This window comes from Salmo salar, chromosome ssa13 (assembly GCF_905237065.1).
Source record: "Salmo salar chromosome ssa13, Ssal_v3.1, whole genome shotgun sequence".
Lineage (NCBI taxonomy): Eukaryota > Metazoa > Chordata > Actinopteri > Salmoniformes > Salmonidae > Salmo > Salmo salar.
Window position 1 is genome coordinate 81,635,395 of NC_059454.1, and position 144,179 is coordinate 81,779,573.

The 144,179-nt window shown below is 42.4% G+C and overlaps 5 protein-coding genes and 1 pseudogene across 5 annotated transcripts; all 6 read right to left on the minus strand.

The window, feature by feature from the left end:
- Nucleotides 1-19,663: 19,663 nt before the first annotated feature.
- On the minus strand, nucleotides 19,664-74,375 carry LOC106567905 (olfactory receptor 146). The gene is made up of 4 exons (XM_014137787.2): nucleotides 74,296-74,375; nucleotides 49,579-49,709; nucleotides 23,071-23,157; nucleotides 19,664-22,539 (listed from the first exon to the last, which is right to left on the minus strand). Exon 4 carries the CDS (start codon nucleotides 22,511-22,513, stop codon nucleotides 21,575-21,577), a length of 939 nt encoding a protein of 312 aa, XP_013993262.1. The 5' UTR covers nucleotides 22,514-22,539; nucleotides 23,071-23,157; nucleotides 49,579-49,709; nucleotides 74,296-74,375; the 3' UTR covers nucleotides 19,664-21,574.
- Nucleotides 67,275-68,459, minus strand: LOC106567904 (olfactory receptor 8U1). Its single transcript, XM_014137785.2, has one exon. The coding sequence runs from the start codon at nucleotides 68,433-68,435 to the stop codon at nucleotides 67,497-67,499; it is 939 nt and encodes a 312-aa protein (XP_013993260.1). The 5' UTR covers nucleotides 68,436-68,459; the 3' UTR covers nucleotides 67,275-67,496.
- A 1,509-nt stretch (nucleotides 74,376-75,884) lies between the features above and the next one.
- Nucleotides 75,885-78,464, minus strand: LOC106568046 (uncharacterized; annotated as a pseudogene).
- Nucleotides 78,465-91,205: 12,741 nt separating this feature from the next.
- On the minus strand, nucleotides 91,206-92,405 carry LOC106568045 (olfactory receptor 5B12). Its single transcript, XM_045692776.1, has 2 exons — nucleotides 91,786-92,405; nucleotides 91,206-91,668 (listed from the first exon to the last, which is right to left on the minus strand). Exons 1-2 carry the CDS (start codon nucleotides 92,151-92,153, stop codon nucleotides 91,206-91,208), a joined length of 831 nt encoding a protein of 276 aa, XP_045548732.1. The 5' UTR covers nucleotides 92,154-92,405.
- A 16,181-nt stretch (nucleotides 92,406-108,586) lies between these two features.
- LOC100136488 (olfactory receptor 146) lies at nucleotides 108,587-109,528 on the minus strand. Its single transcript, XM_014138065.2, has one exon. The coding sequence runs from the start codon at nucleotides 109,523-109,525 to the stop codon at nucleotides 108,587-108,589; it is 939 nt and encodes a 312-aa protein (XP_013993540.1). The 5' UTR covers nucleotides 109,526-109,528.
- An 18,314-nt stretch (nucleotides 109,529-127,842) lies between these two features.
- Nucleotides 127,843-129,919, minus strand: LOC106568061 (olfactory receptor 10A6). Its single transcript, XM_045692738.1, has 3 exons — nucleotides 129,860-129,919; nucleotides 129,255-129,644; nucleotides 127,843-129,052 (listed from the first exon to the last, which is right to left on the minus strand). Exons 2-3 carry the CDS (start codon nucleotides 129,635-129,637, stop codon nucleotides 128,812-128,814), a joined length of 624 nt encoding a protein of 207 aa, XP_045548694.1. The 5' UTR covers nucleotides 129,638-129,644; nucleotides 129,860-129,919; the 3' UTR covers nucleotides 127,843-128,811.
- Between the last annotated feature and the right edge of the window lie 14,260 nt (nucleotides 129,920-144,179).

Genomic DNA, 144,179 nt, shown 5'->3' on the forward strand with positions numbered 1-144,179 from the left:
CAAAGGTAATACAATATTTCTAATACTAATACTAATAACAATTATTTTAAGAATTATAGATACAGAACTCCTTTATGCAAACGCTATGTCAGATTTTAAAATAGCTTTTCGGCGAAAGCACATTTTGCAATATTCTGAGTACATAGCTCGGCCATCACAGGCTAGCTAATTTGACACCCACCTAGTTTGGGGCTCACTAAACTCAGAATTACTATTAGATAAATTGGATTACCTTTGCTGTTCTCCGTCAGAATGCACTCCCAGGACTTCTACTTCAACAACAAATGTTGTTTTGGTTCCAAATAATCCATAGTTATATCCAAATACCTCCGTTTTGTTCGTGCGTTCAGGTCACTATCCGAAGGGTAACGCGCGAGCGCATTTCGTGACAAAAAATGTCAAAATATTCCATTACCGTACTTAGAAGCATGTCAAACGCTGTTTAAAATCAGTTTTTATGCTATTTTTCTCTGAAAATAGCGATAATATTCCAACCGGGCAACGTTGTATTCATTCAAAGGCTGAAAGAAAAAAATTGAGAAGTCTCATGAACGCGCATCTCAGTCTCACTGTCACCAGGCTGACCACTTACAAACTCTGCTGCTGTAAGAAACCTGAAACCCCACCTCTTCAAGGAATACCTGGGATAGGATAAAGTAATCCTTCTAACCCCCCCTTAAAAGATTTAGATGCACTATTGTAAAGTGGTTGTTCCACTGGATATTATAGGTGAATGCACCAATTTGTAAGTCGCTCTGGATAAGAGCGTCTGCTAAATGACTAAAATGTAAATGTAAAATGTAAGAACATAGAAATACAAAAACATAGAACATAACCCAACACCCGGAAATAATAAATCAAACACCCTTCTAAGCAAACCACCACCCCGAACCACATAAAACAAATACCCTCTGCCACGTCCTGACCAAACTACAATACAAATAACCCCTATTACTGGTCAGGACGTGACAGCTGCTGTACTTTGCCCAGAGACAGCAGACACCCCATTCCACTTTCTGGCGGCTTTAGAGAGCCAATAGAAGCCTTAGAAAGTGTCATGTTACAGCACAGATGCTGTATTTTTGATAGAGATGCAACAGAAGGACAACAAATTGTCAGACAGGGCACTTCCTGTATGGAATCTTCTCAGGTTTTGGCCTGCCATATGAGTTCTGTTATACTCACAGACACCATTCAAACAGTTTTAGAAACTTTAGTGTTTTCTATCCAAATCTATTAATTCTATGCATATTCTCGTTTCTGGGCAAGAGTAGTAACCAGTTTAAATCGGGTACGTTTTTTATCCGGCCGTGAAAATACTGCCCCCTAGCCCCAACAGGTTAAATACCGCTTCACCACTGCTCCTATCCTGGTTCATCCTGACCCCTCCCGTCAGTTCGTGGTGGATGCCGATGCTTCAGATGTCGGAGTGGGGGCTGTCCTGTCCCAGCGTTATGCCCTGGACATTAACCTCTCTAGGGGAGGTGGGACGAAATCGTCCCACACTATTCAACAGCCAGTGACAAATCAGAGCGCCAAATTTAAAACCACAAAATGTCATAATTCAAAGTTCTCAAACATAGGACTATGTTACAGCATTTTATAGATACACTTCTCCTGAATTTCGAACCACGTTTTCCGATTTCAAAAAGGCTTTACATCGAAAACAAAACATTAGATTATGTTAGGAGAGTACATAGACACAAAAAAAACACACAGCCATTTCCAAGCAACTAGCATGCCTCACAAATACCCAAAACACAGCTAAATGCAGCACTAACCTTTGATGATCTTCATCAGATGACACTCCTAGGACATTATGCTATACAATACATGCATGTTTTGTTCAATCAAGTTCATATTTATATCATAAAACAGCTTTTTACATTAGCATGTGATGTTCAGAACTAGCATACCCACCAAAAACTTCCGGTGAATTTACTAAATTACTCACGATAAATGTTGACAAAATACATAACAATTATTTTAAGAATTATAGATACAGAACTCCTTTATGTAATCGCTATGTCCGATTTTAAAATAGCTTTTTGGCGAAAGCACATTTTGCAATATTCTGAGTACATAGCTCGGCCATCACGGCTAGTTAATTTGACACCTACCAAGTTTGGGACAACCTAAACTCAGAATTACTATAAGAAAAATTGGATTACCTTTGCTGTTCTTCGTCAGAATGCACTCCCAGGACTTCTACTTCAACAACAAATGTTGTTTTGGTTCCAAATAATCCATAGTTATATCCAAATACCGCCGTTTTGTTTGTGTGTTCAGGTCACTATCCGTGACAAAAAATGTCAAAATATTCCATTACCGTACTTAGAAGCATGTCAAATGCTGTTTAACCTCTTACATCTAGACGTTCCGCTAGCGGAACACCTGCTCCAATATCCAATGATAGGCGTGGCGCGAATTACAAATTCCTCAAAAATACAAAAACTTCCATTTTTCAAACATATGACTATTTCACAGCATTTTAAAGACAAGACTCTCCTTCATCTAACCACACTGTCCGATTTCAAAAAGGCTTTACAGCGAAAGCAAAACATTAGATTATGTCAGCAGAGTACCAAGCCAGAAATAATCAGACACCCATTTTTCAAGCTAGCATATAATGTCACAAAAACCCAGAAGACAGCTAAATGCAGCACTAACCTTTGATGATCTTCATCAGATGACACACCTAGGACATTATGTTATACAATACATGCATGTTTTGTTCAATCAAGTTCATATTTATATCAAAAAACAGCTTTTTACATTAGCATGTGACGTTCAGAACTAGCATACCCCCGCAAACTTCCGGAGGAATTTGCTAATAATTTACTAAATTACTCACGATAAACGTTCACAAAAAGCATAACAATTATTTTAAGAATTATAGATACAGAACTCCTCTATGCACTCGATATGTCCGATTTTAAAATAGCTTTTTGGTGAAAGCACATTTTGCAATATTCTAAGTACATAGCCCAGCCATCACGGGCTAGCTATTTAGACACCCGGCAAGTTTAGCACTCACCAATATCAGATTTACTATTATAAAAGTTTGATTACCTTTTGTTGTCTTCGTCAGAATGCACTCCCAGGACTGCCACTTCAATAACAAATGTTGGTTTGGTCCAAAATAATCCATCGTTATATCCGAATAGCGGCGTTTTGTTCGTGCGTCCCAGACACTATCCGAAATGGTAAATAAGGGAAGGGTCGCGCGCATGGCGCAGTTCGTGACAAAAAAATTCTAAATATTCCATTACCGTACTTCGAAGCATGTCAACCGCTGTTTAAAATCAATTTTTATGCCATTTTTCTCGTAGAAAAGCGATAATATTCCGACCGGGAATCTCCTTTTCGGCAAACAGAGGAAAAAATCACAAAGACGGGGGCGGCCAGGTCACGCGCCTAAGCCCACAGTCCCTTGATCGGCCACTTGAGAAAGGCGATAATGTGTTTCAGCCTGGGGCTGGGATGACGACATTCTGTTTTTTCCCGGGCTCTGAGCGCCCATGGACGACGTAGGAAGTGTCACGTTAGAGCAGAGATCCTTTGTAAAAGATAGAGATGGCAAAGAAGTTCCAGAAATGGTCAGACAGGCCACTTCCTGTAAAGGAATCTCTCAGGTTTTGACCTGCCATTTGAGTTCTGTTATACTCACAGACACCATTCAAACAGTTTTAGAAACTTTAGGGTGTTTTCTATCCATATATAATAAGTATATGCATATTCTAGTTACTGGGTAGGATTAGTAACCAGATTAAATCGGGTACGTTTTTTATCCAGCCGTGAAAATACTGCCCCCTAGCCATAAGAGGTTAAAATAAATGTTTATGCTACTTTTCTCGTAAAATAGCGATAATATTCCAACCAGGCAACGTTGTATTCATCCAAAGGCTGAAAGAAAAAAATTGAGAAGTCTCGTGAAGGTGCATCTCAGTCTCACTGTCCCCAGGCTAACCACTCACAAACAGAGCTGCTGTACTTTGCCCAGAGACAGCAGACACCCCATTCCACTTTCTGGCGGCTTTAGAGAGCCAATGGAAGCCTTAGAAAGTGTCACATTACAGCACAGATGCTGTATTTTCGATAGAGATGCAACAGAAGGACAACAAATTGTCAGACAGGGCACTTCCTGTATGGAATCTTCTCAGGTTTTGGCCTGCCATATGAGTTCTGTTATACTCACAGACACCATTCAAACAGTTTTAAAAACTGTGTTTTCTATCCAAATCTACTAATTATATGCATATTCTCGTTTCTGGGCAAGAGTAGTAACCAGATTAAATCTGGTACGTTTTTTATCCGGCCGTGAAAATACTGCCCCCTATACCACAACAGGTTAAACCATTGTTAATTCGTTGTCTACATCTGGGTCTTACCTTCATACCTGATACTGCGTCTCAATGTGTTTGGTTTTCGACAAATATCAATATTGAAAACCGGGGCTTATTCAGGATGCAGCTTTGCAGAATGATCAGACAGAAATGTGTTCTGTAGAACAGTGCCGACCAAAATGTCGGCACTGTTTCTGTCTGATCGTTCTGCAAGGCTGCATCCTCCCAAATAAGCCCCAGTTTTCACCATCAATATATGTCGGAAAACCAAACAAATTGAGAAGCGGTCTGTAATAATGCCTCTAAAAATGGTATGGCGGTCTAAGGCACTGCATCTCAGTGCTAGAGGCGTCACAACAGACCCGGGTTCGATTCCAGGCTGTATCACAACCGGCCGTGATTGGGAGTCCCATAGGGCAGCGCACAATTGGCCCAGCGTCGTTAGGGTTTGGCCTGGGTAGGCCGTCATTGTAAATAAGAATTTGTTCTTGACTGACTTGCCTAGTTAAATTAAGGTAAAAAAAATACAAATACAAATAAATACAAATAAAAATGCCCTGCTTAATTCATAGAACTGTGATTACTTGAGTAACCTCTGATATTTGCTAAATGCTGTTGGAACAAACAGAGCATCCACCAGCAGCACATGAGACGTTAGAAGCGACAGTGACAAAACCGCAATTGAAGCAAAGCAAAACTTTTTTTTAACGACACAATTATTACCTGATTAGCTTTCCTGGTGTTTTCCTGAACTTTCCAATACCTTTCGGATGCATTTCACTCACTTATTGATGCAAATGAAAAATTGTTACACCTTTCCAATATTCAAGTTATTAGCCATATGAACATAGAAACTTGGTTGCACACCTATTGACCTCACCCACTGCATGCTGACACAGGTAATGGGGTTATGGCAAATCGCTTTCTCGCTCTCATCAGGCTACAGACTGATTAAAACATGACTTATGTGCAGGGAACTCTATTGAGTGGTCCCTATTCTGTGGTTGTGTGTGGCCCTCCTCATGGCAGACACAATATTCTGCAGAGAGCTACAGTTACCTACAGGTGAACTACCCTTCAGATGAATTCCCCCCACCACATCCAAATAAAGGTACACAGGCTTTAAGATTCACTAAGCATTCCCAAAACAAGACCAACCCTTCTAAATCATTCTGTCATATAGCTTAGATACAGGTCACCACCTCAATAAGTTCTTTAAATTTCCATCTCTCTAATGAAGATCCATGTTAAAGTCAGGCTGTCATGGTGTTGAGAGAGGGTCAGTGCTTCTGTAATTTGTCTAACTCTCTGCAGTTCTATTGAATGGTTGTTTTAAATCATCCTGCCACTCTGTGAGAGGGATTTCGACCTTGAGGTGGTTCTCGGCGTTTCTTGCTTACTCCTTAACTCTGATTCAGTCTTAGAGGGTGCCAAAGGAGGAAAAAACAGCTATGCTGCACTTCTGCCCTGATTACCACCACAGCCTGATCCGCTGACTCAGAAACCTGCTCCCTCTCTCGTTCCTCCCTTCCCCCTCTGGTTGTCCGTCTGTCTGCTTCTTACTACCTCTTTATATATACACTTTGCCTTATGTTCTCGCTTTCTTCCAAAACAGACTCTTTCTCCTACTGTAATTAAAGCTATATCATTTTTTTGTATGTGTAATATACACTACCGTTCAAAAGTTTGGGGTCACTTAGAAATGTCCTTGTTTTTGAAAGAAAAGCCTAGAAGGCCAGCATCCCAGAGTCGCCTCTTCACTGTTGATGTTGAGACTGGTGTTTTGCGGGTACTATTTAATAAAGCTGCCAGTTGAGGAATTGTGAGGCGTCTGTTTCTCAAACTAGCCATTCTAATGTACTGGTCCTTTTGTGCACCGGGGCCTCCCACTCTTTCTATTCTGATTAGAGCCAGTTTGCGCTGTTCTGTGAAGGGAGTAGTCCATTTCTTGGCAATTTCTCACATGGAATAGTCTTCATTCCTCAAAAACAAGGACATTTTTAAGTGACCCCAAACTTTTGAATGGAAGGGTATATATATTTTTTATTTACCCCCTCTTTCTCCCCAATTTCATGATATCCAATTACGATCTTGTCCCAATGCTGCAACTCCCCAACGGGCTCGGGAGAGGCGAAGGTCAAGTCATGCGTTCTCCAAAACATGACCCGCCAAGCCGCGCTACTTAACACCCGCTCGCTTAACCCGGAAGCCAGCTGCAACAATGTGTCAGAGGAAACACTGTTCAACTGACGACCGTTGTCGGCCCGCCACAAGGAGTTGCCCCAGGGGTACGCGCAATGCCATCAAGGGTACGCCTAATAAAAATGTGATTCACATTTTTTCTTCTTCACATTTTCAAACAGTCCATTTATATTTTCCAACGGGGCTATACATATGGGTGAGGTTTTTTCCTCGCCTGAGTTAAGTCGTTTCACTGCCAATGTAACGGTTGTCGTCGGATAAAGTGGACCAAGACGCAGCGGGGAAATGTGCACTCATCTTCTTTATTAAAGAAAAGAAGGGAAACCAAAATAAACACGTACACAAAAGACACACCGACGAATAACAGTCTTGTAAGGCACAAGGCTATACACAGAACAATCTCCCACAAAACACAAACAAAACACATACCTATATATAGGACAATCAATCAAAGGCAACTACAAACACCTGCCTCCAATTGAGAGTCCAACACCCAATTACCTAACATAGAAATACTAAACTAGAGAGAACATAGAAATACAAAAAACATAGAACATAACCCAAAACCCGGAAATAATAAATCAAACACCCTTCTAAGCAAACCACCACCCCGAACCACATAAAACAAATACCCTCTGCCACGTCCTGACCAAACTACAATACAAATAACCCCTATTACTGGTCAGGACGTGACAGCCAAAGATAAAATTAAACTATCTAGTGTTCAGCAAAATAACAACACAATGTCAAATACAGGTAGCCTAGTCAAATAATTAACAACCAATAACATTAACTCTTACACTGTCGCAGGAATTCCACTAACGGTCCGTATGTAGCCAAACGTAGCTACTGCTCATTCCGTTTGCTCAAAAATGGATAAATGGTTTAAAAAAGTAAGGCCATAGAGACACTTACCAGCTCTACTGGGAGTACTGCTACTACCAGCAGTATTACACCTGCACCTGTCGACGGCGCAAGTTGTTCTGCTTCAACGAGCACATCCAATGCTAGCATCAGGAATTCTACATTTGTTGTTAGCCCAGATAGCATGGACACTGACAGTTGTGAATCTGATGCAGCCGAAAAGCTACTGCCCCCTTACCCGGGAAAGCACCAAACAACAGACAGGGACGTTGGACCATCAAAGAGGCGAAAATATGATGAGAACTACATTGATTTGGGGTTCACTTATCTTGGGAGTAGTGCCTTTTCTCAGCCACAGTGTGTTATATGTGCAAAAGTGCTATCTCACAACTTGATGAAACCTTCACTCATGCGCAGACATCTAGAAACAAAACACTGCAATTTGGAAAATAGGCCACAGGAGTTTTGAGCGAGAATTAAGGCGACTTTTGAGTAGTAAGACATGTATAAAAGCAACAGATACCATAATAAGGGGCTAGAAGCGTCTTATATGGTGAGCTACCGAGTGGATAGGACAGGCAAGCTCCATACTAATGTGGAGGACTTAATTCTTCCTGCTGCCGCGGATATGGCTGGGACAAAAGGCCAAAAATAACTATACAGACAATGTCTTCATCAAACAACACTGTTTCACAACGCATCAGTGACATGGCAGGAGATGTTTTGAAACAATTACTGCTTCGCATACAAGCCAGTGAATTCTATGCGTAACCACTGGATGAGTCAGACATGGCGGGGCTGGCACAGCTCCTGGTATATGTCCGTTACGTTTAAGGGTGGTCAATTAAGGAAGACATCCTCTACTGCAAACCACTGGAAACCAGGACAACAGAAGAGGATATTCTTAAAGTACTGGACAGCTTTGAGACCTCAAATGGACTTTGGTGGTCAAGATGGGTCTACATCTACACTGAAAAACCATGACAGGGAAACATAGTGGAGTGGTAACGCATGTGCAAGCAGTTGCTCCTGACGCCACTTGGGTACACTGTAGCATCTACCGAGAGGCTCTTGCTGCCAAGAGAATGCCTGTCAGCTTGAAAGACATTTTGGACACTACAGTGAAAATGGTTAACTTTGTTATAGCAAGGCCCCTGATCTCTTGTGTATTTTCTGCACTATGCAATGATATGGGCAGCGACCATGTAATGCTTTTACAAAATACAGAAGTGCGCTGGTTATCAAGGGGCAAAGTATTGACACATTATTTTATATTATTGAGAGACGAGCTTAAAGTTTTCTTTACTGACCATCATTTTCACTTGTCTGACCTCTGTCTGATGACGAGTTTCTCACACGACTGGCCTATCTGGGTGATGTTTTTTCTCGCCTGAATGATCTGAATCTAGGATTACAGGGACTCTCCACAACAATATTCAATGTGCGGGACAAAATTCAGGATTTGATTAAAAAGTTAGAGCTCTTCTCTGTCTGCATTAACAAGGACAACACGCAGGTTGTATGTTTTGTTTTTCTATTTTTTGGCCGGGTATGGTTTCCAATCAGAGGCAGCTGTCTGCCCTGCCTCTAGTCCATTTATCGATATCTGAACAAGAGAGCCTCATTGAAATTGTAACAAGCGGTTCTGTGAAAAATGAATTTAAAACAGAAGCCACTGACAGATTTCTGGATTGGGCTGCGCTCAGAGTATCCTGCCTTGGCAAATTGTGCTGTTAAGACATTGATGCCCTTTGCAACCACGTATCTATGTGAGAGTGGATTCTCGGGCCTCACTAACATGAAAACTAAATACAGGCACAGACTGTGTGTGGAAAATGATTTAAGACTGAGACTCTCTCCAATACAACCCAACGTTGCAGAGTTATGTGCATCCATTCAAGCATACCCTTCTAATTAACCTGTGGTGAGTTATTCACAATTTTCGATGAACAAATAATGTTTAATATGTAAGATGGTTAAATAAAGAGCAAAACTATTGATTATTATTATTTGTGCCCTGGTCCTATAAGAGCTCTTTGTCACTTCCCACGAGCCGGGTTGTGACAAAAACGAACTCATTCTTATGTTTAATAAATGTATTGTATAGTGTGTGTGTGTGTGGCAGGCTTACAATGATGGCAAAAAACAACATTTGAGAGTGCTCTGACCCTGGTGCTAGAGGGGGTACGCAACTGGAGGTTGAATATTTGAAGGGGTACGGGACTATAAAAGGTTTGGGAACCACTGCTGTAAAGTAAGCGGGACACAATGCAGATAGACCGGTTAGCCAATGTGTGGGAGCACTGGTTGGTCGGCCCAATTGAGGTACTATGTACATGAATGTATAGTTAAAGTGACTATGCATATATGATAAACAGAGAGGAGCAGCAGCGTAAAAAGAGGGGTTGGTGGGGTTGGGGGGGCACACAATGCAAATAGTCCGGGTAGCCATTTGATTACCTGTTCAGGAATCTTATGGCTTGGGGGTAAAAACTGTTGAGAAGCCTTTTTGTCCTAGACTTGGCACTCCGGTACCGCTTGCCATGCGGTAGTAGAGAGAACAGTCTATGGCTGGGGTATTTGACAATTTTTAGGGCCTTCCTCTGACACCGCCTGTTGTAGAGGTCCTGGAAGGCAGGCAGCTTAGCCCCAGTGATGTACTGGGCCGTACACACTACCCTCTGTAGTGCCTTGCGGTCAGAGCCCGAGCAATTGTCGTACCAGGCAGTGATGCAACCAGTCAGGATGCTCTCGATGTTGCAGCTGTAGGACCTTTTGAGGATCTCAGGACCCATGCCAAATCTTTTTCTTTTCTTGAGGGGGAGTAGGCTTTGTCGTGCCCTCTTCACGACTGTCTTGGTGTGTTTGGACCATTCTAGTTTGTTGTTGATGTGGACACCAAGGAACTTGAAGCTCTCAACCTGCTCCACTACAGCTCCGTCGATGAGAATGGGGTAGTGCTCGGTCCTCCTTTTCCTGTAGTCCACAATCATCTCCTTAGTCTTGGTTACGTTGAGGGATAGGTTGTTATTATGGCACCACCCGGCCAGGTCTCTGACCTCTCCCTATAGGCTGTCTCGTCATTGTCGGTGATCAAGCCTAACACTGTTGTGTCGTCTGCAAACTTAATGATGGTGTTGGAGTCGTGCCTGGCCATGCAGTCATGGGTGAACAGGGAGTACAGGACGGGACTGAAGCCACACCCCTGTGGAGCTCCAGTGTTGAGGATCAGCGTGGCAGATGTGTTGCTACCACCTGGGGACGGCCCGTCAGGAAGTCCAGGATCCAGTTTCAGAGGGAGGTGTTTAGTCCCAGGATCCTTAGCTTAGTGATGAGCTTTGAGGGTACTATGGTGTTGAACGCTGAGCTGTAGTCAATGAATAGCATTCTCACATAAGTGTTTCTTTTGTCCAGGTGGGAAAGGGCAGTGTGGAGTGCAATAGAGATTGCATCATCTGTGGATCTGCTAGGGCGGTATGCAAATTAGAGTGGGTCTAGGGTTTCTGGGATAAGGGTGTTGATGTGAGCCATTACCAACCTTTCAAAGCACTTTATGGCTACAGACGTGAGTGCTACTGGTCTGTAGTCATGAAGATGCGTACAAAGCTCTCCCTCGCCCTCCAACTTAAACAAAATATAATAAACATCTAAAACTGTCAAGTAACAGTAACAGTCAGTATCTGGTGTGGCCACAAGCTGTATTAAGTACTGCAGTGCATCTCCTCCTCATGAACTGCACCAGATTGTCCATGTTCTTGCTGTGAGATGTTACCCCACTCTTCCACCATGGCACCTACAAGTTCCCGGACATTTCTGGGGGGGAATGGCCCTAGCCCTCATCCTCTGATCCAACAGGTCCCAGACGTGCTCAATGGGATTGAGATCCGGGCTCTTCGCTGGCCATGGCAGAGCACTGACATTCCTGTCTTGCAGGAAATCACGCACAGAATGAGCAGTATGAATATGGGACATTTATTTTTTTGCTGAGTTGATTTACACATGTTAAGTTTGCTGAAAATAAATGCAGTTGACAGTGAGAGGACGTTTCTTTTTTTGCTGAGTTTATATATAATGATGCACTTTACCTGGAGTGTCACTCTCTGACCTAGGAGAGCTGTGTTTTCTCTGTTTAGTTAGGTCAGGGTGTGATAGGTGGGTGGGTATTCTATGTTTTGTTTTTCTATTTTTTGGCCGGGTATGGTTTCCAATCAGAGGCAGCTGTCTATCGTTGTCTCTGATTGGAAGCCATACTTAGGCAGCCTGTTTTTCCCTTTGTTTTTGTGGGTAGTTGCTTTCTGTTTCGTTTAAGTACCTGAGAGAACCGTCGGCTGTCATTTTGTTTATTTTGTAAAGTGTTGGATTTTTCATTAAACTTCAAGATGAGCACTCAACACGCTGCGTCTTGGTCCCCTTTATATGATGCCCGTTACATGGAGTTTACTGTAAACATACAGTTTAAGTCTGAAGTTTACATACACTTAGGTTGGAGTCATTAAAACTCGTTTTTCAACCACTCCACAAATTTCTTGTTAACAAACTATAGTTTTGTCATGTCGGTTAGGACATCTACTTTGTGCATGACACAAGCAATTTTTCCAACAATTGTTTAGACAGATTATTTCACTTATAATTCACTGTATCACAATTCCGGTGGGTCAGAAGTTTACATACACTAAGTTGACTGCCTTTAAACAGCTTGGAGAATTCCAGAAAATGATGTCATGGCTTTAGAAGCTTCTGATAGGCTAATTGACATCATTTGAGTCAATTGGAGGTGTACCTGTGGATGTATTTCAAGGCCTACCTTCAAACTCAGTGCATCTTTGCTTGACATCATGGGAAAATCAAAAGAAATCAGCCAAGACCTCAGAAAAAGTTGTAGACCTCCTCAAGGCTAGTTCATTCTTAGGAGCAATTTCCAAACGCCTGAAGGTACCACGTTATTCTGTACAAAATATAGTACGCAAGTATAAACACCATGGGACCACGCAGCCGTCATACTGCTCAGGAAGGAGACACGTTCTGTCTCCTAGAGATTCACGTACTTTGGTGCAAAAAGTGCAAATCAATCCCAGAACAACAGCAAAGGACCTTGTGAAGATGCGGAAGGACAGTTACAAATGTATCTATATCCACAGTAAAACGAGTCCTATATCGACATAACCTGTCACGACTTCCACCGAAGTTGGTCCCTCTCCTTGTTCGGGCGCCGTTCGGCGATCGACGTCACCGGCCTTCTAGCCATCGCCGATCCACTTTTCATTTTCCATTTGCTTTGTCCTTGTCTTACACACCTGGTTTCATTCCCCCAATTACTTGTTCATTATTTAACCCTCTGTTCCCCCATGTTTGTTTGTGAGTGATTGTTCGTATGTAATACGGTCCGTTATTGTGGGCTAGATTATTGCGTTGTATTATTGGTTCATTGAGTAAATTATGTTTATTACTCATATCTGCTGTCCTGCGCCTGACTCCTCTACACCAGCTACACACAGGCTTATTACATAACCTGAAAGGTCGCTCAGCAAGGAAGAAGCCACTGCTCCAAAACCGCATTAAAAAGCCAGATTACGGATTGCAACTGCACATGGGGACAAAGACCATACTTTTTGGAGAAATGTCCTCTGGTCTGATGGAACAAAAATAGAACTGTTTAGCCATAATGACCATCGTTATGTTTGGAGGAAAAAGGGGGAGGCTTGCAAGCCGAAGAACACCATCCCAACCGTGAAGCACCGGGGTGGCAGCATCATGTTGTGGGGGTGCTTTGCTGCAGGAGGGACTGGTGCACTTCTCAACATAGATGGCATCATGAGGCAGGACAATTATGTGGATGTATTGAAGCAACATCTTAAGACATCAGTCAGGAAGTTAAAGCTTGGTCGCAAATGGGTCTTCCAAACGGACAATGACCACAAGCATACTTTCAAAGTTGTGGCAAAATGGCTTAAGGACATCAAAGTCAAGGTATTGGAGTGGCAATCACAAAGCACTGACCTCAACCCTATAGAAAATAAATGGGCGGAACTGAAAAAGTGTGTGTGAGCAAGGAGGCCTTCAAACCTGACTCAGTAACAACAGCTCTGTCAGGTGGAATGGGCCATAATTCACCCAACTTATTGTGTGAATTTTGTGGAAGGCTACCAAAAAATGAAAAAATGAAACCCTGCAGCGCCCGCAAGGTCCCCCTGCTCAAGAATACATATACATGCCCGTCTGAAGTTTGCCAATGAACATCTGAATGACTCAGAGGACAACTGGTGAAAGTGTTGTGGTCAGATGAGACCAAAATGGAGCTCTTTGACATCAACTCAACTCGCCGTGTTTGGAGGAGGAGGAATGCTGCCTATGACCCCAAGAACACCATCTCCACCGTCAAACATGGAGGTGGAAACATTATGCTTTGGGGGTATTTTTCTGCTAAGGGGACAGGACAACTTCACCGCATCAAAGGGACGATGGACGGGGCCATGTACCGTCAAATCTTGGGTGAGAACCTCCTTCCCTCAGCCAGGGCATTGCAAATGGGTCATGGATGGGTATTCCAGCATGACAATGACCCAAAACACACGGCCAAGGCAACAAAAGAGTGGCTCAAGAAGAAGCACATTAAGGTCCTGGAGTGGCCTAGCCAGTCTCCAGACCTTAATCCCATAGAAAATCTGTGGAGGGAGCTGAAGGTTCGAGTTGCCAAACGTCAGCCTCAAAACCTTAATGACTTGGAGAAGATCTGCAAAGAGGAGTGGGACAAAATCCCTCCTGAGATGTGTGCAAACCTGGTGGCCAACTACAAGAAACGTCTGACCTCTGTGATTGCCAACAAGGGTTTTGCCACCAAGTACTAAGTCATGTTTTGCAGAGGGGTCAAATACATATTTCCCTCATTAAAATGCAAATCATTTTATATCATTTTTGACGTGCGTATTTCTGGATTTTTTTGTTGTTATTCTGTCTCTCACTGTTCAAATAAACCTACCATTAAAATTATAGACTGATCATTTCTTTGTAAGTGGGCAAACGTACAAAATCAGCAGGGGATCAAATACTTTTTTCCTCCACTGTATGTATTCTTGAGCAGGGGGACCTTGCGGGCGCTGCAGGATTTCAGTCCTTCACGGCGTAGTGTGTTTTCTTGGTGACAATGGTCCCAGCTGCCTTGAGATCATTGACAAGATCCTCCCATGTAGTTCTGGGCTAATTCTTCACCGTTCTCATGATCATTGCAACCCCACGAGGTGAGATCTTGCATGGAGCCCCAAGCCGAGGGATATTGACAGTTCTTTTGTGTTTCTTCCATTTGTGAATAATCGCACCAAATGTTGTCACCTTCTCACCAAGCTGCTTGGCGATGGTCTTGTAGCCCATTCCAGCCTTGTGTAGGTCTACAATCTTGTCCCTGACATCCTTGGAGAGCTCTTTGGTCTTGGCCATGGTGGAGAGTTTGGAATCTGATTGATTGATTGCTTCTGTGGACAGGTGTCTTTTTTACAGGTAACAAACTGCGGTTAGGAGCACTCCCTTTACGAGTGTGCTCCTAATCTCAGCTCATTACCTGTATAAAAGACACCTGGGAGCCAGAAATCTTTCTGATTGAGAGGGGGTGAAATACTTATTTCCCTCATTAAAATGCAAATCAATTTATAACATTTTTGACATGCGTTTTTCTGGATATTTTTGTTGTTATTCTGTCTCTCACTGTTCAAATAAACCTACCATTAAAATTATAGACTGATCCTTTCTTTATCAGTGGGCAAACGTACAAAATCAGCAGGGGATCAAATACTTTTTTCCCCCACTGTACATTGAGAGAATGGGTTCAGAATGTAGGTATCAATGAAATAAAGCCATCTAAATATATGCATTTTCATCTCTGTTTCAGCTCACCAACAGGAAGATTAAAATATACTATGATCTTGTAGATTATTTAGGAAAATGTTATGGTTAGGAAAGTATGCATGAATCATAAACAAAAACTGTGTTTTGAAAGTTGTCATATTCACGTTCAATCCATGAAATATTGGAATGTGGAAAAAAGTGTACAACTGTATGACAATGGTCCAGTCTTTGTGAACCGTGCGCCAGGCTCCAGGTTTAAACTGCTATGTGTGGTCTGAATTACATAATGATTCAAATAGGCTACATGTCCCAAATTATTGCACAACGTTAACCTAATATGATCCACTAATGCTAGTGACCCTCAGGAACAAATATACAGAAAGGTAAACGGAATGGAATGGAATAATGCACAATGTAAGTTACAAATTTAAGAAAACTAACACTAAAGTGACAGTTATAACTGTATGCGGGTATTACTGACGGTAGTTCTTGATAGTGCCTACAATTTTCCATGATACAAATTGTAAAATGAAATGGAGAAAAGCCTGGGTATATAATTAAAACATTCTAAAGCGCATACATCAACTCGGCAGGTTCAGCCCTGCAGAAGTCTATAGCTTGAGTCTCCAAATTTAGTCCACGCAAATTATGAGGGCACACAATAAAAATTCTGAATAACGGCACAGCTATTTATGGCTTACTTCACTGTGGAAAAGGGGCCACAATACATGTCATGTTGATATGATTTTCAGTTTGCTTCCATATGACTGGTTTTCATAAATTACAGTGCATGGAGAATGCTGTTATTGTTATCGGGAAAAATTAAGTAGAATAGTAGATGCTTTTCCCACTTGGAAGGTTCGCTCAACCTTAATCATTTTCTTGCACGTAAAGGTGGTAGAATTATGAGGGAATTAAATCACAGTCAGAAAACAACATTTCTGTAGACACACATTTCTCAGATCTCCACCCACGAACAAATAGCGGGTGAATAGCATGCTTTCTCCTGCTTAAGGTAAAGGTCAAAATATGTATAGAGAGAAAATTGCATAAATGGGGAATTACGTTCCATTTACGAATACTTAACTCAGGTCGGAATCGGCCCCTAAGTGAATATGTATAGAGAGCTTAGAGAACTGTTTTATAAATTAGCGTTAAGTGTAATAGTGTGTTTTGTTTGCAAACATTTATGTTATAATAATCAGATTTCAACATATTACTACATTTTGAATTCAGTGTTCAAGCTTTTGGCTGGAATTGTTAACTAAACATAATTGATTACCACTTACTATAAATTAGTATAAGTTATTGTTGTCATATCACATTCCATTTAGATTTCCCCATTCTGATACGACCATAGGAAGGTCAAGAATCAAAAATAATACGATTTTATTTTGTATTTTTTTATTCTGTGGGCAACACTTTTCATTACTATTATCCTTACACCATGTATTAATGTATCTACTTTAGTAACCAAAATATAACTGTACTAAACCATGTTCGTTCAGAATGTGCTTCTTCTATGTGTACACGCAGTGGTGTAAAGTACTTAAGTAAAAATACTTCAAAATACTACTTAAGTAGTTGTTTTGATTATCTGTACTTTACTTTACTATTTATATTTTTGACAACTTTTACTTTTACTTCACTTCATTCCTAAAGAAAATCATGCACTTTTTACTCCATACATTTTCCCTGACACCCAAAAGTACTCGTTACATTTTGAATGCTTAGCAGTGTAGGGAAATGGTCCAATTCACAGACTTATCAAGAGAACATCCCTGGTCATTCCCACTGTCTCTGATCTGGTGCACTCACTAAAGACAAATGCTTTATTTGTAAATTATGTCTGAGTGTTGGAGTGTGCCCTTGGCTAAACACACATTTAAAATTCAAGAAAATTGTGCCGTCTGGTTTGCTTAATAGAAGGAATAAGAAATAATTTATACTTTTACTTTTGATAATTACGTATAATTTAGCAATAAAATGTACTTTTGATACTTAAGTATATTTAAAACCAAATACTTTTAGACTTTTACTCAAGTAGTATTTTACTGGGTGACTTTCACTTTTACTTGAGTCATTTTCTATTAAGGTATCTTTACTTTTACTCAAGTATGACAATTGGGTACTTTTTTCACCACTGTGTACACAATGTCTTTCTCTGTCTGCACTCGGTTTGTCTAAGTTCCTATCAGGCTCACTGGCCCAGCCCTATCACCTTCTTCATCATCCAGGGCCTGGCCAGTCTGGTGGAAAACAGAATGGTTCTGTTTGTCATCTTCCTGCTGGCCTATTCCATCATCCTAGGAGGAAACAGCAGGATCATCTGGTATTGTACACTGTACACGCACACCCCTGCACATCGACTCGGTACTGGTACCCCGTGTATATTGCCAAGTTATCGTTACTCATTGTGTATTTATTCCTTGTGTTGTTATTTTTTTATTCCTTGTGTTTTTATTATTATTTTCTATTTTTTCTGTTATTTCTATGTTTTCTACTATTTCTATTTTTCTCTCTGCATTGTTGGGAAGGGCCTGTAAGTAAGCATTTCACTCTTAGTCTACACCTGTTGTTTACAAAGCATGTGACAAAAAAACATTATGTTATAAAAGAGAATGGGTGTTGTAGTAAGTGTAAGTGATCAAAAAGTTTCCTTCAGGTCAGCTCACTGAGGGCCTGTAGACTACACTATACTCCTCAGGAGTCAGGACTCTTGAATCCAGATTCTTCCCTGGATGAGTCACATTGTCGGTAAAAACTCCCTGCTGGGCCTATCTATTACATCACTGTCTAATCCCTCTCTTTATCTCATCCTTTAGCTGTGGACTGACACGAAGCTGGGCTCCCCCATGTACTTCTTCCACAACCTGTCCTTCATGGAAATGGTCTACACCACAGTCACTGTCCCCAACATGTTGTCAGGCTTCCTGACTGAGGTCAAGACTGTTTCCGTCCCCGGCTGCTTCCCCCAGATGTACTGCTTCATCCAGATGGCCGTCAACAACCATGCCCTGCTGACCGTCATGGCCTATGACTGCTATGTGGCCATCTGTAATCCTCTCCTCTACACTGCTGCGATGACCCAACCTGTCCGCCTGCCCTTCATCATCAGGGCATGGACCTTAGGCGCCATCTGAACCCTCCTGGCCACTGCCATGGCAACGCGGTTTTTGTTTTGCAAACCCAACTTGGTGCGCCACTGCTTGTCCGATCCATCCTCGGGTGGTGGACAGTATCATGTCGCGGTCTTTTGCCCTTGTAGCGCTGCTCACCACGGCGTGCTCATCTTTACTTCCTACATCCTCATCGGTGTGGTGATGGCTAAAATGGGTGCCGCCCAGCGACTCCTACCTTGTGGGAAACTTCTCTCCAGAGGTGACCCTCCTCTTCATTCTCTTTCTCCCCCTTCCCCCTCCCTCTCTTCCGATGTCTGTTTAACTCTGCCATCAGACATCTTTCAGTCAACACTGTGAATTCTACAATCACCAGCTGAAGAGTTTGACTGATATTTGTGCCATTACTCTGGTTACCCATGTCCTCTGATTTGTGTCCTTTCACTGTTAATGTCTACCAGTATGCAAAATGGGTTCCCACCAGGAGATGGCAGTGTTGTATTATTTGTGTGTCGCATATTGTACTGATGCTCTTCAGTAGTTGTTGGTTGAGAGAGGTTTGTGTCATGGTGGCAGGGCTGTGATAATCCTAATAACAGGGTTGGGGTCAATTTCATTTAAATTGCAGTCAATTCAGAAATGTATTCATACAAATTCCAATTCAAATAATTTTTTCCTTATTGAAAAGCGTGGGCAGGAATTGGAATTTCAGAGTACTTCCTGAATTGACTGGAATTTAAATGGAATTGACCCCAACCCTTCCTAATAATGCTGTGTAAATGTTTATGGGCAAATATTATCCAGGTCGTGCTGTTAATAATGTTGTGATAAGGTTGGATAACATTGTGTTGATGTTGTAGGTGCGTATCATTGTTGTATAATAATGTGTAACTTAGCATTTATTCTATTTTTTGGGGGTGGAGAGGTATCATTGTCACATTGCGGTTGTCTTAATGTTGTATTAATGTTGTGTTATTGTTGTAGGTGTGTATCATCGTGTCAGTGCTGTACTCAGCTCTGACTCCTTTCATGAAAGGCTATCCCAGAGCCATCTCACTGCAGGGCCGCAGAAAACTCAACACGCTGTCCTGGCCACAAAATAGTAAGCAAATTCTCCTGACTGCAAAACGCTCAATACAGTCTACTTTTAAAATACTAAAGAAAAAAAGATGTTGATGCTGGATAGTAAACAATGCCAGAAAAGCCTTTGTGCCAACAAACTTCCAGAAGTAATCAAGGCACTATCATTTAATGTAAAAATTCAAAATCCTTTATTGTTTTACGGATTATGCATGGCAAAAACCACAGACGTGTTGCGGCTGCAACAGCCTTCATCAGGGTGATAAAGACTATCGGTGGAGAAACATTTACATTTAAGTCATTTAGCAGACGCTCTTATCCAGAGCGACTTACAAATTGGTGCATTCACCTTATAATATCCAGTGGAACAACCACTTTACAATAGTGCATCTAAATCTTTGAAACAGGTGTATATAACAGGTGTATATGCCAACTCTCACAGGAAGTGACTCAATTCATTACCATATGTAATAGAATTGGGAAAAAACACATTCAAGATACAGAGATACAGAAAACAAAAAAAGATTGAACAAAAAATAAACCACATATCTCTTACAGGAAGGAAGAATAACTTCCCATGTGGTAACTGCAATCACTGCCATCATATCGTAAAAACAAATACCAAGTGCAATCGTTTGTCAACTGCAACACTACCTACTGTATATGGTGTACAGGCTGGAGTGCCCATGTGGGTTCTTTTCCATAGGACGTACTAAGAGAAGTCTCAAGGACAGGGTGTCTGAACATGCTTATGCTATTAGAACTGCTAACGATAAGTTTCCGATGGCTAAACATTACAGACATGCTGGCCATGGCAGCCCAAACTCTCTGATAGCAATGGCCATCTCAAACAGCTCCTACAACTTGAAACGTTCTGGATCTTTAAATTAAGTCAACTGTATTGCAGGGTCTAAATTAGGAAATTTTTTATTTACCCTTCCTGTAAGATATATGTGATTTACTTTCTGTTCTAATTTTTTTGTTCTCCATTCTTATTTAAGTTTGGTAACATGAACTCATGTGTACACAGTATGTATTTTTCTTTTATGATTTAGCATTTATTTTGAGGTGTTGTATTCTCGTTATGCAATGTTTGTTTTGTTTATCTCTGTATCTTTAATGTGTTTTTTCCCAAAAAGTTTTTTTTGCCTTTACATTTTAAATGGAGGCCGTCATTGTAAATAAGAATTTGTTCTTTGTTCTTAACTGACTTGCCTAGTTAAATAAAGATTAAATAATATATATATATGGTAATGAATTGAACCACTTCCTGTAAAAGTTGGGATATACACCTGCTTGTTCAACAATATTCTTTGTCACCCGGATGAAGGCTGTTGTAGCCGCAACGCAGTGGTTTTTTATTCTCGCCAAACATAAGCCTTAAAACAACAAAGGCTTTTAAAAATGTTTTACACTAAAGGAGATCATTGATTAACTATAAACCAAAGAAGTGCTCCTCTTCTGTGCCTCTACTTTTAAAATAGTTTAGTATGGGCTAAAAAGGGTAATCATTTTCAGATTCCAAAATAATACCAAGTCACTACTTTCAATTATTGATTGTTTTTTGGGAAGGCAGAAAAACTAAATGTTTAACGCTCTTAGAAACTAAACCGAACAACATTATTGTTCACCATTTGGTTCATGATGTACATTGCACAACTGTATACATTTGATTTAATAGTTTATTGATAAGGAACACAAAAATAATTACACCTGTACATTCCTGTTAATTTGCATTGTACAGACTACCAGATACACAGTACTATATGTTTTGTAATTATACATGTTTTTAATTAATCTAAAAGAAACCAAAGAGTAATCGTTAGGTGATTTCTTGTGTACCTACAATCTGACAATGTTCTTTCTAAATATCAGGGAAATAGCACACTGTAAAATAAAGTATCCACACACCATTCAAGGGTGGCTATATGTTATACATTTTAAAACATATTTTTAATGTGAAATATCATTGTAGAAATCATGGTTTTCAATTAATTTTAGCATCCAATTCAAGAAAACTGGTCCCTCAGGTGGTGGCTGAGAAGACACCCCACCCTTGTTTCATGAATGCCACACACAGTTCTCATCATATGATATATCATATATTTTCCTGTCAGATTTAACACATCATGTGGACACCTTGGCTCTGTGAAACACTCTAAATATCCTCTGTTTAATCTCTTTAGTCTGTAAACCATATATTATGGGGTTGAGACAAGTAGGGACCACACTACCCAGAACACTGCTCACTTTGCGCAGGTCTGCAAAGGCTGGGAAGCGGTGGAGGACGATAATGGTAAACCCACATCCCAGCACGATGAGGTAGACCAGTAAGTGTGTGCTGCAGGTCGTCAGGGCCTTGCTGTTTAAAGAGCTGTTTTTACTGCTCAGACATACAATGGCGATCTTGAGATAGGTGAGACTGATGCTGCCTATGGACGAGACAAACAGCACAACAGTAAAGATTAAGCCATATATGTTATTTATGAACACGTTCTCACAGGAGAGCTTGAATAAGGAGGCGTTGTCGCAGTACGGGTTAAATATGTTAGACCTGCAGCGTGACAGGCGGATGGTGAGGCCCAGCAGAATCCCCACTAAGACTATGGCCACCCCCCAGGCAGACATAGACAACCTGATAACCATTTTGTTTGTCATGATGGTAGCATACCGCAGGGGGTTGCAGATGGCCACATACCTGTCAAAGGCCATGATCATGAGAACGGTGTGTGATGTCGTAGCATAAACATGAGTATAGAAAGCCTGAATGACACACTCCATGTAAGTGATATAACGCTCAGGAGCTGCGGTCAAAATGTCCCATAACAGACGAGGTATCATCGCTGTAGCACCGACTATGTCATTAAGAGGCAGGTTGCAGAAGAGGATGTACATGGGCTGGTGCAGGCTCCTCTCCATGGAGATCAATACTATGAGTCCGATGTTGGTCACCATTGTGAAGATGTAGATAATGAGGAAGAGGCTGAAGGCAGGGTACGAGGACTGTTGTGTGACCTTTAACCCCTCCAGGAGGAGAACGTGGTTAGGGTACGTGTGGTTCTCCATTCGTCAGTCAGGGGGTAGCTCAGAATCTAGAGAAAATAATTTGAAAAGATTAGTTGTACAACTTGGGGAATCAGTTTCAAAACACAAACTGTAAAAGCATCTAATGTTTTTGTGGTAGCAGTAGCAGATAAACAGTTTTCTTAAAGGGGCAGACTGTGGGGCAGCTGCCCTGCCAGTTCATTTGGAAAACAGCTGAGGTATGGAGCTTTTTCGGGGTTAGCTTCTATCCAGCTCCAGCTGGTAGCTGTATAGCTATCATCAGTCAGACGAGATGTAGCTAGCTTGCAAAGAAAGCTATACATTGTTATGGAAGGTTTACATGACACAAGTGATCTCAGCTATTTAGCTAAATAGCTATGTTCTGCAAACAGCTGACCTAAGTAAGTTAATGTCCTTACTTGATAGCCAGATAACTAAACATTACCCAAATAAGATTGTATGTACGGACATTTCATACATCAAAACATATTAAATTATATATATGAATCACTCGATTCCACACTAGATAGCAAAATAATAACTGTCCTTGACATGAAGAGTTGAAGTTAAGCACTAACATAAGCAAGTAGGTCTCCTACAGCTTTCTTCAGTGTCTTCAGTGTTCCAAGTTGATTCCTGTGTTCTATCCCACCTCTCCAGACTTACTACAGAAACAACATCACAGCCTTTTATTTACAACAAAACCCACAATGTGATGACGAATATGTCAGTCAAGATGTAAACATGTACGTCATGACTCCATTGACACAAATTGCCAGTAGAAGCTAATGAGGAAAGTAACAAACATGGCTTGTGGGATGTTGTCCACTTGGGCTTTGCAAATTTACAAAATATTACAAGGTCATTTGTCTTCAAGAGATTAAAGGGGAAGTTCAGTAGTTTACAACTTGATGTTAGATGGTTCGTCACCCTGACCAGAAGGAACTGTAATCCATGGTTTAGTTTTCTTTAAACAGCCACAAATGTCAGCTAGCTTTAGCCACCACCATCTAACAATCAATCAAAGTAATAGGGGCATGTGTGAATTATTTTGTATTTTTTAAGGTCCATTATGTAGCTTTGTGAGTGACCTCACCAAATTCACATAGAACTGTGAGTTATAGATCAGTCATTCTTATTGAAAGCAAGTCTGATAAGTGGTAGATCCGTTCTATGCCCCAGCAAACAGGGGACGTCTAAGGATATTAGGCAACGTTCCCTTTAGGTCCCTTTAAAGATTTTCTGAAACGTTCTGAAAATGTTTTAGGAACATTAAGACATCATGTTAACTTCAGGATCATAAGAAGACATTCAGTACAGGTCCCCGTTTGGTCAAGGTATAATTTTATAATAAGGTATTTTGATGTCCATTAGGGAACCTTATGAAAAGGTTCCTCTTTGGTTCTGATAGGACGTTATCCATGGGACATTCAATAACCACAAGCGGAAATTTCATGGTGGTCAAAGGGGACATCGCATGATGGTCCAATGGGAACATTCAGGACCTTTTTAGGACATTCTCTCACAAAATGTCCTTGGGGATGTCACTGGAACAAACCAAGAACTAGATAAAAACCTCCAGCTAATCATGACACAATGTTCCGAGAATGTCCTAAAAACGTCCTTGGGGATGTTGCTGGAACAAACCGTAAACTAGAAAAGAACTCAAGGAGACCATGACACAATGTTCTGAGAACCTCCTAAGGATGTCACTGGAACAAACCGGGAACTAGAAAAAACCTCCAGGGGACCATGGCACAACGTACTGACCACTTTAGGAAACCATTTCGTGAAGTTCCCGGGGACGTCCTAACGTCAAATTTAGGTTTGCAGGGGTGGTATTTCTATGCTTCTCCTTCTTAAGTCTCGCTTTTGTCTCTTTTTACTTTTGTTTTTTTCACCAGCAAGTATTGGGTACAGCCTATTTTTTGATACTATGTTGAAATTGTTTCATACATAATGGCCCTGTGATTTGACATATTGCACTCTACACAGTGTTGCTTTTTGTACTGATGTACAGTACCAGTCAAAAGTTTGGACGCACCTGCTCATTCCAGGGTTTTCTTTATTTTTACTATTTTCTACATTGTATAATAATAGTGAAGACATCAAAACTATGAAATAACACATATGTAATCATGTACTAACCCAAAAAGGGTTAAACAAATCAAAATATACACTGCTCAAAAAAATAAAGGGAAAACTTAAACAACACATCCTAGATCTGAATGAAAGAAATAATCGTATTAAATACATTTTTCTTTACATAGTTGAATGTGCTGACAACAAAATCATACAAAAATAATCAATGGAAATCCAATTTATCAACCCACGGAGGTCTGGATTTGGAGTCACACTCAAAATTAAAGTGGAAAACCACACTACAGGCTGATCCAACTTTGATGTAATGTCCTTAAAAAAAGTCAAAATGAGGCTCAGTAGTGTGTGTGGCCTCCACGTGCCTGTATGACCTCCCTACAACGCCTGGGCATGCTCCTGATGAGGTGGCGGATGGTCTCCTGTGGGATCTCCTCCCAGACCTGGACTAAAGCATCCGCCAACTCCTGGACAGTCTGTGGTGCAACGTAGCGTTGGTGGATGGAGCGAGACATGATGTCCCAGATGTGCTCAATTGGATTCAGGTCTGGGGAAGGGGCGGGCCAGTCCATAGTATCAATGCCTTCCTCTTGCAGGAACTGCTGACACACTCCAGCCACATGAGGTCTAGCATTGTCTTGCATTAGGAGGAACCCAGGGCCAACCGCACCAGCATATGGTCTCACAAGGGGTCTGAGGATCTCATCTCGGTACCTAATGGCAGTCAGGCTACCTCTGGCGAGCACATGGAGGGCTGTGCGGCCCCCCAAAGAAATGCCACCCCACACCATGACTGACCTACTGCCAAACCGGTCATGCTGGAGGATGTTGCAGGCAGCAGAACATTCTCCACAGCGTCTCCAGACTCTGTCACGTCTGTCACGTGCTCAGTGTGATCCTGCTTTCATCTGTGAAGAGCACAGGGCGCCAGTGGCAAATTTGCCAATCTTGGTGTTGTCTGGCAAATGCCAAACGACCTGCACGGTGTTGGGCTGTAAACACAACCCCCACCTGTGGACGTCGGGCCCTCATGCCACCCTCATGGAGTCTGTTTCTGACCATTTCAGCAGACACATGCACATTTGTGGCCTGCTGGAGGTCATTTTGCAGGGCTCTGGCAGTGCTCCTCCTGCTCCTCCTTGCACAAAGGCGGAGGTAGCGATCTTGCTGCTGGGTTGTTGCCCTCCTACGGCCTCCTCCATGTCTCCTGATGTACTGGCCTGTCTCCTGCTCTGGACACTACGCTGACAGACACAGCAAACCTTCTTGCCACAGCTCGCATTGATGTGCCATCCTGGATGAGCTGCACTATCTGAGCCACTTGTGTGGGTTGTAGACTCCGTCTCATGCTACCACTAGAGTGAAAGCACCGCCAGCATTCAAAAGTGACCAAAACATCAGCCAGGAAGTATAGGAACTGAGAAGTGGTCTATGGTCACCACCTGCAGAACCACTCCTTTATTGGGGGTGTCTTGCTTATTGCCTATAATTTCCACCTGTTGTCTATTCCATTTGCACAACAGCATGTGAAATGTATTGTCAATCAGTGTTGCTTCTTAAGTGGACAGTTCGATTTCACAGAAGTGTGATTGACTTGGAGTTACATTGTGTTGTTTTTGTGTTCCCTTTATTTTTTTGAGCAGTATATTTTATATTTGACATTCTTTAACCTGTTATGGCTAGGGGGCAGTATTTTCACGGCTGGATAAAAAACGTACCCGATTTAATCTGGTTACTACTCCTGCCCAGTAACTAGAATATGCATATAATTATTGGCTTTGGATAGAAAACACTCCAAAGTTTCTGTTTGAATGGTGTCTGTGAGTATAACAGAACTCAAATGGCAGGCAAAAACCTGAGAGATTCCTTTACAGGAAGTGGCCTGTCTGACCATTTCTTGAACTTCTTTGCCATCTCTATCTTTTACAAAGGATCTCTGCTCTAACGTGACACTTCCTACGTCTTCCATGGGCGCTCAGAGCCCGGGAAAAAACTGAATTTCGTCATCCCAGCCCCAGGCTGAAACACATTATCGCCTTTCTCAAGTGGCCGATCAAGGGACTGTGGGCTTAGGCGCGTGCCCTGGCCGCCCCCGTCTTTGTGATTTTTCCTCTGTTTGCCGAAAAGGAGATTCCCGGTCGGAATATTGTCGCTTTTTTACGAGATAAATTGCGTAAAAATTGATTTTAAACAGCGGTTGACATGCTTCGAAGTACGGTAATGGCATATTTAGATTTTTTTGTCACGAATTGCGCCATGCGCGCGACCCTGATTTACCATTTCGGATAGTGTCTGGGACGCACGAACAAAACGCCACTATTCGGATATAACGATGGATTATTTTGGACCAAACCAACATTTGTTATTGAAGTAGCAGTCCTGGGAGTGCATTCTGACGAAGACAACAAAAGGTAATCAAACTTTTATAATAGTAAATCTGATATTGGTGAGTGCTAAACTTGCCGGGTGTCTAAATAGCTAGCCCGTGATGGCTGGGCTATGTACTTAGAATATTGCAAAATGTGCTTTCACCAAAAAGCTATTTTAAAATCGGACATATCGAGTGCATAGAGGAGTTCTGTATCTATAATTCTTAAAATAATTGTTATGCTTTTTGTGAACGTTTATCGTGAGTAATTTAGTAAATTGTTAGCAAATTCCCCGGAAGTTTTTGCTAATGCTAATGTAAAAAGCTGTTTTTTGATATAAATATGAACTTCATTGAACAAAACATGCATGTATTGTATAACATAATGTCCTAGGTGTGTCATCTGATGAAGATCATCAAAGGTTAGTGCTGCATTTAGCTGTCTTCTGGGTTTTTGTGACATTATATGCTAGCTTGAAAAATGGGTGTCTGATTATTTCTGGCTTGGTACTCTGCTGACATAATCTAATGTTTTGCTTTCGCTGTAAAGCCTTTTTGAAATCGGACAGTGTGGTTAGATTAACGAGAGTCTTGTCTTTAAAATGGTGTAAAATAGTCATATGTTTGAAAAATTGAAGTTTTTGTATTTTTGAGGAATTTGTAATTCGAGCCACGCCTATCATTGGATATTGGAGCAGGTGTTCCGCTAGCGGAACGTCTAGATGTAAGAGGTTAAAGTAGCCACCCTTTGCCTTGATGACAGCTTGCACATGCTTAGCATTCTCTCAACCAGCTTCATGAGGTAGTCACCTGGAATGCATTTCAATTAACAGGCGTGCCTTGTTAAAAGTACATTTTTGGAGCCAATCGGTTGTGTTGGGACAAGGTAGGGGTGGTATACAGAAGATAACCCTTTTTGGTAAAAGACCAAGACCATGTTATGGCAAGAACAGATCAAATAAGCAAAGAGAAACGACAGTCCATCATTACTTTAAGACATGAAGGTCAGTCAATCCGGAACATTTCAAGAACTTTGAAAGTTTCCTCAAGTGCAGTCGCAAAAACCATCAAGCGCTATGATGAAACTGGCTCTCATGAGGACCGCCACAGGAAAGGAAGACCCAGAGTTACCTCTGCTGCAGAGGATACGTTCATTAGTTACAAGCCTCAGAAATTGCAGCCCAAATAAATGCTTCACAGAGTTCAAGTAACAGACACATCTCAAGAGCAACTGTTCAGAGGAGACTGTGTGAATCAAGCCTTCATGGTCAAATTGCTGCAAAGAAACCACTACTAAAGGACACCAATTAGAAGAAGAGACTTGCTTGGGCCAAGAAACACGAGCAACGGACATTTGACCGGTGGAAATCTGTCCTTTTGGTCTGATGAGTCCAAATTTGAGATTTTTGGTTCCAACTGCCATGTCTTTGTGAGAGGCAGAGTAGGTGAATGGATGATCTCTGCATGTGTGGTTGAAGCATGGAGGAGGAGGTGTGATGGTGTGGGTGTGCTTTGCTGGTGACACTGTCAGTGATTTATTTAGAATTTAAGGCACACTTTTAACCAGCATGGCTACCACAGCATTCTGCAGCGATACACAATCCCATCTGGTTTGGGCTTAGTGGGACTTTCATTTGTTTTTCAACAGGGCAATGAACCAACACATCTCCAGGCTGTGTAAGGGCTATTTGACCAAGAAGGAGAGTGATGGAGTGTTGCATCAGATGACCTGGCCTCCATAATCACTGACACACTGTGTACCGACACACACATGCAACATGGCGCCAACAGAGATGGTCACCTTGATTCACGTTCTTAGGAAATTATTGTTGTGTCTTTGGCTATGCCGGATTAAGTGATATGACATGCTATTCTATAAGATAATTTCTCTGTCATTAAAATTACTTGATTAAGCTAATCATGTAAATGTAATTAGCTAGAAAGTCGGGGAACCATGAAAGAATGTTTATAGAGCTGTTATCTTCCGAATAAACTCTTAATAAAGACCTGGTAATCTTTTACCTCAATAGCAGTCAATATTTAATCGTTACCTTATTTAGTCTCATCTGAAAGTTGTAAATTCTTGGTTATCTTCACAAACCCTGGCTAACAAGTTGAATCAGCAATACAAAATTTGGTTTAATTATTTATTTACTAAAAACCTAAATAATCACACAGAATTACATCTACACAGAATGGATCATACATTGATTACAAATTATGTCATAAAGGAAAACGTCCCTAGCGGACGGAGCAGATATGACGGTTGGTTACACAAAGAAAGGGGGTTGGGTTTTGAATGAAAGAGCGGGAAGACTGAGGAACAAAAAGATTTTGTGTCTCTATCGGGCCGTAGGCAGCTACTCTATCGTAAATACAGAATCTCATGCATTCTAAATAACCTCCCATTTGGAAAAGAAAAATGCAAAAAATATTTACTCTGAGCTGCGCTTTGATTGGTTGGTCGTAGATGTAAGGGAACACCCCCCTGAAATGGACAAAACAACATGGCAACATATTGGCACCGCACGAATCATACACCCTAATGCCAATACCACCCAATTTGGTCCACATTTATCCAAATCATATTGCAAATTTCATATTGAAAATGCCAAGTGTAACACCCCAAAAAAGTCAACACCCAAGGGTCAAATTTTGATAAAATGAACAAAAAAATGGAAAACTTATCACCCCCTTAAAAAAGTGCTTTCTGGACCGTTAAAAAAATTATATATATTAGATTTTTATGTCAATTACACATGTATAAGAGCTGTATGAACATACTTTTGACATATTTTATTGACATAATTTTTTGGGTTGTTTTTGCTTGTGCATAAGGCATATGTTTTGTGCATTTGGAATATGATTTCATAGGAAGTCAAAAGTGACATTTTTTTGCCAAATGCCATTAGAAATGTCCAAATGAAATGTCCAATTCTTTTTTTGTCAATTATGAAAGTATTGAATGTGCCAAATCACAGCAAATATCCAATAGATGGCGAACGCTCTCCACAGTGAATTTTCTTATTGCAAATGTAACAATATATTTTTTTGTCAATTATACATGTATGAAAGTATTGAATGTGCCAAATCAGGATGTTTGTCCGTTTGCCATATACAATCATAGGAAGTCGGTTTCCAAACCCAAAAGTCAGTGAACCATGTCCAAATGGCATTTATACTGCCCAAATGATATATAGCCCTATGTTAACCTCTCTGGGCTAGGCGGGATGAAATCGTCCCACCTACGCAACAGCCAGTGTAATCCAGTGGCGCGATTTTCAAATACCTTAGAAATGCTATTACTTCAATTTCTCAAACATATGACTATTTTACAGCATTTTAAAGACAAGACTCTCGTTAATCTAACCACACTGTCCGATTTCAAAAAGGCTTTACAACGAAAGCAAAACATGTCAGCAGAGTACCCAGCCAGAAATAATCAGACACCCATTTTTCAAGCTAGCATATAATGTCACAAAAACCCAGAAGACAGCTAAATGCAGCACTAACCTTTGATGATCTTCATCAGATGACACACCTAGGACATTATGTTATACAATACATGCATGTTTTGTTCAATCAAGTTCATATTTATATCAAAAAACCAGCTTTTTACATTAGCATGTGACGTTCAGAACTAGCATACCCCCCACAGACCTCCGGTGAATTTACTAAATTACTCACGATAAACGTTCACAAAAAACATAACAATTATTTAAAGAATTATAGATACAGAACTCCTTTGTGCAATCGAGGTGTCCGATTTTAAAATAGCTTTTCGGTGAAAGCACATTTTCAATATTCTCAGTAGATAGCCCAGCCATCACGGCCAGCCATTTAGACACCGACCAAGTTTAGCCCTGACCAAACTCCGATTTACTATTACAAAAGTTTGATTACCTTTGTTGTCTTCGTCAGAATGCACTCCCAGGACTGCTACTTCAATAACAAATGTTGGTTTGGTCCAAAATAATCCATCGTTATATCCAAATAGCGGCGTTTTGTTCACGCGTTCCAAGACACTATCCGAAGTGTAAATAAGGGTCACGAGCATGGCGCAATTCGTGACAAAAAAATTCTAAATATTCCATTACCGTACTTCGAAGCATGTCAATCGCTGTTTAAAATCTATTTTTATGCCATTTTTCTCGTAAAAAAGTGATAATATTCCGACCGGGAATCTGCGTTTAGGTAAACTGAGGAAAGAAAACAAAGCATTCGGTCGACGCGGGCACGCGCCTGAGTCTCACAGTACTGTAACCAGCCACTACCCAAACGCGCTACTTTTTTTCAGCCAGAGCCTGCAAAGCCACGATTCAGCTTTTTGCCGCCTTCTGAGAGCCCATTGGAGCCTTAGGAAGTGTCACGTAATAGCAGAGATCCTTTGTTTTGGATAGAGATGACAAAGAAGGCCAAGAAATGGTCAGACAGGGTACTTCCTGTACAGAATCTTCTCAGGTTTTGACCTGCCATTTGAGTTCTGTTATACTCACAGACACCATTCAAACAGTTTTAGAAACGTTGGAGTGTTTTCTATCCAAAGCCAATAATTGTATGCATATTCTAGTTACTGGGCAGGAGTAGTAACCAGATTAAATCGGGTACGTTTTTTATCCAGCCGTGTCAATACTGCCCCCTAGCCCTAACAGGTTAAGCCATGAATCAACCTAGATGGTCTATTTGTCATGTATGATGAGGGAGAAGTGGGACTCTGTTGTTTTTTAACGATTTTCTGAAAAATGTCCAAAATGATCATTACCATCACGAATTTGACATGCTCAAAAATACTGCAGAAATGCAAAATTGACTGGCCCGATGAACTCAGGATGGCCGGGCAGTGACTGCGGTTCCTCTCCATCGCTCGTTGTGGGGTTTTCATCATGTCCATTTAGTGATGTTTTTCACTATTTTTCACTAAGTCAGCGTCCATCAGTCAATTAGATGTCATTCTGACACCAAACTGATACCATCTGACACCAAATCCACTTTTTACAACTCGTTTAGAAGCCAACTATCACATATATCAGAGCAGGCCCATAATTCACAGCGCCTTCAGTTTTAACCATAAAAAAACATAAAACACATAGTTACGTTCTAGCTGCGGGTCCAGCTCTGACATTATGTGTAGGCCTATGTGAGGCAACCCCGAATCCCAAGTTTCGGCTTGATAGGTCATTCGGTGTCCGAGCAACGGCTTTAATTGGTGCTGAAAATCCACTTTTTCAGGGCATTGATACGGAGTCCTTGAATGACCTATCGGACAGAAACGTTGGGGTCCGTCTCTATGGGCCGAGGCAGTTTCAATGCACCGAGTCTTGCGACTCTGGGTCATTTCTAAATGTCGCCATTTTCATGATGGTCAAAATTAATTGAACATATTGCAAATGTACAAGGCTGTTTCTCGGTCTGAGAACCTTCTAGAGCCACATAACTCACCGTGCACTATCGACTTCAGCTCTAGAACAGGTTTCTAAAGTTTCAGAGCTCTAGGTCTGACGGTTCTTGAATCGTTTGAATGAAGGTAACTATTACAGGCACTGTAAGCCTCTAAGCCCCACACTATGTCACTATGTCCTAGCTGTGTGTGTGTGTGTTAGTTTTTGCAAATCTGATGGGATAAATGACTGATTTACAGTTCATGAGGGTTACCTAGTCACACATATGAAGTTTTGGAAATATGTGACTTTTTTAACCCTTCAAAACAGCAACTGTGACCCCAATTTAAGGCACTTCCGGTTGGCACAAAAAGCTTAGAATCGACACACGTTGTCATTGGGGTAGGCTTTCACAGAATCCTGAGTTTTAAGTCTTTACGTTAAGAATTGACTGATTTACACAGGGTTGAATTGAGTAATTTTCACAATCTGCAGGTTGGTTATATCAAAACAGCTTTAGGGTGTTTTTAACAACTTCCGGTTGCTCCAGGAAGCTTCAAATCGACACACGTTGTCATTGGGGTAGGCTTTCACAGAATCCTGAGTTTTAAGTCTTTACCTTAAGAATTGATTGTGGACTACAGGAAAAGAAGGACACGCCCTCATTCTCATCGACTGGGCTGTAGTGGAGCAGGTTGAGAGATTCAAGTTCCTTGGTGTCCACATCAACAATAAACTAGAATGGTCCAAACACACCAAGACAGTCGAGAAGAGGGCACAACAAAGCCTATTCCCCCTCAGGAACCTAAAAAGACTTGGCATGGGTCCTGAGATCCTCAAAAGGTTCTACAGCTGCAACATCGAGAGCATCCTGACTGGTTGCATCACTGCCTGGTACGGCAATTGCTCGGCCTCTGACCGCAAGGCACTACAGAGGGTAGTGCGTACTGCCCAGTACATCACTGGGGCTAAGCTGCCTGCCATCCATGACCTCTACACCAGGCGGTGTCAGAGGAAGGCCCTACAAATTGTCAAAGACCCAAGCCACCCCCGTCATAGACTGTTCTCTCTACTACCGCATGGCAAGCGGTACCGGAGTGCCAAGTCTAGGACAAAAAGGCTTCTCAACCATTTTTACCGCCAAACCATAAGACTCCTGAACAGGTAATCAAATGGCTACCTGGACTATTTGCATTGTGTGCCCCCCACAACCCCCCCCAACCCCTCTTTTTACGCTGCTGCTACTCTCTGTTTATCATATATGCATAGTCACTTTAACTATACATTGATGTACATACTACCTCAATTGGGGCGACCAACCAGTGCTCCCACACGTTGGCTAACCGGACTATCCTCATTGTGTCCCACCCACCACCCGCCAACCCCTCTTTTACACTACTGCTACTCACTGTACATCATATATGCATAGTCACTTTAAGCAAATCTACATGTACATACTACCTCAATCAGCCTGACTAACTGGTGTCTGTATGTAGCCTTGCTACTTTTATAGTCTTGCTACTGTATATAGCCTGTATTTTTACTGTTGTTTTATTTCTTTACCTACCTATTGTTCACCTAATACCTTTTTTACACTATTGGTTGAGCCTGTAAGTAAGCATTTCACTGTAAGGTCTACACCTGTTGTTTTCGGCACACGTGACAAATAAACTTTGATTTGTTTTGATCTGCCACCACCCCTTCAACTGAGATGATGTGGCCCAGATACTGTACTTGAGAGGCAAAGAGATTGCACTTGGAGGGCTTGACCTTGAGATTGGCTTGGGCAGCTTGGAAAGAACTTCATCCAAACAGAGGAGATGTTCTTGAAAGGCACGACTGAACACAATAATGGCATCCAAATAAACTAAACAGGTGGTCCACTGTGAATCTGCTAGGACTACCCCCATCAACCTCTAGTAGGTACTTGGTGTGTTGCATAGACCAAAACTTAAAACGTTGAATTGAAAATAAGCCCTGTCTGGTAGAAAACTCAGTTTTTTTATCTGTCTTTGGGGTCCACCTCAATTTGCCTGTAGCCACTGTCAAGAGCATCGTCAATTCTCGAGAGCGGATAAGCGTCTTTATCAGTGACATCATTGATTCTCTGATAATCAGCACAGAAGCGTAAAGTTCCATTTTTTTTTTTTTACCAGAACAACAGGGGCTACCCAGGGGTTTACATGAGGGGCGGATGATGCCATGATCTTGCATTTGCTCAATGTGGTCTATAGCTACCTGTTGCAGTTTGAGGTGGATTTTGCGCAGGCCCATTTTAATGGGTTTGCGTTACCGGTATCTATATGATGCATCGAAAGGCAAGTTCACCTAGATCCGTACTCCTGTACTAAAAACAAAAGTGTGACGATGGAGCAGTTCCCAACTGGAATGAAGTTCGGCCAGTTCAAAACGTCTCTCTTCTGAACCAAATTGCACCACAAGCAATGTTCCCTCATTTAGAGGGAATATTTAATCTACAGTGCATTCAGAAAGTATTCAGACCCCTTGACTTTTTCCCTTATTTTGTTAAGTTACAGCCTTATTCTAAAATTAATTAAATATTTTTTCCCCTATTCGATCGACACACAATAGCCCATAATAACAAAGCAAAAACTGGTTTTTAGAAATATGTATTAAAAACTGTAAATATCACATTTACATAAGTATTCAGACCCTTTACTCAGTACTTTGTTGAAGCACCTTTGGCAGTGATTACAGCCTCGAGTCTTCTTGGATATGACACTACAAGCTTGGCACACATGTATTTGGGGAGTTTCTCCCATTCTTCTCTGCAGATCCTCTCAAGTTCTGTCTGGTTGGCTGGCTGGGGTGCATCGCTGCACAGCTATTTTCAGGTCTCTCTAGAGATGTTTGATCTGATTCAAGTCCGGGCTCTGGCTGGGCCACTCAATCACATTCAGAGACTTGTCACGAAGCCACTCCTGCATTGTCTTGTTTGTGTGGAAGGTGAACCTTCACCCCAGTCTGAGGCCTTGAGCGCTCTAGAGCAGGTTTTCATCAAGGATCTCTCTGTACTTTGCTCCGTTTATTTTTCCCTCGATCCTGACTCATCTCACAGTCCCTGCTGTTCAAAAACATCCCCACAGCATGATGCTTCACAGTAGGAATGGTCTTGGCCAGGTGATGAGCGGTGTCTGGCTGCTTCCAGACGTGCCGTTTGGCATTCAGGCCAAAGAGTTTAATTTTGGTTTCATCAGACCAGAGAATCTTGTTTCTCATGGTCTGAGCGTCCTGTAGGTGCCTTTTTGGCAAACTCTAAGCGGGCTGTCATGTGCCTTTTACTGACGAGTGGCTTCCGTCTGGCCACTCTACCATAAAGGCCTGATTGGTGGGGTGCTGCAGAGATGGTTGTCCTTCTGGAAGGTTCTTCCATCTCCACAGAGGAACGCTGGAGCTCTGTCAGAGTGACCATTGGGTTCTTGGTCACTTCCCTGACCAAGGCCCTTCTCCCCCGATTGCTCAGTTTGGCCGGGCGGCCAGCACTAGGAAGAGTCTTGGTGGTTCCAAACTTCTTCCATTTAGGAATGATGGAGGCCACTGTGTTTTTCGGGAACTTCAATGCTGCAGAAATAATTGTGTATCCTTCCCCAGATCTGTGCCTTGACAAAATCCTATCTCGGAGCTCTACAGACAATTCCTTCAACCTCGTGTCTTGGTTTTTGCTCTGACATGCACTGTCAACTGTGGGACCTTACATAGACAAATAATGTACAATTTACCACAGGTGGACTCCAAACAAGTTGTAGAAAATCTCAAGGATAATCTACTGTGGCAAGAAAAAGTTGGCTAGGCCTAATCACCCAACATCAGTGCCCGACCTTACTAATGCTATTGTGGCTGAATGGAAGCATGTCCCCGCAGCAATGTCCAACATCTATTGGAAGGCCTTTCCAGAAGAGTGGAGGCTGTTAGCAAAGGGGGGACCAACTTAGAATGAGATATTCGACGAGCAGCTGTCCACATACCTTTGGTCATGTAGTGTACTTTACTGCGGGGTTTACAACTCTATCAGAGTGATCAGTAACAAGTTTGGGTTGGTTAGCGTCATACAGCAACAAGAGAGGCAGCTGCTTTCCCATTAGTTGGCAGCATCTTTCCTCCAGATTTTGCTAGAAGGTCATTGCCAAGGACAATCTCTTGCAGAATATCTGCAAATAAGAATTCAGCAACTACAGCTAAGGATCCAAATTGACAAACAGTTCCGCCAATGGTCCTGGATCTCATTTTCCACCCCATTAGTTACAACAACTCTGCCCTGGTAACACAACAACTCAGTGTATCCATTAGTTATTTTTAGCCATATATGCTTGGGGGCAATGGAAACTTGATCCCCGATATCAACTAGTAGACAAGTGTCCCACCCACTTAGTTTAGCATTGAGGTACACCCCAGAAGTGTTCTTGTCTCATGGAAAGGCCAGTCTAGAAGAAGGAGGAAGGGAGTGAGCATTTGGCCTGCCGTGCAAGCCCCCTCTAGTTTCCTGCACGGTTACATCCACATTCCCAGACGACTTTGCCCGGCCTCTATTCCATAAGCAAACCCACTTTGTCCCATGGGCAGAGGGGGCACTAGTCATGTGTACGGGGTCGGCCAGTCTATTGGGGGGAGGGGTTTGGCCCTTTTTTTACCTCTGTGTGCTAGGATTTGACCTCTTGTCGAAGCCCTTCTACTACACCAAGGAAAACCTCCATTTGAGCATCACTAGATGACTGCACCGACACGCACCGAATCCTAGCATCGGGGATTATGTGACTATGTTCCAAACTCCTGATGACTTCCATCTCGTAAGCAATACTTCCATCGTAGAGGGCCTAGCAGACCGGAGAATCGATGACTTCCATCTCGTAAGCAATACTTCCATCGTAGAGGGCCTAGCAGACCGGAAAATCGCAAGTCCCCACTACATACATATCCAATAAAACGATCACGTGTAAACAGATCCAGAGTAGTGGCATCTGCAGTTGGGTACGCTTTTTCTATTAACCAACATAGAGCATTGGCAAATTCACAGGCTGTTTCATTATGCAGTCTCATCTTAGCCAGGAAGTTCCCATTGTGACTGTCACAAGGGTCAAAACATTTCCCCATAGCATTTTTCAAGTGCGTGTAGTCACTTCCACCCTCAATGTAAAGAACGCTATAAATGTTCGAGCCCGCCCTGTTAGCAACAAAGACATAAATTTGAACTTGAGCCCATCATTCCAATTGTTTACCTCTGTGGTCATTTCAAACTGTCCAGCCCAATCAGACCATTCCTGCCCCATACCGATAAATGTTTCTGGCATAAAGACAGAGAACACAGATGGCATATTGAAAGGGGCGGGGGCTGCCATCTGGGCCACACTTGTGCCGAAGTTTGGTGAGTCCTCATCGTTTGACATCCCACCGCTGCCACCAGTGTAATAAAGCTAGCTAGACCACCAGAGAGGTGGGGAAAGTACTGGATTGAGCAGAGTAGCGTGACGCAGCCACCACCTTTGTTTGACTGGTATGGTCCGGCATCAGAGGATAAGGCACCAAATCTCAACACAGCTATAGCAAACAATCATCTTTATTAACTACACAATTTCATAAGACAGAGTGCATGCAATACTAGGCCACCTACTAAATTCCTGCAGTCTCTGTGACCTAATCAGAAGTGCTGCAATTATCCGAAGGTGTAAGGCACACAAGCTATTAAGTGCGATAAAACGCTAAAACGTGACACTACACACACTAGTGAGGTATACAGTTAAGGAGAACTGATCATCCAAGGTTCTACTACTACTTCTCTGCAAACCGGGCCTAGCCCAATGAAATGCAATTCTACAAACATGCAAATTAGAAGTACACTTAGCTCTCCCAGCTGACTGGAACAACAACTAGGCTATACTCAAATTCAGGTTGATCAATGTACGTTTTAGCCTGATTAATTACGTAGAATTGAGGAGCGCACTACACTTGCAGCGTGCTCTGTTTACAAACACTGATAAAGCCTAGCTAAATAATTTGCATGTCCAAGAACACACTACAACACGCAGTGCGGTCTGTTCCCAAAAGCCGGGGAGATGGCTCACACTCCTAGCAACCCCACTATCTTATCTGGTTCTCTAAATTCCCCCTCACTACCTGTCTTCGTTGCCAGCTGCCCGAGCCAGCAGCGAACATCAACCTCTCCCTGTTAAAACCTCTTAGATGCAAAGTCCCCTGTTTTGAGGACCTGCATGGTTCTGGTACTGGTTCCGACATTTTCACTTAGAAATTGATAAATTGATATGTAGACACCATAGATCGAGCGGTAGCCCTGATTCTCACGAAACCAGGAGTATGTATCTTCTGCCTGCAGGATGTGAAATCTGACACTACTTTAAGATGGCATATCCATCCTACCATTTAATTCGCTCTTCCGACTTTCCATCAACTCCTGGGGGAACCCTACTTCACAGCCACTAACAACGCATTTGCCTGGGGGTGATTACGGTCATCTATTGTATTTCATGAACATGTGTACATGTCTAGACGATAGTGACACATCCACTTAGCTAGATGTGGCTAGGGGGTGGTTATAGAATTTATTTCACATGACCCATCAATTTAGACAAGTGTGTCTGGGTAAGATTCATCTAATTATTCTAAAATATTTATCTGGACACTTTCTATTTTGCTACTATTGCAAGTAACCATTTTACTGTACTGTTTCCACCTTCTGTATCCTGTGCATGTGACAAATAAACATTGATTTTATTTAATATAGTGTGTGTTTACCAGAGAAGGTTATGTGAAGAACAACATGCAACCTGAACCAAAGTCAGATTAGGATATAGGCCAAAGACTAGATAAAGTGTATTTTTGCTACTACTTTCACCACTTCTAGTATTGAAATCTTTGGTTGTTTACTACATTACCTTACACACTCTGTTGAGCACATGGCCTCATTTGTAAATCCTTAAAGAGATGGGTGGGAATAAGGATTAAGAGGCTGTGAATGATTCTGAATTGGTGTAGACACAGAAGAGCTCTCCAGTAGGTACCAAATCATTGAAGTAAAGTTTTCTCAAAAGTGGGGCTACAAGTTTATCAACTGTTTAAGCAGAATTATTTTCCCATGGTTCCTGCAGTGTGTGCCCCCCACAACCCCCCCAACCCCTCTTTTTACGCTGCTGCTACTCTCTGTTTATCATATATGCATAGTCACTTTAACTATACATTCATGTACATACTACCTCAATTGGGCCGACCAACCAGTGCTCCCGCACATTGGCTAACCGGAATATCTGCAGTGTTGTGACGGTCGTCGTAAAGAGGAGACCAAGGTGCACCGTGGTGAGTGCTCATGATACATTTATTTTAACTCAGAACACTAAATCAAAACAATAAACAGGAAACGACCGTCACGTTCTGCAGGCTAAACTGAGCTGTACAAAAACAAGATCCCACAACTGAAAGTGGGAAAAAGGGCTGCCTAAATATGATTCCCAATCAGAGACAACGATAGACCGCTGCCTCTGATTAGGAACCATACTCGGCCAAACAACAAAGAAATAGAAAGCATAGAATGGAAAATAAAAATAAAAAATCTAGAATGCCCACCCAAATCACACCCTGACCTAACCAAAATAGAGAAATAAAAGGGCTCTCTATGGTCAGGGCATGACAGTACCCCCCCCCCCCCAAATGTGCGGACTCCCGGTCGCAAACCTGAACCTATAGGGGAGGGTCCGGGTGGGCATCTACCCATGGTGGCGGCTCCGGTTCGGGGAGTAGCCCCCGCTCCGCCTGCTGATCCATCTGCTTTTGTACCACTGGACCGAGGATCATCGCCGGAGGCTATGTACTGCGGGCCGCCGCTGGAGGCTCCGGGCTGCTGGCCGCCGCTGGAGGTTCCGGACTGCGGGCCGTCTCAGGATGTTCCGGACTGGGGACCGTCGCAGCAGGCAACATGCCATGGATCATCACTGCAGGCTCTGCGCCATGGATCACCACTGGAGGCTTTGTGCCATGGATCATCACTGGAGGCGCCGGGCCATGGCTCATCCCTACAGGCTTCTTGCCATGGATTATCACTGGAGGCTCCGGGCCATGGATTATCACTGGAGGCTTCGGGCCATGGATTATCACTGGAGGCTTCGTGCCATGGATCATCACTACAGGCTCCGGGCCATGGATCATCACTGGAGGCTTCGTGCCATGGATCATCACTGGAGGCTTCGTGCCATGGATCATCACTGGAGGCTTCGGACCATGGATCATCACTGGAGGCTTCTTACGTGGAGCCGGAACAGGTCTCACCAGACTAAGGAACGTCGCTGGAGGCCCCGGACTGGGGAACGTCACTGGAGGCTCCGGACTGGGGAACGTCGCTGGAAGCTCTGGACTGGGGAATGTCGCTGGAGGCTGGGTGCGCAGAACAGGCACAGGGTATACTGGGATGTGGAGGCGCACTGGAGGTCTGGAGCTTATGGCTGGCACAACCCGTTCTGGCTGGATGCTTACTTTAGTTCGGCAAGGACGGGGCGCTGGCACAGGACGAACTGGGCTGTGCAGGAGCACTGGCGCAGGATATACTGGGCGTTGGAGGCGCACTGGAGGTCTGGAGCTTATGACTGGCACAACCCATGCTGGCTGGATACCCCCCGTAGCCTGACAAGTGCGGGGCGTTGGAACAGGTCGCACTGATTTGTGCTGGCGAACTGGGGGTACCGTGCGTAGAGCTGGCGCAGGATAACCTGGGCCAAAGAGACGCACCAGAGACCAGGAACGCTGAGCCGGCACAATCCTTCCTGGCTGAATGCCAACACTAGCACGGCCACTGCGGGGAGCTTGCACAGAGCGCACCGGGCTGTGGCTGCGCACTGGAGACACCGTGCGCATTACCACATAACCTGGTGCCTGACCAGTCCTAATCTCCCCACGGTAAGCACGGGGAGTTGGCTCAGGTCTCCACCCTGACTCTGCCAATCTCCCCGTGTGCCCCCCCTCAAATTTTTGGGGGGGCTGCCTCTCGTGCTTCCGTCATTGCCGTGCTAGTACCTCATCTTGTTGCCGCTCTGCTCTCGCTGCCTCCACCTGTTCCCATGGGAGTCGATGCCATCCAGCCTCGATTTCCTCCCACGTCCAGGATCCCTTTCCGTCCAGGATGTCCTCCCAGGTCCATTTCTCTGGACCACGCTGCTTGGTCTTTTTGTGGTGGGATCTTCTGTGACGGTCGTCGTAAAGAGGAGACCAAGGTGCAGCGTGGTGAGTGCTCATGATACATTTATTTTAACTCAGAACACTAAATCAAAACAATAAACAACAGGAAACGAACGTCACGTTCTGCAGGCTAAACTGAGCTGTACAAAAACAAGATCCCACAACTGAAAGTGGGAAAAAGGGCTGCCTAAATATGATTCCCAATCAGAGACAACGATAGACAGTTGCCTCTGATTAGGAACCATACTCGGCCAAACAACAAAGAAATAGAAAGCATAGAATGGAACATAGAACTACAAAATCTAGAATGCCCACCCAAATCACACCCTGACCTAACGAAAATAGAGAAATAAAAGGGCTCTCTATGGTCAGGACGTGACAAGTGTATGATATTCAATTTTCTAGCTCAGAGTACTCAAGTAGCTTAAAAATACACAGTATTTGTTATTAACTGCAGTAGTAAAATAATCGCTTTCATTCAGACAATATTGTTCTGTTCTCATTCACCATGGGCACAAAGGAAATGCCCATTTCTGGTCAGCTCCTTCAATAACACTAAAAGCCCAGACAGCCTTCAAAGCCTGCTGTACATTTTACCTTGAAACGGCAACATAAAAAAGACAAATTTTATCCACTGCAAAAAACACAATTTCAAATTTTGCTACATAGAGCTGAATCAAGCGGGTAGGTCACATACGGGGCTGCCCGCTGGCCAGTCGATCATCTCCGTCAGTGGCCCACTTAGGCCATTGGAAAAAATATTGTAATAATGCTATTTTTAATCTAGGCTATATAATTGTATTTTTTTTTAAAAGTACATTCAGTCTAGGCAGTTTGTCCTTGAAAAGTCCTTGAAGTTATGGTAGCCGATTTAGAAGTTCTACTGCTCCAATATAATTATTCTTGGTTTTTCATGCAAAGGGTTCCATTACAAAGGAAACCCAGTTTACAAAGGGAAAACTTTCTTCTCCTGTGTTCCTCCTCATTAACATCCCCTGGCCACCTTACCTCTTTCAATTTCTACTGTACCCATGTTAAAACACTTAAAATGAGTTTATATGGTCGCTGACAGTGTACTATAATGGTCTCCCACCATTGAAAAGTACAATTAAGTGCTCAAAAAAGTCCTTGAAAGTCCTTCAACCCTGTATAGTCTACTTGCTCAGCCTGCTAATTAACGATAAAATATCACTGACATCAACTTTACATAGTGGCAATTTGGTGGCCAATGATGGTTGCAATTGAGATCAACTGTGCGGGTGATTTACGCATGTTGATGGTTTAACAAGAGATCAGCTGACAATAATCTGGTGGCCCTTGATGGTTGTAATAGAGCCCTTATGTTTACTTATCTTGCTTTTAGAACCAACTGTAAGCCGCACAACATTCTTCTTTAACATTTGGTTCATGGTGTACGTTGCACAACTGTACACATTTGATTTCAGTTTGAGGATAATTGATAAGGAACACAAAAATACATGTATTTGCCTTTCACGCCAGTGACTTGGGTTTGCTTCCCTGAATCCCTGTCCCTCTGTTTGCTACATTGGTGTTAGAAGTGGGATGGCGGCTGTGAGGCCATCAAAACACACAGCCCGGATGTGTGAGGGGGCTGATGTGGTCGAAGCACTGGGACATACCTTCCCTTTCTGAGAGGACAGTGTAAGTAATTTTTTGCTATTTATCATTTTTATTTTAGATTTACATTACATAAACAACAACAGCACAGTGACAAACCAACATTGAAACATGATAACAACACAATATAAGGGGGAGGGGTAGCCTGGGTCCTATAGTAACAGGACACACAGGACAGACAGAGAGCCCTGCCAAAGCATCCCAGGCATCCTCTGTGACCTGGCAGGAGTCAAGTCTTGGGGGTAGAGGGAGGGGAGGTACTGTACATAAATGAATACAGACAAATTGATACATTAGGCTATGCTCTACGGTTTACGTGTGTTCTTATAGTGTCCCAGAGACCCTGTAGTCCATTTTCATCTCCCTGTAGGGCTAATGCTGCTCGTTCCATAGTCAATAAGCATGAAGCCCCTGAACCAGAGGTTTACGCACTTTCTAATTCACAAGTATTCTCCATTTTGACTGATAGAAAGGCCAATGCAATGATGCGTTCTAGGTTGGATATTGGCACACAAAGGACAAAGTGGGATACATACTACTTCAGTTTAAAATCTGACAGTTCCAGAAAAGATGCATTAGTGTACTGACCAAACAGTGATTGAACAGTGATTATATTATTAGCCTAAATTATGACTATCCAATCTATTCATCACATTAAGAATAGTAGGCTATCTTACATACGTCAGCAAATGCCATGATGCATGGAAAGCTTTATTAGAAATGTGCATTTTCATGGTGAAAATTCGCTTCCACAAACTTGAAATGTATGCCAGGTGGGCTGCACCGGTTGCAAATCAGATGAATGTGCTTAACTTTAAGAATTTACCAATAAATATGGCAGCATGAGAAAGCTGGGATCCTCTTTTAAATAGTGGCCAGGAAAAACTCTGTTTTCGCACGCGATTGCGCAATGAGTGGCCTTATAAGAACATGTTTCACTAGGCTCTGTAGGCTATGTGCTCTCTAACCGTCTTCCAGAGCTCCTAGGCCTGTAGGCTATGTGCTCTCTAACCGTCTTCCAGAGCTCCTAGGCCTGTAGGCTACGTTTGGAGTTATTTGGCCACTTTAGTTGTGATACAAACCTTATCAAAACATATAAGCCCATGGGCTTGGCTACATGGTGTGTGCAACTATAATTTGAAAAAAGTCGCAAAAAAAAGGCATGAGCTGTTTCTTGGCTTGGACTGCACCATCAGACTATTCTTAATTTAATCTTGTCTTTACATACACTAAATCATATAGGCTATGTGTGAAGTTAGTTTGATTTAGAATGGACTATTATCATGCACCTATCAGAACAGGGGCAAGGGGAAAAAATACATGTCATGTATGCACTTAAATAGCGAATGGAGGACGCTTTGTCCGGAGTTCATTTTCATGCCAGCCAGGTTGGCTATACACCTGTAGTAAAACGAAGCAATGTGCTTTAGGAAAGTTGATAAATAAATATACTAGGCCTAGCCCATAGAAAGCTGATTGGATCCTCCTTTTTTAATAGAGGCAATACAAACTCTGTTTTCTCACGCAATTGCATAGCCTATAGAGATATTGCGCAACATGACCTCATGGGCTCTCTCTCATGATTTTATTTTGTCAGAGTGATTAGAGGGACAATAGTGAACTGAGTACCAGGCCATTAGTGGCTGGCAGTTAACACGTTTGGTAGGCTTATTAGCTACTAAAGACCATTAGCAGCATCAGAGCACTGTTTTGGAAAAGCCTAGTTACCATGACTAAATGGTATGCTAGGTGAAATTTGACTGCGTCATGACTCATGACCGCCTGTGGGGCAGAAAATACGGTCACCATAACAGCCCAGGGGCGGAAATCCCGGGGGGAACACGACCCCCCCATCCTGGGAAAAATATGATTTGTCCCCCCCAATATATCACTGAAACATAACTGTAATTTAAATAATATTAATAATACGTAATGAAAGCAATTGTGCTGATTAGACACTTAATAGTGCGTTTTTTAAGTTTCAAAAGATTGCGACCCCCCCCCCCCGCCCTTTGCCTCACAATGGTTTGATCCACTGCCAGTTCCTTAGCTTGCTACGTAACTGCCGTGAGGTTCATCCAGTCAATCGCGAACACACACACTAGCTGAATATGCAGAGCTAGCGCGCAAATATTAACTATTAAGCTAGCTAGTACCTATTCCATTTATGTGGCGTCGTCAAAGATGGAATCAGCATGCAGATGATGTAAGTTAGTGCTTCAAAGTCCCTGTGATAAGGTTAGCGATAAACTGAAGTCCAAACTGAACAGAACTACACTCTCTTCTACCAGTGTCTTAAATGTATTTAATGGTCTCGTTGCAAAAGCTAAATTGTCGCAAGGGAACTTTTTATTTATTTTATTTCACCTTTATTTAACCCGGGTAGCAAAGATTATAGCAAACACCACTGAAACTGAATTGGTGCTCGCTAGCTTTGCAAATTCAGCTATTGTTGGAAGCCAGCCAATATGAAACAAACTATTAAAATGACAAAAGGTTGCAGCATATGTTGTGTAAATGGTGAACTCCTACAGCTGTCAACTCATGTCATTTTAATCCGTTTCACATTTGCTAGCTACCTTTTAGATCGAAGCCCATATAGAATGATTGAAGATGATAGAAGCCCATCTCCTACTGTAAATAACCTACACACTATGTGTGTAGCCAGCCAGCCAGCCAGGTAGAAAAATGGCAGAAAAATAAAAGACGGACATCAGAGTATTTTTCAATACACCAAAACGCATAGTAAGAACCCTAGTAGCCTAATATCTTAAAGACTAGTTGATAAAATGTTCATAAGAAAGAAATGAAATTCTAATGGAAATGTTTCACAATGATGTCATTAGGCAGAGCAGGCAACAGATGGCACACAGACAGCAGAGTTGGGGACAGATATGCAGGGACAGACTGGCAGAGACAGGGAGTCTCAGGTAAGTTTGTTGAGTCTTTGTTTGGCAACATTATGAAAGGTTCTCAATTTTTTTGACTTGTAAAATAGGAACATAATTGGAAAATGCCATGGATACCCCCACTCTCAACTTAAACTGGTGACTGAACTAAGATTTGTTAAAGGCAATGGTATTGCTGTTGTGATTAGTTGTGTAGTTTTGGGTACCGGTAGTTAGGAGTACGGCAAACACCTTATTTCTTTGGTTCCTCAATATACATTTACCATATTACAATGTAGACAATGTGTTACAGCACTACTTTTGGTGTCCCCCTCAGGAATTGCTCTTGAGAAAATGTAATGTAATTGTCCCCTCCAAAGTAGATATCACATTTTCGCCGCTGTAACAGCCCCAATACAGTACATGTGATGTATTCCCACATTGGATGTCTCCATTCTATGAAGACAACATCAAATCTGTCTGTGTGATCTCATCCCATTGTTACATGGTACCAGCTTCACACTTACAGGGTACATGTAACTGCCAAAATAATAATAACACTTGAGTAAATAATGGACACAAAGTATATTGAAAGCAGGTGCTTCCACACAGGTGTTGTTCCTGAGTTATTTAGACAATTAACCTTTCTGGAGAAGTACCTGAGGCAACGTTTTCAACACCATCAACAAAACATAAAATGTTGTAATTTCTCATGGAAGAATGGTATCGCATCCCTCCTAAAGAGTTCCAGACACTATCTATGCCAAGGTGCATTGAAGCTGTTCTGGCTCCTGGTGGACCAACACCCTATTAGGACACTTTATGTTAATGTTTCCTTTTTTTGACAGTTACCTGGAGATACGAGGTAAGAGTGCTGTAAAATGAAGCTGTAGCTAATACCATGGAAATACTAGATACTTTCAAGTTTACTAGAGTACAATATAACAAAGTGATCCAGTTTGTCAAAGTAGGAAACATTTTCACAATTTAAGACAGGCACACTATGTGAATATGTGAAAATAATTTTTACATTAATTACAGTGCCTTGACTTTTTCCACATTTTGTTGTGTTACAGCCTTCATTTTAAATGAATGAAATAGAGATTTTTTGTGTCACTGGCCTACACACAATACCCCATAATGTCAAAGTGGAATTATGCTTTTTGAAATTTTTACAAATGAATTAAAAATTAAAAGCTGAAATGTCCTGAGTCAGTAAGTATTCAACCCCTTTTTATGGCAAGCCTAAATAAGTTCAGGAGTAAACATGTGCGTAACAAGTCACATAATAAGTTGCATGAACTCACTCTGTGTACAATAATAGTTTTTATCATGATTTTTTAATGATTGCCTCATCTATGTACCACACACATACAATTATCTGTAAGGTCTCTCAGTCAAACAGTGAATTTCAAACACAGATTCAACCACAAAGACCAGGGAGGTTTTTCAATGCCTTGCAAAGAAGGGCGCCAATTGGTAGATATGTAAATAAAAAAAAACAGACATTGAATATCCCACAATACTAACCTAAATAACAGAGTGAAAAGAAGGAAGCCTGTACAGAATAAAAATATTCCAAAACATGCATCCTGAGTACAAAGCGTTATGTTTGGGGCATTGTTCATATTTTAAAGCATGGTGGTGGCTGCATCATGTTATGGATATGCTTGTCATCGGCAAGGACTAGGGATTGTTTTAGGGTAAAAAGAAACGTAATACAGCTATGAGCACAGTCAAAATCCTAGAGGAAAACCTGGTTCAGTCTGTTTTCCAACAGAAACTAGGAGACAAATTCACCTTTCAGCAGGATAACCTAAAACACAAGGCCAAATCTACACTTAAATTGGCTTGAAAAACTATGACAAGACTTTAAAATGTATGTCTAGCAATGATCAACAATCAACTTGACAGTGCTTGAAGAATTTTTTAAAGAGTAATGGGCAAATATTGTACAATCCAGGTGTGCAAAGCTCTTAGAGACCAACCAAAAAGCTCATAGCTGTAATCTCCACCAAAGGTGCTTCTACAAAGTATTGACTCAGGCAAGGGCTGGCCCCCTCACATTCTGAAATTGCATTTTTGTCCCCCCCAGTTTTATAATTGGAAGGTGATATAAAACGAGGCAACGAGTGGTCGGGCAGGCTGTTTGAAGTGTTTATCCGAATAGATAAAAAATTAAAAAGTATAATAAAAAAATATGTCCCCCCCTTCTAAAACCAAAGTTTCACCCCTGGACTCAGTGGTGTGAATACTTATGTAAATTAGTGTTTCTATATTTCATTTTCAATAAATTAGCAAACATTTCTAACAACAAGTTTTACTTTGTCATTATGGGGTATTGTGTGTAGATGGGTGAGAATTTTTATTTATTTATTCTATTTGGAATCCAGGGTGTAACCCTACAAAATGTGGAATAAGTAAAGGGGTATGAATACTTTCTGAAGGCACTTTATTTGTATGTTTTATATTCATGTCATGTGGATACAATGATTTTTTTTGTATGAAGCTAACGTAAAAATCATTTTCACACATTCACATAATTAATAATGCAATTCACTTTAGTACGCGTCTCAGAGTTTATTATAGACTGTTGCTCCCACACCGCCGGGAGCAGTACACTATCTTTGAGTGTTCCGAGGGGAACGAAGAAGACTGCAGCTCGTAGATGAGGGAGCACTGGGAGAGAAATGCCCAGCAGGTTCCAGAATCTCCAGCGTAGTGCTCCGGAGGAGGTAAGCGAGGTCCTCGGGACACCGGAGTAGGCTGGCAAGAAGCACCGCTGGTGGCGGGGTTGCTGCAAGTCTGGGGGATTACTGTTGTGGCTTGCTGTCTAGTTGGGAATCTACGGAATTGCACTAGCAATGTATTGAACACATGGTCATAGCGTTCTGCCAGGGTATGGAGTCCCTCCATAAGGCTTTGCAGTAACTCCTCGTGTCTTCCAAAGGTGCCTCCATGGGAGGACACAGCGTTGCGAAGCTGGTCCGAGTCTGCTGGGTTAGTCATGGCCAGTTTGTACTATCACAGCTTAGGGTAAGATCCAGATGCAGTCAAAGGAGGCGCATAGTACGAGTCTCAGAGTTTATTATAGTACAAGGGGCAAGCAAAAGGTAAATGGAGGCAGGCAAAGAGTCATAATCCAAATCAGAGTCAGGCAGGTACAGGACGGCAGGCAGGATCAGGGTCAGGACAGGCAGAAAAATTTGAACTGGTAAGACTAGGAAAAACAAAAACTAGAGAACAGGAAAAACGGGAACACACTGGTAGAAGTTGATGGGACAAGACGGACTGGCAACAGACAAAATACACAGGAGACACCTGGTGGGGGTTGGAGACAATCACAAGACAGGTGAAACAGAACAGGGTTTGACAGGTTATGATAGCTGTTTATGATTGTGAATACAAATGTGTTTGTACTTAGGTTGTTTTGGTTGATTTTCATTAAATAAACATCACTCTAAATTGAAAGTATCTGGTATTCACATTGAAGTATCTGGTTTTCACATTTTACACCCCTCTTACCTCATTTCTACTCTGTAAGTGTGAACGTGGTGCCATGTAACAACAGGGTAAGATCACAGACAGATTTGCTGTTGTCTTCATGGAATGGAGTTGTCCAATGGAGTGGTACCTCACAAGTAACTCCGTTGTATCTATGTGGAAACAGAAACCACTATGAACATACAGGTAACTGACAAAATAAAGGAAACACCAACATAAAGTGTCTTAATAGAGCGTTGGGCCATCACGAGCCACCAGAAGAGCTTCAATGTGCCTTGGCATAGATTCAATATACTATACTGAAGTATGTGGACACCTCTTCAAATGAGTGGATTCGGCTTTTTCAGCCACACCCGTTGCTGACAGGTGTATAAAATTGAGCACACAGCCATGCAATCTCCAAAGACGAACATTGGCAGTAGAATGGCCTTACTGACGAGCTCAGTGACTTTCAATGTGGCACCGTCATAGGATGCCACCTTTCCAACAAGTCAGTTTGTCAAATTTCTGCCCTGCTAGACCTTCCCCGGTCAACTATAAGTGCTGTTAATGTGAAGCGTAAACGTCTAGAAGCAACAACGGCTCAGCCGCGAAGTGGTAGGCCACACAAGCTCAAAGAACAAGTGCTGAAGTGTGTAACGCATAAAAATCGCCTGTCCTCGGTTGCAACACTCACTAACGAGTTACAAACTGCCTCTGGAAGCAACATCAGCACAAGAACTTCATGAAATGGGTTTCCATGGCTGAGCAGCCACACACAAGCCTAAGCTCACTATGCGCAATGCCAAGCATCGGCTGGAGTGGTGGTGTGGAGGTTTCTGCCAATGGACTCTGGAGCAATGGAAAAGCGTTCTCCGGTGATGAATCACGCTTCACTGTTTCAGCATGACAATGACCCCATGCACAAAACAAGGTCTATATAGAAATTGTTTATCGAGATCGGTGTGGAAGAACCTGACTGGCATGCACAAAGCCCTGACCTCAACCCCATCGAACACCTTTGGGATGAATTAGAACACTGACTGCGAGCCGGGCCTAATCTTTCAACATCAATGCCCGACCTCACTAATGCTCTTGTAGCTGAATGGAAGCAAGTCCCCACAGCAATGTTCCAACACCTAGTGAAAAGCCTTCCCAAAAAAGTGTAGGCTCTTATGGCAGCAAGGGTGGACCAATTCCATGTTAATGCCAATGATTCTGGAATAAGATTTTTGATGTGCACATACTTTTGATAATGCAGTGTATTTCCACGAGAAATTGGTGTTTTGTTAATGGTTGTGGAAAATGTCTCAACCACTGCTCCAGAATCTCCCATAAGTGTTCAGTTGGGTTGAGATCTGGTGACTGAGACACACACACACGCTCACCCTTTCATATAACTAACAACAGATAATTGTCTGCCCAGCGCCCTCTGAGCGACGTGGAGATGCCATTCAAATGTCTTCTGTCTGGATACAACTTGAGCTTTAAGTCCCTCTGTGACCAAGAGAAAGTGGTGCTGTTTCAATTCTACTAAATTATGTTTCATGTTGAGAGCTCTAAATCCATCTGAGAACATCACAGCAATATGGCACTGCTTTTGCTGCAATTGCTCTCCCGTTTCATATGCAGTATTGCAAGCAGAGTTGCGAGGCCAGAAAATGTGACGTATCGCTCCGTATGCAAGTGAGGTATCAGATTTCACATACTACATCTCAGCTGAGAGCTAAGATCGACATGTGAAGCGGGACAACCAGAGTTTCATGGAGGGCACAGCAATTGCTGTTGTGCCATTCACAGAGCCCTCTGTACACTAAAGTGTTAGGCAGAACCAGTCCACAACCGCTCAAAGTCCCCTAAATAGGGGATTGTACATCTAAGAGGGTTCAATTGCTTAATTATCTCAGGAACCACACCTGAGTGGAAGCACCTGCTTTCAATATATGTTGTATCCTTCATTTACGCAAGTCTTTTCTTTATTTTGACAGTTACCTGTACATGGTAACTAAAGTTAAAGTACATAGAAATAACTGGAGAGAATATCAACACGAGGATGACTAGAAGGTATTTCTTTGGTAATTATGTGGTAATAAATGATACGTTCATTGATACGTACACATTAGTGTGTTGTCGTGTCTGGACTATCATTAAATGTGAAGACTTATTTATATCAAATCAGTTCTATTGGTTTAATTATTACGTGATTAAACTAATCATGTAAACATTAATTCACTCGGGAGTCGGGGCACCACGGAAAATGCTGAGATTACAAAGTTATAATTTTCAGAATATAACTCCAGATATTTTAATATCTGATCAATTAGTCTTCTATTAATTAATTCTTAATTGTTACCTCATTAGTCTCATTCCAAATGTCGTAAAATTCTTGGTTATCTGCACTAACCCTAGTTTCCATAATGAATCAGCAATATACAAATTGGCTTAATTATTTATTTACTAACTAGCTTAATAATCACAGAAATACATAAAACAAACAGTAGATGTTGGTTACTAACAATGATAGAAAAGTCCCTAGTGGGCAAAGCCGATATGACGGCTTGGTAGACGAAGGAAAGGGGTGGGGACTGAGAAAGAGCGGGAAAGTCAAAATGGATTCACTACACACAGTCTATAATTATATTAATTGAAATGCTAATCCTTTGCACATGAACTGCCGCTTATTCTGAAAGAAATTGTAACGTACATATTTATGCCTGGATGTCGTTGTTGTCTCTCCGTTGAAAACACTCAATCGTCCTGTAGAGTTCATCAGAGTCTCTGGTTAACTTTCCCAGAAGTCAAAATGTCTTTTGTGGTTGTAGGTGGTGTCGTGTCTTTGGGGTACCATTACACTGAAGATATGTTTATCAATTAGCTCCCTGTAATTATTATCACGCGATTAAACTGATTAATCGTTTAATTGTAATTAACTAGGAGATCGGGGCGCCAAGGAGAATATTCAGATTACAAAGCTATAATTTTCCTAATATAACTTTCCTGTACTATAATATTATATTCTATTATAGTATAGGCCGATTATCTTCTGGTTTAAATGGTGTATTTTACCTCTAGTCCAGTCTCATTCCAAACGTCGTAAATTGTTGTATCTGCACGAACCCAGTCTTTACTAAAATCATCCATACATCAATTGTCTTAAAATCATTTATTTACTACACTAAGTAATTAACAGAAAAACATACAAACAGTCATTATCGTCATAAAGGATTGGTAGAGGAATGTGCCCTTGTGGGCTAAACAGGCAGGTCGGCCTGTTGAACAATGGGTCATAAACGGCCACCTGAGAAGTTACACAGAGTTCATTAATATTAACAATTGACAATTGAAGGCTCACTCATTCGGGAACAATTGCAATCAATATATATTTACGCTCAGTGTGTTGTCGTTCTTTGTTGGAGAGTTCGGTTCTGTTGGAGACTCTCTCTCTCGGTTAGAATGGATCTTTCAAAGCAACATTCATTAATGTCATCATAGAATGGTTGTTTCGTTGGTCTTCGCGTTCGATGATATAATTTACTTAGCTGCAGACTAATAATTAATATCAAAGACTTGTTCTTATTCTGTCGGTATCAATAGTCTAAAAGTTAACCACGTGGTATGGTTCACTTTCAGTAGAGGAATTGGAAGGAAAAACCTATTAGCCATGAGTGGAGGCCTGGTCTGAAGAAATGTAAATCAGGGGGTGTTTTATAGTGCCCATAGAACAGGCTTGTCAAATGACGCCTGGTCCTGTATGGGTCCCTGGGGGCGTGCCTATGACTGAGTTAGATTTGGTTACAGAAATACAATTCTATCACATTACATCAGTACATAGCATCTCAATGTCTTACAAAAGCTTTATCCTTATTAACCTGTTTGGGCTAGGGGGCAGTATTGAGAATTTTGGAAAAAATATGTGCCCATTTTTAACTGCCTCCTACACCAACTCAGAAGCTAGAATACGCATATTATTGTTCAGGTTTGGATAGAAAACACCCTAAAGTTTCTAAAACTGTTTGAATGGTGTCTGTGAGTATAACAGAACTCCTATGGCAGGCAAAAACCTGACAAGGTTTCATGCAGGAAGTGGCCTGTCTGACAAGGAGTCGTGCGTCTTGCATCTGTTTATTGAAGAGTAAGGATCTTAGCTGTAACGTGACAATTCCCAGGGCTCCAATAGGCTCTCAGAACCCGGGAAAAACCTGAACGATGACGAGGCAGCCTCTGGCTGAAACAGATTATCGCCTTATCCAAGTGGCCGATCAGAGGACCATTGAATGAGGTGCGTGCACGATTCGCCCCCGTGGAGAAATTTCATTCGGCTGTTTAGCTTATTGCAGATTCCCGGTCGGAATATTATCGCTTTTCTACGAGATAAATGGCATAAAAATTGGTTTTAAACAGCGGTTGACATGCTTCGAAAGTACGGTAATGGAATATTTAGACATTTTTTGTCACGCCATGCGCCATGCGCACGACCGTTATTTACCATTCGTATAGTGTCTAGAACGCACGAACAAAACAGAGGATATTTGGATATAACGATGGATTATTTGGGACCAAACCTACATTTGTTATTGAAGTAGAAGTCCTGGGAGTGCATTCTGACGAAGAACAGGAAAGGTAAGAACATTTTTCTTATAGGAAATAGGATTTTGGTGAAGGCTAATCTTGCCTGGTGTCTAAATAGCTAGCCGTGATGGCTGGGCTATGTACTTAGAATATTGCAAAATGTGCTTCATCCGAAAAGCTATTTTAAAATCGGACATATCGAGTGCATAGAGGAGTAATGTATCTATAATTCTTAAAATAATTGTTATGCTTTTTGTGAACGTTTATCGTGAGTAATTTAGCAAACTGTTAGTAAATTCCCCGGAAGTTTGCCCGGGTATGCTTTTTCTGAACGTCACATGCTAATGTAAAAAGCTGTTTTTTGATATAAATATGAACTTGATTGAACAGACATGCATGTATTGTATAACATAATGTCCTAGGTGTGTCATCTGATGAAGATCATAAAAGGTTAGTGCTGCATTTAGCTGTGGTTTGGGTTTTTGTGACATTATATGCTAGCTTGAAAAATGGGTGTCTGATTATTTCTGGTTGGGCACTCTCCTGACATAATCTAATGTTTTGCTTTCGTTGTAAAGCCTTTTTGAAATCGGACAGTGTGGTTAGATTAAGGAGAGTCTTGTCTTTAAATAGCTGTAAAATAGTCATATGTTTGAAAAATTGAAGTAATAGTATTTCAAACGATTCAAAAATCGCGCCACTGAATTCAGGTGGCTGTTACGTAGGTGGGACGAATTCGTCCCGCCTTGCCCATAGAGGTTAATACATTCTATACAACCATTATGATGCTATTATATAAACAGTTTTATGGTAATATGGCTATATTGTCTCTTCTGAGTATCACAAAATTGTACCAAGCGGATCAGTTCGTAGCTGGATTCTTCACCAATCTTCCATACCTTCTCCAGAACACAAAATGTCGCTTGGCTCTCCAATTCTATGAGTTGGAAGAATTTCCTGTGTCTCTCTATGGGCCATGTGGCCAGAGACTCTCCTGGAATTTTAGAGTTTTTACGACCCTTTACACACAGGGTGGATTGGGGGGGAAGGTAGGGGGTGGTGGTGCAAAAGGGAGGGGTCAACTGTCCTCCCTGTACCAAAAGAGGCCAACGTCATGACAGTGGTTAGAACGCATACTTCAGAGTACTATTTGGAAATGGTATTAGATAGGTGTTTAGGCGGTTGCCGTTATTCTCGTTCTAGATTTACGTCATTTCTAGCTGCAGACTAGTAATTATACGTCTAAGATTTGCTCTTAAACTGTACGGTCTCCGACGGCCTATAGAATTGTAGCTATTCCAATGTGGAGACTCTTTCCAGGCGTTCTCTGACTTCTTAACTTTTTAAGTTAAGCGTCTCACCTCGACAACATCCGGTGAAATTGCAGAGCACGAAATTCAAATGACAAAACTCGTAATATTAAACATTCATGAAAATACAAGTGTCATACATCATTTAAAAGCTTAACTTCTTGTTAATCCAGCCACTCTGTCAGATTTCAAAAAGGCTTTACGGCGAAAGCACACCATGCGATTATCTGTGGACAGCGTCCTGCACACAAAAGCTTTACATACATTTCCAACCAAGCAGAGGCGTCACGAAAGTCAGAAATAGCGATAAAATAAATCACTTACCTTGAAGATCTTCATCTGGTTGCAATCACAATGGTCCCAGCTACATAACAAATGGTCCTATTGTTCGATAAAGTTCTTCTTTATAACCCAAAAAAGTCTGTTTCGTTGGCGCGCTTGACTCAGTAATCCACCGGTTTCCCTCGTTCAAAATGCATACAAATGAATCCCATAAGTTACCAATAAACTTCTCCCAAACATATCAAACAACGTACCTAATCAATCCTCAGGTACCCTAATAAGTTTGTAAATAAACAATAAAATTTAAGACGGAGAATACCGGAGACCATTACCGGAGATAAATAACGAAGTACGCGCCCTCACCGGAACGTGCAACAAACACTACAGCCAAAATGGGAGCCACTGACTAAAACTACAAATTCTAGCTAATGTTTTCAAAAAACAAGCCTGAAACTCTTTCTAAAGACAGTTGTCATCTAGTGGAAGACCTAGGAACTGCAATCTGGGAGGTATTCCTTTTATATTCCCATTGACAGCCACAGTAATCAAGGGTGAGCTGAAAAAAAAGAACATTCTGGATGAATTGTCCTCGGGTTTTCGCCTGCCATATCGGTTCTTTTATACTCAGAGACATTATTTTAACAGTTAAAACTTCTTATGGGCAGGTGGGACGGTAGCGTCCCACCTGGCCAACATCCGGTGAAATTGCAGAGCGCAAAACTCAAAAATACCAAATTCAAATATTTAACATTCTAGAAAATATATATGTTATACATCAAAATAAAGCTTAACTTCTTGTTAATCCAGCCGCTGTGTCAGATTTCAAAAAGGCTTTACGGTGAACGCTAACCATGTGATTATCTGAGGACAGCGCCCCACATACAAACACATGAAAATCATATTTCCACCAGGCACCAGAAAAGTCAGAAATAGCGATATAATTAACCTCTTGGCGTTCCCCTAGGATAGGGGGCGCTAAAGCGATTTTTGAAAAAAATTAGTGCCCATTTTAAACGGACTCCTACTCAAACTCAGAAGCTAGGATATGCATATAATTAATACTTGTGGATAGAAAACACCCTAAAGTTTCTAAAACTGTTTGAATGGTGTCTGTGAGTATAACAGAACTCATATGGCAGTCAAAACCCCGAGACAGATGGAAACAGGAAGTGGAATTCTGAATTGCGAACTCAACTTAATCACGTTGCCTATTAATCACACCGTGAGCTATGGTTCATTGAGCACTTCCTATTGCTTCCACTAGATGTCCCCAGTCTTCACAAATTGGTTTGAGCCTTCTACTGTTAAAACTGAATGAATGAGACGCTGTGGAACGTAGTCACACGGATAGGGCCATCACCATTACGACGCCGGCGCCCCTGGTTACCCTCCCCTTTCGAAACGTTTTGAAACACAATGCAATCGTCCCCCTCGAATCTTATTGGCTCTCTTGTTGAAAAACGCCCTGAAGATTTATGTTATACAACGTTTGACATGTTTGAACGAACCTAAATGGGAAAAAAATGCATTTTCTCTAAATGGCTGTCCCGTGGCCGACGGAAGTTTTGGAGCAGCCTTCAGACGCGCTAACAAGAACAAGCTCTTGGAACATAAAGGAGTCATTTTTTCGAACGAAAATACATTTGTTGTGGACCTGGGATTTCTGGAAGTGCTTTCTGATGAAGACAACCAAAGGTAAGGGATTATTGACAATAGTATACAAGACTAGATGTGATATGCGATTGTTCCAAGATGGCTAGCCTATTGCTATTGCTAGCCTATTGTTCTGAGTATCGCATTCCCTTTTATCGCAAAGTGTGATTACCCAGTAAAGTTATTTTTAAATCTGGCATTACAGGTGCTTTCAAGAGATATTCATCTATAAATCTTAGAATGACAATATTACATTTTAAAAATGTTTTCGAATAGTAATATAGTAAATTGTAGCTCTGTTTCATCGGATGCATTTGAGGGAAAATAGTTAGTCAACGTTACGCACCGATGTAAAATGCTGTTTTTATATATAAATATGAACTTTATCGAACAAAAGAATGCATGTATTGTGTAACATGATGTCCTAGGTGTGTCATCTGATGAAGATTGTCAAAGGTTAGTGCTGCATTTAGCTGTTTTTTGGTTATTTGTGATGCATGTGGTTGGTGGGAAAATGGCTATGTGGCTACTTTTACGATATACTCCTCTAACATAATCTAATGTTTTGCTTTTGCTGTAAAGCCTTTTTGAAATCTGACAACGTGGTTCGATTCAGGAGAGGTGTATCTATAAAACGATATAATTTGAGAAAAAAAAATTATTATTTTTTTAAATTAAATTTGTTATGCTAATGGCGCACAGGGGTTAATGCCTTACCTTTGAAGATCTTCTTCTGTTGGCACTCCAAGTCCCAGAAACATCACAAATGGTCCTTTTGTTTGATAATGTCCTTCTTTATGTCCCAAAAATGTCAATTTATTTGGCGCATTTGATTCAGAAATACACCGGTTTCAACTCGCCCAACATGCCTACAAAGTATCTAATAAGTTACCTGTAAACTTGGTCCAAACATTTCAAACAACGTTCCTAATCCAACCTCAGGTACCCTAAAATGTAAATAATCCATAAAAGTTAAGACGGAATAAATTGTTTCTAATACCAGATAAAAACAACGTGAAGCGTGCTCCAGTTCACGTGCAACAAAACAGTAGAGTCCACCTGGAGTGACACTTACAATGAATAGGACTACTTCTTCATTTCTCAAAAGAAAAACATCAACAATTTCTAAAGACTGTTGACATCTAGTAGAAGCCATAGGAACTGCAACCAGGTTCCTAATAATAAGAGTATCCCATAGAAAACCATTGGAATACTACCAATGACCTCAATTTTTGTTTCCCCTGGATGGTTTGTCCTTGGGGTTTCGCCTGCCATATCAGTTCTGTTATACTCATAGACATTATTTTTACAGTTTTAGAAACTTTAGAGTGTTTTCTATCCAAATCTACCAATTATATGCATATCCTAGCTTCTGGGCCTGAGTAACAGGCAGTTTACTTTGGGCACGCTTTCATCTGGAGTTGAAAATACTGCCCCCTACCCAAAAGAGGTTAACTTTAGAGTGTTTTCTATCCAATACTACCAATTATATGCATATCCTAGCTTCTGGGCCTGAGTAACAGGCAGTTTACTTTGGGCACCTCATTCATCCAAACTTCTGAATACTGCCCCCTAGCCCGAATAAGTTAACCATTCGAGATGTCTGGCTTACTGTGTGTCTCTTTGGCATGAAATGTAAATTTCGTCACCAGTGAGTTTTATGCACTCCAGAGAAAATGTCACGACTTGTAGCGAAGTCGATGCCCCTCCTTACTCGGGTGTTGCTCGGCGGTCGACGTCACCGGTCTTCTAGCCATCATTGATCAGTTTTTCATTTTCTATTGGTCTTGTCTTGTTTTCCTACACACCTGTTTCCAATCCCATTAATTACATGTTGTGTATTTAACCCTCTGTTTCCCCTCATGTCCTTGTCAGTGATTGTTTTTGTGATGTTATGTTACGTGTGTATTTGTCTCGGTGTGCGATGGGTATATGTTACCCATGTTATTTTATACTTTGGTTTTGGAGTTTGTTTTTTAATTAAATACTCCAGATTAACCAATTTGGTTTCTCCTGCGCCTGACTTCCCTGCCACCTACATACACGAATATGACAGAAAAGGGCGGTTCCATGACATCAATGTAATGTCTATTCTCACATGGGCGTGGCCATTGATTTTGTTAACTTTATATGAAAAACCAATACTCTCATTTAAAAGGTTAACATCACATTACATCTTTTCACAAATAGTTTCAAGTTTAATCACATACATTTCACAATATTTAGATGTAAACCTGATAGCTGGGAAATATTGTTTAATTCTCCCATTTTGGAATTAGGAGTTTGGCCAAGGGAGGTTATTTGTTCTCTCTCCCTCAACACTGCATGGCAGTTTCTACCAGGTATTTATGACCTGTCATAAAGTCATAAAACTGTGGAGAGAGAGGAAGAGAGAGGGGGCTATGATCCTCCCCCCAGGGCTCATCATGACAGTGTCTTAGGTATTACTTTGAAAGAGAGTGGCGTGACTACATATTTACATAGTAATAAGCTGGTTCTTACTTGTACTTACCTTTGGGACAAAAATGTTTTACTATATAATTACATTTAGTGACTATGTTCCTTGGTGTTATATTTTACATTGAAATAGTGGCGTGGCTATGTATTCACATATTTTTTAGCTGGTGTTTAGTTGTACCTAGCTTCTTACTTATTTATTTGAACTTAGAGTGCATTCGGAAACTATTCAGACCCCTTGACTTTTTCCACATTTTGTTACGTTACAGCCTTATTCTAAAATTGATGAGGATTTCATTTCATTTAGTCAATCTACACACAATACCCCGTAATGACAAATCGAAAACAACGTTTTAAGAATCTTTTGCAAATCTATGAAAAAAACTCGGAAATACCTTATTTTCACAAGTATTCAGACCCTTTGTATGAGACTCAAAATTGAGCTCAGGTGTATCTTGTTTCCATTGATCATCTTTGAGATGTTTCTACAACTTCATTGGAATCCACCTGTGGCAAATTCAATTGATTGGAAATTATTTGGAATGGCACACATGGTCTATATAAGGTCCCACAGTTGACAATGCATGTCAGAGCAAAAACCAAGTCATGAGGTCGAAGGAATTGTCTGCAGAGCTCCGAAACAGGATTGTGTCGAGGCACAGATCTGGGGAAGGGTACCAAAAAAAGTCTGCAGCATTGAAGGTCCCCAAGAACACTGCGGCCTCCATCATTCTTAAATGGAAGAAGTTTGGAACCACCAATACTTTTCCTAGATCTGGCCCCCCTGCCAAACTGAGCAATCGTGGGAGAAGTGCCTTGGTCAGGGAGGTGACCAAGACGCCGATGATCACTCTGACAGAGCTCCAAGGTTCCTCTGTGGAGATGGGAGAACATTCCAGAAGGACTCCACCAATCAGGCCTTTATGGTAGTGTCCAGATGGAAGCCACTCCTCAGTGAAAGGCCCAAGGCAGCCCACTTGGAGTTTACCAAAAGGCACCTACAGGACCCTCAGACCATGAGAAACAAGATTCTCTGGTCTGATGAAACCAATATTAAACTCTGGCCTGAATGCCAAGCGTAACGTGTGAAGAAAACCTGGCACCATCCCTACGGGGAAGCATGGTGGTGGCATCATCACGCTGTGGGAATGTTTTTCAGTGGCAGGAACTGGGAGACTAGTCAGGATCGAGGGAAAGATGAACGGAGCAAAGTACAGAGAGATCCTTGATGAAAACCTGCTCCAGAGCACTCAGGACCTCAGACTGGGGCGAAGGTTCACCTTTCAACAGGACAACAACCCTAAGAACACAGCCAAGACAACGCATCAGTGGCTTCGAGACAAGTCTATGAATGTCCTTGAGTGGCCCAGCCAGAGCCCGGACTTGAACCCGATCTAACATCTCTGGTGAGACCGGAAAATACTGTGCAGCGATGCTCCCCATCCAACCTGACAGAACTTGAGAGGATCTGCAGAGAAGAATGGGAGAAACTCCCCAAATACAAGTGTGCCAAGCATATAGCATCATACCCAAGAAGACGTGAGGCTGTATTTGCTTGCAAAGGTGCTTCAACAAAGTACTGAGTAAAGGGTCTGAATACTTATGTAAATGTGATATTTCCGTTTATTTATTTGTTTACACATTTGCAAACATTCTAAAAACCTGTTTTTGCTTTGTCATTATGGGCTATTTGTATGTAGATTGATGAGAGAAAAAAACTATTTAATACATTTTAGAATAAGACTGTAATGTAACAAAATGTGGTCAAGGGGTCTGAATACTTTCCAAATGCTCTGTACCTACTGTATATAATTACCTTTCGATTTTAGACATTAAGTATGTAGTACTTACTTGTTTGGTTCCTAGTAAGTATGTTTAAGACTCAGTTGTTACTACCTATTTAGTTTGTTACTATGTACTTACATTAAAGGTCTGTAAAATGAAAGGTTACCCAATATTCTCCTCCAGCCACTTCCAGCTGCCTACTGTTCTCACATTTTTATAGCCCCATGAAAATGCTTATCTTGCATTATATGATAAGTAATAAAGATAAACATCAGGAACATGGGCAGTTTATGGTAAATTCTTGTGTCCTTCCACAAGAAGCCTGAAAATATACAGTTTATCTCTTTAAATCAATGCTGAGGGAATTGAAGTGAAAAAAACTGACATGAGAAAAGAAAGTCTATGTAGTATGTTTATCTTTATTACCTCTGCTCTACCGCATAGTGATAAAGGTAAAACTGTCCATCTCTTAATGTCAATCATTCCTGATGGTTTTTCAAATATCTTATTGATTAGTGACCTGATATTTATCCAAAAGTATTTCAAACCATTTGATTTCAATACGAAAGGAGCAGTACCAAGTTGGGCTGGAAAAGTGTGGTGGGTCAGAGGAATAGCCTCTCTTACTCCAACCCAGCTGACAACAGACGTTCCCACACCATTATAGAACATTCTCTTAAGTCTCATTTGGTCATTACCTAATGTTTTCATAGCAATGTTACAGTGATCTGCAAGGACTGTTTCCAAGAGACCATTCCCTTAATGTCAAACAGAACTTACCCGTCGTTACCATGTTCTCTGAATATTCAATATTCATGTTCTAGACATGTTTTGTTGTTACGTTTCAAGAATATTCCTGTTTCCAGTTTTCTAAGGGTTAGGAGAATATTCTGTCAACCTCATACCAAATATACACAGACCATTTCTTTGGAACCGTCAGGTGACATCCTGACGACTGATACACAAGAATGTTCTTGCAAAGTTTCCATGAAACGTTTTTGGAACATTAATATCTCTCTCCCTTGTACTGTTAGCTGGGAATTCACTTTATATCCAGAAAAAATGGGTCAGGGCTGGTCAGGGAGGTCACAGTGCCACTGGTCATGGTAATGCGGGGGGGGGGGGTCATGAGGAGCTTATTAGCCTCTTCCTCATTGATTCCCCGGCGTTTCCGGTGGTACTGGGGATTCCCTGGCTGGCCAATCACAATCCTAAGATTTTGTGGAGACAGAGGGCTCTTAAGGGGTGGTCAAAGGAGTGCTCGGGCAGATGTATAGGGGTTTCCATCGGTGCGACTATGGTGGAGAGTCCAGACCAAGTCTCTACCGTGCGCATTCCCTCAGAATATGCCGATTTCGCTATCGCCTTCAGTAAAACGAAGGCGACTCAATTACCACCTCATCGACGAGGAGATTGTGCGATAAACCTCCAGGTTAACGCTGCACTTCCCAGGAGTCACGTGTATCCCCTGTCTCAGGAGGAGACAGTGGCTATGGAGACATACATCACTGAGTCCTTGAGGCAGGGATACATTCGGCCATCCAAATCATCTGTCTCCTCGAGCTTCTTTTTTGTGAAGAAGAAGAAGGGAGGTTTGCGTCCGTGCATTGACTATAGAGGTCTAAATTCCATCACGGTGGGTTTCAGTTACCCACTACCTCTCATCGCTATGGCGGTGGAGTCATTTCACGGGGCACGCTTCTTCACAAAACTGGATCTCAGGAGAGCATACAATGTGGTGCGTATCTGAGATGGGGACGAATGGAAAACCGCATTTAGTACCAAATCTGGCCATTATGAGTACCTCGTCATGCCATATGGGTTGAAGAATACTCCAGCCGTCTTCCAATCCTTTGTAGATGAGATTCTCCGTGACCTGCTCAGTCAGGGTGTGGTGGTGTACATCGATGACATTCTGATCTACTCCCCCACACGCGCCGCGCATGTGTCTCTAGTGCGTGAAGTGCTTGGGCGACTGTTGGAGCATGACCTGTACGTCAAGGCCGAGAAATGTGTGTTCTCCAAACAAACCGTCTCTTTTTTGGGGTATCGCATTTCCACATCACGGGTGGTGATGGAATGTGACCGCATTTCGGCCGTGCGTAATTGGTCGACTCCGACCATGGTTAAGGGGGTGCAACGGTTCTTAGGGTTTGCCAATTACTACCGGAGGTTCATCCGGGGCTTTGGGCAGGTGGCGGCTCCCATTACCTCACTGATGAAGGGGGGGCCGGTGCGGCTGCGGTGATCGGCGGACAGAGCCTTTTGTCGACTGAAGACAATGTTTACCGATGCTCCAGTGCTGGCGCATCCGGACCCCTCTTTGCCATTCATAGTGGAGGTGGACGCGTCCGAGGCTGGGGTTGGAGCCGTGCTGTCACAGCGCTCGGGCGCGCCCCCGAAGCTTCGCCCCTGTGCTTTCTTTTCTAAGAAGCTGAGTTCGGCGGAGCGTAACTATGATTTGGGGGACAGGGAGTTGCTGGCTGTGGTAAGGGCCCTGAATGTTTTGAGACATTGGCTCGAGGGGGCGCAACACCCTTTTCTCATCTGGACTGACCACCGTAACCTGGAGTACATCCGGGCGGCGAGGAGACTGAACCCTTGTCAAGCCAGGTGGGCTATGTTTTTCAACGAGATTCCAGTTCACTATCTCGTACATACCAGGTTCCCGGAACACCAAGGTCGACGCACTGTCTCGTCTCTACGACACCGAGGAACGGTCCGTCGACCCCACTCCCATACTTCTGGCCTCCTGTCTGGTGGCACCGGTGGTCGGGGAGGTGGATGCGGACATCGAGTGGGCATTACAGTCAGAACCTACTCCACCTCAGTGTCCCGCGGGTCGGAAGTACGTCCCGCTCGGTGTCCGCGATCGGTTGATCAGGTGGTCGCACACGCTACCCTCCTCGGGTCATCCAGGGATTGAACGGATGGTGCGAGGTCTTAGAGGGAAGTACCGGTGGCCCACATTGGTGAAGGACGTGAGGCTCTATGTCTCCTCCTGTTCGGTGTGCGCCCAGTGTAAGGCTCCTAGACACCTGCCTAGAGGGAAACTACAGCCCCTCCCCGTTCCACAGCGACCATGGTCCCACCTGTTGGTGGATTTCCTCACCGATCTCCCGCCGTCTCAGGAGAACACCACGATCCTGGTCGTTGTGGATCGGTTCTCTAAGTCCTGCCATCTACTCCCTTTGCCCGGTCTTCCTACGGCCCTACAGACTGCGGAGGCCCTGTTTACTCACGTCTTCCGGCACTACGGGGTGCCTGAAGACATCGTCTCTGATCAGGGTCCCCAGTTTACGTCCCGGGTGTGGAGGGTGTTTATGGAGCGACTGGGGGTTTCGGTCAGTTTGACCTCAGGTTTTTACCCCGAGAGTAATGGGCAGGTGGAGAGAATTAAACCAGGATGTGGGCAGGTTTCTGTGGTCCTATTGCCAGGACCGGCCGGGAGAGTGGGCGAGGTTCGTGCCATGGGCCGAGATGGCGCAGAACTCTCTTCGCCACTCCTCTACTAACCTGTCGCCCTTCCAGTGTGTGTTGGGTTACCAGCCGGTCCTGGTGCCTTTGCTGTCTTCGTCAGAATGCACTCCCAGGACTTCTACTTCAATAACAAATGTTGGTTTGGTTCAAAATAATCCATTGTTATATCCAAACAGCGGAGTTTTGTTCGTGCGTTCAAGACACTATCCGAAAGGGTAAATAAGGGTGACGAGCATGGCGCAATTCGTGACAAAAAAATTATAAATATTCCATTACCGTACTTCGAAGCATGTCAACCGCTGTTTAAAATCAATTTTTATGCCATTTTTCTCATAAAAAAGCGATAATATTCCGACCGGGAATCTGCGTTTAGGTAAACAGACGAAAGAAAATAAAGCATTCGGTCGACTCGGGCACGCGCCTAAGCCCATAGTACTCTGATCGGCCACTTGCCAAAAGCGATAATGTGTTTCAGCCAGAGGCTGCCTCGATATCGTTCAGCTTTTTCCCGGGCTCTGAGAGCCTATGGGAGCCGTAGGAAGTGTCACGTTAGAGCAAAGATCCTCAGTCTTCAATAAAAAGAGCCAAGATGAAACACAACTTGTCAGACAGGCCACTTCCTGCATGGAGTCTTCTCAGATTTTGTCCTGCCATTTTAGTTCTGTTATACTCACAGACACCATTCAAACAGTTTTAGAAACTTTTGGGTGTTTTCTATCCAAAGCCAATAATTATATGCATATTGTAGTTACTGGGCAGGAGTAGTAACCAGATTAAATCGGGTACGTTTTTTATCCGGCCGTGTCAATACGGCCCCCTACCTAACAGGTTAAACGTGTTTTCACGTACCTTGGTCTCCTGAGCCTGACTTCACCCCTCCTGCATTTATAGAGTTCCTGACAGGGTAAGTCTGGATTGTGCAACATTTGCCCATTATTCTTTGTAAAATCCTTCAATTTCTGTCAAATTGTTTATTAATCATTGCTAAACAACCATTTTCAGCTCTTGCCATAGATTTTCAAGTAGATTTAAGTCAAAACTGTAACTTGGCCACTCAGGAACATTCATTGTATTCTTGGTAAGCAACTCCAGAGTAGATTTGGCCTTGTATTTTAGGTTATTGTCATGCTTAAAGGTGAATTCATCTCCCAGTGTCTGGTGGAAAGCAGACTGAACAAAGTTTCCCTCTAGGATTTTGCCTGTGCTTAGCTCCATTCTGTTTCTTTTCATCCTGAAAAACTCCTCAACGATTACAATAACATGCCACCACTATGCTTGAAAATATGGAGAGTGGTACTCAGTAATGTGTTGTATTGGATTTGCCCCAAACATAGCACTTTGTATTCAGGACAAAAAGTGAATTGCTTTACTACATTTTCTGCAGTATTACTGTAGTGTCTTGTTGCAAACATGATGTATGTTTTGGAATATTTTTATTCTGCACGAGCTTCCTTCTTTTCCCTCTATCAATTAAGTATTGTGGAGTAACTACAATGCTGCTGATCCATCCTCAATTTTCTCTTATCACAGCCATTCAAATCTGTAACTGTTTAAAAGTCACCATTGGCCTCATGGTGAAATCCCTGAGCGGTTTCCTTCCTCTCCGGCAACTGATTTAGGAAAGACACCTTGATGCATTGGATGCATTGATACACCATCCAAAGTGTAATTAATAACTTCACCATGCTCAAAGTGATATTCAATGTCTGCTTTTTTATTTTTACCCATCTACCAATTGGTGCCCTTCTTTGCGAGGCCTTGGAAAACCTCCCTGGTCTTTGTGGTTGAATCTATGTTTTGAAATTCACTGCTCAACAGAGGGACCTTACAGATATATATATATATATATATATATATTTTTTTTTACTTCCCATTTATTTATTTTTTAAAAACTGCCTATAAAAATCCCAATGTCAACATAACCCTTCAAAATACAGTTCAGCATTGTATTTCAAAACAGTTTACACAGGCAGCCCAATTCTGATATTTTTCCTAATTGGTCATTTTACCAACCACATCAGATCTTTTTCAGAGCTGATCTGATAGATAATTGTATGTGTGGGGTACAGAGATGAGGTAGTCATTCAGAAATTATGCTAAACACTAGTCCATCCAATGTGACTTATTAAGCATATTTTTTACTCCTGAACTTATTTTGTCTTGCCATAACAAAGGTGTTGAGTACTTATTGGCTCAAGACATTTCAGCACACATTTTTTATTCATTTGTTAAAATTTCGAAAAACATAATTCCACTTTGACATTATGGGGTATTGTGTGTGGGCCAGTGACAAAAGTTTCAATTTAATCAATTTTAAATGCAGGCTTTGTTGTAACACAACAAAATGTGGAACAAGTCAAGGGATGTGAATACTCTCTGAAGGCACTGTATATAATATACTTTTGTTAAAGATTTAACACAACATCATGCAGCCACCTTGGCTCTGTGAAACATTCTAAAGATCCTCTGTTTAATCTCTTTAGTCTGTAAACCATATATTATGGGGTTGAGACAAGTAGGGATCACGGGGAACAGCACACTACACATTTGGCCAAGTTCTGCATATTTTGGGAAGCGATGGAGGATGATAATGGTGACTCCAAATCCAATCACAATGAGGTAGACCAGTAAGTGTGTGCTGCAGGTTGTCAGGGCCTTGCTGTTTAAAGAGCTGTTTTTACTGCTCAGACACACAATGGCGATCTTGAGATAGGTGAGACTGATGCTGCCTATGGACGAGACAAACAGCACAACAGTAAAGGCGAAGCCGTATATGTTATTTATAAGCACACTCTCACAGGAGAGCTTGAATAAGGAGGCGTTGTCGCAGTACGGGTTAAATATGTTAGACCTGCAGCGTGACAGGCGGATGGTGAGGCCCAGCAGAATCCCCACTAAGACTATGGCCACCCCCCAGGCAGACACAGACAGCCTGATAACCATTTTGTTTGTCATGATGGTAGCATACCGCAAGGGGTTGCAGATGGCCACATACCTGTCAAAGGCCATGATCATGAGAACGGTGTGTGATGTTGTACCAAATAAATGAGCACAGAAAGCCTGAATGACACACTCTATGTAAGTGATATATCGCTCAGGCGCTGCGGTCAAAATGTCCCATAACAGACGAGGTATCATCGCTGTAGCCCCGACTATGTCATTAAGAGGCAGGTTGCAGAAGAGGATGTACATGGGCTGGTGCAGGCTCCTCTCCATGGAGATCAATACTATGAGTCCAATGTTGGCCACCATGATAAAGATGTAGATGATGAGGAGGAGGGTGAAGGCAGGGTACGTGGACTGTTGAGTGACCTTTAACCCCTCCAGAAGGAGAACGTATTCATTGTATGTACGGTTTTCCATTCCCCAGTGAGTGGGCAGCTCAGAACCTTGAGAGGAGAATTTAAAAAGATTAGTAGTAAAAACCTGGGAAATCAGTTTCAAAACACAAAGTAGGTGTGCTTAAAAAATAAATCTACTGATGTTTGTGGTAGCTGTAGCAGAGAAACAGGGTTTCTTAGAGGGGCCGTCTGCCCCGCCACGTCATTTGGTAAACAGCTGAGGGATGGGGCTGGAGAAATGTTTGTTTTCTATCCAACTCCTGCTTGCAGCTGTAACATTAGCTATCATCAGTCAGATGAGAGCTGGATAGCTAGCTAGCCAGCAAAGAAAGCTATATATTGTTTTGGAAGGTTCACATTTCACATACCATAGGTAGCTAGACAACATTAGCCTAACAAAACTGAATGGACATTGTGTGCACCAAAACACATTACATTTGTCATTAGAATCACCACATTCCACACTATATAACAAAATATGAATTGTCCTTGATGTGAAGAGTTGGAGTTCAGCACTAACATAGGCAATTAAGGCTTCTACAGCTTTTTTCAGTGTTCCACGTTGATTCCTATGTTCTCTTTCACCCCTCCAGACTGTGTGCACAAACAACATCACAGCCTTTTATTTACAACAAAACCAACAACAGGAAGATGAGTCTGTCAATCAAGATGTAAACATGGACATCATGACTCTAGTGACACATTTCCAGGAGAAGCTAATGAGGAAAGCAACATGTTAGAGCCTGTGGGATGTGGTCCATTTGGGCTTTGAGATTAAATAGAATGTGTGAGTTCCTTTCTCCATGCTACTGCAGTTTTGCTCATGTCATGTACTTCAGCTAAACTGCACCTCCATAAGCAATAGGAAGTGTCTTCCTTGATCATCGTGTAGCTGGTTTGAAAAGCCGTAATGAACTATGAATGGAAACTACTTTTTAGTCCGCGTCAAGCCGTATTCTGTGTCTGGTGACTAACAATGTCGGAAATATATTTTACCTCCCTTTTCATATCTACCCAATGTAAATTGCTCTTCAAAATGTTAAAAGTAATCTTACTAATGAACTAGAAATCATCTTTGTTTACATTCAAATGCATTAAAGTGGCAATATGTAGTTCAAACAATAACAGAGGGCAACCCCTCCAGTTCATAAAAGGAAATCAGTCAATTGAAATTAAAATTCATTAGGCCATAATCTATGGATTTCACGACTCAGAATACAGATATGAATCTGTTGCTCACAGATATCATAAAAAAAAGGTAGGGACGTGGATCAGAAAACCAGTCAGTATTTGGATATTGGCGGGAACTGGAAAACGCTGTCGTATACGTCAATCCAGAGCATCCCACATATGTCTGGTGAGTATGCAGGCCATGGAAGAACTGGGACATTTTCAGCTTCCAGGAATTGTGTACAGATGCTTGCGACATGGGACCGTGCATTATCATGCTGAAACATGAGGTGATGGTAGCGGATGAATTGCACAACAACGGGCCTCAGGATCTCGTCACGGTATCTCTGTGCATTCAAATTGCCATCAATAAAATGCAATTGTGTTCGTTGTCCATAGCTCATGCCTGCCCATACCAAACCCCACCACCACCTTGGGAACTCTGTTCACAACATTGACATCGGAAAACCGCTCACTACACGACAACACACATGCTGTCTGCCATCGACCCGGTACAGTTGAAACCGGGATTAATCCATGAAGGGCACACTTCTCCAGCGTGCCAGAGGCCATTGAAGGTAAGCACTTGCCCACTGAATTTGGTTATGACCCCGAACTGCAGTCAGTCAGGTCAAGACTCTGGTGATGACGACAAGCATGCAGATGAGCTTTCCTGAGATGGTTTCTGGCAGTTTGTGGAGAAATTCTTTGGTTGTGCAAACCCTAACTTTCATCAGCTGGTCTTAGACGATCACGCAGGTGAAGAAGCCGGATGTGGAGGTTCTGGGCTGGCGTGGTTACACGTTGTCTGCGGTTGTGAGGTCAGTTGGATGTACTGCCAAATTCTCTAAAACAATGTTGGAGGCGGCTTATGGTAGAGAAATGAACATTAAATTATCTGGCAACAGCTCTGGTGGACATTCCTGCAGTCAGCATGCCAATTGCACGCTCTCTCAACTTGAGACGTCTGTGGCATTGTGTTGTGTGACAAAAATGTAGAGTGGCCTTTAATTGTCACCAGCACAAGGTGCACCTGTGTAACGATCATGCTGTTTAATCAGCTTCTTGATATGCCACACCTGTCAGGTGGATGGATTATCTTGGCAAATGAGAAATGCTCACTAACAGGGATGTAAACAAATTTGAGCACAAAATTTGAGAGAAACAAGCTTTTTGTGGGTATGGAACATTTCGGGGATCTTTTATTCAGCTCATGAAACATGGGACCAACACTTTACATGTTGCGCTCGTATTATATATATTTTTTTATGGATTGGTAGCAAGCTTTTTTCTTGTTTGTAATACGTTTTTGGAGGCTATTGTCCAAGTCATTGTTATTAAGAGTTTGTAACTCTAGCGTTGTAGTCTGATACTAGCTACATACATCTTTTAGGTAACGTAATTTTGCAAGCTATTCTTAAGCTAGCTAGCTAGTTAGCTAACGTTAGCTTGATTATGTACGGAGCCATAGCTAGCAAGCTAGCATAGTGATTAGAAAATGAATCATTCGTCTGCTAATAATACTTACAAAAGTAAGTCTGTACTGCCCTCACTGTGACTCATGTAGCATTAGTGATAACTGGGCACCAGTCCAATTATACCTTTCTATTCTAATGTTGCTGACAGTGGCTTGAACTACATTAGTTGCATAACAGCACAATTTGGACTGGTGCCCAGATATCATTGATGCTACATGACAAGATTGTGTCCCTCCTCACCTGGTTCCTCAATTAATACTTACAAAAGTATATACTGCCCTATCTGTGACTCATATATAGGCCCCTGTGTTTTGGTTTATCACGTCACATGACCTTGATTTTAAACTTTCATTTAAAGGTATTCTCAGCAAAGTGACGTTGCAGCATCACAGATATTGCGACGAGCGAGATGCAAGACTTCGCTCTCCCACAGAGTATCTGCCCATCTGCATGAGTTTTCTTCACACAGTTACGTGGTACATAAGGGACCAAAAAAGCAGAGAAGTTGAACCTCCCACTTCAAAGCTCTTAGTAGTTGTGGAAATTGACCAACTCAGCTGTTTACTTTTGGCATCTACGTCATATCTACCTTTAAAGACGGATCTTAGTGAAACATTCATTATTGGTTTCAGGTGTGTTAGGCCAAGGCCAAAGTGACAACCAACAGTATGTCTGACCCCCAGGGCCAGGACTGAGCAGCCCAGCAGCTAGGGATTGCCTAAATAGTTATCTCCCCTGACGTGGGCATGTTTTCAACACACACTACTTTTGTCGTTCTGTATTCCATATAAGGCATCCAGAACTTACGGTATGAAAGTTGCACATTACATGCCATTAATCTTGTAATGAATCAAATCAAGTGATATATAACTTGACATGTCTTCCATCCATTGTGGGAGGATAACCAACCTTCCAATTAATGGCAATGAATTTCTTAGCAACTATAAATGCTAGGTTACACAGATTCCTCTGATAACAGTCTCCAGTATCAACATTTCCAAGCAAACAAAACAGGGAGAAGGGAGAATCTGTAGACATGCTGAGATAGAAGAACATACTTTTCACAAGACCATATCATATGCAAATATGTCCTGTTTTGTGTTTTACACCTCCAGCAGAATAATTACATTTCTGAGTGCATGATATTCAGTTTCACTGGCATATAGTACATTCTATGGATGGTCTAAAACTGCAGTCATTTATGTCTGAGATTATATGAACATCACAGCATTCTAACATATCTTTATCCATTCATCAGTATCAATAACGTCTCCCAGGTCTTCCTCACATTTTTCTTTTACATGTTTTGTGTCATCGGGAAAAGCCTCTATCAACCTTTGATACAGTTTGGAAATCAACTTTAGAGGTTTGTCAGACTGCCTTAAATAGTATCAATCTTTGAAACGTCTTGCTTGTCCAGTGTTTGTTGCACAGAGAAAATAGTGTTGTATCTGCAAAAATTCACCTCAGCTCCATCACAGACTGGTCTTCCCTGGCTGCCTGACCCTGATGAGACCACTATCACCATAAGATCCTGCTCAGATGTGGCATGACAAAGAATGACATTGGTGTACATTTATACATGATATTATCCATGATTAGAATCAATGGTTCAACAATTGAAATTACCATTATTTCCAGATCCCAGACTGTAGCCTACCCATCAACTCAATATGGAACTTTGTATCCATTCACTGATTGTTATAATATACAGCAAAATGTTCCTGAGCCCTGTAGACTGGTCTTCCCTGGCTGTCTGACCCTGCAGGGGAACCTGTCCTGCTAAGACATGATGAGCATAGTGTTATGCAATGACTGTGCACCATGACAGTGAAGCCTGTAGAGCTGTGTATATCGTGTAAGTGTGAAAAGTAGGGAATTAGCTAGGGAAATTGACAGATCAATAATGTTAGATTGCTATACTGACTAATAAAAACTCACATTGTGCTGAAAAAAACGTCAGAATATTGGTCTTCAATGGTTTGGCTGCTGGTTTCATTGTTTGATTCAGGTCTAGTGAGATTGAGTCAAAAATAAAAGCTAATTTTAGTTGGCTAGCTCTGCTAACTAATGGTACAATGGTACATCAAATGTACTTCTGTTGAAACGGGACAAAACATTTCCATACACACAACAGCTGTTAGATACTGCTACCTGACATAGATAGAGGCTAGCTAGAGCTGAACTGGCTGTGGGAGCTACTAGCTAGCTAACTAGCTGCTAGTAGTTCATTCACTTCAGCCGAAGGGGGTGAAACATTAGCTAACGTAAAATTTCAGTTACACTACTAGCTCAGCACTGGAAATATTTTTGTTCTTCTTTCTGTCAAACAGCAGTTACCTTGCCAGCTAGATCAGTCAACTAAAGAGTAGCCAGTCTCTGCTCTCCTTGCTTTTACAACTTGGACTAAAAGCACAACACAGACAGCAGCTCTGTTCATCTCTCCTGTGCTGGTCCTATACACCACCCTTTCAGAAGCTTTGCCTTCACACAGCCTGTCTACATGCTCTGTGGTCTCTGTGCAGTCCTAAATCCAGCCGGCTCAAACCAGAAAACAGCCTACCCGACCGCTCTGAGGTGTCCGCATGGTCCGAAAGCACACCGGAGCTGTGTTTTTTGTATCACAGTGCAATGATAAAACTGGGAATTACAAAAATGCAATTTTAGAATGTGGGAGGAAGGGGGGGTCAACTTTCACCCATGCGCAGTGAAAGTTGCGCCCCTGTATTATAATGACGGCACACCAAACATCTTAGAGGAATGGGTCAAAATGGCCTAATTGTCATGGTGTGCAGATGGTGAAAATGAGGATTCGTTACAAGTGAATGCTCTGTTCTGTGTCAGGTTCTCCAAATTGCTTTATTTGATCAACTTGCACAGATTAACTGCACTGAACCCTGTTTGTGTTAATATTAGTACAATTATAATACTAGCACACCTAACATTTTAGGTGAATGTATCAAAATGGCCCAATTCTCATTGTATACAGCAGGCACTTCATCAAGAAACTTTTGGAAATAACTTGTTCAAAATCAAATAAAATTAAATGTTATTTGTCCCATGCGCTTAATAAAACAGGTGTAGACCGTACAGTGAAATGCTTACTTACAAGCCCTTAACCAACAATGCCGTTTTAAGAAGAAGAAAAAAGTGTTAAAGTATTTACTAAAAGTAAAAATAAACTGAGCATGCACCCCTGAGGGGCCCGTGTTGAGGATCAGCGTGGTTACCTACCCTTACCAACTGGGGGCGGCCCATCAGGAAGTCCAGGATCCAGTTGCAGAGGGAGGTGTTGAGTTCCAGGGTCCTTAGCTTAGTGATGAGCTTTGAGGGCACTATGGTGTTGAACACTGAGCTGTAGTCAATGAATAGCATTCTCACATAGATGACCCTTTTGTCCAGGTGTGAAAGGGTAGTGTGGATTGCAATAGAGATCGCATCATCTGGGGCGGCAGCGTAGCCTAGTGGTTAGAGCGTTGGACTAGTAACCAAAAGGTTGCAAAATCAAATCCCTGAGCTGACAAGGTACACATCTGTTGTTCTGCCCCTGAACAAGGCAGTTAACCCACTGTTCCTAGGCCGTCATTGAAAATAAGAATTTGTTCTTAACTGACTTGCCTAGTTAAATAAAGGTAAAATAAAAATCTGTAGATCTGTTGGGGCTGTATGCAAATTGCAGTGGGGCTAGGGTTTCTGGGATAATTGTGTTGATGTGAGCCATGACCAGCCTTTCAAAGCACTTCATGGCTACAGATGTGAAATATAGATTTGACACTGAAAAACAATAGTTTTAAAAGAATCTACGGATTCATTCATTGTGTTTTAGGATAAAATCTTTATTTCACAATAACAGTGAGGAATTCATAGCAGATTTCTCATACAAGTATAGTTCTACTACTAAAATCCTGCATGAGTGATTGCAAATGACAAAAACATTAAGTTTGCGAAAAACATACACTATTGGTAAAATTCATTTGGTCTATGCAACATTCACTATGTTGGGTAATTGCAACACATTTTAGCAGCAAGTTGGTGATTTCGATGTGAATTAGACGTTCCACTCAAAAATAGTTTCCCTACTTACCTTCGCTGCATTCAATATGTCTGCATCAGATTTTTGACAAGTTCATTTAGGTTTTAGAGGTGATGTTCCTCTCAAAATACAAAGAGATCACCTGGTTCGAGTGAATGGCACAGCACTCCGTTTAGGCAAGGAGGTAGAACATAAACAGTGACTGCAGCAGATTGCAGTCAGGTCTGATTTTGAACACCTCGGCTATGGCAGTGAAGGAGTCACACAGCCGGTCAGTCCCCTCAGCCTGGAGGAGAGCATAGATAGGACAGACAAACTGTAATAGCAGTATACATTACAATACACACCAGTAACAGTATCAGTGGAAATAGCAGTGAAAAGGTGACTTAATTACATCAGAAATAATAAGTTTGGCTGAAATTGACTGAATAGTTAGATCAAGAGGTGTACATTTTCTGATGAAGATCTCCTTGGGGAAAAATACTCTTATATATTACATTTACACCAGTGAGTGTCCGGAAGAGGAAGTGCTCTCTCTTTCCTCTCGTTTGCGTTTTTAAATGTGACCCTTTTCTGCATCATGGTTTTGATGCACTCAATCACCAATCTGCGATGGGCTTTGCTGGTAATTTCCTATTTCAAAAATACATCTTGGGATGTACTTGGACACATCATCAGTGATCAGTAACCTGAGGTCATCGGGTGTTTCGTGTCTTTCAACATCATACACCCTCGCCCAGGCGACCCAGCCATGGTTGATCAAGCCCTGACTTGTGTCCAAGTAGCTTGTCTATTTCACCCACAGATCATTCCTCTTGGTCCACAGCCACCTATATTCTCTTTCAGCTGCCTCTGTGGCGGTCTTGATAGTCTTCCTCATGTTTGCCCCAGTGATGCCCAGTATTGCTGTTGAGGGATTGACCAGCAAACCCTCTGCAGCCCACTTCGATAGGCTCACACCTTGCTCTCCACCCCTGCCAGTGGCACTGCTCCACCAGGTCCTTGTACTTCGCCCTCTTTCTTTCATTGGCTTCCTCAATGTGGTCCTCTCAAGGGACGGTGAGCTTCAGTAAGATTACCTGCTTGGAGGTTTCGGAAAGCAGCACAATATTTGGCCTCAGTGTAGCCGCTGGAATGGTGTTTGGGAACTTGAGCTGCTTTCCCAGGTTGACTTTCAGCTCCCAGTCTTGAGCTATTGCGAGAATATCTGTGGAGGTTCTTGTAGCTGGTGTTGGCTTTTCCCCGGCTCTGACAAATGTGATGGCCTGCTTCACTAGTCGGAGGCACTTGCAGTGGCTGATTCCACTGTAGATGGTATCCGATATGCAGCTGAGGATGTGCTTGAGTGTTCCTCTCTTCAGACGCAGAGGGCACGATAGTGAATGGACCTTTCCTCAGCAGAACAGGTTAGATGGGCTTGGTAGAACATAATACACTGCCTGGATAAAGAACTAGATTTGATGGGTCTCGGCCTTCCACTGCTCTGACCATGTGACCTTACGCTCCACCACTTGCTCTCATCTTGTCCAGGCTCCTTGTTTCGCCACATTCTGACCATCTTGCTGGCTCCCTCCTCCTCAACTGCAGCTTGCACTTCCTCCTGCACCAGCATCTGCCTGTCTTTCCCTTTGGCCTTGTCATAGCGTGGTGTTGTAATACTACCAAGGACAGCACTTCCGAAAGTCACTTAACCTCTTGGGGCTAGGTGGGACGCTAGCGTGCCACCCGTGGTGCACTCCATCAACAGCAGGTGCATTTCAAGAGCGGCAAATTTGAATCCAAATAAATGTCAAAATTCAAATTTTTCAAAAATACAACTATGTTACACCATTTGAAAGATAAACATCTCCTTAATCTAACCACGTTTTACGATTTCAAAAAGGTTTTACGGCGAAAGCATAAATTTAGAGTATGTTAGGACAGTACATTTACAAGAGTTGTGTGTAATGTTTTGTCAAGTCAAAGACAGGGTCACCAAAACCATAAAACCAGCTAAAATGATACACTAACCTTTTACAATCTCCATCAGATGACACTCCTAGGACATTATGTTAGACAATGCATGCATTTTTAGTTCTATCAAGTTGATATTTATATCCAAAAACAGCGTTTTACTATGGCATTGATGTTGAGGAAATCGTTTCCCTCCAATAACCGGCAGTCAAGTCAGCGTCACAAATTAAATAATTAAAATTAGAAAACATTGGTAAAATATTATATTGTCATTTAAAGAATTATAGATTTACATCTTTTGAACGCAATCAACTTGCCAGATTTAAAAATAACCTTACTGGGAAATCACACTTTGCAATAATCTGAGCACTGTGCCCAGAAAAATACGCGTTGCGATACAGACTAGACGTCATGTTGGGGAGATCTAAAATCGAAAATACTATGTAAATAATCCATTACCTTTGATTCTCTTCATCAGATGTCACTTCCAGGTATCACAGGTCCATAACGAATGTAGTTTTGTTCAAAAAAGCTCATCATTTATGTCCAAAAATCTCCGTCTCGTTAGCACATGATGTAAGCCAGCCGGACTTCTCGTCATGAACGAGGGGAAAAAATATATTTCCGTTCGTTCAAACATGTCAAACGTTGTATAGCATAAATCATTAGGGCCTTTTTAACCAGAACATGAATAATATTCAAGGTGGACGAATGCATACTCTTTTATAACGTATTGGAACGAGGGTACCCAACATGAAGTAGCGCGCCAGGTGTCTAATGGGACATCACCGTTCCATGGCTCTTGTTCGGTCAGATCTCCCTCCAGAAGACTCAAAACACTTTGTAAAGGCTGGTGACATCTAGTGGAAGCAATAGGAAGTGCCAAAATATTCCTAAACCCCTGTGTTTTTCAATGGGATAGGTTTAAAGTCAATACAACACATCAGGTATCCACTTCCTGTCAGAAAATGTCTCAGGGTTTTGCCTGCCAAATGAGTTCTGTTATACTCACAGACACCATTCAAACAGTTTTGGAAACTTTAGAGTGTTTTCTATCCATATATAATAAGTATATGCATATTCTAGTTACTGGGTAGGATTAGTAACCAGATTAAATCGGGTACATTTTTTTTATCCAGACGTGCAAATGCTGCCCCCTAGACCCAACAGGTTAACCCACCACCACACTGTGCCATACCCATGACTCAACCACTGCTTCTTGAACCCTCCACGACCTTCCTGTCCTCACCTCTATACCGGTCTGGGAGACATTTGGGTCATTTGACTCCCTATATTGTAGCACCTCCCTTGTACAGGTCACCATGAATTCCTCATTCAGGCTGCTGATGGGTGGCTTCAGTTTGTTCTTCTGACTGTACAGGCAATGTTGCTCAGGCTTCGAGGTAATCCCGGCCATTTGCGGAAGTAAAGGAAGACCCCCATGAAATGGACAAAAATGAATGGCAACTTATTGGCATTGGGCGAACCATATACACAATTGCAAATACCACTCAAATGGATGGAAGTTCATCAAAACCATATTGCAAGCAGAACATGGCAAATGCCAAGTGTCATACTGCAAAAATCCCAAAAATGGCAAATGCGCTCCACCGTAGATTTTCATATGGCAAATGGTCACAAAGTCAGGTCCCAAGGGTGAAATTGAGAAAATCTAATTTATTTCAACATTTTAAAACCTCATAAAAAGTGCTTTTTGGGATTGTTTTGGGTCAATTATACATATGTAATAATCATATGGACATACATTTGTATTATTTTATTGAGTTTGTCCATAAGGCCTATGTTTTGTCCATTTGCAATATATGATCATAGGAAGTCGGCTTCCAAACCCAAAAGTCAGTGAACCATGTTGTCACGCCCTGACTTTAGATATCTTATTTATTCTCTACGTTTGGTTAGGTCAGGTTGTGACTCGGGTGGGAATATCTATGTTTTCTATTTCTTTGTTTTTGAGCCGAGTGTGGTTCCCAATCAGAGGCAGCTGTCTATCGTTGTCTCTGATTGGGAATCATACTTAGGCAGCCTGTTTTCCACCTGAGTTTTGTGGGAGGTTATTTTCTGTTTAGTGTATGTGCCTGACGGAACTGTGTGTTTTCGTTTTTCCCTTTTGTTATTTTGTTTGAGTGTTTCTTGAAAATAAATAATCATGAGCACTTACCACCCTGCGCTTTGGTCCACTTCTTCAACTACAAAACAACGAGCGTTACACATGTCCAAATGGCATATATAAGTATTGAAAGTACCAAATCAGGATGTTATGTCTATTTGCCATATATGGTCATAGGAAGTTGGCTTCCGAACCCAAAAGTCAGTGAACCATGTCCAAATGGCATAAGAAATGTCCAAATGGCATATATACTGACCAAATGATATATATCACTATGTTAACCTGTTGAGGACAGATGTTCCACCTGCGGAACCCCTAGCCAACAGCCAATGGCATCGCACGGCGCGAAATACAAAACCAACTAAAATACCAAAATTCCAATTTTCTCAAACAATCAACTATTTTTCACCATTTGAAAGATAAGACTCTCGTTAACCTCTCTGGGCTAGGCGGGACGAATTCGTCCCACCTACGCAACAGCCAGTTGAATCCCGTGGCGCGATTTTCAAAAACCTTAGAAATGCTATTACTTCAATTTCTCAAACATATGACTATTTTACAGCATTTTAAAGACAAGACTCTCGTTAATCTAACCACACTGTCCGATTTCAAAAAGGCTTTACAACGAAAGCAAAACATTAGATTATGTCAGCAGAGTACCCAGCCAAAAATAATCAGACACCCATTTTTCAAGCTAGCATATAATGTCACAAAAACCCAGAAGACAGCTAAATGCAGCACTAACCTTTGATGATCTTCATCAGATGACACACCTAGGACATTATGTTATACAATACATGCATGTTTTGTTCAATCAAGTTCATATTTATATCAAAAACCAGCTTTTTACATTAGCATGTGACGTTCAGAACTAGCATACCCCCCGCAAACTTCCGGGGAATTTACTAACAATTTACTAAATTACTCACGATAAACGTTCACAAAAAATCTAACAATTATTTTAAGAATTATAGATACAGAACTCCTTTGTGCAATCGAGGTGTCCGATTTTAAAATAGCTTTTCGGTGAAAGCACATTTTGCAATATTCTCAGTAGATAGCCCAGCCATCACGGCTAGCCATTTAGACACCCACCAAGTTTAGTCCTGACCAAACTCCGATTTACTATTACAAAAGTTTGATTACCTTTGTTGTCTTCGTCAGAATGCACTCCCAGGACTTCTACTTCAATAACAAATGTTGGTTTGGTCCAAAATAATCCATCGTTATATCCAAATAGCGGCGCTTTGTTCGTGCGTTCCAGACACTATCCAAGGGTGACGAAGGGTTACGCGCCCGACGCGTTTCGTGACAAAAAAATTCAAAATATTCCATTACCGTACTTCGAAGCATGTCAAATGCTGTTTAAAATCAATTTTTATGCGATTTTTCTCATAAAAAAGCGATAATATTCCGACCGGGAAACCCTGTTTTCGTTCAAAGACTGAAAATAAAAACATGGAGTCGTCTCATGCACGCGTGCGCCAGTCTCATTGTTCTCAGATAGACCACTATCCAAATGCGCTACTGTTTTTCAGCCATGGCCTGCAAAGTCATCATTCAACGTTCTGGCGCCTTCTGAGAGCCTATGGAAGCCTTAGAAAATGTCACATTACAGCAGAGATCCCCTGTTTTGGATAGAGATTATCAAGAAGGCCAAGAAATAGTCCGAGAGGGCGCTTCCTGTTTGGAATCTTCTCAGGTTTTGGCCTGCCAAATGAGTTCTGTTATACTCACAGACACCATTCAAACAGTTTTAGAAACTTTGGAGTGTTTTCTATCCAAAGCTAATAATTATATGCATATTCTAGTTTCTGGGCAGGAGTAATAATCAGATTAAATCGGGTACGTTTTTTATCCGGCCGTGAAAATACTGCCCCCTATCCATAACAAGTTAAGACACTAACAGCTTACAGACGGTAGGCAATTAAGGTCACAGTTATGAAAACTTAGGACACTAAAGAGGCCTTTCTACTGACTCTGAAAAACACCCAAAGAAAGATGCCCAGGGTCCCTGCTCATCTGCATGTACGTGCCTTAGGCATGCTGCAAAGAGGCATGAGGACTGCAGATGTGGCCAGGGAAACAAATTGCAATGTCCGTACTGTGAGACAGCGCTACAGGGAGACAGGACGGATAGCTGATTGTCCTCGCAGTGGCAGAGCACGTGTAACAACACCTGCACAGGATCGGTACATCCGAACATCACACCTGCGGGACAGGTACAGGATGGCAACAACAACTGCCCGAGTTACACCAGGAATGCACAATCCCTCCATCAGTGCTCAGACTGTCCGCAATAGCCTGAGAGAGTCTGGACTGAGGGCCTGTTGTAAGGCAGGTCCTCACCAGATATCACCGGCAATAATGTCGCCTATGGGAACAAACCCACCGTCTCTGGACCAGACAGGACTGGCAAAAAGTGCTCTTCTCTGACGAGTCGTGGTTTTGTCTCACTAGGGGTGATGGTCGAATTCACGTTTATCGTCGAAGGAATGAGCGTTACACCGAGGCCTGTACTCTGGAGCTGGATCGATTTGGAGGTGGAGGGTCCGTCATGATCTGGGGCGGTGTGTCACAGCATCATCGGACTGAGCTTGTTGTCATTGCAGGCAATCTCAACGCTGTGCGTTACAGGGAAGACATCCTCCTCCCTCATGTGGTACCCTTCCTGCAGGCTCATCCTGACATGACCCTCCAGCATGACATTGGCACCAGCCATACTGCTCGTTCTGTGTGTGATTTCCTGCAACACAGGAATGTCAGTGTTCTGCCATGGCCAGCGAAGACCCCGGATCTCAATCCCATTGAGCACGTCTGGGATCTGTTGGATAGGAGGGTGAGGGCTAGGGCCATTCCCCCCCAGAAATGTCCGGGAACTTGCAGTTGCCTTAGTGGAAGTGTGGGGTAACATCTCACAGCAAGAACTGGCAAATCTGGTGCAGTCCATGAGGAAGAGATGCACTGCAGTACTTAATGCAGCTGGTTGCCACACCAGAAACTGACTGTTACTTTTGAATTTGACCACCCCTTTGTTCAGGGACACATTATTCCATTTCTGTTAGTCACATGGAACTTGTTCAGTTTATGTCTCAGTTGTTCTTGTTAAATATTTACACATGTGAAATTAAGTTTTATGAAAATAAAAGCAGTTGACAGTGAGAGGACGTTTCTTTTTTTGCTGAGTTTGTATTACCAAAAGTATGTGGACACCTGCTCGTCGAACATCTCATTCCAAAATCATGGGCATTAATATGGAGTTGGTCCACCCTTTGCTGCCATAACATCCTCCATTCTTCTGGGAAGGCGTTCCACTAGACGTTGGAACATTGCTGTGGGGACTTGCTTCCATTCAGCCACAAGAGCATTAGTGAGGTCGGGCACTGATGTTGGGCGATGAGGCCTAGCCCGCAGTCGGCATTCCGATTAATCCCAAACGTGTTCGATGGGGTTGAGGTCAAGGCTCTACGCAGGCCAGTCTAGTTCTTCCACGCTGATCTCGAAAAAAAACATTTTCTTCACTGGAACTAAGGGGCCTATTATGCCAGGATAGCAAAACTAAGATTTGTCCATCGGACTGCCAGACGGTGAATCGTGATTCATCATGCCAGAGAACGCATTTCCACTGCTCCAGAGTCCAATGGCAGCGAGCTTTACACCATTCCAGCTGACGTTTGGCATTGTGCATGGTGATCTTAGGCTTGTGTGTGGCTGTTCAGCCATGGAAACCCAGATCATGAAGCTGCAGACAAACAGTTCTTGTGCTGACGTTGCTTCCAGAGGTAGTTTGGAACTCGGTAGTGAATGTTGCAACCGAGGACGCGCTTCAGCACTCGGCGGTCCCATTCTGTGAGCTTGTATGTTCTACCACTTCGTGGCTGACCAATTGTTGTTCCTAGAAGTTTCCACTTCACAATAACAGCACATACAGTTGACCGGGGCAGCTCTAGCAGGGCAGAAATTTGAGGAACTGACTTGTTGGAAAGGTGGCATCCTATGACAGTGCCACATTGAAAGTCACAGAGCTCTTCAATAAGGATATTCTACTGCCAATGTTCGTCTATGGAGATTGCATGGCTGAGTGCTTGATTTAATACACCTGTCAGCAATGGGTGTGGCTGAAATAGCCAAATCCACAAATTTGAAGGAGTATTCACATACTTTTGAATATACAGTACCAGTCAAAAGTTTGGACACCGACTCATTCCAGGGTTTTTCTTTATTTTCACTATTTTCTACATTGTAGAATAATAGTGAAAACATCGAAACTATAAAGTAACACACATGGAATCACGCAGTAACCAAAAAAGTTAAACAAATCAAAATATATTTTATATTTGAGATTCTTCAAAGTAGTCAACCTTTGCCTTGATGACAGCTTTGCAAGCCCTTGCCATTCTCTCAACAAGCTTCATGAGATAGTTACCTCGAATGCATTTCAATTAAAAGGTGTGCCTTGTTAAAAGTTTGTGGAATTTCTTTCTTAATGCGTTTGAGCCAATCAGTTGTGTTGTGACAAGGTAGAGGTGGTATGCAGAAGATAGCCCTATTTGGTAAAAGACCAAGTCCATATTATGGCAAGAACAGCTCAAATAAGCAAAGAGAAAAGATAGTCGATCATTATTTTAAGACATGATGGTCAGTCAATCCTGAAAATGTCAAGAACTTTGAAAGTTTCTTCAAAGGCAGTCGCAAAAACCATCAAGCACTATGATGAAACTGGCTCTCAAGAGGACCGCCACAGGAAAGGAAGACCCAGAGTTACCTCTGTTGCAGAGCATAAGTTCAATAGTGTTACCAGCCTCATAAATTGCAGCCCAAATAAATGCTTCAGAGTTCAAGTAACAGACACATCTCAACATCAACTGTTCAGAGGAGACTGTGTGAATCAGGCCTTCATGGTCGAATTGCTGCAAAGAAACTATTACTAAAGGACACCAATAATAAGAAGAGACTTGCTTGGGTCAAGAAACACGAGCAATGGACATTAGACTTTGGAAATCTGTCCTTTGGTCTGAGTCCAAATTTGAGATTTTTGGTTCCAACCCCTATGTCTTTGTGAGATGCAGAGTAGGTGAACGGATGGTCTCCGCATGTGTAGTTCCCACCTTGAAGAATGGAGGAGGAGGTGTGATGGTGTGGAGGTGCTTTTCTGGTGACAATGTCGGTGATTTATTTAGAATTCAAGGCATACTTAACCAGCATGGCTACCACAGAATTCTGCAGCGATACGCCTTCCCATTTGGTTGCGCTTAGTGGGACTATGATTTGTTTTTCAACAGGACAATGACCCCACACATCTCCAAGCTGTGTAAGGGCTATTTGACCAAGAAGGAGAGTGAGTGATGGAGTGCTGCATCAGATGACCGGGCCTCCACAATCACCCGACCTCAACCCAATTGAGATGGTTTGGGTTGAGTTGGACCGCAGAGTGAAGGAAAAGCAGCCAACAAGTGCTCAGCATATGTGGGAACTCCTTCAAGACTGTTGTAAAAGCCTTCCAGGTGAATCTACTTGAGAGAATGCTAAGCTTGTGCAATGCTGTCATCAAGGCAAAGGGTGGCTACTTTGAAGAATCTCAAATATATTTTGATTTGTTTAACACTTTTTTGGTTGCTACATGATTACATATGTGTTATCTCATAGTTTGATGTCTTCACTATTATTATATAATGTAGAAAATAGTACCTATAATTAAAAACCCTGGAATGAGTAGGTGTGTCCAAACTTTTGACTGGTACTTTATAGTGTATGTCATGCCTATGATCTTCGCTGCTCAGGGTTTGGGTTTTGAGCTGCACTGTTTTGAGAGCATGGGTTAAAATACATGTTGTAAAGGAGGATGTACATGGGCTGATGCAGGATTCTCTCCATGCAAATGAGCACTGTGAAGTCAATGTTAGCCAACATTAAGAAGATGTAGATCAGAGTTTCCCAACCCTCCCCTCGACACCCCACTGACTTTTCACATTTTTGTTTTAACCCTAAACTTGCACAGTCAACTAATCATCAAGTCTTTGACTAATTGAATCAGGTGTGACAGTTTAGGGTTAAAACAAAAATGTGAAAAGTCTGGGGGGTCTCGAGGAGAGGGTGGGAAACCCTGATGTACAATGCATTCAGAAAGTATTAAGACCCCTTGATTTTTCCACATTTTGTTATGTTACAGCCTTTTTTCTAAAATTGATTAAAATGTTTTTTCCATCAATCTACACAAACATCACATAATGACAAAGCAAAAACTGTTAAAATAAATAAATAGTTGGTATTCACAGGTACTCAGACCCTTTACTCAGTACTTTGTTTAAGCACCTTTGGCAGCAATTATAGCCTCTAGTCTTCTTGGGTATGACGCTACAAGCTTGGCACACCTGTATTTTGGGAGTTTCTCCCATTCCTTTCTGCAGATCCTCTCAAGCTCTGTCAAGTTGGATGGGGGGCGTTGCTGCACAGCTATTTTCAGGTCTCTCCAGAGATGTTCGATCGGGTTCATATCCGGGCTCTGGCTGGGAAGGTGAACTTTCACCCTAGTATGAGCTCCTCAGCGCTCTGGGGCAGGTTTTCATCAAGGATCGCTCTGTACTTTGCTCCCTTCATCGTGACACTTGGCATTCAGGCCAAAGAGTTCAATCTTGGCTTCATAAGACCAGATAATCTTGTTTCTCATGGTCTGAGAAACTTTAGGTACCTTTTGGCAAACTCCAAGCGGGCTGTCATGTGTCTTTTACTGAGGAGTGGCTTCTGTCTGCCCACTCTACCATAAAGGCCTGATTGTGGGACTGCTGCTGTGATGGTTGTCCTTCTGGAAGGTTCTCCCATCTCCACAGAGGAACTCTAGAGTTCTGTCAGAGTGGCCATCGGGTTCTTGGTCACCCCCCTGACCCCCCTTCTCCCCCGATTGCCCAGTTTGGCCGGGCGGCCAGCTCTAGGAATAGTCTTGGTGGTTCTGAACTTCTTCCATTTAAGAATGATGGAGGCCACAGCGTTCTTGGGGACCTTCAATGCTGCAGACATTTTTGGTACCCTTCCCCAGATCTGTGCCTCGACACAATCTTGTCTCGGAGCTCTATGGAAAATTCCTTCGACCTCATGGCTTGATTTTTGCTCTGACATGCATTGTCAACTGTGGGACCTTATATAGACAGATGTGTGCCTTTCTTGTCCAATCAATTGAATTTACCACAGGTGTACTCCAATCAAGTTGTCGAAACATCTCAAGGATCATCAATGGAAACAAGATGCACCTGAGCTCAATTCTAAAATTCAAAAAACCTGTTTTGGCTTTGTCATTATGAGATATTGTGTGTAGATTGATGAGGATTTTTTTTCATTTAATCCATTTTGGAATAAGGTTGTATGTAACAAAATGTTCATTTGTTAGGCTATTGGTTAAAGGTACAAACAATATTTATTATTGAATTATCATTGATATAGTTCAGTCTTATCAATCACTTAAACATATTTAATAATGATCTCTTACCTAGCTTGATGACTGTGGTCATGTTTGCTTACTTTTTGTTTTTCTAAATAGAGACAGCTAGAAGGGCCATCTTTTTTATTAGATTGTGTATAAATGCAGGAAATGAGTGTTAGATGCCCCAAAAAATGGGTGGATCTCCAGACAACCCGCCAATTTACATCCCCCACTTCAAAAACCAACGTTGTGCCCCTGCTTCTCTCATTGATTGAGACATGTGTCTGTCATCATGACATGCGGCACTTTGGGATGGACACACCTGTCTCGATCAATGGGAGGACTTGAAATAGGTAAGCGTGCACTATTGGATTACTTAATGGAGCAAAAAATGATTTATTTTAATAAGGAAGCCTTTTCTAAACTCAAGCTAAGGTTGGTTGAAGATTTTCTGTGCTACACCAAGCAGTACCTATCATGTAACTCCCAGTAATGGATACCAAAAATCTTTGGTTAAATCCCATTATCTGTTGTAACAATCTGTAGCTATAGTTCTCTACACTTTACTACACCTGAGACACACTGAACTGTATTTTTTTGTATCTTACTTTTATCGTATGACATTCTTGTTGAATACCCGGGTCTATTTTTGAGATAGCATTAAATATTGTACACTCCCCTGTATTTTTGATTTTGATTGACATTCCGCTGAATAAAAAAAATCAACTCACTGCCCAGCAGAAGACAAATAATGTATACAAAACGCTCCAGTCTGGTTTTAGACCCCATCATAGTACTGAAACTGCACTCAGGGAGGTGGTAAATTACCTTTTAATGGCGTCAGACCAAGGCTCTGCATCTGTTCTCGTGCTCCTTGACCTTAGTGCTGCTTTTGACACCATCGATCACCACATTCTTTAGGAAAAATTTTAAATCCTATATTAGACCTTACCTGTCAGAAAGATATCAGTTCCTCTCTGTGAATGGTTTGTCCTCTGACAAATCAGTTATACGTTTCGGTGTTCCTCAAAGTTCCGTTTTAGGACCACTATTGTTTTCACTATATATTCGACCTCTTGGTGACATCATTAAGGAACACAATGTCAACATTCACTGCTACGTGGACGACACACAGCTGTACATTTCGATGAAACATGGAGAAGCCCCAAAATTGCCTACCCTGGAAGCCTGTGTTTCAGACATAAGGAAGTGGATGGCGGATAATTTTTTACTTTTAAACTCGGACAAAACAGAGATGCTAGTCCTAGGTCCCAAGAAAAAAAACCGATCTGCTGTTTTATATGACCATTACTTTTGATGGCTGTACAGTCGCTGCAAATAAAACTGTGAAGAACCTTGGCATTACTCTAGACCCTGATCTCTCTTTTGACGAACATATCAAGAATATTTCAAGGGGAACTTTTTTTTCATCTTCGTTACATTGCAAAAATCAAACTTTTTGTCCAAAAATGATACAGAAAAGCAAATCCATGCTTTTGTCACTTGTAGATTAGACTACTGCAATGCTCTACTCTCTGGCTACCCAGATAAAACACTAAATAACCTTCAGTTAGTGCTAAATATGGCAGCTAGAATATTGACTAGAACCCAACATTTTTATGAAATTACTTCAGTGCTAGCTTCTCTACACTGGTTTCCTATTAAGGAATAGGACTGATTTCAACGTTTTACTGCTAACCTACGAAGCATTACATGGACTTGCTTCTACCTATCTCTCCAATTTGGTCCTCCTATACATACCTACACGTACGCCTCGGTCACAAGAAAAAGGCCTCCTTATTGTCCCTAGAATTTCTAAGCAAACAGCTGGAGGCAGGTTTTCTTCTATAGAGCTCCATTTTTATGGAATGGTCTGCCTATCGATGTGAGAGACGCAGACTCGGTCTCAACCTTTTTAAGTCTTTTCTGAAGACAAAGTTAATTATATACTTTAGTTGTTGTTTTTTTTATTATCAATGGCCACTTATTATTTGAAAATATTTAATGGTATAGACTTTTGTTGATGTTTTATCCCTCTAGTGAAGCTCCTCTGAAACGGCCTTTTTAGCTACAGTTGAAGTCGGAAGTTTACATACACTTTAGCCAAATACATTTAAACTCAGTTTTTCACAATTCCTGACATTTAATCCTAGTAAAAAAATTCCCTGTCTTAGGTCAGTTAGTTTACATACACTCAATTGGTATTTGGTAGCATTGCCTTTAAATTGCTTAAACTTGGGTCAAATAATTCGGGTAGCCTTCCACAAGCTTCCCACAATAAGCTGGGTGAATTTTGGCCCATTCCTCCTGACAGAGCTGGTGTACCTGAGTCAGGTTTGTAGGCCTCCTTGGTCACACACTTTTTCAGTTCTGCCCACAAATATTCTATAGGATTGAGGTAAGGGCTTTGTGATGGCCACTCCAATACCTTGACTTTGTTGTCCTTAAGCCATTTTGCCACAACTTTGAAAGTATGCTTTGGGTCATTGTCCATGTGGAAGACCCATTTGTGACCAAGCTTTAATTTCCTGACTGATGTCTTGAGATGTTGCTTCAATATATCCACATCATTTTCCTGCCTCATGATGCCATCTATTTTGTGAAGTGCACCAGTCCCTCCTGCAGCAAAGCACCCCCACAACATGATGCTGCCACCCCCGGGCTTCACGGTTGGGATGGTGTTCTTCGGCTTGCAAGCGTCCCCCTTTTTCCTCCAAACATAACAATGGTCATTATGGCCAAACAGTTCTATTTCTGTTTCATCAGACCAGAGGACATTTCTCCAAAAAGTACAATCTTTGTTGCAAACCATAGTCTGGCTTTTTTATGGCGGTTTTGGAGCAGTGACTTCTTCCTTGCTGAGCGGCCTTTCAGGTTGTGGCGATATAGGACTTGTGATATAGATAGTTTTGTACGTGTTTCCTCCAACATCTTCACAAGGTCCTTTGCTGTTGTTCTGGGATTGATTTGCACTTTTCGCACCAAAATACGTTCATCTTTAGGAGACAAAACGTGTCTCCTTCCTGAGTGGTATGATGGCTGTGTGGTCCCATGGTGTTTATACTTGCGTACAATTGTTTGCACAGATGAACGTGGTACCTTCAGCATTTGACTTGTGGAGGTCTACAACTTTTTTTCTGAGGTCTTGGCTGATTTCTGTTGATATTCCCATGATGTCAAGCAAAGAGGCACTGCGTTTGAAGGTAGGCCTTGAAATACATCTACAGGTATACCTCCAATTGACACAAATAATGTCAATTAGCCTATCAGAAGCTTCTAAAGCCGTGACATCATTGTCTGGAATTTTCCAAGCTGTTGAAAGGCACAGTCAACTTAGTGTATGTAAACTTCTGATCCAGTGGAATTGTGATAGTGAATTATAAGTGAAATAATCTGTCTGTAAACAATTGTTGGAAAAATGACTTGTGTCATGCACAAAGTAGATGTCCTAACCGACTTGCCAAAACGATAGTTTATTAACAAGTCATTTGTGGAGTGGTTGAAAAATAAGTTTTAATGACTCCAACCTAAGTGTTTGTAAACGTCCGACTTCAACTGTAAATAACTTGCAACCCTGCAAAGTACAATACATTCCAAAGTGAACAGCAGATGTGACGGCTCAGTGTGTATACTGACATTGCCATGAGATATATAACTAAAACTGTGTTTACCCCTAAAAAATATTTGTAATACATATAAATGAAATATAATAAGTGTATTATGTGCAATGATCTCTAAATCAACAGTATTGACTAATATAATATTCATTGATTGCACCACCATCACTCAGTTGTATCACACCATTGTTATGAGCGTTCTGAAGATGTTTCAGCCATAGTTGCTCCTGGAAGTCGAGTGGTGCCCAGTCATTCTTAACAGGGCTAATGATTGGTTAGTCTAAATTACAAAGTGGCTTGCTAAATTAGGCAAATAATTAGTAGGAAACAACTTTGTCATCATTATGATGTTGTCAGATGAATTGCAACATATCTGACAGATGGCAATGTTGCTATTTAGCTAGTTAGTCAAAAATACCTAGCAATGCTAACATTAGCTAGCTAAAATCCAGTGCTCTCCCCTCAATCTTAGGTAGTTTGCTAATGTTATACTACAATTAAATTAAATCTGACGACATCACCATGAAGACAAAAGGTTTTCCCACAAATTATATGCCTCTTTTAGAAATGTCATTGTTTTTCCAAGCCACTATAATGCACTTTTGACAAAATCTTCATCAGCACTGATTAGGGTTACAAAATTCCAGTATCTTTCAAAAATGTCCCTGGTTTTCCATAAATCTTGTTTCGAAGATTCCCAAAATCAGGATGGCATAAGCTGAAATCCGGAATCCTCCAACCAGGATATCTGGAAGGCAGGGAATTTTGGGGGAAAATACTTGGAATTTTGATACCCTATTGCCAATTGCGAATGTACTGTATTGAGTAGAACGTTCTGTCTGAAATCAGTCTTCAAAAGATGGTTCAAAACAATAGTGTGATGAAACGTGTACTATAACTCATGGATAGTATAATATAATTTTGTACATTTGTTAACATTGTCCTTCCTAGTTCACAAACTGCATTTCAATAGGGGAAAACATAACCTTTACACAAATGTTATCTTACAGTTAAAGAGACTGTTTTAGACTTGATAATTTGCACCACTAATGTCCGGATGTCTTTGGACTGTAGTCCATAGATAATGGGGTTGAGGCAAGGTGGAACCAAGTGAAACATAATGGACGCCACTGTCCTGTGGTTTGACCACTGTGGGTACCGATGAAGAAAGACAATGACGAAACCTGTCATCAGCATAATGAAGTATACAGCCAGGTGTGTAGAGCAGGTCTGCAGGGCCTTGCTGTTTAGCGACTTGCTCTTACTTCTCACACACACTATGGCGATGCTAATGTATGTCAGAGCTACACTCCCCATGGAGGCAATAAAGAATACAGCGGTGAAAAAGAGACCATAGATTTGGTTGATGAACAAGTTGTCACAGGAAAGTTTGAATAATGATGGGTTGTCGCAAAAAGGGTTGATGACTTGTGACCTGCAGCGTGATAAGCGGATCGAGAGGCTTATAAGGACCCCCACAAAGACAAACGACACTCCCCAGGCAGACACACACAGCTTCACCAGCATTTTGTTGTTCATGATGGTGGCGTATCGCAGAGGGTTGCATATGGCCATATACCTGTCAAAGGCCATGATCATTAGTATTGTATGTGCATTCGTAGAAAAAAAGTGACCAAAGAACGCTTGGGTGGCACATTCAACGTAGGTCATATATCTGTCTGCACTTGCTTTTAAAATGTCACTCAGCACTCGAGGTATGACGGTGGTGATATTGAGAGCATCATTGAGATGCATGTTGCAGAGGAGGATGTACATGGGCTGGTGCAGGATCCTCTCCATGGAGATGAGTACTGTAAGGCTGATATTGGCCACCATAGTAAAGATATAGATGACGAGGATGAAGATAAAAGCAGGGTAAGAGGACTGGTTTGTGACCTTCAACCCCTCCAGCTGGAGAACGTGCTCGCTGTATGTATGGTTCTCCATCTGAGGTGCAGAGAATCTGGAGGAAAAACAAGAATCAATAGAAAGATACAGTACAAATCATACACAATTTAGCTACACAATTGCAATGATCATTTCCACATTAAGCATGATGTCAAAGTAGTGCTGTAAGATTGCAACTTAAATAAATGTTAATTAAATAAAATTTAATCTGAAACGCAAAGAAACCAGATTTCTTACCCAACCTCAAGTAAACAAAGATTAAAGTATATTTGATAATGAATAATCTTGTATACATAGACTTAGTATATTACCCCCTGCTACATAAATATATAAGCCTTATTCTAACGTCTCACACCATTGACAGAGTGAGAAAGTGAGAAGTTCTTCAGTAGGGTTCTCTGTGTCCAGATCACCCCGTCTGACACACCATCCTACAACCGTGGCCAGACAAATAACACCATCACATTTTATTAGGTACAGGGTTGTATCTCTAACACCTGTCTCAGCACTGTGCGGCAGTTTCCAAGCAACAGGGTCTAAGTTTGTCTCATCTCTCAGGTACTGTAATTCACCCAAATATGGTAAGAGGAAGACATACAACTCATACATTTAGAAATGCTTCATAAATAATTATAAATGTTAAAATGTCTTTGAATTGTAAAGCTTAACAATGTTTGCAAATGTTTCTAAAGTAAAAAAAAAAAGAACATACTTACTTATAGTATTTCAACTATTTATGAATAGTTGGTAACACCTAATACTCAAAGTGCATCTTCTTTGACATTTGTCCACACAAAAATGTCTCCTGCAAAATAACTTTACTTCCCATATATTGTAGTCAAGTGAACAGGAGAGGGGTCATCTCAAAGTATATACTGACATTGCTGCAAGATAAAACGTAAATAATAAAGTTGTTTTTAAACATTCTTTTGATAGATTACCATATTAATGGTAGAATATATGAGTGGAATCCAACAATGTTTATGTCATATTGAAAGCAATATGTGATTGGCTGTCGGAAATACATTTTTTAGGAGGAAAATGTAGTTTCCATTTCTAATACTTGTTTCGATGTGTCAATATGGGATATGCTCGGGGGCTGATCACTGGCTCGAAGTATCCAATCACAGCATTCTTCTCTAGGTTTCTTCCTAGGTTTTGGCCTTTCTAGGGAGTTTTTCCTAGCCACCGTGCTTCTACACCTGCATTGCTTGCTGTTTGGGGTTTTAGGCTGGGTTTCTGTACAGCACTTTGAGATATCAGCTGATGTAAGAAGGGCTATATAAATACATTTGATTTGATGATCTGTTGGAGACAACTGATTGAGTGGCAAGTGAGGTGAGCCCCTCTCCTTCCTATAAGGAGCCACTCACCCAGTCATTCTCACCTCTCTTGCTTGCTGAAGAGACTACGCTCACTGAAGGTCTCCTCAGCACAACTAAATTCCCTGTCTTCATACTGAACTGTTCTCAGGCGAACCGTGAGGGCACCGAACATAGGACCTCAGCTCCTATTGGTAGTGTTGAGGACTGACCGAAAGGAAAGTTGTTTCTACTACTTCAGTCTCTGGTTATAGCTAGTGTCACACGGCTAGCTACCAAGACTATTTTGGCCTAGGTTAGCCCACTCCGCAAGGCTTTAGCTAACTCGGCTAGCCAGCTGCAAAGCTAGCTAAACAGACTAACAAAGGGCTAGCTTACGCCACAAAGCTCTTCAGCTAACCTGGCTAGCTAGCTGGAAAGCAAGCTAACCACACAAGCATTACTACCTACAACACAGTAATATTGCCAGCTCCCTTCTCTCATCTAACTTAACCTATGTTTACTCGTTTGTGTTAACTAGACCAACTGGTTAGCCTCACGCCTCTACGGTCTTGAGAGAATACCTACCTGAGGTTGAACTGCTCCCACACCATTCCCGTCGGCCAGTACGGTGCTAGCTACAGCATGCCTTAGCCAAGAGGTAGCTGCTAGCTAGTTAACGCACTACTAGCCTTGCGGCTGTAGTGGTCTCACTGTGTACACCGTAACTAACATTAGACGTGAGGCTTTTACTAGCTAGCTTAAGCCTATCTAATACACATTGTTTTTTCAACAGGCATCTCAGCCTAGCCCTGTTCTATATAGTGGCCACTGCTGTCCCATCCCAAGACGAGCCTAGTAAAGCACTCAAACCCCCATGTTCTTGCGCTTGCGGTTCCATGATTGCGGGGAAGGAGTTTCACCTTCTATGCATCAATTGCCTGGGAAGGGAACATGCTCAGGAGGCACTCGACAACCCTGAGTCCTGTAAGCATTGTAAATTGCTGTCTACGGCAGTTTTTAGGAGGCTTAAAAACTCCCCTATCTCTAGCCCTAACCTCACCTCTCAGCCACTGGCCGAGGTTGTCACGACTTCCGCCGAAGTCGGTCCATCTCCTAGTTCGGGCGGCGTTCGGTGGTTGACGTCACCGGCCTCCTAGCCATCGTCAATCCACCTTTCATTTTCCATTGGTTTTGTCTTGTCTTCCCTCACACCTGGTTTCAATTCCATCAATTACATGTTGTGAATTTAACCCTCTGTTCCCCCCATGTCCTTGTCCGGAATTGTTTCTTGTAGTGCTTGTGTACGTTATGCTGGTGGATACCAGGTTTTGTTTGACCCATTCATTTATTGTTCTGTTATGTCTATTAAACAACACCATTGTAAATCAGTTTTCGCCCTCCTGCGCCTGACTTCTCTGCCGCTAGTACGCACCTCGTTACAGAGGTTGAGACTCAGAAGACGAGGAAGACGACGAGATTCATCTTGTGGGTCTTCTCAACTTTGAGACTGAGATGGAGGGCTAAGACACCACTCTTCCCATCTCTTGGCCCTAGGTCTCCGCCCACAAGACGGAGGAGCCGCAAATCCCCCTTGCTTGGAGTTCGGGCTCCTCAACTTTAGCAAGCGAGCCACAGCCAGAGTTGGTATCAAGTGGCTGGCTCCCTTGGGTGGCCAGGACCCTGGAAGGGACCTGTACAATAGGAAAATACTCCCATACCACATGACCCCCGCTAAGCAACTGCTTCCCGTGATCCCAGCTTGTCTTAGGGAGGCGAGGAGCTCATGGGTCAAGCCCCTTACCTACAATATCCTAGCTAGGGGTTGCCCTAGCGTGGACATGCACAAGATGTACAAAACCCGAGTTTTGCAACCCTCCCATGGTGGAGCCTTCACTCGTTAACCACCTCCACCCCACACGCCATGCTACTAGCACTACTGGCACTTCCCTCACTGGAAAGATTAAGCGCTTTTCTGCCTCCATTTTCCATAAGATATACAAAACCTTGGCCATATTTTTATTTTTTATTTTATTTTTTTATTTCACCTTTATTTAACCAGGTAGGCAAGTTGAGAACAAGTTCTCATTCACAATTGCGACCTGGCCAAGATAAAGCAAAGCAGTTCGACAACATACAAAAACACAGAGTTACACATGGAGTAAAACAACATACAATCAATGATGCAGTAGAAAAAAAAAATAAGACTATATACAATGTGAGCAAATGATGTGAGATAAGGGAGGTAAAGGCAAAAAAATGCCATGGTGGCAAAGTAAATAAAGTATAGCAAGAAAAACACTGGAATGGTAGATTTGTAGTTTGAAGAAAGTTCAAAGTTAAAATATAAATAATATGGTGCAAAGGAGCAAAATAAATAAAATAAATAAATACAGTAGGGGAAGAGGTAGTAGTTTGGGCTAAATTATAGATGTGCTATGTACAGGTGCAGTTATCTGTGAGCTGCTCTGACAGCTGGTGCTTAAAGCTAGTGAGGGAGATAAGTGTTTCCAGTTTCAGAGATTTTTGTAGTTCGTTCCAGTCATTGGCAGCAGAGAACTGGAAGGAGAGACGACCAAAGGAGGAGTTGGCTTTAGGGGTGACCAGAGAGATATACCTGCTGGAGCGCGTGCTACAGGTGGGTGCTGCTATTGTGACCAGTGAGCGGAGATAAGGGGGGACTTTACCTAGCAGGGTCTTGTAGATGACCTGGAGCCAATGTGTTTGGCGACGATTATGAAGCGAAGGCCAGCCAACGAGAGCGTACAGGTCGCAGTGGTGGGTAGTATATGGGGCTTTGGTGACAAAACGGATGGCACTGTGATAGACTGCATCCAGCTTGTTGAGTAGGGTATTGGAGGCTATTTTGTAAATGACATCGCCGAAGTCGAGGATTGGTAGGATGGTCAGTTTTACGAGGGTATGTTTGGCAGCATGAGTGAAGGATGCTTTGTTGCGAAATAGGAAGCCAATTCGAGATTTCACTTTGGATTGGAGATGATTGATGTGAGTCTGGAAGGAGAGTTTACAGTCTAACCAGACACCTAGGTATTTGTAGTTGTCCACAAATTCTAAGTTAGAACCGTCCAGAGAAGTGATGCTGGACAGGCGGGCAGGTGCAGGCAGCGATTGGTTGAAGAGCATGCATTTAGTTTTACTTGTGTTTAGGAGCAGTTGGAGACCACGGAAGGAGAGTTGAATGGCATTGAAGCTCGTCTGGAGGGTTGTTAACACAGTGTCCAAAGAAGGGCCAGAAGTGTACAGAATGGTGTCGTCTGCGTAGAGGTGGATCAGAGATTCACCAGCAGCAAGAGCGACATCATTGGTGTATACAGAGAAAAGAGTTGGCCCAAGAATTGAACCCTGTGGTACCCCCATAGAGACTGCCAGAGGTCCGGACAACAGGCCCTCCGATTTGACACACTGAACTCTATCAGAGAAGTAGTTGGTGAACCAGGCACGCAATCGTTTGAGAAACCAAGGCTACTGAGTCTGCCGATGAGGATGTGGTGATTAACAGAGTCAAAAGCTTTGGCCAGGTCAATGAATACGGCAGCACAGTATTGTTTCTTATCGATGGCGGTTACGATGGCCCAAGAAAAGTGTCCGATAGACCTATTCAGATCGCAGCCGAAAAGACAGCTAACGATTAGCCGGCCGCAGATGGGCGATCAGGTTACGTCGTGACGGAGGGGCCAGTTGGATAACTCCCTCGGGCAGATAACGTCGGTGGTCCAGTCGTGAAGACCCGATGGGGCTCTGCATCGGCAGTAAAACGGGTCAGGATAGGTGAGTTGTAGCCCAGGAGACACTTCAGCTGACTAGCTCAGGAATAGCCCAGGAGTGGCTGACGGAACTCTTCAGCTGGCTAGCTCCGTAATAATGTGTGTTAATTCCGTGACCGACGTTGCCAATAGTCACTCAGGTAGCAGCTATTTAGCTGCAAGATCCAGGTGTAAATGTCCAGAGCATGCGGTAGGAATCGGGGAAAGGAGAGAGAATAGGTCCAGTATGCTCGGGTCTGAGTCGCGCTGTACAAAAACTGGCGATAGCTTTTCGAGCTAATGGATAGCTGAGGACAGCTAACCGTGGCTAGCTGAACTTCAACGTTAGCCAGTGAAAATGGCTAACCTCTGGCTAGCTTCTGTTGTGGAATTCAGATGAGGTAAATAATACTTTATTTTTTAAATTGGTGAGGCGGGTTGCAGGAGAGTGCTTTGAGGTTGAGTTTTTATAATAAAAAATGTAAAAAGATAGTGAAGAAAAAATATGTAAATATATATATACACGGGACACGACAAGAGGAGGGTAGAGGACGTCTGAACTGCTACGCCATCTTGGAATAGAATATAAGTCAGAGCACTTAACATTACCTCTTTAAGGATGGCTTACCAGGCAGAGTTACTGCATTCGGTGAAGAAGCAACTGGAATTGGATACCCTGAATCCAGATGCTTGGGATGAGGTCTGTATGATTACAGATCTAAATCCCTGTACCTCCTGTAGTGCCATCCAAGGCTGTGGTCGTACCATGAGCCTGGCGGTGGTGGGAGAAAGGGCACTTTAATAAAGCTTATCCAGCTTAACAGACAAAGATAAAGTGAACATCTTAGATGACCCTGTGACACCCAAGGACTGTTTCGGCCTCGCAGTCACCGCTTTGAAGCTGTAACCTACCCCAGCTTCACAGCAGGGAGGGGGCAACAAGCTGGCCTTGGGGGACCAAAACCCCTGGCGACACAGTAGACTGCCAATACGCAGGCCAAGCCCTTTAACCAAGGCAAACCTGGAGGTAAACATTCCTTTGCGGCATCTTACACTTCCATGCCATCCTCCCTTGGACTCTCCCCTTGACACTGTCGTGTCTTTGGCATCATTAAACTGAAGACTTATTTTTTGTTTATCAAATCGATTCTCTGTCATTATTATTACGTGACTAACTAATCAGGTAGATGTAATTAACTAGGAATCCGGGGCACCAAGGAAAATATTCAGATTACAAAGTTATACATTTCGTAATATAACTTTCAGATATTTTAATATCTGATCAATTAGTCTTCTAATTAATGATGAATTATTCTTTACCTCACGTTAGTCTCATTCCAAACATCGTAAATTGTTGGTTATCTGCACGAACCCAGTCTTCACTATGAGTCATCCTTACATCAATTGTCTTAAATCATTTATTTATTAACTAACTAAATAATCACAGAAATGCAGAAATAACAAGTAGATATGGTTACAAGGAAAGGATAGGGGAATGTGCCCTAGTGGGCTAAACCGGCATGGCGGCTTGGTGGACAAAAGGGAAGTGGTGGTCTACTGAGATAAAAGCTTTGGCTTCTCAAATGACTGCCTCGCCTGGTTCACCAACTACTTCTCTGATAGAGTTCCGTGTGTCAAATCGGAGGGCCTGTTGTCTGGACCTCTGGCAGGCTCTATGGGGGTGCCACAGGGTTCAATTCTTGGGCCGACTCTCTTCTCTGTATACATCAATGATGTCGCTCTTGCTGCTGGTGATTCTTTGATCCACCTCTACGCAGACGACACCATTCTGTATACCTCTGGCCCTTCTTTGGACACTGTTAACTAACCTCCAGACGAGCTTCAATGCCATAAAACTCTCCTTCCGTGGCCTCCAACTGCTCTTAAATGCAAGTAAAACTAAATGCATGCTCTTCAACCGATCGCTGCCCGCACCTGCCCGCCCGTCCAGCATCACTACTTTGGACAGTTCTGACTTAGAATATATGGACAACTACAAATACCTAGGTGTCTGGTTAGACTGTAAACTCTCCTTCCAGACTCTCATTAAATATCTCCAATCCAAAATTAACCTATTTCGCAACAAAGCATCCTTCACTCATGCTGCCAAACATGCCTTCGTAAAACTGACCATCCTACCGATCCTCGACGATGTCATTTACAAAGTAGCCTCCAACACTCTACTCAACAAATTGGATGCAGTCTATCACAGTGCCATCCGTTTTGTCACCAAAGCCCTATATACTACCCACCACTGCGACCTGTACGCTCTCGTTGGCAGGCCCTCGCTTCATACTCGTCGCCAAACCTACTGGCTCCAGGTCATCTACAAGTCTCTGCTAGGTAAAGCCCCGCCTTATTTCAGCTCACTGGTCACCATAGCAGCACCCACCCGTAGCACGCGCTCCAGCAGGCCTCACTGGTCACCCCCAAAGCCAATTCTTCCTTTGGCTGCCTCTCCTTCCAGTTCTCTGCTGCCAATGACTGGAACGAACTGCAAAAATCACTAAAGCTGGAGACTCTTATCTCCCTCACTAGCTTTAAGCACCAGCTGTCAGAGCAGCTCACAGATCACTGCACCTGTACATAGCCCATCTGTAAATATCCCATCCAACTACATCATCCCCATACTGTATTTATTTATTTTGCTCCTATGCACCCCAGTATCTCTACTTGCACATCTACCATTCCAGTATTTAATTGCTATATTGTAATTACTTCACCACCATGACCTATTTATTGCCTTACCCCCCTTATCCTACCTCATTTGCACATGTATTATTGATTGTATGTTTGTTTATTCCATGTGTAACTCTGTGTTGTTGTGTGTCGAACTGCTTTGCTTTATCTTGGCCAGGTCGCAGTTGCAAATGAGAACTTGTTCTCAACTAGCCTACCTGGTTAAATAAAGGTGAAATAAAAATAAATTAAATCAAGGCCCTGATTGGTAAGCCACTGATCCACTCACAGCTCTTTGTCTTGTTAGGTTGCGTCAATCGAATCTGGTATCAGAACAGAATTTAACACTAAGTCACTGAATATATTCTCAGATTTTTTTATTCAATATAATTAGTCAAGTGAATAAATGGTAAATGCAATCTTCATATATACGGGTTCACTGTAACACCTCACAGGGCAAACAGAGAACTGATTGTTTATGCACAAAGTTATTTTTTAATATTCTGACAGAGTTCCCGCTCAGAGCGGGCCTGTCAGAGTAGAGGCTGAGCGTGGTTTAGACTTGCTCAGCCTATCGCAGGCACACAGGCTGGTCCCAGCCTCTTGGCGCATCACTGTTGCCAGGCGTAGTTGTCTTCCAGCTTATTTTTGTGTTTTTCACCCAAAAGTCAGCAAACCCAAGGACAGTCTTTTTATTATGCTACAGTTTCCACTCTACCAGTTCCTCACATACACCTGTCCTTGAGCGGCTTCACAACCAGGCATTGTGTGTGTGTGTGTGTGTGTGTGTGTGTGTGTGTGTGTGTGTCACGAGTCTACTCAGCCTACACCCTAGTAGCCCTCTCATTAGTCACATCTTATTATATGGTGCTCAATCTATGTCAGCACAGCACAAACCTGTTATTTTTAACATTAATGTATTCATAAGCTATGCACCACAACTAGTTTAAGAAAATATAACCTAACAGTCTTTTGGCAACATTAAAGACACACCCACAACAGTGCTTTTAACATAGTGTTTTCAACTTACATATTTGGCATACAGTACCGTGAAAAAGTAAAATATATAATGGATACTTATTTTATGTATTTAACAAAGTTATGCAACACCCAATTCCCCTGTGTGAAAAAGTAATTGCCCCATTACACTCAATAACTGGTTGTGCCACCTTCAGCTGCAATGACTGCAACCAAATGCTTCCTGTAGTTATGGATCAGTCTCTTCCATCACTGTGGAGGAATTTTGGCCCACTCTTGCATGCAGAACTACTTTAACTTAGCGACATTTGTGGGTTTTCAAGGTTCTTAATGTGGAATGTAGTATTTGTTTTTTTCCCCAGACATAATGGGACCCATCTCATCCAAAAAGTTGACTCAATTTTGCCCAAAAGCACCTGGAAGCACCTGGACGACCAACAAGACTCTTGGAAGAATGCTCTATGGACAGATGAGTAAAAATACCTTTTTGGATGACATGGGTCCCATTATGCCTGGCGAAAACTAAACACTGCATTCCACAGTAAGAACCTTATGCCGACTGTTAAGCATGGTGGTGGTAGTGTAATGGTTTGGGGATGCTTTGCTGCCTCAGGACCTGGACAAATTGCCTTAATTGCTTGAATCCCGTTAGCGGGATCGATATGACGACAGCCAGTGAAAGTGCACGGCGGCAAATTCATAACAAAAATCTCATAATTAAAATTTCTGAAACGTACAAGTATTATACACCATTTTTAAGATAAGATTCTCCTTAATCTAACCACAGTGTCTGATTTCAAAAAGGCTTTACGGCGAAAGCAAAACATTAGATTATGTTAGGACAGCACCTAAACAAGAAAAACCACAGCCATTTTCCAAGCAAGGAGAGGCTGTAACGATTGTCGTACGGAGTAGACCAAGGCGCAGCGGGTTTAGTGCTCATTTTAACTTTTATTGAACACTTGATAACAAACCAAGACCACGAACGCACAGTATTGCAGGCTAAACACAGCAGTGCAAAAACAACTTCCCACAAACGACAGGTGAAAAGGGCTACCTAAGTATGACTCCCAATCAGCAACAACGATGTACAGCTGTTCCTGATTGAGAGCCATACCAGGCCAACACAAAGAAATATACAACATAGAAAAACCATAGAATTACAAAACATAGAACAAAACCCCAAAAACACAAAACAAACATACATACCCCTGCCACGCCCTGACCAAACTACAATGACAAATAACCCCTTATACTGGTCAGGACGTGACAGAGGAGTCACAAAAACCAGAAAGTCAGCTAAAATGAATTACTAACCTTTGATGATCTTCATCAGATGACACTCCCAGGACTCAATGTTACAAAATACATGTATGTTTTGTTCGATAAAGTTCATATTTATATCCATAAACCCCATTTTACATTGGCACGTGGCGTTCAGAAAATGTATTCCCACCAAAACATCCGATGAATGAGCACATCAATTTACAAAAATACTCATCATAAACGTTGATAAAATTTACAACAGTTATTGAAAGAATTATAGATATACTACTCCTTAATGCAACCCCTGTGCCAGATTTTAAAATAGCTTTTCGGCGAAAGCACATTTGTCAATATTCTGAGTACAGAGCTCAACCATCAAAACAAGCTATACAGATACCAGCAAAGTTCTGGAGTCAACTAAACTCAGAAATAGTATTATAAATCTTCCCTTACCTTTGCTGATCTTGGTCGGAATGCACTACCAGGACTCCTACAAGAAATGTTATTTTTGTTCGAAATACTCCATATTTATGTCCAAATACATCCGTTTTGTTCGTGCGTACAGATCACTATCCAAAGGCATAACGTGTGAGCATAAAACAAGAGACAAAAAGTCAAATAGTTCCATTACCGTTCAAAGAAACATGTCAAACGATGTTTACAATCAATCCTTAGGGTCTTTTTAACATACAACGTCGATAATATTCCAACCGGACAATAGCGTATTCATTACAGAAGAAAAAGAAGGAGTGCTGAGGAGTGGGTGTGTGTCATTGTCTGTGATCATGTGTTTTTTTGCTTGCAGCCTTTTTATGAACATGTCCTGCAGTGATTCCAGGCTGCAGCCAATTGTTTCTTGATTTTGTCAAGCTTGTTTAAGTCCTCCTTAGCTAAATTCCCTTTCCAGCACACAATGGCATAGGCAACTACACTCGCCACAACACCGCTATAGAAAATGCAAAGCATTTTGTCACATACATTATAAGATCTAAGCTTCTTAGAAAGTACAGTCTGGATTGGGCCTTGTTGTAGACACATCGTTTTCCTTACAGTTACGTTTGTTGTCCACTATTACACCCAAGTACATATTTCTTTTCCCTAAAATCTACCACTAGCTCCTTGGTCTTCCGTACATTTAGGTCCAAGGAATTGACCTCTCACCATTTCACAAAGGACACAGCTTACAGACTCATTAGAGAATTTCTGGAAGTGTCTCAGTTTATTGTTGTGTGTGAAGTAATTTGTGTAAAGGGTAAACAGGAAAGGTGACAGGACTGTCCCCTGCAGCACCCTAGTGTTTGTACATATCGTATCTGATACTGCCTGGTTCAGTATTATGAACTGTGGTTTATTAGACATGTAGTTCACAATCCATTCGATTGTTTGTGGGTTTACATGAATGCCAAAAATAAATGTAGCAACTGCTGATTGTCCCTTTAAATCAATTCCAATATATTCCTTTTTATACATAATATTTTATTTAACAATAAACTAAAACATACATATACAAAAACAATTAACATCTACATGCATACACTTCCACAAACATTAATGACAACACGCTTGCTCAGACCCACACGTTCTCACCGTGTCCACACCCAATGTTGTTTCTAATGCTTGTAAGACTAGGCCCCATATAACTTCAAATTGTCTTATGTTGTTTGTCTGTAGCAGGATTTTTTCAATATGTAAATAATAAAGCATTTGATTCTATCATTCTCTTAACATTGGAGCATCATTTGACTTCCAGTATTTAAGTAATAACTTATTCAATATACAGTAAGTGACGAAAATAATATTGTCCAACCCATTGGGTATCTCACCGCATCCCCATATGTCATGTCTTGAAATAATATGCAGATAGACAGATTAAAAGTAAACTTACATTGTAAGACTTCTGACAGACAGCTTTCTAACTCTGCCCATAACTTTTTGACTTTATAGCACTCCCAGAAGGCATGAATTATTGAGTCATTGTTACGTTTACACTTAAGACATGACTGTGCCATTCTGCTGTAGAATTTGTGAATGTTATCTCTTGTATAATACATTCTACACATAAGTTTATACTGGATAAAGCACACATTTTCGTTAACTGTAATTTTGTTTGTTAAGTTCCAACATTCCCTCCATCTAGTGGAAATATCAGTTATTTGTATGTCTTGCAGATAGCCCGGTTAGCCAATGTGCGGGAGCACTGGTTGGTCGAGCCAATTGAGCTAGTATGTACATGAATGTATAGTTAATGTGACTGTGCATATATGATAAACAGAGAGTAGCAGCAGCGTAAAAAGAGGGGTTGGGGGGGCGCACAATGCAAATAGTCAGGGTAGCCATTTCATTACCTGTTCAGGAGTCTTATGGCTTGGGGGTAAAAACTGTTGAGAAGCCTTTTTGTCCTAGACTTGGCACTCTGGTACCGCTTGCCATGCGATAGTAGAGAGAACAGTCTATGACTGGGGTGGCTGGGGTCTTTGAACATTTTTAGGGCCTTCCTCTGACATCGCCTGGTGTAGAGGTCCTGGAAGGCAGGCAGCTTAGCCCCAGTAATGTACTGGGCTGTACGCACTACCCTCTGTAGTGCCTTGTGGTCGGAGGCCGAGCAATTGCCATACCAGGCAGTGATGCAACCAGTCAGGATGCTCTCGATGTTGCAGCTGTAGAACCTTTTTTGGATCTCAGGACCCATGACAAATCGTTTTAGTGTTCTGAGGGGGGATAGGCTTTGTTGTGCCCTCTTCACAACTGTCTTGGTGTGTTTTGACCATTCTAGTTTGTTGGTGATGTGGAAAGCTCTCAACCTACTCCACTACAGCCCCGTCAATGAGAATGGGGGAGTACTCGGTCCTGCTTTTCCTGTAGTCCACAATCATCTCCTTAGTCTTGGTTACGTTGAGAGGGATAGGTTGTTATTCTGGCACCACCCGGCCAGGTCTCTGACCTCCTCCCTATAGGCTGTCTCGTCATTGTCGGTGATCAGGCCTACCACTGTTGTGTCGTCTGCAAACTTAATGATGGTGTTGGAGTCGTGCGTGCCAGGCAGTCGTGGGTGAACAGGGAGTACAGGAGGGGACTGAGCATGCACCCCTATGGGCTCCAGTGTTAAGGATCAGCATGGCAGATGTGTTGCTACCTACCCTCACCACCCGGGGGCGGCCCGTCAGGAAGTCCAAGATCCAGTTTCAGAGGGAGGTGTTTAGTCCCAGGATCCTTAGCTTAGTGATGAGCTTTGAGGGTACAATGGTGTTGAATGCTGAGCTCTAGTCAATAAATAGCATTCTCAGATAAGTGTTCCTTTTGTCCAGGTGGGAAAGGGCAGTGTGGAGTGCAATAGAGATTGCATCATCTGTGGATCTGTTTGGGCGATATGCAATTTGGAGTGGGTCTAGGGTTTCTGGGATAATGTTGTTGATGTGAGCCATTACCAACCTTTCAAAGCACTTCATGGCTACGGATGTGAGTGCTACGGGTCAGTAGTCATTTAGGCAGGTTGCCTTTGTGTTCTTGGGCAGAGGGACAATGGTGGTCTGCTTGAAGCAAGTTGGTATTACAGACTCAATCAGGGACATGTTGAAAATGTCAGTGAAGACACCTGCCAGTTGGTCAGCACATGCCCGGAGCACACGTCCTGGTAATCTGTCTGGCCCCGCAGTCTTGTGTATGTTGACCTGTTTAAAGGTCTTACTCATGTCGGCTACGGAGAGCGTGATCACACAGTCACCTGGAACAGCTGATGCTCTCACGCATGCCTCAGTGTTGTTTGCCTCGAAGCGAGCATAGAAGTGATTTAGCTCGTGTCACTGGGCAGCTCGCGGCTGTGCTTCCCTTTGTAGTCTGTAATAGTTTGCAAGCCCTGCCACATAAGACGAGCGCCAGTGTATTATGATTCAATCTTAGCCCTGTATTGACTCTTTGCCTGTTTGATGGTTTGTCACAGGGCATAGCAGGATTTCTTGTAAGCTTCCGGGTTAGAGTCCTACACTTCGAAAGCGGCAGCTCTGCCCTTTAGCTCAGTGCGAATGTTGCCTGTAATCCATGGCTTCTGGTTGGGGTATGTACGTACAGTCACTGTGGGGACAACGTCCTCAATACACTTATTGATAAAGCCAGTGACTCATGTGGTGTACTCCTCAATGCCATCGGAAGAATCCCGGAACATGTTCCAGTCTGTGATAGCAAAACAGTCCTGTAGTTTAGCATCTGCTTCATCTGACCACTTATTTATAGACCGAGTCACTGCTGCTTCCTGCTTTAATTATTGCTTGTAAGCAGGAATCAGGAGGATAGAGTTGTGGTCGGATTTACCAAATGGAGGGCGAGGGAGAGCTTTGTACGCGTCTCTGTGTGTGGAGTACAGGTGATCTAGAAAAGTTTGCCCTCTGGTTGCACATTTAACATGTTGATAGAAATTTGGTAGAACTGATTTAAGTTTCCCTGCATTAAAGTTTCCGGCCACTCACCCCTGGGTGAGTGGTTTCCTGTTTGCTTATTTCCTTATACAGCTGACTGAGTGCCGTCAAGTGTCAGCATCTGTCTGTGGTGGTAAATAAACAGCCATGAAATGTATAGCTAAAAACTCTCTAGGCAAGTAGTGAGGCCTGCAATTTATCACACTTCAGGCGAGCGAAATCTCGAGACTTCCTCAGATTTTGTGCACCAGCTGTTGTTTACAAATATTCACAGACCGCCCCACCTCGTCTTACCAAAGTTTGCTGTTCTATCTTGCCGGTGCAGCGTATTTCCCGCTAGCTGAATATCCATGTCGTAATTCAGCCACGATTCCGTAAAACATAGGATGTTACAGTTTTTGATGTCCCATTGGTAGGATATTCGTGATCGTACCTCGTGTAATTTATTGTCCAATGATTGCACGTTGGCGAGTAATATTGACGGTAATGGCAGCTTTCCCACTCGCCTTCTGCAGGTCCTCACGAGGCATCCCGCTCTGTGTTCCCTGTACCTGCGTTTCTTCCTCTTATAAATAACGGGGATGTTGGTCCTGTCGGGTGTTTGGCGAATGTCCTGTGCATCTTGCTTGTTGAAGAAAAAATCTTTGTCTAATCCGAGGTGAGTGATCGCTGTCCTGATATCCAGAAGCTATTTTTTGCTGTAAGGTACGGTTGCAGAAACATTATGCACATGCGCTCTGTTTGATGTTTAAGTGCTCTGTTTGATGAAATAAGATATAAATGACTCAAGAGGGAGCCAGAGACGAAGATAACCAGAAAAAACGTGACCTGACCATTCTCCCGCTCCTGATGACTGTTGCAGATTCTGTCGTTACTCTCTTGAAGTTGCTGGTAACAGACTACACAAAGACTCTTCAACCTTTGTGGAATGCCAATGTGGAATGCCAATTCATCTCACCATTTCTACCAATCTGTGTGCCTGTTATGGTTTTCATATGCACATTTTCATGGAACAGATTCATTTCATTTCTAATAATGTCTTCCTATCTCAAAATCATTGTCATGTGGTTAATCAAAATTCTGTCAATCTAAATAACATTTCCAAGACCATGACATTTTTCCCTTCACCCTGAGTGGTTATTGAAAAGGGGAGAGCTGGAAAAAAAATCGAATATATTGAGGAATGATTGTCCAAAGAAAAGAAAATGACTAAATTGACAAAACTCATAAATTGAATGAAATTAACCTAAACTTGTTTCTCACAAGTGTAGCATAGGTTTTGCATTTTGCTAACAACGTGTCCACTCCAACAATGAGAACCATAACCAAACAATAAAATTATAGGAATTAATGGTAAATGTACTACTGGTGATATATGTAATGGGGAATTGATAGACACTAACAATCAAACGTAAGCAATGCACACAATGAAGTTATGAAACATTGAATGTGCACAAATTGGCTGGCGAGAGCGCATTCTGGAGAGAGACATGCATTGTGCATCTAAAACACAATTTATGCTTGATTGGAAAATGTGGTCAGAGGCTTGGTATGGAGGGTGTGACACAATTGCAGAGCCTCCGGAGGCATGCAGAGGCCAAATTAAGCTCCATACCGCATCACCTTGTGCCTCTCAAATTTTGTAACAATGTGGAGGACTCCATATAGCTCCGCATTGATATGATTGGTTGACAGTAGGTGAGGGTGAGCGGTCTTGTATAAACACAAACTCACTTCCTCGACAACTTCCTTTACAACAGCTCTGCTCCGCAAAGTGGAAAAAGTAAGTTTGTTCTGACTTCCGCGGAGGCCGCTTCGCTGTAAATGCTGATTGACGATGCAGAACCTTTAAGCCACACTCCCCTTCTTCTTGGACTGTGCCATCCCCTCGGACTCCACAATGGATTAGTTCAATGAGATGGGCGCAAATAAGACAGGTGTCTTATGTGCCATAATCCTATATATATATATATATATATTTGCTACTGATAGACAAAAAAAAAATCTTGTTTGACCAACAGCCTATCGACCAAACAATCGACCAGTCGACGAATTGGGGTCAGTTCTAATTGCAATCAAGGTGAAATTTTCCTGGAGCAGGACATATTGACTACTACTTTGCGTATCTCTTTGGACTGAAGGCCGTAGATGATGGGGTTCAGGCTCCCGGGGATGATGTGGAAGAGCAGGGCTGCCACCTTCCTGTAGTCTGAGTAATGAGGAAAACGGTGCAGGATGATGATGATGGAACCACTGATCAGCATGATCAAGTACACAGTCAAATGTGTGCTGCAGGTCTTCAGGGCCTTACTGTTCATAGCCTTGTTCTTACTGATAAAGCACTCGGCTGCGATCTTCATGTAGGTCAGTGCGATGCTGCCAATTGAGGAGATGAAGAGGACAATGGTGAAGGTGAGGCCATACATGTTGTTGATGAACACGCTCTCGCAGGAGAGCTTGAATAACGAGGCGTTATCGCAGAAAGGGTTTAATATGGTCGACCTGCAGCGTGACAGGCGGATGGTGAGGCCCAGCAGGATCCCCACTAAGACTATGGCCACCCCCCAGGCAGACACCGACAACCTGATAATCATTTTGTTGGTCATGATGATGGAATATCGCAGGGGGTTGCAGATGGCCACATACCTATCAAAGGCCATGATCATCAGTATTGTATGAGAGGTCGTCCCAAACATTTGTGTGCAGAAGGCCTGGACCACACACTCTGAGTAGGTAATGTAGCGCTCAGAGGCAGGGACGAGGATGTCTGCCAGCAGACGGGGGAACGTGATGGAGTTGCCGATGATGTCGTTGAAGGGCAGGTTACAGAAGAGGATGTACATGGGCTGGTGCAGGCTCTTCTCCATGGAGATGAGAACCACTATTCCCACATTGGTAAACATGATGATGACATAGGAGAAGAAGAGGATGATAAAGACAGGGTACATGGTCTCCTCCGTTACCTTTAACCCCTCCAGATGGAGCATGTAGCTGTTGTAGGTCAGGTTAACCATCGAATGTCTGAGAGAGGAGGAGAGGAAAGAGAGAAAAGATGTGAAACACATTGTGTCACACCGAGGCCCAGACAAAGGTAAAGGTAAATGGATAGACAGTGTTGTCTGAAAATATGATCTAATAGAAGTTCATTGTACAACCAATTGCTAGAATTAAAGCCATGATCATAAAATCAAAGACTTATGTCGATTTCCTATTGAAAAGGACTCCTCAAATGACAAACCAAATGGGATTGTAGCCTAAGGAGTCTGCTGTATCTGCATTAACCTCTCTGGGCTAGGTGGGACGTTTGCATCCCACCCTAGTCAACAGCCAGTGGAATCCCGTGGCGCGATATTGAAATACCTTAGAAATGCTATTACTTCAATTTCTCAAACATATGACTATTTTACACCATTTTAAAGACAAGACTCTCGTTAATCTAACCACACTGTCCGATTTCAAAAAGGCTTTACAACGAAAGCAAAACATTAGATTATGTCAGCAGAGTACCCAGCCAGAAATAATCAGACACCCATTTTTCAAGCTAACATATAATGTCACACAAACCAAAACCACAGCTAAATTCAGCACTAACCTTTGATGATCTTCATCAGATGACACTCCTAGGACATTATGTTATACAATACATGCATGTTTTGTTCAATCAAGTTCATATTTATATCAAAAACCAGCTTTTTACATTAGCATGTGACTAGCATGTGACTAGCATTCCCACCGAACACTTCCGGTGAATTTACTAAATTACTCATGATAAACGTTCACAAAAAACATAACAATTATTTTAAGAATTATAGATACAGAACTCCTTTATGCAATCGCGGTGTCCGATTTTAAAATAGCTTTTCGGTGAAAGCACATTTTGCAATATTCTGAGTAGATAGCCTGGCCATCACAGGCTAGCTATTTTGACACCCACCAAGTTTGGCCCTCACCAAACTCAGATTTACTATAAGAAAAATTGGATTACCTTTGCTGTTCTTCGTCAGAATGCACTCCCAGGACTTCTACTTCAACAACAAATGTTGGTTTGGTTCCAAATAATCCATAGTTATATCCAAATACCGGCGTTTTGTTTGTGCGTTCAAGACACTATCCGAAGGGTACCAGGTCATTTACTATAAAGGTAATTTACGCTTGAGCATTTACCGTGAATCCAAGCTCTGTGAATGTTGGGGAAAATTCCTTTAAGGTGCATTGTCGGCTGTCTAGTCAGCTTCTCTGTAACGCTCCTTGCATTGAATCCCAGCCAACATTACCTTTACTTTTTATATAATGGCTGAAGAAGAAACAGACTGGCACCCAGGCTGAAGGTATGGGGAGTGGAAGTTCACTGCATATCAATTATCACGATATCAGCCATAATTGTAACTTCAAGGACATATATGAGGATTTTTTCAGAGTCCTCAGATCAGCTTGTTTATAACTGTAAAACCATCCTCTAACAGAGCTTTAGAGTTATACACATACTCTTCCTACATTATTAATTCCTCAAACTCATCTAAAATTACAAGTAAAGACATACATTTGACTTTACATTTAGCATAAATAAACTTGTATCCAGAGTGGCTTATCATAATTGTATTAAACGTAGGATAATGAAACAACATAGCACCATGATAACAAATAAAACATTCAAAATAGGAAAATCTGAAAATACTTTGAAAACCTGTTAATCGGCACCTTGCTTTTTCCCTGATCCTTCAGTTCTCAATCTGTAGATGAACCTGGTGTCGATATCTCACCTACCTTTATGAGTCTATGACTAAGCAGTTTCTGCTACCTTCTATCATTTTATAGGACTCAACCTCTCTTTTTCTCTCAGGGGAGCCACTGTCAGCACCTCAGATAATGTTGCTATGAGGCATCAACAAAGGTGCCATGGTAATGGTCAGGTCCTTACCCCCATGAATTCATACAGTGCTAGAAAATTTTTCTTCTTCTCTTAAACTAGCTGCTTATGATTGATTGAACAACACCCAGAGTCATTGTAAACTAATGGACCCATAATAAAGGCGTTTACACAAGAAGTGAATTTGTCAATATAAATACTCTAAAGCTCTGCCCCGCAAACAGGGGATGTCTATAGGACATTCGGCAAAGTTCCCATTAGGTCCCTTTAAGGGTTTCGGCGAAACATTAAAACATGAAGTTAACCTCCGGACCATCCCTGCAAATAAAAATTAGTCGCTAGGACGTCCCCGGAATGTCACAAAATGGTGGCCTAACTTTTCCAGGTCCTTGTGTCATGGTCACTTGGAGGTTTTGTCTAGTTCCCGGTTTGTCCCAAGGACATTTTTAGGACGTTCTTGGGACATAGTGTCATGGTCCCCTGGGAGTTTTGTCTAATTCCCGGTTTGTCCTGGGGACGTTTTTAGAACATTATTGGGACATTGTGTCATGGTCCCCTGGAGGTTTTTGTCTAGTACCCGGCTTGTTCCGGGGAGGTCACCTGATGGTCGCAATAAAATGTTCAGTCCCCCAAAAAGGGTCTACCCAGGGTATGCAAACCCTAGATTCATTACACATCATCCCTTGTTACTGTTGCCAAACCCATCAAGGCCCTGATTGGTAAACCACTGATCCATTCACGGCTCTTTTTGGCAATGTTAAGGACACCCACAACAGCACTTTTAACATAGTGTTTTCAATGTACATATTTGACGTACATGGTTACAATGTGTATGTTTATTCATACAGTAATTATTATTTCACATGTCCCCAACTCACAGCATTCCAAACTTCCTGCTACGTCACCATATCTGTATCAATGACTGATTTCACCTGTATTCCTACACTTTGCACTTCATAGTAAAACTCAGCTTTGTAAGAAATCAAGAAAAACTATATTTATCATAGTGATTCAGTAGTAACATTAAAACAGAATTATATTTCCCACCAACATTAGACAACTATACTAAAAACCCAAACTGAAATTGCTGAAAGTCTATGAAATCAATGATGAGAGAATAGAAAGATTAACTGATGACTAAAATAGCAGTGCACATGGAACTATTTTGCTAAGTGCAGAGATGTATTATAGGTAATGAATGTGTATGGGACTTACGAAATTCGACAGACTTTGGGGCGCAGCAGAAAGATCAGCATACCCCAAATCCAAAGGTTGTGAGTTCAAATCCCAAGTGGGCTCATATTGAAAAGTAAGCACCAAGTGATCATGTCAAATGTAATCCTATTGTCATTGATTAAAGGTGTTTACACTATTTTAGCTGAACAGTCTACCACTTATAATTACTTTACTTATAATTATAATGGTTTGGGACACCTGCAACCATCATGTGACAAAACCTCCAGGGGACCATGACACAACACCCAAAGAATGTCCTAAAAATGTCCCCGGGTACATCCGCAGGACAAGCAGGGAACTAGACAAAACCTCCAGAGGACCATGACACAACGTCCTGACCACTTTAGGTGACCATTTCATGACATTCCGGGGGATGACCTAATGACTCATTTAGTCTTCAGGGACGTTCCCCTGGGAACATGACATCCTAATGACTAGTAAAATAAAGTCCTGAGAACATCCTAAAAAGGCCCTGGCATGGTCCTCAGTGACGTCTTGATGACTTACAGGGAAATAGACAAAAGTCCCCCAGAGGACGTTCCCTTGGGAGCATCAAATCCCCTTGACCATCATGAAACGTCCCCTTTTGGTCATTGAATGTCCCATGGATAATGTCCTATCAGAACCAAATAGGAACCTTTTCATATTGTTCCCTAATGGACATCAAAATACCTTATTATAACATTATGCTGCGACCAAATAAGGCCGTTCATTAACCTGGAACTACAAGAACGAAACATATATCACAGAGCAATATATTTTAGCGTGAATGCTGCAGCCGACGCAAACTCTGCAGTGCACTCTTACCCACCATCTCGTGTGAAAATACATTGGCTGGGAAACGGCTACACATTGGCCGGTAAACAGTTGCTGGCTCGGCAAGGAACTTGCAATTTGAAGGCTGATATCAAATCAAATCAAATTGTATTAGTCACATTCACCGAATACAACAGGTGTAGACCTTACAGTGAAATGCCTACTTACATTTACATTTACATTTTAGTAATTTAGCAGACGCTCTTATCCAGAGTGACTTACAGTAGTGAATGCATACATTTCATACTTTTCATTTCATTTCATGCATTATTTTATTTTATTTTTTATTTATTTTTTGTACTGTAGAACATTTTGAGGATCTGAGGACCCATGACAAATCTTTGTCATGCCCTCTTCACGACTGTCTTGGTGTGCTTGGGCCATGTTAGTTTGATGGTGATGTGGACCAAGGAACTTGAAGCCCTCAACCTGCTCCACTGCAGCCCCGTCAATGAAAATGGGGGCGTGCTCGGTCGTCTTTTTCCTGTAGTCCACCATCATCTCCTTTGTCTTGATCACGTTGAGGGAGAAGTTTATATCCTGGCACCACACGGCCAGGTCTCTGACCTCCTCCCTATAGGCTGTCTCATCGTTGTCTGTGATCAGGCCTACCACTGTTGTGTCATCGGCAAATTTAATGATGGTGTTGGAGTCGTGCCTGGCCGTGCAGTCATGAGTGAACAGGTAGAACAGGAGGGAATTGAGCACGCACCCCTGAGTGGCCCCCATGTTGAGGATCAGCGTGGAGGATGTGTTGTTACCTACCCTTACACCTTGGGGATCCAATTGCAGAGGGAAGTGTTTAGTCCCAGGTTCCTTAGCTTAGTGATGAGCTTTGAGGGCACAATGGTGTTGAACGCTGAGCTATAGTCAATGAATAGCATTCTCATTCTCTTGTCCAGGTGGGAAAGGGCAGTGTGGAGTGGAATGGAGATTGCATCATCTGTGGATTTTTTGGGGAGGTATGCAAATTGGAGTGGGTCTAGGGTTTCTGGGATGATGGTGTTGATGTGAGCCATGTCCAGCCTTTCAAAGCACTTCATGGCTACAGACGTGAGTGCTATGGGTCGGTAGTTGTTTAGGTAGGTTATCTTAGTGTTCTTTTTTTTCACCGTTATTTAACCAGGTAGGCTAGTTGAGAACAAGTTCTCATTTACAACTGCGACCTGGCGAAGATAAAGCAAAGCAGTGCGACACAAACAACAACACAGAGTTACACATGGACTAAACAAACGTACAGTCAATAACACAACAGAAATTTTTTTATATATACAGTGTGTGCAAATGAGGTAAGATTAGGGAGGTAAGGCAATAAATAGGCCATAGTGGCGAAGTAATTACAATTTAGCAATTCAACACTGGAGTGATAGATGTGCAGAGATGAATGTGCAAGTAGAGATACTGGGGTGCAAAGGAGCAAAAATATAAATAAATAACAATATGGGGATGAGGTAGTTGGATGGGCTATTTACAGATGGGCTATGTACAGGTGCATTGATCTGTGAGCTGCTCTGACAGCTGATGCTTAAAGTTAGTGAGGGAGATATGAGTCTCCAGCTTCAGTGAAATATACCTTCTTTAGCGCGTGCTACTATGGTGCTGCTATGGCGACCAGTGAGCTGAGATAAGGCGGGGCTTTACCTAGCAAAGACTTATAGATGACCTGGAGCCAGTGGGTTTGGCAACGAATATGAAGCAAGGGCCAGCCAACGAGAGCATACAGGTCGCAGTGGTGGGTAGTATATGGGGCTTTGATGACAAAATGGATGGCACTGTGATAGACTGCTTTCAATTTGCTGAGTAGAGTGTTGGAGGCTATTAGTCATGACTCATGACCACCGGTGTGGCGGTAATATGTCAGCGTAACAGCCCTAGTAGCACCCTACATCCCTCTGGGTTATCCCGTTCCAGCAGAACACTAGTCCCCTCCAGGCCTAGGCATGCCCTATTCCAATCCAGCTGCGCCATACACTCCTCCGGACCAGACATCACCCTACCATGCGCCTGCTTTGCCACTTTGCATGGACAGCTGATTGCCTCATCACATGGCATCCCAAAGCCGTTGTTGCCCCATTTTGAGAGAGGCAGAGCGAGAGACTTTGCCGTCCTCCAAATGGTCCTGGACAAGACGATGAGCAATCACAGACACGTGAAAGAGCGGTACAAGTATCAAGTGCTCCTTGGACACCTAAAACTACTGAGGATACTCCAGCACACTAAGGCCTACATGCATGACCTGAGACCTTGCACTGATGATTTTGCACTGTCTACCTACGCCCTGATAGGCATGCTTAGATTCCTTGATGGCCAGAAGGGCTACGAGTTCAGATGCGGAACCCATGTCGACCGACTCTTAAGCAAGATACCACAGAATTATTGGGATGCCATCGTAGAGTATTGCTTTACTCACAGCATTCTCTAGACAGGCACGGACCAAACGTACACCTAATCTGACCTGGCAACCTGGTTGCAGAGGAAATCCCAGGTTGAGTGTATTGCAAGCAGAGCTGGGGCCCTCTACAAATATGACATGCACGTGCCAGCAAAGAAAACCAACGTGCCTCTTCTAGACCAAAGGAGAGATACACTTCGATCTACTTCAAATCTAGCGAAGACCACAGCTCTTAGGAGTCTGCATCATCCAATCCCCCTTCCAAGCCCAAGCATCCATACTCTCCTCACTGTGACAACATAGAACACTACCTCACCGTCTGTCCCAAGTTCTCCACACACAGAGAAGCGTACAAAGCTCTCCCTCACTCTCCATTTGGTAAATCCGACCACAACTCTATCCTCCTGATTCCTGCTTACAAGCAATAATTAAAGCAGGAAGCACCAGTGACTTGGTCTTTAAAAAAATGGTTAGATGAAGCAGATGCTAAACTACAGGACTGTTTTGCTATCACAGACTGGAACAGGTTCTGGGATTCTTCCGATGACTCTTCCATTGAGGAATACACCACATCAGTCACTGGCTTTATCAATAAGTGCATTGAGGACGTCGTCCCCACAGTGACTGTACGTACATACCCCAACCAGAAGCCATGGATTACAGGCAACATTCGCACTGAGCTAAAGGGTAGAGCTGCCGCTTTCAAGGTGCGGGACTCTAACCCGGAAGCTTACAAGAAATCCCGCTATGCCCTGCGACGAACCATCATACAGGCAAAGCGTCAATACAGGGCTAAGATTGAATCATACTACACCGGCTCCGACGCTCGTCGGATGTGGCAGGGCTTGCAAACTATTACAGACTACAAAGGGAAGCGCAGCCGTGAGCTGCCCAGTGACACGAGCCTACCAGACGAGCTAAATCACTTCTATGCTCGTTTCGAGGCAAGCAACACTGAGGCATGCATGAGAGCATCAGCTGTTGCGGATGACTGTGTGATCACGCTCTCCTTAGCCGACGTGAGTAAGACCTTTAAACAGGTCAACAATCACAAGGCTGTGGGGCCAGATGGATTACCAGGACGTGTGCTCCGGGCATGTGCTGACCAACTGGCAGGAGTCTTCACTGACATTTTCAACATGCCCCTGATTGAGTCTGTAATACCAACATGCTTCAAGCAGACCACCATAGTCCCTCTGCCCAAGAAGACAAAGGCAACATGCCTAAATGACTACCGACCCGTAGCACTCACGTCCGTAGCCATGAAGTGCTTTGAAAGGTTGGTAATGGCTCACATCTACACCATTATCCCAGAAACCCTAGACCCACTCCAATTTGCATACCGCCCAAACAGATCCACAGATGATGCAATCTCTATTGCACTCCACACTGCCCTTTCCCACCTGGACAAAAGGAACACCTATGTGAGAATGCTATTCATTGACTACAGCTCAGCGTTCAACACCATAGTACCCTCAAAGCTCATCACTAAGCTAAGGAACCTGGGACTAAACACCTCCCTCTGCAACTGGATCCTGGACTTCCTGATGGGCCGCCCCCAGGTGGTGAGGGTAGGTAGCAACACATCTGCCACGCTGTTCCTCAACACTGGAGCTCCCCAGGGGTGCGTGCTCAGTCCCCTCCTGTACTCCCTGTTCACCCACGACTGCATGGCCAGGCACGACTCCAACACCATCATTAAGTTTGCTGACGACACAACAGTGTCCAACAACGATGAGACAGCCTATAGGGAGGAGGTCAGAGACCTGGCCGGGTGGTGCCAGAATAACAACCTATCCCTCAACGTAACCAAGACTAAGGAGATGATTGTGGACTACAGGAAAAGGAGCACCGAGCACGTCCCCATTCTCATCGACGGGGCTGTAGTGGAGCAGGTTGAGAGCTTCAAATTCCTTGGTGTCCACATCACCAACAAATTAGAATGGTCCAAACACACCAAGACAGTCGTGAAGAGGGCACGACAAAGCCTATTCCCCCTCAGGAAACGAAAAAGATTTGGCATGGGTCCTGAAATCCTCAAAAGGTTCTACAGCTGCAACATCGAGAGCATCCTGACTGGTTGCATCACTGCCTGGTACAGCAATTGCTCGGCCTCCGACCGCAAGGCACTTCAGAGGGTAGTGCATCACTGGGGCAAAGCTGCCTGCCATCCAGGACCTCTACACCAGGCAGTGTCAGAGGAAGGCCCTGAAAATTGTCAAAGACCCCAGCCACCCCAGTCATAGACTGTTCTCTCTACTATCGCATGGCAAGCGGTACCGGAGTGCCAAGTCTAGGACAAAAAGGCTTCTCAACAGTTTTTACCCCCAAGCCATAAGACTCCTGAACAGGTAACCAAATGGTTACCCAGACTATTTGCATTGTGTGCCCTCCCCCTGCCCCCCCACTTGCTACTCTCTGTTTATCTTATATGCATAGTCACTTTAACTATACATTCATGTACATACAACCTCAATTGTCCCGACCAACCAGTGCTCTCGCACATTGGCTAACCGGGCTATCTGCATTGTGTCACACCACCCGCCAACCCCTCTTTTTACGCTACTGGTACTCTCTGTTCATCATATATGCATGGTCACTTTAACCATACCCACATGTACATACTACCTCAAGAAGCCTGACTAACCGGCGTCTGTATATAGCCTTGCTACTCTTATTTTCAAATGTCTTTTTACTGTTGCTTTATTTCTTTACTTACCTACACACACACACACACACATACCTTTTTTTTCGCACTATTGGTTAGAGCCTGTAAGTAAGCATTTCACTGTAAGGTCTACACCTGTTGTATTCGGCGCACGTGACAAATAAACTTTGATTTGATTTGATTTGAGATCATTGAGTGGATAAAGGATAGACAACAGTGTTGGAAGTGCGGACTATCCCACAAACTAGATGCTTGCCACCTCAGACGACCCTGCAAGAAATGCAACGAGCTGCACCTAACAGTGCTTCAATATTCCATCCACCAAGACCAGAAGAGTGTTCTCATGATTAGTGTACTTACCACAAATGTGTACCTAGATGGACCAATGTTATGAATATACAATCAAATGAAATGCCATTAGCCATGAAAAAGATTTGGGGTGGTGACAGCTGTTCTTCACCTTCATCAGAAGAAAATTCAAAATTGCAATGGCTGCTCTGTCAGTTGAAGGCGGGCTGGGGCTCTTTTCGAAATACACACAGCTAAACTTAATATCATAAGTGACAGGTAGGCTATACCTCAATAGCTGCATAATTTATTTCAACCTCTATGGGCTAGGTGGGACGCTTGCGATAAACGATAAACGTTCACAAAAAACATAACAATTATTTTAAGAATTATAGATACAGAACTCCTCTATGCACTCGATATGTCCGATTTTAAAATAGCTTTTCGGTGAAAGCTCATTTTGCAATATTCTCAGTAGATAGCCCGGCATCACAGGGCTAGCTATTTAGACACCCAGCAAGTTTAGCACTCGCCAAAGTCAGATTTACTATAAGAAAAATGTTATTACCTTTGGTGTTCTTCGTCAGAATGCACTCCCAGGACTTCTACTTCAATAACAAATGTTGGTTTGGTCCAAAATAATCCATCGTTATATCCAAATAGCGGCGTTTTGTTCGTGCGTTCAAGACACTATCCGAAAGTGTAAAAAAGGGTGACGAGCATGGCGCATTTCGTGACAAAACATTTCTAAATATTCCATTACCGTACTTCGAAGAATGTCAACCTCTGTTTAAAATCAATTTTTATGCCATTTTTCTCGTAAAAAAAACGATAATATTCCGACCGGGAATCTGCGTTTAGGTAAAAAGAGGAAAGAAAATAAAGCACAGGGTCGACTCGTGCACGCGCCTAAGCCCATTGTCCTCTGATCGGCCCCTTGCCAAACGCGATAATGTGTTTCAGCCAGAGGCTGCCTCGATATCATTCAGCTTTTTCCTGGGCTCTGAGAGCCTATGGGAGCCGTAGGAAGTGTCACGTTACAGCAAAGATCCTCAGTCTTCAATAAAAAGAGCCAAGATGAACAACAACTTGTCAGACAGGCCACTTCCTGTACAGAATCTTCTCAGGTTTTTGCCTGCCATATGAGTTCTGTTATACTCACAGACACCATTCAAACAGTTTTAGAAACTTTAGGGTGTTTTCTATCCAAAGCCAATAATTATATGCATATTCTAGTTACTGGGCAGGAGTAGTAACCAGATTAAATCGGGTACGTTTTTTATCCGGCCGTGTCAATACTGCCCCCTAGCCCTAACAGGTTAAACTGCAACTCAATTATTTAACTTTTGCATTCAAACTCCACTTTGGCGAATGCTAAGGTACCAGAGGTAAAGAAAAGCAAAAAGTATATTAAATTAACATATATTTTAAAATATATGCCATGTTCTATAATGTGCTCAAGTTTTATATTTCATAAATATATTATGGACAAATTAGATGGGATGGCGTATCGCTGCAGAATGCTGTGGTTGCCATGCTGGTCCCACGGGGGACCAGTACGGAAAAAGAATGTATGAAATGTATGCATTCACTACTGTAAATCACTCTGGATTAGAGCATCTGCTAAATGACTAAAATGTAAATGTTAAATGTGCCTTGAATTCTAAATAAATCACCAACAGTGTCACCAGCAAAGCATCATCACACCTACTCCACACTTCATGGTGGGAACCACATATGCGGAGATCATCCACTCACCTACTCTGCGTCTCACAAAGACATGGCGGTTGGAACCAAAAATCTCACATTTGGACTCTTCAGACCAAAGGACAGATTTCCACCAGTCTAATGTCCATTGCTCGTGTTTCTTGGCCCAAGCAAGTCTCTTCTTCTTATTGGTGTCCTTTAGTAGTGTTTTCTTTGCAGCAATTCGACTATGAAGGCCTGATTCACGCAGTCTCCTCTGAACAGTTGATGTTGAGATGTGTCTGTTACATGAACTCTGTGAAGCATTTATTTGGGCTGCAATTTCTGAGGCTGGTAACTCTAATGAACTTATCCACTGGAGCAGAAGTAACTCTGGGTCTTCCATTCCTGTGGTGGTCCTCATGAGAGCCAGTTTCATCATAGCGATTGTTGGTTTTTACGACTGCACTTGAAGAAACTTTTAAAGTTCTTGAAATGTCCTGTATTGACTGACCTTGTCTTAAAGTAATGATGGACTGTCATTTCTCTTTGCTTATTTGACATGTTCTTGCCATAATATGGACTTGGTCTTTTACCAAATAGGACTATCTCTGTATACCACCCCTATCTTGTCCCAGTACAATTGATTGGCTCAAAAAATTAAATAAATTCCACACATTAACTTTTAACAAGGTACACCTGTGAATTCAAACGCATTCCAGTTGACTGACTACCTCATGAAACTGGTTGAGAGAATTCCAAGAGTGTTCAAAGCTGTCACCAAGGCAAAGGGTTGCTACTTTGAAGAATCTCAAAACTAAAAAATATTTTGATTTGATTAACACTTTTTTGGTTACTATATGATTCCATATGTGTTATTTCATAGTTTTGATGTCTTCATTATTATTCTAGAAATTAGTAAAAATAAAGAAAAATCTTTGAATGAGAGCACCGTCCAAAGTTTATTAACAATATTTTGACCTGTAGGGGTCTTTGTCAGGTTTACATCATCATACAGCATCCCTGACAGGAGATCAAAGCCATTGTCTGATGTTAGTCTGTCAGTTCTAAACTCAGAAAGTAAAACTTTAGTTGATTAGTCTAATTGGCTGGACTATGAGTGAGTTTCTGCACAGTGCTGAGTCACTAGTAGCTGTATGGAGGGGGTGAGGAGTCTGTGTCCCTAGAGTCCTCATTAACCCCTTGGTGTTACATAGTGTGATTAGTGGCTCTATGCCAGTGACTGCAGCAACAAGATGCAATCCTGATAAACAAACGTGTTTTGAAACAGCAGAGTCATCTCGCTTCCCCTCCTTTCCTTTAATTCTTCCTTTCTATTTTCCTTCTTCATTTCCTTCTTTCTCTCAGATGTTCACTGATATGAGAAGATCTGGGCCCGAACTCAAAAAGCATCTCAGAATAGGAGTGCTGATATAGGATCAGATCCCCTCTGTCCATGTAATCTTATAAATTATGATCTGAAACTCAAACCTAATCCTAGTTCAGCAATCTTACTCCGAGATGCTTTGTGAGTATGGTCCCTAATAAGTAAAAGCTTTTTTATTATTGAATCAAGTTCTCCAGTGTGTTGTGGAGAGACTTAATGCATTTTAAAGAGATGGTACATACAGTTGTTGTGATTTTACTTTCATTAATCTGATGACTGTTATATATTTAATCCACTAATTATGTTTAATTGTTACAAGATTAAATCAATCATGAAACATTTAACTAAATCGGAAGAAGTTGTTTAACCTCTCTGGGAAATGTGGGACGCTAGCGTTTCAAGAGCCAGTGAAATAGCAGGGCGGAAAATTCAAAACAACAAAAATATCATAATTCTAATTTCTCAAACATACAACTATTATATCCCATTTTAAAGATGCACTTCTCGTTAATCCAACCACATTGTCCGATTTCAAAAAGGCTTTACGGCGAAAGCATAACATTAGATTATGTTAGAACAGCGCCGATACAAGAAAAACCACACAGACATTTTCCAAGCAAGGAGAGGCATCACAAAAAACAGAAATACAGCTCAAATTAATCACTAACCTTTGATGATCTTCATCAGATGGCACTCATAGGACTTGATGTTACACAATACATGTATGTTTTGCTCGATAAAGTTCATATTTATATCCAAAAACCCCATTTTACATTGGCGTGTAATGTTCAGAAATGTTTTGCCTCCCAAAACTTCGGGTGAATGAGCACATCAATTTACAGAAATACTCATCATAAACGTTGATAAAATATTAAACTGTTATTCAAAGAATTATAGATACACTTCTCCTTAATGCAACCGCTGTGTCAGATTTCAAAAAAACTTTACAGCGAAAGCACACTTTGCAATAATCTGAGTACGGCACTCAGACACGAAACCAAACCCGCCATTTTGTGGAGTCAACAAAACTCAGAAATAACATTATAAATATTCACTTACCTTTGATGATCTTCATCGGAATGCACTCCCAGGAATCCCAGTTCCCCAATACATGTTCATTTGTTTCGATAAAGTCCATATATATGTCAAAATACCTCCTTTTTGTTCGCGCGTTCGGTAGAGTACTCCAAATGCACTGTGCTCGCGTAGTTAAGTTCAGACGAAAAGTCAAAAAAGTTATATTACAGTTCGTAGAAACATGTCAAACGATGTATAGAATCAATCTTTAGGATGTTTTTATCATAAATCTTCCATAATATTCCAACCGGACGATTCCTTTTTCTTCAAAAAAGAAAAGGAACACAGCTAACTCTCACGTGAGTGCGCACCACTGAACTCATGTCATTTTCTCACTCATCTACTTCCAGGACCTCTTATTCTCTCCCTATTCACAGTAGAAGCATGAAACAACGTTCTAAAGACTGTGACATCTATTGGAAGCCTTAGGAAGTCCAAAATGACCCCACAGACACTGTATACTGGATAGGGAATCACTTGAAAAACTACACACCTCAGATTTCCAAACTTCCTGGTTGGATTTTTCTCAGGTTTTTGCCTGCCATATGAGTTCTGTTATACTCACAGACATCATTCAAACAGTTTTAGAAACTTATGAGTGTTTTCTATCCAAATATACTAATAATATGCATATCCTACCTTCTGGGCCGAGTAGCAGGCAGTTCAATTTGGGCACGTCATTCATCTGAATTTCCGAATACTGCCCCCTGTCACTAAGAAGTTAAAGAGTTACCATCTCCCGAATTTACCTACAACATCCATAAAACAGTCAACATATTAATCATAACCTCTTACCTCTGACTTGCCTAGTAAATGGGGCTAGGCATCCCGCTAGCGGGACAACTTCCGGTAAACTGGAGGGCGCACAATTCAAATAAATAATCATACAAATTATGGATATTAAGCATTTAGGAACATACAAGTGTCTTATATCGGTTAAAAGCTTAAAATATTGTTAATCTAACTGCACTGTCCGATTTACAGTAGCCATTACAGCGAAAGTATGCCATGCGACTGTTTGAGGACGGCGCCCCACATCAAAATATGTTTCCACCGGCACAGGTTTCATAAATTCACAAATAGCGATTAAATATTCACTTACTTTTGGAAAATCTTCCTCTGATTTGTCATCCAAAGGGTCCAAGCTATAACATGTAGTGGCATTTAGTTAGATAAAATCCTTCTTTATATCCCAAAAAGTCTGTTTAGTTGGCCCCATCGATTTGAGTAATCCACTCGTTCAACATGCAGAGAAAGGAATCTGAAAATATACTCCTAAACTTTGTTTCAACAAGTCAAAATACATTTGTATTTACTCCTCAGATATCCTAAAATGTAATCAAACTATAATATTTCTTACAGAAAGAAGTATGTTCAATAGGAAACCGATTTTAGCAGGTGCGTTCTGTCTTCATCACGCACGCATACACAAATTGTGTCCCTGTTCCAAAACTAATATTTCTTATTAGTTTTGGAAGTTACAAGCCTGAAACCTTGAACATAGACTGCTGACACCCTGTGGAAGCCATAGGAATTGCATCCTGGGAGCTAGAATTCAGTGTGCCCCTATACTTTCCATTGTAAGAGCATGGGCTCTCAAAAAAAGACAATTTCCGGTTGGTTTTTCTTGGGATTTTCTCCTACCATATCTATTGTGTTATATTCTCCTACATTATTTTAACATTTCTACAAACTTCAACGTGTTTTATTTCCAATGGTACCAATTATATGAATATCCTGCCTTCGTGGCCTGAGCAACAGGCAGTTTACTTTGGGCACGTCATTCAGGCGGAAATTGAGAAAAAAGGGGCCTAGCCCTAAGAATTATATGAAGGTTAAATAAAAAAATACTATAAAAATGATCAGATCATCATCATTCTGAACAGTCTTACCCTTATGCATCTGCAATTATTCAGTACTACACAAATTGGTTTAATGATTTATTTACTAGCTAACTAAATAATAACACAGAATAGAAACACACTTATTACATGAGACAAAGGTCCCTATTGGACTGACAATATATGGTGGCTTATACACAATGAATGAAGAGGGGTGGGGAAAAGAGAGAGAGAAAAAGGGACATTTATCGTGGACTCATTCTGTAACTATTCTCACATTAATCATATACTTTGCACACGAACCGCCGCCCGTTTGGAGTAAGAAATCATGAATGTATTTACGTGTGAAATGCCTTCGTTCGTCGTTTTTCTCTGTCAAAACCAAGCCTTCTTGGAAGGGGTTTGTTGGGCCTTTCCGCGGCCCACTTGTACATGCTCTGATTGTCCACCAGAGGTCACAATGTCCTTCTTCTTAGTTGTCAGGTCTCCATGGGTTGTTCATTCCTCAGAACAGCTACTTAGCTGTACCAGTGATTGTCTGAGGTGAGCTTCTCCTTTCTCCACCTCGGGTAGATAGTCAAAGTTCCTAATCACTGTACACGTGCAGCTGCAGACTGGCGGTGTCCTGGTCTGGTAGGCGAGTTCATTTTCTTCACCTCGTGATGAGGTTGAAATTTCAACCATTTCAAACGTGTAGCTCTCCGCCTCACATTTCCTGGTCTAAAGGTTGATTTCTCTTCCAAGCCTTTATGCACTCTTGGTCAAAAAGGGCGTTCCGTCATGCTGACAAGCTCTCTGACCTCACTCGGGGCATGGCTAGTTACTGTGTAAAATATTATCAAAAACGATTACCGCTTTAGAAAACTAAAATCACATTCCTATCTTAACACAAATACCTTCATCACTTTTCATATTATATGCTCAACGCACCGGATGAAACCTCATACCTGTAATAGCCATACTTTCCAAGTTACAATATTTCCTTCATAAGATTTTTAATGACATCACTAAATAATCAACCATATGACATTCGTTTTCCATATCTCCCCACTGACCATTCCCCACATTCTTAATGTTAGAATTATTGTTCCATTATCCACTTTTAGACTTTAGAGTTTTGGGCGGGTAAAAGTCTCTGGAGACAAGGGGACTTTCCTTTAGCCAATACTGGAGGGTAGAAAGAGAGTCCTCTCCTGCTTAATTTACAACCAGTGTGGAGGTGTTAAAACGGCCAGTGTCCTCCTCCCCCCTTTGCAGGTGGGAGAGGGTCTGGTTGTTGTCAGTCATTGCAAAGCTGATCTGACCCATTGTGATCCTCACATGACAGTCATGACACAGTGCATTCTGAAAGTATTCAGACCCCTTCCCTTTTTAAAAATGTTATGTTACAGCCTTATTCTAAAATGGATTGAAATAATTGTTGTCCTCATCAATCTACACATAATAACCCACAATGACCAAGCAAAACTAGGTTTTTAGAAATATTTGCAAATGTATATAAAACAAAAACAGAAATACCTTATTTACATAAGTATTCAGACCCTTTGCTATGAGACACGAAATTGAGCTCAGGTGCATCCTGTTTCCATTGATCATCGTTTAGTTGTTTCTACAACTTGATTGGAGTCCACCTGTGGTAAATTCAATTGATTGGACATGATTTGGAAAGACACACACCTGTCTATATAAGGTCCCACAGTTGACAGTGCATGTCAGAGCAAAAACCAAGCCATGAGGTGGAAGGAATTTTCCGTAGAGCTCCGAGACTGGATTGTGACATGGCACAGGTCTGGGAAAGGGTACCAAACAATGTCCCCAAGAACACAGTGGCCTCCATCATTCTTAAATGGAACCACCAAAACTCTTCAAAGAGTTGGCCACCAGGCCAAACTGAGGAATCGGGGGAGAAGGGCCTTGGTCAGGGAGGTGACTAAGAACCCGATGGTCACTCTGACAGAGCTCCAGAATTCCTCTGTGGAGATGGGAGAACCTTCCAGAAGGACAACCATCTCTGCAACACTCCACCAATCAGGCCATTATGGTAGAGTGGTCAGACGGAAGCCACTCATAGTATAAGGCACATGACAGCCCGCTTGGAGTTCTCCAAAAGACACCTAAAAGCCTCTCAGACCATGAGAAACAAGATTCTCTGGTGTGATGAAACCAAGATTGAAATCTTTGGCCTGTATGTCAAGCGTCACATCTGGAGGAAACCTGGCATCATCCCTACTGTTAAGCATGGTGGTGGCAGCATCATGCTGTGGGGATGTTCTATAGTGGCAGGGACTGGGAGGCTAATCAGGATCGATGGAAAGATGAACGGAGCAAAGTACAGAGAGATCCTTGATGAAAACCTGTTCCAGATGCTCAGGACCTCAGACAGGTTTACGACCCTAAGCACACAGCCAAGACAACGCAGGATTGGCTTCAGGACAACTCCCTCTGACCTTGAGTGGCCCAGCCAGAGCCCGGACTTGAACCCATCTAACATATCTGGAGAGACCTGAAAATAGCTGTGCAGCGATGCTCCTCACCCAACCTGACAGAGCTTGAGAGGATCTGCGGAGAAGAATGGGAGAAACTCCCCAAATACAGGTGTGCCAAACTTGTAGCGTCATACCCAAGAAGACTCGAGGCTGTAATCACTGCCAAATGTGCTTCAGCAAAATACTGAGTAAAGGGTCTAAATACTTATATAAATGTGATATTTCAGTTTTTTATGTTTTTATAAATGCGCATTAAATAATTCCACCTGTTTTTGCATTGTCATTATGTGGTGTTGTGTATAGATTGATGGTGAAAAACAACGATCTTAATCCATTTTAGAATAAGGCTGTCAAGGGGTCTGAATACTTTCTGAATGCGCTATAAGTGCCTTGTTCAAGGGCACATCGACAGATTACTCACCTAGTCGACTTGGGGATCCAAACCAGCTACCTTTCAGCTACTGGCCCAATGCTCTTAACCACTAGGCTACTTGCCACACTTCATAGTCCCTTCATGCCTTATTTTATATTATGTTCCAAGTGATGGTGCAAAGTAAGCAAAGTAGGCATTCCCAATCAATGGCATCATGTATGTTTACTTATTATTCACATTGAACATGCTGTCATTTGTATAACAAAACAAATGTAACAGCTACACAAATTCACAATGGCACAACAAAGTCATGTGTCATATTCTAACCACCATGGAAATGAAACAGCCTGAGCTAGAGACACACATCATATCATGCTTGTATTATCTGCTATCTCTTTCTGGGAGCAGACATGGAATGTAACTTTTAATTCTCATTTTTTTCAAACAAATACTGTATTCCTACTACAAGCCCACTACACATTCAATGGTCACTAAGCCATACTGTACAGCACTTTGGGGACCCGCTGGAGGCCACTACAATAATAGCACTTAATTCAGATTTCTTTTACATTGGCCATGTTTTTTTCCTGCAACCTGTTAGATGACCTCTGTTATTATTATATGCATGTTCTCTATCTGGAACAATGGGTACGGTGGGGATGCCACAGTAAACATTCAAACATTCAAAATGTCAAACATTTTACAGTTTGGGTGCAACCCGTGTTTTCAACAGCTTTATAATGCTTGTGCGTAACTCTTTAGTGACAAATCCATAGATGATAGGGTTAATTAGAGGGGGAACGATGAAGATCAGGGTAGTGCAGAACTTCTTGATGTTCATTGGGACCTGGGGGAAGCGGTTACTGAGGATAATGATGAGGCTGACAATTTCGTAGATCAAGTAGATGACCAGGTGAGAGGCGCAGGTCTGTAAGGCCTTACTACGACTGCCCTTGTCACTCTTCCTCATCAGACAGGCTGACAGGATCTTGGCATAGCAGAAAAAGATGATGAAAAATGAACTGCTGCTGAGAATCCAAGTCATGCACAAACCTGCAATGAGATGAAGAAGTCATAATACAAGTCATGGGAAAGAAAATGTGAATGACAAAGCAAGATAAAAAAAACAACCAATGCTTCATAATTGCAGTGATATAACATAATGGCGAGGGTCAATACTCATTTACACAAACTTGCCGTAGATATCGTTAATGGGGGTGGGCACACAGGCCAGGTTCAGGATGGAGCGGTTGCTGCAGTAGACATGCCTGATGTAGGTGCCACATAGTGGAGTACCCACATTCAAAGCGAAGAGCACAGCTATAAGGATGATTGCTACAGCCCAGGCCAGCAAGATCACAAAAACTAGGTGGGCCGTGGTCATGATTGCATGGTACCTCAATGGTTCACACACTGCCACATACCTGTAATTGGAGTATAATACATTATTTTACTACTATTAGTATTATTCCTTCTTAACAATAACAGATTCAAATTTTGCACTTGTGGAAACCACTTAATAAATGTGGGCCTGAGAGAACATTTCACTCTCCCATAGACGAGTACAGCTAGGCAGAAGTTTACTTTACTGTGAGACATTTTCATCTACCATGACCTGCTGCATACCTGTCATAGGCCATGGCTGACAGTATGGTCTGTACAGCTGCACCATAGGTATGAACACAGATGGCCTGAGCATAGGCACTGTTGTATGGAATCCTCTTCTCCCCCGTCAAGAAGATGAACATGAGCTGAGTCATCACAGCCGTTCCTCCCAGCAGGTCACAGGCAGCCAGGTTACATACCATCACGTACATAGGCTTGTGTAGCGTCTTATCTATTGCAATCACACTCATCACAACCATGTTCCCCAGCAGCACCAGGAAGTAGATGGCCAGGACCAGGGCAAACAGGGGGTAACCATGGCTCCGAGGCACTTCAAAGCCCTCCAGCTCAAACACGATGGGCTGCCTCAGGGCCACGTAGGACACATTCTCCATGCGCAACATCAGAGTCCTGTAAAAAGCATAGCACAGGAGGAACCTCAGAACACACATGCTTTAGAGAGAGAGCTGTTTACAGTCCCCCAGTCACCTAATAACTATGAGAGCTATTCACAATGAGTTTATCATTGATCATCTACACAGCATAGTCAATTTATTCTTGTATTACTTTGCTATTTTATTTTGCATTGCCCATAGTAACAATATTAGTTGTAAATTACTATCTACCTATCTGAGCAGACGATGATGAAGTCCTTACTGGGCGAGAGGTGACTGTCCTTTATACTGTTAATGCTCCTCCCCCTAGTAGAAGTTGCTCCATCTTTCTATCCATCCATCATACGGCACCCTGAGAACAAACCAACAAGTGGTCAAGTGTCGGGATTCTTAGGGGGCATCTCTGGAGACAGATGACAGCTTAGAACACTTTAAGAATGTTCCTTTAACCTTTTCATGTGTGAGTTCCAAATATCTCTAATGGTTGCCCCAGTGTGAGTTTTTTTATGCGCATGATGTCAGAATGCACTCACTGTTTCAAAATGTTATTGTTACGCAACAGGACAGTTAACCTGCGCTGCCCTCAAACCAAGGCACGCTGCCTTCTTATTATGTATAAGCTATGTTACAACTTGTCAATTTCAAATTATTTTCGAACAAGTTTGATGGACAGACTTCTCTCTTCGACGAGAGCCAAAGCACTTACCCCAGATCAAGTATGAATACATTGCGCATCTCAATCAATCAATCAAATGTATTTAGAAAGCCCTTTTTACATCAGTCACAAAGTGCTATACAGAAACCCAGCCTAAAACCCCAAACAGCAAGCAATGCAAATGTAGAAGTGCAGTGGCTAGAGAAAACTCCCTAGAAAGGCCGGAACCTAGGAAGAAACCTATAGAGGAACCAGGCTCTGAGGGGTGGCCAGTCCTCTTCTGGCTGTGCCGGGTGGAGATTCTAACAGTACATGGCCAAGATGTTCAAACGTTCATAGATGACCACCAGGGTCAAATAATAATAATCACAGTGGTTGTAGAGGGTGCAACAGGTCAGCACCTCAGAAGTAAATGTCAGTTGGCTTTTCATCGCCGATCATTCAGAGTTAGAGACAGCAGGTGCGGTAGAGAGAGAGTTGAAAACAGCTGGTCCGGGACAAGGTAGCACGTCCGGTGAACAGGTCAGGGTTCCATAGCCGCAGGTAGAACAGTTGAAACTGGAGCAGCAGCAGGCGGACTAGGATGGACTTGGAACAGCAGGTGGTCTAGGGAAAGGAAGGAGTCATCAGGCCAGGTAGTCCTGAGGCATGGTCCTAGGGCTCAGGTCCACTGAGAGAAGAGAGAAAAGAGAGAAAAGAGAGAGAGTTAGAGGGAGCATACTTAAATTCACACAGGACACCGGATAAGACAGGAGAAATACTCCAGATATAACAGACTGATCCTAGCCCCCCGACACATAAACTATTGCAGCATAAATACTGGAGGCTGAGAGAGGAGGGTTCGGGAGACACTGTGGCCCCGACACGATACCCCCAGACAGGGCCAACCATGCAGGATATAACCCAACCCACTTTGCCAAAGCACAGCCCCCAAACCACTAGAGGGATATCTTCAAACCACCAACTTACTACCCTGAGACAAGACCGAGTATAGCCCACGAAGATCTCCCCCACGGCACGAACCAAAGGGGGGTGCCAACCAGGACAGGAAGACCACGTCAGTGACTCAACCCACTCAAGTGACGCACAACAGAGATTCATCTCTAGTCAGAACAGGTCTTGCACAAACTTTTTCCCCCTGGCACTTTTTTTCTGGTTGGTGCTCGCATTGCCTTCATTGTTGTTTTCCGTGCAAATAATAACTTTGGACTTGTGTGTTCCTATCAAAGTAAGTGCCTTATTTTCTGTAGATCTAAATAACAGGTTGCGCTGACAAAAAAGCAAAACATAAGTTAGCGACCTAACAGCTAGACTTGTTTACAATGTACCACATCTCTGGTGAGCACAAGGGACTTATGGAATGTTGTTTAGAAAATAAATGCGTGTCAGCTAAGCTAACAGCATGTAACGCCCTGGCCAAAGAGAGGGGTTTTTGTTCTTTATTTTGGTTAGGCCAGGGTGTTACATCGTTCTATGTTCCTTTTTCTATGTTTTTGTATTTCTTTGTTTTGGGCCGTGTGTGGCTCCCAATCAGGCACAGCGGAAGTTTGTTGTTGCTGATTGGGAGTCACACATAAGGAGCATGTTTTTCCTTTGGGTTTTGTGGGTAATTGTTTCTGTTCAGTGTGTTTCCTGACAAGACTGTTTCTGGTCGTTTTTGTTTCGTTTTTGTAAAGTGTTCTCTTTTTTTAATTAAAATTCTAATGATGAACACATCCTCTGCTGCACCTTGGTCTAATTCTGACGACGGCCATTACACAGCAGCTAAATTCTTTATGATGGCAGCCATGTTTGTTTACGTTTGACAAGAGAAAACTCCCCAATCCCAGAATGCCGTTCATATCATATTGCTATGATGGGGGATTTATCAATAAATGGGGGGCAAACACAAGTTTATCAGTTGAATAAAATAAACCCCTTGGCAATGGACTCCTGGGCTCCATTTCTGAAGTAAAACAGAAAATGAAAAGTATGTAATCAACTTTTGTTATTCCTTGATTTGTAATGCATTCTCGCAATTATGTTTCATCATTTGGCCAAATGGTTGTTGGACAGGGAAAACATGATTTGATTATTTCAATCAAATCATTTTTTCCCATGCCAACAACCTTTAGCCTAATCCAAGAGTACTGTAGACCAAAGAGCATGATTTGGGTTGTTACATTAAATTGACTTTTCTTAGGAATATACTGTATAGTTAGTAATACTTGAAGTTTATATATGTAACCACGTTTTGGAAGAAGAGCAATAACTTGTCCACCCACGTAACATACAGCCCGTAGATGGCGCAAAAGCATAAACCTAGATAATCCTGTCTTGCTCCATAGTTTATGATAACCAATTCTATCTAAAACCTTGCTTCACTTATCCCTCGGTCTCTGCATACAATATAGCTGATTATTCGCACCATTCAATCTGATTACACGCAAAAACGACCTCACTTTGTTGCTTACATGACTTTGTCCACCACCCTGCTTTCATTATCCTCCACCTTGACCAGGCTAAAACCTATCCAAGCCATAATACTCACTGTATTTGATGAGAAATCTTCCTCGCTTGGTGACGAGTGAGGTATCTGTAGGCTACATATCCAGTGGAGATAAATATATATGTGTATATATATATATGTGTGTGTGTGTGTGTGTGTGTGTGTTTTTTAAATTAAGAAAAAGTATTGAGAATGCCAGCCTTTCTCAGCCTTAGCCATGGTCGGCATATGTAATATATGCTCATACCCCGCTCATACCCAGCATAGAATTCCAGCACCACGTGTAAAAAGAACTCATGCTGTAAGGGCTGTTATTAATATTTAGAACTTACACGTCAAAAGGTTAAGGAACCTTTTGGACCTAGACTTGGTGCTCCGATACCGCTTAAAACTTCAGGCTAGGGTCTATTTTTCTCCATTTATGACGTGCCCAAAGTAAACTGCCTGTTGCTCAGGCCCTGAAGTCAGGATATGCATATAATTGGTACCATTGGAAAGGAAACACTGAAGTTTGTAGAATGTTAAAATAATGTAGGAGACTATAACACAATAGATATGGTAGGAGAAAATCCCAAGAAAAACCAACCGGAGCCCATGCTCTTCCATTAGAACGTATAGGGAAAAAATGTCATCTAGCTCCCAGTATGCAATTCCTATGGCTTCCACTGGATGTCAGTAGTCTTTGTTCAAGGTTTCAGGCTTGTTTCTTCCCAAACAAGGAAGAATTATGAGTTTTAGTACTGGGATACAGACTTGGAAATCAGTCTATGCGCGCACGACGAAGAGGACGCGGACCTGCTAATATCGGTTTCCTATTGAACATACTTATTTTTGTATGAAATATCATAGTTTAATTACATTTTAGGGTACCCGAGGATTAAATAGAAATGTATTTTGACTTGTTTTAACAAAGTTTAGCGGTAGCTTTTTGGAATCCTTTCTCTGCATGTTGAACGAGTGGATTACTCAAATCGATGGCGCCAACTAAATAGACTTTTTGGGATATAAAGAAGGATTTTATCTAACAAAACGACACTACATGTTGTAGCTGGGACCCTTTGGTTGACAAATCAGAGAAAGATTTTCAAAAAGTAAGTGAATATTTAATTGCTATTTGTGAATTTATGAAACCTGTGCTGGTGGAAAAATATTTTGATGTGGGGCGCCGTCCTCAAACCATCTCATGACATGCTTTCGCTGTAAAGCCTATTGTAAATCAGACAGTGCAGTTAAATTAACAATAATTTAAGCTTTTAACAGATATAAGACACTTGTATGTTCCTAAATGTTTAATATCCATAACTTTTATGATTATTTATTTGAATTGTGCAACCTCCAGTTTCACCGAAAGTTGTCCCGCTAGCGGGACCCCTTAATAATTAACCTGCTGTCCCAGAAAGAAAGGTCAATGACTTGGGTGACAGCAGTCTTTGACTATTTTTGGGGCCTTCCTCTGACACCGCCTAGTATATAGGTCCTGGATGGCAGGAAGCTTCGCCCCAGTGATGTACTGGGCCTTACACACTACCCTCTGTAGCGCCTTACAGTCAGATACCGAGCAGTTGCCATACCAGGCGGTGATGCAACCGGTCAGGATGCTCTCGATGGTGCAGCAGTAGACATTTTTTAGGATCTTTTCAGTCTCCTGAGGGGGAAAAGGCATTGTCGTGCCCTCTTCAGGACTTTCTTGGTGTGTTTGGACCGTGATAGTTTGTTCGTGATGTGGACATCAAGGAACTTGAAACTCTCGACCACTCCACTACAGCCCAGTCGATGTGAATGGGTGCGTGTTCGGCCCTCCTTTTCCTGTAGTCCACGATCAGCTCCTTTGTCTTGCTCATGTTGAAGGAGAGGTTGTTGTCCTGGCACCACACTGCCAGGTCTCTGACCTCTTCCCTATAGGCTGTCTCATCATTGTCAGTGATCAGTCCTACCACCATTGTGTCATCGGCAAACTTAATGATGGTGTTGGAGTTTCCCTCTGAGGGGCCCCCGTGTTCAGGATCAGCGTGGAAGACATGTTGTTGCCTACCCTTACCACCATGGGGCGGCCCATCAGGAAGTCCAGGATCCATTTGCAGAGGGAGTTGTTTAGTCCCAGGCTCCTTAGCTTAGTAATGATCTTTGTGGGCACTATGGTGTTGAACACTGAGCTGTAGTCAATGAACAGAATTCTCACATAGGTGTTCCTTTTGTCCAGGTGGGAAATGGCAGTGTGGAGTGCGATTAAGATTGCGTAATCTGTGGATCTGTTGGGGCGGTATGCAAATTGGAGTTGGTCTAAGGTTTCTGGGATGATGGTGTTGATGTGAGCCATGACCAGCCTTTCAAAGCACTTCATGGCTACCAACGTGAGTGCTATGGGGTGGTAGACATTTAGGCAGGTTACCTTCACACAAAGACTATGGTGGTCTGCTTGAAACATGTACGCTACCCATCAAAAGTTCTTGAACAACTACTCAGTCAAGGGTTTTTCTTTATTTTTACTATTTTCAGCATTGTAGAATAATAGTGAAGACATCAACACTATGATATAACACATATGGAATCATGTAGTAACCAAAAAAGTGTTAAACACATCAAATTATATTTGAGATTTGAGATTTTTCAAATAGCCTCCCTTTGCCTTGATGACAGCTTTGCACACTCTTGGCATTCTCTCATCCAGCTTCATGAGGTAGTCACCTGGAATGCATTTCAATTAACAGGTGTTCCTTCTTAAAAGTGAATTTGTGGAATTTATTTCCTTCTGAATGTGTTTGAGCCAATCAGTTGTGTTGTGACAAGGTAGGGGGAGTATACAGAAGATAGCCCTATTTGGTAAAAGACCAAGTCCATATTATGACAAGAACAGCTCAAATAATCAAAGAGAAATGACAGTCCATCATTACTTTAAGACTTTGAAAGTTTCTTCAAGTGCAGTCGCAAAAACCATCAAGTGCTATGATAAAACTGCCTCTCGTGAAGACCGCCACAAGAATGGAAGACCCAGAGTTACCTCTGCTGCAGAGGATAAGTTCATTAGAGTTACCATCCTCAGAAATTCTAGCCCAAATAAATGCTTCACAGAGTTCAAGTAACAGACACATCTCAACATCAACTGTTCAGAGGAGACTGTGTGAATCAAGCCTTCATGGTGAAATTGCTACAAAGAAACCACTAGTAAAGGACACCAAAAACAAGAAGAGACGTGCTTGGGCCAAGAAACAAGAGCAATGGACACTGGACCGGTGGAAATCTATCCTTTCATCTGATGAGTCCAAATTTGTGATTTTTGGTTCCAACCGCTGTCTTTGTGAGACGCGGTGTAGGTGAACAGATGATCTCCACATGTGTATTTCCCACTGTAAAGCATGGAGGAGGAGGTGTTATGGTGTGGGGGTGCTTTGCTGGTGACAGTGTCTGTGATTTATTTAGAATTCAAGACACACTTAACCAGCATGGCTACCACAGTATTCTGCAGCGATACGCCATCCCATCTAGTTTGGGCTTAGTGGGACTATCATTTGTTTTTCAACAAGACAATGACCCAAAACACCTCCAGGCTGTGTGAGGGCTATTTTACCAAGAAGGAGAGTGATGGAGTGCTGCATCAGATGACCTAGCCTCCACAATCACCCGACCTCAACCAAACTGAGATGGTTTGGGATGAGTCGAAGTGCAGAGTGAAGGCAAAGCAGCCAACAAGTGCTCAGCATATGTGGGAACTCCTTCAGACTGTTTGAAAGCATTCCAAATTAACTGGTTGAGAGAATGCCAATAGTGTGCAAAGCTGTCATCAAGGCAAAAGGTGGCTATTTGAAAAATCTCAAATATAAAATGTTTTGATTTGTTTAACACTTTTTTAGTTACTACATGATTCCATGTGTTATTTCATAGTTTTGAAATCTTCACTATTATTCTACAATGTTGAAAATAGTAAAAATAAAAATAAATAAACCCTTGAATGAATAGGTGTTCTAAAACTTTGACCGGTAGTGTAGGTATTACAGAGTTGGCCAGGGAGAGGTTTAAAAAGTCAGTGAAGTCACTTGCCAGTTGGTCTGCGCATGCTCTGTACATATCCCACGGCCTTGTGAATGTTGACCTATGGAGAGAGTGATTGCACAGTCTTCCGGAACAGCTGGTGCTCTCATGCATGCTTCAGTGTTGCTTGCCTCAATGTGAGCATAAAAGGCATTTAGCCGGTCTGGTAGGATCACGTCACTTGGCAGCCGACAGCTGGGTTTCCCCTTGTAGTCCGTAATAGTTTGCAAGCCCTGCCACATCTGACTTGCGTCAGAGACAGTATAGTAGGATTCAATCTTAGTCCTGTATTGAGGCTTTGCCTGTTTGATGGTTCGTCTAAGGGCATAGTGGGATTTCTTATAAACATCCGGATTAGCTCCTTGAAAGCAGCAACTCTAGCCTTTAGCTCGGTGCGGATGTTGCCTGTAATCCATGGCTACTGGTTGGGATGTGAACGTAGGGTCACTGTGGGGACGACATCGTCGATGCACTTATTAATGAAGCCGGTGACTGAGGTGGTATGCTCCTCAATGCCATTGAATGAATCCCGGAACATACAGTCCTGTAGTTTAGCATCCGCGTCATCTGACCACTTCCGTATTGAGCGAGTCACTGGTACTTCCTGCTTTAGTTTTTGCTTGAAAGCAAGAATCAGGAGGATAGAATTATGGTCAGATTTACCAAATGGAGGGTGAGGGAGAGCTTTGTTTGCGTCGCTGTGTGGGGAGTTTTCCACATGTGACATGCTGGTAGAAATGAGGTAAAACGGTTTAAGTTTGCGTGTAAAGTCCCCAGCCACTAGGAGCGCTGCTTCTGGATGAGCATTTTCTTGTTAGCTTATGGCCTTATACAGCTCGTTGAGTGCCAGCATCGGTTTGTGCTGGGAAATAGATGGCTACGAAAAATATAGATGAAAACTCTCTTGGTAGATAGTGTGGTCTACAGCTTATCATGAGATACTCTATCTCAGGCGAGAAATACCTCAAGACTACTGTGGCGGAAGAATCAGAATTAGTTAGGTAACATAGATAATTAAGATGTCTTATCTGCATAATATAATAATAATAATAACGCTGTCCTGGCGTCGTGAGGGAGCTTGTTCCACCATTGGGGTGCCAGAGCAGCGAACAGTTTTGACTGGGCTGAGCGGGAACTGTGCTTCCGCAGAGGTAGGGAGGCGAGCAGGCCAGAGGTGGATGAACGCAGTGCCCTTCTTTGGGTGTAGGGACTGATCAGAGCCTGAAGGTACGGAGGTTCCGTTCCCTTCACAGCTCCATAGGCAAGCACCATGGTCTTATAGCAGATGCAAGCTTCAACTGGAAGCCAGTGGAGTGTGCAGAGGAGCGGGGTGACGTGAGAGAACTTGGGAAGGTTGAACACCAGACGGGCTGCGGCGTTCTGGATGAGTTGTAGGGGTTAAATAACACAGGCAGGGAGCCCCGCCAACAGCGAGTTGCAGTAATCCAGGCGGGAGATGACAAGTGCCTGGATTAGGACCTGCGCCGCTTCCTGTGTGAGGCAGGGTCGTACTCTGCGAATGTTGTAGAGCATGAATCTACAGGATCGGGTCACCACCTTGATGTTAGCGGAGAACGACAGGGTGTTGTCCAGGGTCACGCCAAGGCTCTTAGAATTCTGGGAGGAGGACACAATGGAGTTGTCAACCGTGATGGCGAGATCATGGAACGAGCAGTCCTTCCCCGGGAGGAAGAGCAGCTCCGTCTTGCTGAGGTTCAGCTTGAGGTGGTGATCCGTCATCCACACTGATATGTCTGCCAGACATGCAGAGATGCGATTCGCCACCTGGTTATCAGAAGGGGGAAAGGAGAAGATTAATTGTGTGTCGTCTGCGTAGCAATGATAGGAGAGACCATGTGAGGATATGACAGAGCCAAGTGACTTGGTGTATAGCGAGAATAGGAGAGGGCCTACAACTGAGCCCTGGGGGACACCAGTGGTGAGAGCACGTGGTGCGCAGACGGATTCTCGCCACGCCACCTGGTAGGAGCGACCTGTCAGGTAGGACGCAATCCAAGAGTGAGCCGCGCTGGAGATGCCCAACTCGGAGAGGGTGGAGAGGAGGATCTGATGGTTCACAGTATCAAAGGCAGCAGATAGGTCTAGAAGGATGAGAGCAGAGGAGAGAGAGTTAGCTTTAGCAGTGCAGAGAGCCTCCGTGACACAGAGAAGAGCAGTCTCAGTTGAATGACCAGTCTTGAAACCTGACTGATTTGGATCAAGAAGGTCATTCTGAGAGAGATAGCAAGAGAGCTGGCCACGGACGGCACGCTCAAGAGTTTTGGAGAGAAAAGAAAGAAGCGATACTGGTCTGTAGTTGACATCGGAGGGATCGAGTGTAGGTTTTTTGAGAAGGGGTGCAACTCTCGCTCTCTTGAAGACGGAAGGGACGTAGCCAGCGGTCAAGGATGAGTTGATGAGCGAGGTCAGGTAAGGGAGAAGGTCTCTGGAAATGGTCTGGAGAAGAGCGGAGGGGATAGGGTCAAGCGGCTAGGTTGTTGGGCGGCCGGCCGTCACAAGTCGCAAGATTTCATCTGGAGAGAGAGGGGAGAAAGAGGTCAAAGCATAGGGTAGGGCAATGTGAGCAGGACCAGCGGTGTCGTTTGACTTAACCTGTTTTGGATAGGGGGCAGTATTTTCACGGCCGGATAAAAAACGTACCCGATTTAATCTGGTTATTACTCCTGCCCAGAAACTAGAATATGCATATCATTGTTTGATTTGGAAAGAAAACACCCTAAAGTTTCTAAAACTGTTTGAATGGTGTCTGTGAGTATAATAGAACTCATATGGCAGGCCAAAACCTGAGAAGATTCCATACAGGAAGTGCCCTGTCTGACAATTTGTTCTCCTTATGTGGCATCTCTATCGAAAATACAGCATATGTGCTGTAACGTGACATTTTCTAAGGCTTCCATTGGCTCTCAGAAGGCGCCAGAAAGTGTAATGGGGTGTCTGCAGTCTCTGGGCCTCGCCAATATCCAATGATAGAGCGTGGCGCGAATTACAAACACTTCAAAAATCCCAAAACTTCAATTTGTCAAACATATGACTATTTTACACCATTTTAAAGACAAGACTCTCCTTTATCCTTGATGCAAAGACAACTATGTAGCTAGCTAGCTAACATTACACTAATCAAATCGTTCCGTTGTAATGTAATGTAATGTAATATTACCCGCGGAGCGAAGTACAGCACGACTACTCACTGCATCCGATGCATCCGATGCATCCGATGCTCCGATGCTCCGATGATCATCCCTTGATCATCTTCTTTCCCGAAGATGGCGCCGACAGATAGGGCAGCCGTGCTTCTAGCTCCTAAGCAACTTTGCAGTATTGCGTTTTTCCTGTGTTATTTCTTACATTATTAGCCCAGAATTGTTTTTGTGTTATTACATACAACCGGAAAGAACTTTTGGATATCAGAGTGGCGGTAACTCACCAGCTTTACCAGCATTAGAACCAGGAATACGACTTTCCCGAATTGGATCCATTGTTTGAACCCCCCCAGGGCGAACAATGGAGAAGAGGTATTCAGGGTGGACTCCGGCGGAGAAGGGGTATTCGGAGTGGACTCCTAGTCCAACTCAGGAGGCGTGCACACCACCCATTTTTCCGAGTATATTACTCACTAATGTTCAGTCTCTGGATAATAAAGTTGACCAGCTCAGGGCGAGGATCTCCTTCCAGAGAGACATCAGGGATTGTAACATACTCTGTTTCACGGAAACATGGCTTTCTCGGGATATACTGTCTGAGTCCGTACAGCCAGTTGGGTTATCAGTTCATTGCGCAGACAGGAATAAAGATCTCTCCGGGAAGAAGAAGGGCGGGGGTGTATGTTTCATGATTAACTACTCATGGTGTCATTGTGATAACATACAGAAACTCAAGTCCTTTTGTTCACCCGACCTAGAATACCATATTATCTCCCAAGAGAATTCTCTTTGGTTATAGTCACAGGCGTGTATACTCCCCTCAAGCCGATACAGATGTTCTACCAACACGTTTAATGTAGCACTCGCTCTGACAAAACATTGGACCACTGCTACTCAGCTTTTTGAAACGCCTACAAGGCCCTCCCCCGCCGTCCCTTCGGCAAACCTGATCATGACTCCATTTTGCTCCTCCCTTCCTGTAGGCAGAAACTCAAACAGGAAGTACTCGTGCTACAGACTATTCAACGCTGGTCTGACCAATCGTAATCCATGCTTCAAGATTGTTTTGATCAGTCAGACTGGGATATGTTCCGGGTAGCCTCTGAGAATAATTTTTACATTTTACATTTAAGTCATTTAGCAGACGCTCTTATCCAGAGCGACTTACAAAATGGTGCATTCACCTTATGATATCCAGTGGAACAACCACTTTACAATAGTGCATCTAAATCTTTTAAGGGGGGGGGGTTAGAAGGATTACTTTATCCTATCCTAGGTATTCCTTAAAGAGGTGGGGTTTCAGGTGTCTCCGGAAGGTGGTGATTGACTCCGCTGTCCTGGCGTCGTGAGGGAGCTTGTTCCACCATTGGGGTGCCAGAGCAGCGAACAGTTTTGACTGGGCTGAGCGGGAACTGTGCTTCCTCAGAGGTAGGGGGGCCAGCAGGCCAGTGGTGGATGAACGCAGTGCCCTTGTTTGGGTGTAGGGCCTGATCAGAGCCTGAAGGTATGGAGGTGCCGTTCCCTTCACAGCTCCGTAGGCAATCACCATGGTCTTGTAGCGGATGCGAGCTTCAACTGGAAGCCAGTGGAGAGAGCGGAGGAGCGGGATGACGTGAGAGAACTTGGGAAGGTTGAACACCAGACGGGCTGCGGCGTTCTGGATAATAAAAAATAATATCGACGAACACCCAGATACGGTGACTGAGTTTATCAGGAAATGTGTAGGAGATGTTGTACCCACTGTGACTATTAAAACCTACCCAAACCAGAAACCGTGGATAGAGATGTGCTTAACAAGTCACATAATAAGTTGCATGGACTCACTCTGTGTGCAATAATAGTGTTTAACATACATTTTCCATAACTACCTAATCTCTGTACTCCACACATACAATTATCTGTAAGGTCCCTCAGTTGAAAAGTGAATTTAAAACACAGATTCAACCACAAAGACCAGGGAGGTTTTCCAAGGGAGGTTTTCCAACGCCTCGCAGAGAACGGCACCTATTGGTAAATGGTTAAAAATACAGACATTGAATGGTGAAGTTTTTAATGACATTGGATGGTTTATCAATACACCCAGTCACTACAAAGATACAGTTGTCCTTCCTAACTCAGTTTCCAGAGAGGAAGCAAACTACTAAGGGATTTCAAAATGAGGCCAAAGGCGACTTTAAAACAGTTACAGAGTTTAATGCCTGTAACTCTGGAGAAAACTGAGGTTGGATCAACAACATTGTATTCTGAACAAAAATATAAACGCAGCATGTAAAGTGTTGGCCTCATGTTTCATGAGCTGAAATAAAAGATCCCAGAAATGTTCCATTTGCACAAAAAGCTTTTTTCTCTCAGATGTTGTGCCCAAATTTGTTTACATCCCTGTTAGTGAGCATTTCTAATTTGCCAAGATAATCCATCCACCTGACAGTTGTGACATATCAAGAAGCTGACTAAACAGCATGATCATTACACAGGTGCACCTTGAACTGGGGATAATAAACGGCCACTCTAAAATGTGCAGTTTTGTCACACACCACAATGCCACAGACGTCTCAAGTTTTGAGGGAGCGTGCAATTGGTATGATGACTGCAGGAATGTCCACCAGAGCTGTTGCCAGAGAATTTAATGTTAACTTCGCTACAATATGCCACCTCCAATGTTGTTTTAGAGAATTTGGCAGTATGTCCAACCGGCCTCACAACTGCAGATCACGTGTATGGCGTCAAGTGGGCAAGCGGTTTGCTGATGTCAATGTTGTGAACAGAGTGCCCCGTGGTGGTGGTGGGGTCATGTTATGGGCAGGCATATGCTACGGACGACGAACACAATTGCATTTTATCGATGGCAATTTGAATGCAAAGAGATACCGTGGCGGTGGATGAATGGATTTCGTCATCACCTCATGTTTCAGCATGATAATACACGGCCCCATGTTGCAAGGATCTGTACACAATTCCTGGAAGCTGAAAATGTTCCTGTTCTTCCATGGCCTGCATACTCACCAGACATGTCACCCATTGAGCATGTTTGGGATTCTCTGTATATACGTGTACGACAGTGTGTTTAAGATACTGCCAATATCCAACAACTTCGCACAGCCATTGAAGTGGAGTGGGACAACATTCCACAGGCCACAATCAACTGCCTGATCAACGCTAATCTAAGGAGTGTCGCTCTGCAAATGTTGGTCACACCAGATGCTGACTATTCTATGCTATTCTAACTGCAGGTACAGTATGTGGCGGTTCAGCACTGTGGCGGTGAACCACTGAGGTACCATGCTATCATGACCATGGCCCACATGGTGTTAGTGATCGTGCTGGCCAGGAGCAATCAGCCTTATAGCTTTGCTCTTCATTTTGAATGTGGGTACTTCCCTATGTGGCAACCTCATCAGGCATGTCTACTGCAGTAACCGCTCCATCCTGAACCTGGCCTGCTTACCGACCCCCATCAACAACATCTACGGCAAGTAAGTGTATTCTTCATGTCATTCCAGGTTTGTGCATGACTTGTCTTGGACTCTCAGCAGCAGCTCCTTTCTTTATCATCAGTTTCTGCTACGCCAAGATCCTGTCAGCCTGTCTGATGAGGAGGTGTGACAAGGGCAATCCACGTAAGACCTTACAGACCTACGCCTCTCACCTGGTCATCTATATGATCTATGAGATCGTCATTCTTATGATCATCATCAGCTACCGCTTCCCACTAGCTCCAATAAATGTCAGGAGGTTCTACAGTACCATAATCCTGAGAATAATTTAGATAAGGAACACACATTTGATGATAATAGTCATGGATGGTGACATAAATTAGTAATGGATAAAAAAAAAGTATAATAATATTAGTGCCTTCCATCAGGTCCCAAACACTTTAATTGTACAAATGTTAGCCTAAGCATTGGGTGTGTCGCTGGCTAGCAGGGATACTGGTCAGAAAAAATGTATTGTTTCAAAATGTATAATTAAAGGGGCAATCCGGAGTAGAAACAATAACAAAGCAGTCATCCAGCCTCTGTTTTGGTAAAAAGATGAGAGATGGGCCTGAATAAATGTAACCACTCTTAAATTCATAGACATACTGTAGCTATTGATGCAAGGACTGACCATCTAAGTTATCCAATTTAGAGTTTAAGCATATTTTTAGGTTATACAGTGTTTGTCTACATTTACAATGTTTTCAAACATTGGAGTAAAACAATCTTATATTTTCAGTTCTGA

Coding starts and splice junctions, on each gene's coding strand:
- LOC106567905 (XM_014137787.2), bottom strand. CDS start 22,513: ATGGAGAACCACACGTACCCTAACCACGTTCTCCTCCTGGAGGGGTTA.
- LOC106567904 (XM_014137785.2), bottom strand. CDS start 68,435: ATGGAAAACCGTACATACAATGAATACGTTCTCCTTCTGGAGGGGTTA.
- LOC106568045 (XM_045692776.1), bottom strand. CDS start 92,153: ATGGAGAACCATACATACAGCGAGCACGTTCTCCAGCTGGAGGGGTTG. Junction 91,669..91,785: donor ATGATCATGGCCTTTGACAG/GTATATGGCCAT, acceptor GGTCCTTATAAG/CCTCTCGATCCGCTTATCAC.
- LOC100136488 (XM_014138065.2), bottom strand. CDS start 109,525: ATGGTTAACCTGACCTACAACAGCTACATGCTCCATCTGGAGGGGTTA.
- LOC106568061 (XM_045692738.1), bottom strand. CDS start 129,637: ATGTTGCGCATGGAGAATGTGTCCTACGTGGCCCTGAGGCAGCCCATC. Junction 129,053..129,254: donor TCAGCCATGGCCTATGACAG/GTATGCAGCAGG, acceptor CTCCAATTACAG/GTATGTGGCAGTGTGTGAAC.